Below are 108351 nucleotides of genomic sequence, written 5' to 3' on the forward strand. Positions count from 1 at the left end.
AATCTAGAAGCATATTATTAGAGTAAAATTTATTTCAAGGATATTAAGAAATATATTCATAATTTATAAGTCAAAGGAAAAACATCATTTAAATGGACACAGAAAATACCTTTGATACAATTCAACATCTACTAATGAGTTTTAAAAAATCTGTTTTCCCTTAGCAGAATCAAGAGAAACCTCCAGAACAAAGAGTAAAACATCATACTTAAAACATCATGCTTAACAGTAAAACAATGGGGCATCGCCATTAAAATAAAGAACATAAGGTTTCTTGCTATCACCACTGCTATTCAACACTGTTTGGGGAGTTCTAGCCCATACTTGGGCAACAAAATGATGTAAGAGGTATAAATACTGGTAAAGGAAGAGTGAAGTTTTAATTATGGCTTCTCCCTAGAAAAACCTAAGAAAATTCATTAAATTAATATAGAAACCTTCAAATGATAGCCAGGTCCAAGAATAATATTTTTAAGAATCAGCTTTATCACATGGCACCAATACCTAGTTAGAATGTTGTTGCTGAGTCACTAAGTTGTGTCCGATTCTTTGCGACCCCATGGGCTGCGGCACACCAGGCTTCCCCGTCCTTTATCTCCCAGAGTTGCTCAAGTTTATGTCCATTGCGTTGGTGATGTTATCTAACCACCTCATCCTCTGTCGCCCTCTTCTCATTTTGCCTTCAATCTTTCCCAGCATCAGGGTCTTTTCCAATGAGATGGCTCTTCGCATCAGGTGGCCAAAGTATTGAAGCTTCAGCTTTAGCACCAGTCCTTCCAATGAATATTCAGGGTTGATTTCCTTTGGGATTGACTGGTTTGATCTCTTTGCAGTCCAAAGGACTCTCAAGAGTCTTCTCCAGCACCACAATTTGAAAGTGTCAGTTCTTTGGGGCTCAGCCTTCTTTATGGTCCAAATCTCACATCAATACATGACTACTAGAAAAACCATAGCTTTGACTAGATGGACCTTTGTTGACCATGTGATGTCTCTGCTTTATAATATGCTGTCTAGGTTTTTCATAGTTTTCCTTCCAAGGAGTAAGAGTCTCTTAATTTTACGGCTGCAGTCACCATTCACAGTGATTTTGGAGCCCAAGAAGAAAGAAAATCTGTCACTGCTTCCGCTCTTTCCCCATCTATTTGTCATGAAGTAATGGGACCAGATGCCATGATATTCATTATTTGAATGTTGAATTCAAAAAAGCCAACTTTTTCACTCTCCTCTTTCACCCTTAAGAGGCTTTTTACTAGCTCCTCTTCACTTTCTGCCATTAGAGTGGTATTGTCTACATATCTGAAGCTGCTGCTATTTTTCCTGGCAATCTTGATTCCAGCTTGTGAATCATCCAGTGCCGTATTTCACATGATGTACTCTCCATAGAAGTTAAATAAATAGGGTGATACATACAACCTTGTTGTACTCCTTTCCCAATTCTGAACCAGTTGTTCCATGCAAGGTTCTAATTGTTGCTTCTGACCCACATACAGGTTTCACAGGAGACAGGCAAGGTGGTCTGATATTCTCATCCCTTTAAGAATTTCCCACAGTTTGCTGTGATCCACACAGTCAAAGGCTTTTGCATAGTCAGTGAAGCAGAAGCAGATGTTTTTCTGGAATTTTCTTGCTTTCTCTGTGATCCAACAAATGTTGGCAATTTGATTTCTGGTTTCTCTGCCTTTTCTAAAACTAGCTTATGCATCTGGAAATTCTCTTGTTCATGTACTGCTGAAGCCTAGCTTGAAGATTTTGAGTGTAACCTTACTAGAATATATCATGGGAGAAACCTTGATTAACAGCAGTAATAGCAACCTACTTTTTTTAAAGATTTTTTTTTTTTGATGTGGACTAGTTTTTAAAGTCTTTATTGAATTTGTTACCATACTGAAGTGAAGAGAAGTCGCTCAGTTGTGTCCCACTCTTTGCGACTTCACGGACTGTAGTCCACCAGGTTCCTCGGTCCATTGGATGTTCCAGGCATGAATACTGGAGTGGGTTGCCATTTCTTTCTCCAGGGGATCTTCCTGACCCAGGGATCGAACCCGGGTCTCCCGCATTGTAGGCAGACGCTTTACCATCCAAGCTACCAGGGAAGCCCTGTTACCATATTGCTTCTGTTTAATGTTTTGGATTTTTAGCCTCGAGGTATGTGGGATCTTAGCTTCCTAATCAGGAACTGAACCTGCACTCCCTGAGCTGGAAGGCGAAGTCTTAACCACTGGGCTGTCAAGGAAGTCCTGACATCAACCCATTTTAAAAGTACCCAAGTATGGACTTATTTCACTAGACACATGATCAAATTCATTTTATTAGGAGGATTACATCGCTTCTTTACACGTGACAGGTTGTCTGCTTTAGGAAGAAAATGAATACGCTGAGGAGGGTGCTTGCTCTTGGGCAGCTCCATGCTGACAGGGAAGGTGAGCTGGATCCCAAGCCAGATGACCTTTCCAGGTCATTCTTGGGGAGTTGGGAAGAGACTGGGACATGGGGCATGAAGAACGGCCACGAGAGAAGGATGGAGAGGAACTGTGGAGGCTGCACTCAGTGGGGCCCTTCCAAACGTTTAAACCAAGAGTCCTTGCCATCTTGGGGTGTGCTGGAATGCGGGGGCAGATGCTGTCACATCTCCCCTCCTCTTACGAGGTACGCTCTGATCTGCCGTGCTGGTGTCCTCTTCTGCCCCACTTCCTTCCCTAAGTCACTCTGTGCCCTGCGGGGAAGGCTGACTTGCATAGTTGCGACAGGATCCGTTGTCTTCTGGCTTCTGATGGGGTTCAGCGATGGGCGGACACCCGAGGGAGGGGGAGGAAATGCCGGCTCCATGCAGCAGTGCCCTTGGGTTCTGGAAACCACCTCACCACTTTCTGCCAAGGGGTGTTAACAGCCCTGTGTTACAGCTCGTGCCCTGAACTCTTCCTGTGGTTTCTGACATACTGCTCACACCTTAGTAAACAGTTCCTTTATGAAGCCTTCCTCAAATTATCCTGATTTGGGTGGGCCACCTGTTTTCCTGCTGGGTCTTGACCAACATGAATGCCTCCATGACTCCTCCCTAAAACTGCGGTCACATCTCCAGTCGAGGTCAGCGGGAGATCGTCCAGGAAAGACAGCCCTCAGGAAGGGGACCCGGAGAGGTTCTGGCTGAGAAGAGGCTTCCACCTGTGAACCATCAGGCGGGGAAGTGTCAATCAAAAGCAGGCAACATCCCCAATATGAAACCAAGGTCCTGAGGTAACCACCTGTGCCCCCAAGCACAGGAAGAAAGGACCCTGACCCAGTTGGGTACAGAGACGGCTCTAGAAAGATTCCACCCTCACTAGTAGGGGCAGGGGGCAGATGGTGCACTGATGCTGACTTTTTCCTGTGTATATTTCCAGGCTTGGGGGGAATGCACAAAGTTATCTTTCACAATAAGAAAACAATAAATTTCATGTAGGAAAACTGAAAAAGTGGGTGGAGCTGGGGGCAGGGGTATTAGGAAGCTTGCCCCTGTGAAGGCTCCTGCCTTACCCTGACCAGCCTCACTTCCTGGGAACCTAGCCTGACCTTGGACTCGGTATATGCCCTCTCTGAGCACCCTTTTGCTGTGGGCCAGTGAGAGAAGCAGGGGGAGAGGGCCATGCAGACTGTCCTGCAAAGGGCAGGAGGACTGTGTACATTACTTTTATGATCCCTGTTGCTCCTTGGACCTGTCAGACCCCACCCAGCTGCCTGCCTTGTCAGTCTGATCTGACGCTGAACCTAGTTCACTCGGGCCACCCACAGTGTCCACCTTCATGGAGCGCTCCTGCATGGCTGGCTCTGTCCCCGAGGAGCACAAGTCCTGCCCGGCTGCCTTGTGCCAGGGGAAGCCCAGACCTGGCCTCTGGCTTGGCTCTGACCTCACTTGCCGTGTGACCCCGGGCTTATATTGCTTTCCGGGCCCACTGCCCTCCATGTACAAAATGAAAGTCTGCTGGACTGGGGAAAGGAATTTCCCTAGGAATGATTCTGCAGCTTTCCCTTTCCCTCTCCCGGCAAAGCTCACAACGCAGCTGGGAGAAAGGGAGAGACCTGGTCCCCTTGAGAAATACAGTGCCCTCTGTGGGAATGTGTGGGTTTGACTCCCACCAGCCAGGGATAAAGGAAAGCCATTCAATCAAATGAAAGAAAATAAAATGTCTTCTATGGATTTTGTGTCAAGGCCATCAGTGTTGCTGGCAGGTTTAACTTTCTCCCCAAGGTGCAGCTGAAACAGACCCAGGCTGAACCCCTCCTTCAGGAGGGGGCAAGTTCCAGGGAAAGTCTGGCACTCAGCCTGGCTTGATTGTTTCCTCAGTAGAGTCCAGCATGTTCACAGGACAGAGGAAGGGAGCCTGAGATAACGAGATCAGTGGGTGACCTTGACGGTCTCTCCAGTCACTGAAGTTGGGTGGCCACGGTTCTATGCCTGGGAACTATCCCAGGCAATATAGCTGGGAGGGCAAGGCCAACAGCTCTGGGTGCCATTCCGGCCTGGCTCCAAACCTGAATTGCCTCATGCTCCCCCTCATCACCCCTTCCCAAGTCATTATCTCCACTGAACTACCACTGGGACAGACCCAGTGCTAATGAAGCCCTGCCCAGCCTTCTGTCTGCTCCTTATTAGATTTTCTCTCCCATTCCTCACACTTCTCACGGTACACTGCCTTGTACAATGAGGTGACCTACATCTGTTTTGTACAGGCTAACCATAGCTGAGGGCAAGACCACTCACCTCTTGGTTGACAAACTTTCTTACTAGAAATGAATGTTCCAGAGTTTATACTGAAGACACCCTAATGTCTGTGACTAATGCCACTAGTGACATCATGACAAGCTCACAGACTCTGAGATGTGAGCCTTGCATGTGTTTGTGGCAAAAAGACCATCCCTTCCAACCACCCTATTCTTGAGCAAACATCTAGTCTAGGCTGGAGGAGGTGAAGAGGCCTTTGCATTGGATATGGGAGGGAAGTTTTAAAATAACCAGGTCAGAGGCCTGAGGAGTGAAGCAGGGCTGTTTAAGTAACTGGAGGAAAGCACTGAAGTTATGAAATCAGACAGTTGCTGTTATTGGGTTTCACTACCTTGTTAGTGAACTAGCTGCAGTTCATGGGATCACAATAAATCAGATATGACTTAGCAACTGAACAATCAGCTAGTTAGAAACACCTGTCACAGCTGCAGGTAGTCAAACAAAACTTTTCGTATCTATGCTCTTAACAGTTGAGACTGCCAAAAACTGACTTTATCTTAAGGTGAATGCTGTTGGCGGCCTTGGCTGACTTACTCTTGCCCTCCTGTACCTCAAATTGGTTGGGGCAGCTGTGTGTTGCCCCTGACTAGCCAACCAGCTATGGCCATCCTGCTCCCCTTGGTCAACTGTCTAGTGTTGGCCAATACTACCCAGTCCCGGGCAAGGAGATACACGGGACAACCATTGAGGGATTTCTGAGAAACATATTTTTTATTCATAAGATACGATGGCAGCAAAGAAGGTACCATGACTAGTGCCCTTTCTTCTTCCTCAGAATGCTGTGCTTGAAGCTGGGCTTGTCGCCACCAGCAGGAGACCACGATGGAACTGTGATCTCTTCACCAGGGACACCCAACGAGGATTTGGTGGCATGAACGACAGACATTTGCTGTCCCTGGTTTACAGTAAACGATGACTCAGAGAGACCCACAATTTAGTGTCGCCCAGTGACAATCGAGCCTTGAGCCCGGGTCCTCGGTCCCGGAGCCCTTGGGAAGACCCCTGACAGAGCTGGTTGTGGAGTGAGGATTCCAGGAGATAAGAAGAATCTTTCCCAAGTTCGCCTGCTTCTTTTTGCCCTGATTAAAAATGTTTACATTCATCACACTCGCTCCTCTTCATTGCCATGTTTGCTCTGAAGATAATTTACTTTATTACCAGTCACTTTGGATAACTCCCTTGTTTGACAGGTCTCTCTTACGAAGCACCCTGTTGGCTGTCCCTGGGCTCTGGAGGCTGATGGTTTGACAGCTCCAGGGGTGCACCTGGCCTGAGGGTGAGGCACTGTTGTGTGCTCCCAGACTGAAACAGTCTGGGGACTAACGGCCGGTTAGAGAGACACATACTCCCCAGAGGACACAACTAGCAGCAGCCTCTTCTAGGAACTGAGTCATTTCCTGTGAGAAATCCATTCTGTCTAGTTTAAGTAGGGCTGAAGCTCCCCTGACTTTCCTTCTCTGCCAGAGGTGGGCATGTGACCCAAGCCAGGCCGATGACTCTCTTAGGGTCCACTCCTGCCCAATTACTTCCTGTAGGCTGGATAGCAGGTTATTTCATCTGTTTTCCTAGTGTCTTGGTTTCATTACTCATGGCTTTATGGGAGCCTCTGAACCTTTCTCTGGAGTCCACTTTTCATGCAGTTACCTCATCTGCTAAGTTGTCCACCTCCCGTAGAACCGCTTTCTCCAGACTTGCAGGTCCTCCTGCCTCTAGCACCGGACAGAATTACAGAAGGGCAGGGCCCTCATTTCTCTCTTTTGCCTGTGCCCCCTGTCTCCCGCAGAGCCTCTACTAGCCTGATACACTTGGGCACAGCCAACTAGCAGGGGCTCTGTGCTGCTCTGAGGCCGGGAAGCCACTGACAGCCAGTCCCCAAGGCAGCCTGGCTGTGCTCACCACAGCCACTGGCTAGTGGGAAGCGCCATCTCCCGAACTGACTGGACCTGGGCTTGTTTCGCCTGTGACTACCTATGGTCAGAGTTCTCAAGACTGTGTGATTCTGTCCTTGGGGCAGGACCAACCTTTAGATCTTTTCCTCCCTTGATATTCCCCCCTCCCTCAAAACCAAGCACGTCTCTCATTTCTCATTTCCTTCCCAGACCAAAAACTTCTACCACTTTTTAAATAAGAAATTTAGTCCTTCCTGGCTATTGCCCTATCCTGATGAGGAAGGGCCTCTGCAGTAGGCCCTTTGTTCATTGTTCAAAATACTCATGGTCTGCCCCAGCTTCTTCCCTTCTTCCCCCCAACACACAAATACACACACATACACAAGAGGATGGTATGTTCCTCCCTACCTTTTGGAGTCGGGGCGGCCACGTGACTTGCTTGGATGTTAGCCGTGGGCAGAAATGACAGTGTCACTTCTGAGCAGAGACCTACCCACCAGTTGTGGTTTTCTTCATCTCCTTCTTCCCTTTGTGAGGACACTGGAGGGAAGACAACAACGAGAAGAAGCACAGCAGACCTGTGATGGGAGCAAGACGGAGGTTTGGGGCCTTAGCCTCAGCTGACCGAGAACTTCTCGGGCCCTGATCAGCGGGCCCTCTGCCTCCACAGTGCAGTTCTCTCTGTTCTAGGATATACCACAGGGCTGAAATATAGGAATGAACCAGTGGGGAGAAGAACTGCCTAACCTACTCCTGCTCTTGGAGTGCCTGAAGCTCTCTCAGTCCTGAAGAAGCTGGGGCTGAACCAGTGGGGAGAAGAACTGCCTAATCTACTCCTGGTCTTGGAGTGCCTGAAGCTCTCAGTCCTGAAGAAGCCGGGGTCTTTGTCCTTGACCCTTCTGCCAAGAACATGCCAGGGTCTGCTCTGACCAGCCCTGTCCCTGCTGCTCTGTTTTCCCACTTTTGCAGTAATCACACCCCCATAACTCCTTATTCAGAGCAAAGGACGAGGCTCGCCAAAGACTGACCAGTGGTTTCATTCTAAATGTGCACTTTGCTTAGAGATACACATAATCATATAAAATTATTTTATTAAAATAGAAAAGCTTTCCAGTACATTGCATTGAAGAGATTTATATAGAAAAAGCAATTGCAACAAACATGCTACATCAACACTGAGAAATTCTGAAAGCTTTAAGTGCCCACTTTTAAACAACATTTTGGTATAATAAGCATAACCCTATATCTTTCAGAGGGTACATATATTTAACACTGAGAAAAACACTTCATGTAAATTCTAAGTTTAGGTGCATATAAACAAGAAGTATTACACTGAATAGCTTATTTAAAACTGTGAAACACATTCAAAGTTTTCTTAGACAACATGCAAACATTTTAATACTTAGATTGACACTTTTAAATATATAAACCACACTTCTTTATAAATCTGTATCAAAAAAGAAAAACAGAACACTTACCTACATTGTGCATATCACAAAAAAACAAATGTGTCTTCATGAACGGAAAGTACTGGGTTAACACACATGATTGTCATTTTACAAATATGGCTATTCACCTTCTTCATAATAAAATAGAAAAATCATGTATTATTTACATGAACTACTAATTATTTCACTTTTTGGCAATTACATAAGTAGCAGCAATTGGTTTAAAGGTTAATGTTTAAAAACTCTACATTTAACTTGGATGATACCAAAGGATATACATCTGTTAATATAAAAATGCATAATACAAGATGCTTTGATGCAATATAACTTCTCCCTTTCACAGAAGTCACAGACACACTTTAAGAACCACTGAGACTATCACTTAGGTACAATATATCATGTGAGTGCCATTTACTTAGCCTGCTTTTGCTTAACACATTAAATGGATTCTGAATTAATTTCTATAAATTAAATCTGCCTGATGACTTACATGATAATTCCAAAGATGCCTTATCTTTTTCTCATACTCTAATAACAGTGGCTCTTCACTGTGACTCCTCACTTCTAGACAGAGTAGGGAATTATCTGTAAACAAACACACATGCACTAGGGGCACCTTAATCCTGAAAGAACTCTGAAATGAAGTTTCTGTGATACGAAGTCCATAGTAAAAGTGAGCTGTCTTTCTAAAAAGTGATCATCTCATTTATCAATGATATAGAATTTGTTTTGGGGTGGGGGACCCATCTAACGAGCAAAATGTAAATTGTAAGGCAGTCAGTGATCCACCAGAAGGAAATATCCTCTTTTCCTTAGTATTTGGAAGAGCATATTGTAACACTTGTAGAAATAAGGCAAAACCCTTACTAATACTGGTAATTAAGAAAAATACTGTATGGTGAACAGAGGTTAGAGGTGACAAGTGCTTTGCCTTGGCCACTATTCAACTACAAACCAGCAGTCCTATATGTTTTTGCCAAAGTAAGAAAATTAGGTCAAGGAGTATTTTGCAGTTTTCACAGGCAGTCAGTTGTATCTCCAGACTCTGTGGATGGTGAGGCCCAGGCTGAGGAGGAAGAGGCGGGGGTGATGCGGAGGCCAGGACCTGGGAGCGGCTGAGGGCATGCTGCTGGAGACCTGTACCTGGGAGATGACCAGGGCAGACAGAGGGACGTGGGCTGCCAGAGTGGGGCTGTCAGAGTTGATAAGAGATTCGATCTTCTCCGCTTCCTTATTGCAGGCCTCAATCTGGGAGAGGATAATCAGATCCTTTAATATAAGTCACAGAACCCATGACAAAGGTCAAGTCAGACAAATTCCACATAAATCCCAACACACGGAATACGTCTTCTCTTTATCCTTTTTTTAGCAAAGTAGTATTCTAATAAAGTCTTAATTTATTACACACATAATAACAGCATCAATGGAAACCAAATTAAATAAAAAGCCATGACCCACACAGCCACTGCCCTTTCTTTCCCCACAATCCTGTTCACCCCTTATTCACGCTTAGACATTATCTTTTCACACTTAAACACAGTCACAGGGATTGGCCTCTCCACGGCCACCTACACATCAGGAGGAGAGGAAAGCACTGAGACAGAATGAGCTTCCTCACTGTGGCAGCTGAGAAACCACTGTATTCACTCCCATCACTGGGACCCTCCCTATGTTGATGCTGAAACTTGCACCTCCTGAGTGAGGTTCACCTCTAGATTATGAGGAAGAAAACTCGGGGCCCAGATCAGATCCGTTCTGGTGGGCTCCTCCTCCCCAGGAGGAGCACAGCCCTTGGGAGACAGGAGTCCGCCTGGCCTTGTCACTGCGTGGCTGGTGTCCGTCCCTGCCCTCCCTGGGCCTCAACCGCCTCATCTGGAAGATGAGCAGATGCCTTCTGAGTCACAGCATCTCCACCCCCCGCCCCTGCATTCTGTCAGAAGCCACTCCCTGGGAGCAGCCCCGTCCTCAGAGCTGCTGTGCTCTCCTCCCTTCCGCCCTCCCCCACTCCCCGATTCAAAGCGACAGGATGGCTGCACAATCGCGCTGACCGCACCTGTAAAGCTTTTGGATAATGGTCCACAGGAACGATGAGGATCACAATTTCTGACTCAATGCTGAAGTACCCAAACACATCACACTGTGGGACGGACACATGCATGCGGATCTTCTGAAGTATTTCCAGAACTGTGATTGGCTTTTTGTTTGTAACCTAGAAAGAGAAAACTATTCTATTACCTGAACAAAGAATTCCGTACTACTGCCTAAGCTGTCTTGTTACCTTGCCTAAAACAAGAAGGCTCTTTTAATCCTAAGAGCGGGGCAGGGCCTCACTGGATGAATTCTAAATATTCACAGAACGCATTCCAGTAGGGTTTTTTCTGCTGCTGAGTTTTCTGGCTGACATGAACACTCTCACCAGGAGCACATTTTAAGGGACAGTTCTGAGTTGGACGCCATGGGGAAATAATTAAAGCCTTCCTGTAAAAATATAGCTGTTTTCATTGAAATGGGTGCAATTTTTTTAGGTAGTGGTAGGGTGTTGGTTGCTACACTTCTGCAATCTCGTCTTCACAAGAGTGAGCAGCAAAAGTAATGGTACAAAAAAGGAAAAGGGGCAAAACCACCATGGGAAGATGGTCGATTCTGGACATACCCCCAGAGGAATGGGGACCACCTGAGGGCGGGCGACCCTGAAACTATCTGGGGGTCTGCCAGCTGCTGGCTGCCTGGCTCTGGCTCCAGCCCTCACGTGGCTCACTGTGCCGGCAGGAGACCGTTTTTAAGCAAGCGCAGGCTCCCGGGTGGCAGGGCAAGGCCACTGCACAGCCAGGCTGTACAGGGAAGGGGCACGGGGCGGGGGCAGACGGCCTGAGCTCAAAGCCCAGTCCTCCTGGTTGGGGGCTACCGCACGGCCTTGGGCAAGATGTCCCTGTGCAAACTAGATTCTCCATCTGCGAACGGGATGACACAGCTGTCTGCATGATTACTGACAAGTTTATTAACAAGCTTTCAAGAGCACAGGGCACAGAAAGCAACCTACCTTAGCAATAGTATCCAGTTTTTCTTTGTCAAACAAAACTCTTAACATGCCGGCACATAACGGGCAACAGGCACCTGTATGACAGAAACCATTCTGTTTGTGTTCAGAATTAGAAATAAAGAAAATTCAAAATGGTTGGTGAAATTACCAGCCCCTCATTCTGTGCTGGGAAAGTTACCGAAGTCCTTCCTGATGACTGCGCTTTCAGGTATGTTCCCTGATCAACCTGGAGTCTAATGATCTATACATTCACCAAAAGCCTTCCGCCATTCCTGCTTTCCTCCTGTACCACTTCTCAGGCGGGGCAGCTGTGGATTTATACAGCACAGGGCGAGCTGGCCTTTCCAGAGACACGGGGCCTAGACCCTGCCCTACCCAGAACTCACTGTGTGATCCCAGGCAAGTGTCTCCTGTCGGCAAAACACAGGAGCAAGTGTTTCAGAGATTCCATGGGTGTTTGATTCAAACTGAATTTTAAAAGTTATTGAAACTGTTAAAAAACAATAATAACATGTCAGACCATGGTCTCCAGGAGGAAGGAGGCTTTGTTCACTCACGGCTGTGCCCCCCGCACCTAGACACCTGTCTAGGACATAGTGGATGCTCAAGAAACATTTGCTGAGTTCCTGGACAGAGGAGTGAACTTGTCAGACTCCAGGTGATCTGTTCTGTGCAGACTTGGGATAAAGCCTCTTCTGCTACCTCTGCTTAACTACAGTATGAGACTGAAAGGTAAGCTGTTTGAAAACCGTTAACTGCTTATAAGAGCCTGTGTGAAACAACACTTCTTGATTATATGCAACTGAAACAATTAAATTAGACACGGAAAAAAAAAAAAAAGAAAGAAAAAAAAAATTAGACACGAAGGCCAGTCTGAGACAACAACTATCTTGTTTTTCTCAATTTAAAATGTTTGTGTTCATCAAAAATACTTCAATTGTTCATTAATGTCCAATTCTTTATTCATTAACTTTATAATAGGCAAACATTATGCCTTTGAACTAATAACCATAATTCCAGCAGCTAAATATTGCTGTTTATCTATTAGTGCTTGAGGTAAGACTGAAATAAGTTTTCCACATTGTTTTAAAACCATGAGACCAGATGATGTCTAAGACAGATCCACCACTTTTTAAGGTAGGCCCAGAGAAATGCATCAATCAGCATTAGGTGGAGTCAAGATTTCCTGAGAAGTTTAAACACACTTAAGTCCCTATATGCAAAACAGAAAAAGAGACACAGAAATACAGAACAGACTTTTGAACCCTGTGGGAGAAGGCAAGGGTGGGATGTTTCAAAAGAACAGCATGTATACTATCTATGGTGAAACAGATCACCAGCCCAGGTGGGATGCATGAGAGAAGTGCTCGGGCCTGGTGCACTGGGAAGACCCAGAGGAATTGGGTGGAGAGGGAGGTGGGAGGGGGGATCGGGATGGGGAATATGTGTAAATCTATGGCTGATTCATATCAATGTATGACAAAACCCACTGAAATGTTGTGAAGTAATTAGCCTCCAACTAATAAAAAAAAAATAAATAAATAAAATAAAATCAGAATTTAGAAAATGAACTAAGTCAAAGAAAAAAAAAAATAAACACACTTAAGTCAGCCTTATTCTTAGTGACTCACTCTCTGAAGACAGATAAGCAAACCCTCCCAACCCCGCCCCTGCCCCACCCCCAGCACCGCCAGCCTACCAGGTGGGATGATGGGTTTGCACTCGGCCGCTGAGAGTGAAGGACACTTCACGGCGGCACACTCAGCCACAGAACTGTACTCGGAGAGGACCCCGACAGCCTGGCAGGGCCCGTGGTAATCGACTGCCACCCGGTCCGAGTAGGCCGCACACACGCTGCTGTAGGTCTCCCCGTTGTGCCCACATACGAGCTCCGGGGCCCTGCAGAAAGGCTGAGGGCGAGAAAGCACACTTGGCGGTAAACTTCTCTGGGCACTTTTCCGAACCAAGAATAGGTCTCCCTACTTTTAAGAAGCAGAAAAGACAGTATAAATTCTTGGACACTCTGAAAAGGCTGCTAAACAGGGCGTGGGGTTAGGGGCAACAGGACCGTCCCAAGACTGAATGAAGAGACCACTTTTCTCAGCCTCTCAGGGACCTGGGTGCTCATTCTCTGAGAACTGATATGAGGTAAAAAGCCTCCCTTCCTCCCAACTTCCATTATTCCAGAAGAGCCTGTTAGAAGAAAACAAGACCAATCTCGATGCAAATTCAGAGGCCTTATCATTTCACACTGGTTCATGGGGTTGCAGAGTCAGACATGACTTAGCGACTGAACAACAATAGGATAGAGAGGGAAGAGAGGAGAGATGAGGGGAGCAGGCGGACTCTGCATCATGAAGAACATGTAAGAGACCCTGCAGCCAGGAAGGGGGTCCAACAAGAGGGAATTCAGAGTAAAGGTATCAGCGCACTTAGAACATAAGCTCTGAGGGGAAACAAGCCCAGGGAGATGAGCTGAAGGGACTTTCCTTCAGTGAAAACCAGGAAATGAGAAGCCAGCATGTCGGTGTCAGCCGGCTGTGGGCAGGGATTGCTGGTCCAAAGCTGGGCTTCTTCCAGGCAGATGGCCCAGCATACAGATCACTGGTGTGTATGGAATGTCTCAGTGGGGTTGTCCTCAGGGTTATTTTTTGACATGAATACCAATTTCACAACCCTCAAAGGCTAAAGTAAACTGATGTAAGACATTAAGTTTTAGAGAAGTTCTCAGTCAGTTTTCAGGACCTTGGGTGGAACTTCAGTGGAAAGAGTAGGGGGAAAGCTCTTCTCTGGGTTGTCTTCCCTCACATTCTTCCTGGGCTATTTTCTTTCTTTTTTATTATTTTTGTTTGTGCGGTTTTCTAACGAAACAGTTCTGGGCCCACAGAACTAGGGGAAGTGAAGATGCTGCTGACTCATGCCGGGGGTGCAAGGCTTTAAATTCTTTTCTAGTGGTTGGTGTCAAGAAGCCTCTCTTTTTGCTCTGTACACTAGAGGTGCACAGGCTCATGAGCAAGGGGGCCCTCCAGTGTCAGGAGGAAAAGCCAGCCTCGGATGTTCATTTTTGATAGAGGACTGAGTGCTCTAGATTTGACGGGATTCACAGAAGACCCTCAGTGGGGGTCTCACTGCTGATTCCCATGTGAAAGATCATAAGCTGATTTCATGCTCGGTGTACTTGGGCTTGTCAGGCCAACACTGGTACCTGGCACGGGCCTTTGTATAAGAGGCTCTTCCCTCTCTGGTACAAAGTGCAGAGATTGCTGTGCTCCATGTGGTTTGTGTCACAAACAGGATCTCGGACCTGGTCACAGGTGAGCTGTCTTGGCAAACACTCATATTGGCTACACCCAAATTTATCAAATGTCGTCAGGCAGACTTGCGGTTTGGGTATGCATCTGAAAAACACAAATGCAGCACCATGAGTCAATGTTGTAAGAGACTGTAGTGGGGCCGGCAGGCAGTGGTGGGGCACGGCAGGCTGAAGAGAAAGTGAGAGAGCAACCAGAAACAGTCCCTGTGCCTGAGAGCTTATGGAGACTGGGGAGTCGAGCATGCATGTAAAGCAGGCCACCGGGTGGAAAACCACATGCCAAATGCTCATGAGAATGAGTCATTCTGACTGGGGAGCCTGGAGAAAGCACACGGAGGAGGTGGAGCCAGGAGGATGAAGGCCTGCCAGTCAGAGAGAGTAGCAGAGCAAGCGCGTGATGCCCCAGACCGTGTGGTGCTGGGGGAGAGAGCAGGGCCCTGAGGGCAGACGCGAAGGGTGCTCGGGGTGGAAGAGGCATGACGCAAGACCACCAGACAGGTCAGGGTCCGGTGCTGGAGGCGTTCCTATCAATAACAGATGAAGCATTTTTCAGGGACTTGATTATCAGCTTGACTAATATGAGTCTATCTTAAGAGAAAACTTCACAGCATATGCTGAAAATTTCAAGCTTCTGTGTTTATAAGGCTGAGGACCTGATGCTGGCTGGTTGTGAATCACTGAGAGAATGCCACCCCATGAAGCTGGGTTTTCCTAGTAATACCCGGACCTGGCTTCATCCTCAATCTCTGAACTTCTGCAGAGGGGTTAGGGAGGATGGTTCTTTTCTTCTTTAGACTTTTTTGCCTCTCTCATTTCTATAAAGGGTATTTATAATTTTCTATAAGAAGATAGGACCTAAGAAAATGTTTAACTTTTACTGGGTATTTAAAATAATAGGACACACAAATATTCATCTATAACATTAAAGGAGAAGAATATATTAGCTAACATCATATAATTTCAAAGGAAATTACTTCTTTTTACATGAAATTACCACTACCATCACTACTACTACCTATGGCTACCTTTTTTGATGAGATTTAAAATTAGGATGTATGTAAAGACAAATTAAGAAAACAATCCAATTTACAAGCACATTTACAAAGAATAAAATATCCAGGAATAAATTTAACTAAGGAAAACTATAAGACACTGATAAAATTAACTGAAGACAACACAAACAGGTGGAAGGATATACTATGCTCATGGATTAGAAGAACTATTGTTAAAAATGACAGTTACCTGAGGTAAGCTATAGATCCAATGCACTCCCTATCAAATACAAATAGCATTTTTCATAGAACTAGAACAAGTAATTATAAAATTTGTATGGAAACACAAAAGTCCCTGAATAGCCAAAACAATCTTGAGAAAGAACAGAGCCCTCCCTGATTTCAAACTATACTGCAAAGCTATAGTCATCAAACTATATGGTACCAGCACAAAAACATACACATAGATCAATGAACAAGACAGAGAGTCCAGAAATAACCCCACATTTATACAGGCAATTAATCTACGACAAAGGAGGCAAGAATACATAATGGAGAAGAGATAGTCTGTTCAATAAATCGTGTTGGGAAAACTGGACAACTACATGTAAAAGAACCACACTGGACCACTTTCTCACACCATACACAAATATAAATTCAAAATGCATTGATGACTTAAATGTAAAACCTGAAACCATAACACTTCTAGAAGAAAACACAGGCAGTATACTCCCTGACATTAGTCTTAGTAATATTTTTTAGGTATGTCTCCTCAGGCAAGGGAAACAAAAGCAAATATAAACAAATGTTGACTACATCAAACTAAAAAGCTTTTGCACAGCTGAGAAAACCATCAACAAAATGAAAAGGCTGCCTACTGAATGGGAGAACATATTTGCAAAAGATATATGTGATAAGGGGTTAATATCCTAAATATGCAAAGAACTCAAAGAACTCAACATCAAAACAAACAAACAAAAAAAACCCCTAACCCTAAACAACCCAATCAAACAATGGGCGGAGGATGTGAAGAGACATTTTCCCAAAGAAGACAAACAGATGGCTAATAGGAACAGGGAAAGATGCTCAATATCATTAGTAACCAGGGAAATGCAAATCAGAATCACAATGAGACATCACCTCACACCTGTCAGAATGACTATTATCCAAAAGACAACAAATAAGTCTTGATGAAGATGTGGAGAAAAGGAAACCCTTCTGTGTGCATGTGATGTATGCCACCCATGTGCACACACAGGACGGAATATTGCTCAGTTGTAGAAAAGAATGAATCTGGTTACAACATGGATGGACCTAGAGAGTGCTATGCTAAGGTGAAATAAGACAAAAAGAGAAAGACAGATTTCAGTTATATGTGGACTATAAAAAGTGAAACAAATGAACAAACATAGTAAAAGAAACACAGTCATAGATACAGAGATCAAAAAGGTGATTGCCAGAGGGGAGGAGAGTGGGGAGAGGAGAGAAATTGTTGTGGAAGACCAAGAGGCACAAAATTCCAGTTGCACAATAAATGAATCACGGGTGTGAAGTGTGCAGTATGGAGGACAGAGTTGGTAATTATGTAATACCCTTCTATGGTGAAAGGTAGTAACTGAACTTACTTCAAAATGTACAGAAATACTGAGTCACTATGTTTATACCAGGAACTAACACAGAGTTGTAGGTCAGTTACACTTTAAAACAGACAAACTCATAGGAAAAGATCAGATATGTGGTTACCAGAGGCAAAAGGTGAGGGGAGGGAGACTTAGATGAATGTAGTCAGAACCAGACATGGAACAACAGACTGATTCCAAATTGGGAAAGGAGTACGTCAAGGCGGTATATTGTCACCCTGCGTGTTTAACTTAAATGCAGAGTCAGTCAGTCAGTCAATGCAGAGTACATCATGCGAAATGCTGGACTGTACAAAGCACAAGCTGGAATCAAGACAGCTGGGAGAAATACCAATAACCTCGGATATACAGATGAAATCACCCTTAGAGCAGAAAGTAAAGAGGAACTAAAGAGCCCCTTGATGAAAGTGAAAGAGGAGTGGAAAAAGTTGGCTTAAAACTCAACATTCAAAAAACAAAGATCATGGCAACTAGCCCCATCACTTCATGGCAAATAGATGGGGAAACAGTGGAAACAGTGAGAGAGTTTATTTTTTGGCTCCAAAATTACTGCAGATGGTGACTGCAGCCATGAAATTAAAAGACACTTGCTCCTTGGAAGAAAAGCTATGACCAACCACAGCATATTAAGCAGAGACATTACTTTGCCAACAAAAGTCCATCTAGTCAAAGCTATGGTTTTCCCAGTAGTCATGTATGGATGTGGGATTTGGACCATAAAGAAAGCTAAGTGCTGAAGAATTGATGCTTTTGAACTGTGGTGGTGGAGAAGACTCTTGAGAGTCCCTTGGACTTCGAGGAGATCCAACCAGTCAATCCTAAAGGAAATCAGTCCTTAAAATTCATTGAAAGAACTGATGTGATGAAATGACTCATTGGAAAAGACCCTGATGCTGGGAAAGATTGAAGACAGGAGGAGAAGGGGACAATAGAGGATGAGACGGTTGCATGGCATCACTGACTCAATGGACATGAGTTTGAGCAAGCTCCGGGAGTTGGTGACAAATGGACAGGGAAGCCTGGTGTGCTGGCAGTCCATGCGGTGGCAAAGAGTCGGACATGACTGAGTGACTGAACTGAACTAAACTGAGTCAAAAGATAACAAACTTCTAGTTATAACATAGTGATGTAATGTACAACATGATAAATATGATTAACACTGCTGAGAGTTATATATGGAAGTTATTAAGAGACTAAATCCCAAGAGCTCTTAGCACAAAGAAGAAATTTTTTTTCAATTTCTTCAAGATGATAGATGCTCACTTAACTTACTGTGGTAGTTATTTCATTATGCATGTAAATCAAATCATTGTGCTGTACACCTTAAACTTATACAGGGCTACATGTCAAGTCTATCTCAAAAAAACTAGAAGAAAGAAATTGGAATGCATTAAGTCATAATTTTATAGAAATTTAAGACATTTGAATAAAAATGAAAAAGAAGACTATTTAGAACTTCACTATCTACTAACATGAAGGAATGAGGACAAAGAATATCACGAGAAATTTGGTAATTTTGGAACGAAAAACATTACTAATTTGAATACACAGAAATAAGAGGATCAACAGGAAAGGCTGAGAATCAGGGAAGGGGCGACAAATTAAAATAAACACTATCGGGGCAGGGACTTGGTCTTGTTGACTACTGTCTTAGTGTTTAGAAAGATCAGTACAACAGTAGATACTTGATGAATGAATACGACTTCATTTATTTTCAAATTTCTATTTTTTAAACAACTATTGTTTGAACAGATAATACAAGCCCATGGAGAAAATGAAAAGACAAAATTGTATATACTGAAAAGTAAGTCTCCTGCCTATTCTCTGTATCCCAGCCACCTTCCCTGGAGGTAATCACTTATTACCAACTTCTTATTTATTCTTCCAGAGATATTTTATATAAGAACAAGCATTTATACATGCTGACTCAAAAAGCATGTGCACTTAAAATTTTGATATGCTTGACCAAACTGCCCTCCATAGAGGAGGTACCAATCTTTGCCCCAATCCTCTCTTGTATGGGAGTATCTATTTCCCTATATTTCATTATCAAACTTTTTTATCTTTACCAATCTGGTAGATGGAAAATGGTACACAACTGTAGTTTTAATTTATATTTCTCTTAATATGAGAGAGGTTAAGCTTTGTGGTAGATTGGCTAGAGCTCATTCATCAAATTCATTTAATTTTCTTCCTGGGCATACAATCTAGATTACATTTCCCAGCCTCCCTGGAAGTGTCGGCCAAATGAATAAGTTCTAGACAATGGAATGTGGCTAGAAGTAGAGATGAATTTTAACTTGACCTATAAAAGCTTTTCAGGAGCAACCTCCATCATCTCCCTTCTCTTATTTGCCTGACAGAGGAGGACTAGAGGCTGTAGGAGCTGGCTGAGTTGCTAGATGGAAAGATCCTAAGTTTCTGAATCACATGTGGAAGGCCACCTGCTGATCACCCAAATGGACTGTATTTGAACTTCCACTATGTATATTTGGGGGTTTGTATAGTAGCTAGAGTTACTCCCCCCAACTAATAAAAGCATCTTTTTAAGTATTTAAGAAGCATTTGTATTTCTTTTCCTATGTTTATGTCCTTGGTCCATTTTCCACTGGTTATAGATCTTTGCCTATTTTTATTAATATATTAAGTTGTTCATCTTTTTCATATTGACTTGTAGGGATTCTTTATATTATCAGAGATTGTACTGAAACCCCTTTTTCTTAAGATTTCTCTTAGTTTGTCATTTGTTATCATGCAGAAAAACTTCATTTTCATGTAGTCGTATTTTTCAAACTGTTCTTTAATATTGATTTTGTATTATACCCAGCCAGGCCTTCCCATTTTTGAGATTTGTGGTTTTATTATAAAAGCAAGTCAATCTTATTCAGAAAGGTTACCAAATAGAAGGAAGCAAACAGACAAACAGATACCAAAACAACCCTCAATTCTATGTCCCAACACAACTATATTATCCTTTTGACTTATTTCTTTATCATGTTTTCTTATGCATAACACCCTATCTTCTTTGCAGAACAACCCTTTGGGCTTAGTTTTCATGATGTAAACTTTGCTAGACAGGGACCAGTTCTCTTTGCTAAAAGAGAATTTAAATTTGTTAAAATAAATTCAACACAAGAAAAAACTTTTCCTTCCCTCCCTTCATACTGCACAAAGGTTTTTGGGATAGAGAAGCAATTGCTTACTCTCCACAAAACCTTCAAAAGGCAAGGGCTGTGGTGCTGGGACGCGTCTTACTCAGCTCTCCGAGGCAGTCAGTGAAAACTTCAATTCCAGAAGCTTGAAACCTAAGAGAATCAGCAGTACCCTTAACCTGCGACCACCACAGGCAGAAATCCATCATTAAGGTGACGTCAACTGCACTCTGAGCTCCTGAGGAAACCACAGACAGAGGAGTCCCTAAACAAATAACTTCATAAAATACTGAAAGTGCACTTTCAGAGATTTCTCATGTTCGATCCCTACAGTGGAGGCGGGTTTTAAGTAGACTATTTTCTATTACTACCAGGCATCAGTAGCTAATAATAAGAATGCATCCACTTCTCTTGTCTTAGCTGCTGTTTCTCCTTGCCTCACACTTTGTTTCTGTCTTACAGAACTGGTCTAGCTTCCGGCATACACCATGGTCTCTCATTAGCTGCCACGAGCTTTGCTCTGGTTAGTCACTCCGCCTTCATGAACACCACTTTTCCTCTACCGTAAACCTTGCTGGCAGTCTCCTCGTTTTCCCAGCTAACTACCACATGCCCCAGAGGCTTTCCCAGGTTCCTCTGGGCTGTGTCAACTGCTTGACCTCTGGGCCCCCAATCACAGCATATTACCAAGCAGCTTTACCTGGATCTTTCCCTCGAGACTCTAACTTCTCAGGGGAAAGAGAATCTTAATTCATCTTTGTATTTTTACTGTCTGGTATAGAGTAAGTGGCGACCTTCAGTTGAAAAAGACAAGGAGGCATTTGACTTACCTTTGGTTTTTTGGGCAGGGATTAGGAGTACATGGATCCTTTGAGATGCATGATCCAAACTCAAACTGATGGTCCTGGAGGCCCACACAGCGAGCAATGCAGGCGCTGGGGTAAGTGCGTCCATTCTGCCCACAAACGGGTACAAACTGATCTGCACAGTTGCAGGGCAGACCTAGAGGGGAAGAGCACCTCAGCGATTGCTCTTGTATGGCCCCTTCCTCTGTTTCCTAATTAAGGTTAAACCACTGACAAGCAGCCAGAGGTCTCAGGTTAACACAGAATTTAACACTAGGTTGGGGGGTGGGGAGAGGGGAGGGGCTGTATGGAGCGGGGGAAATCCTCCCATCTCAGTGTTTTTAAAGGTGGCAAGATTCTGAAAAGCCATTTGTCTGCACAACTTTTGTTTGTTGCATTTATTGCCTGCTAACCGAGGGCTTCCAGATCTTGATCCCAGGGATAGAGATCCTTGCAAACTAAACTACGGGTAGGAAAGGTAAAGAATGTTTCTCCCAATCTGATATATAAAATCTGGAATTTAGAGGTTTGATTCTGGTTTAGGGGATTTCCAGAATGTTCAAGGATAATACCAAAAAACAAGACAAAGAATGAAGGTTGTAAATGCCTCACATAGATTCTTTCCACCTCCTTAGGGAGGGGGAAGAACAAGAAGTTAGTAACTTGGGAAGTTATTGTAACTTAAAGCTTAAGAATTTTTATGAACATCTCCTTCTGAGTCCTGTGTGGACTGGGGCCCTATCTGAGTCCCCCCAAATGTGTATACTTTGTGGCCAGTGAAATCTCCTTAGAGTCTGCTAGCTAAATTGTCTTTTTTTTTTTTTTGTCTGTGCCGCATGCTTTATGGGATTTTAGTTCCTCGACCAGGGATAGAACCCAGGCCCTCGATAGTGAAAGTGTGGAGTACTAACCACTGGACAACCAGGGAACTCCCATTAAATAGTCATTAATGTAACTCATCCCAGGACATGAGGGGCTACACACTATAGGGAGAAAGGGTCCTGCTAGTGGTAAACTTCAACTTCTAAAAACACTGTGATGTAAGTCAATAAGGAAAAGTCTTCCTTGTAAATCTTTAGTTCATTTCTCATCCCACATCATTTTTCGGTTTCTCTAGGCAGAATGAATTGTCCTCACCAGAGCACAGCAGATAAAGGATAAAAATAAAGGACAACAACAACAAGACAAGAACGCAGCAAACCCTGGTGCTCATTAGGGTGGACAGAGGATGGGTTGGAGCTGGTCCTGCCTCTACTTCCCCATCAGTCTGCGTTCACTTCTTGTTTCTGATCTCCCTTTGATTTCCAATGTGCTTGAGATACAAGGTTGGTAAACCCTATTCTGTTCTCTTCCTACCCTATTCCATGTGTAATACCAACTCAGAGTCAAGCTGCTGCTACAGCAGCAAGAAATGGTTTAAGGGCAACTACGTAACTCCTTTTTGCCCAGAACCAGATTTGGGGAAAAAGTAGATACCAGTGAATACTGGCAACTATGCTGTTGCTGTTGACAATTGGAGTTTCTTCTCAAGAAAAGAGCATCTCATCTCACTAACCTTGTTACTTACTGTGGCTGATGTGAGCATAATACCAGCAGCATAAAGCCTAGGAAAGTCAAGAAAGTAGTATTCTTGATTGACTGTTCATAAAAATTAAGTTTCAAAATTACAATAATTTCCCAAGTTACTTCCCTGTTTTTCCCCCTCTCTAAGGAGATATGAATGGAAGGAATCTATGTAAGGTGTTTACAGCCTCTGTCTTTGTCTTGCTATTGTTATCACTCTTCAACATTCCAGAAAACTCCCAGACTTGACATATCTAAATTATAGATTTTATATCTAGATTGGGAGAAATATTCTTTACTTTTTCTTCCAGTAGCTTTGTTTATAGGGGTCCCTGCCTATATGAATCCAGTAAGCCAAGGTAGGACAAGGAAGAACATGGTTTAAAAAAAACAAACACAGAAGCAAATTTACAAAATACATGGATACTTTAAACTATAATGGTAGGGGTAAATGGGTATTTCAGCAGGTAGAAAAATTCCATTTAACTAAAACTATACCAATCACTGGCCCTGCTCTTTTTGACTTATGGAATTTCAAAAGGACCTTAAGAAACCACTTACTTTAATGCCTTCAATTTATAGAGGAGGAAGCAATCCAGAGAGCAAAGTACCCTGCTCTCAGATTATGTATTTACTTTACTGTGCACATTTGCAGTTAACGAGATGCTGCCTTCAAAGGAGAATGGGTACAGAGGACGGGGAAAGCTGCTAGATGACCACGGTTACCTGTGAAGGTGCGACGGTCATCCTCTGAGCTGTGCTCACTGAGACACAAGCGGGTGGAACACACCAAGTTGCCAGCAAAACAAGAACAGACATTGCAGTCGACATTAAAGGAAGTTCCATGACCTGAGAAAAAGGGAAATAAAATGCTGATCTGTGTCATGAATTTATAAATATATCACAAATAAAAAATTACATAGTTTAAAAAGTTTTAAAATAGAAATTCTTGAAAGATGACTTCTGAATATATAAACTAGGGAATTAAACTTGTAATATTGGTATTTTCATATTGACCTCCCACCATATCCCCTCCAAACCCCTAATATGCTCATCTCACTAGACTGCTACAAATTCTCTCGTATCTTATCACGTAAAGTGTGACTTCAATTCCTCATCCCAGGTTCTTTTGTACAGAAAAGGTATTTACTCAGTGAAAGTTTATGCAAAGAATGAGTTTATCTTCTGATGTTTTCTGTGATTCAAGGTACCTATGTTACATTTTAGCTAATTCGAATATGGACTAAGCAATGAATACCTGACTCGCTGGTCTAAGCAGAAATTTGCAAGCTCTTTTTAGTCAAAAGTACTCTTCTTAAAGTAAGATCTCACACAGAAGAGTAGAACAAGAGGCATATAAAAGCTGAACTACTCTAGTTGATGGGTAAGGGGATGGATGTAGAGGTAGCAGAATGAGCAGGTGGAGTGGGGAACACATTCTCAAAAGTGGTATTTTTTTTTTCACAGTTTTTGAGGTTATATATTGATATGAAGAGTTACTAAGGGCTATAAGCAAAAGATGGTTTAAGGAAGCAATGAGAAAGCAAGACCCTCAGGCTTTTAGAGAAGGTGATCAAACGGGGAGGCACTCTTAATGTGCTCTCTCCCAACCCCTAACTAACAGTGCAGGTCCCATCCCTTTGCTTTCCATGATGTCAACCTCTGGGTTTTACTTCTGGGAAAGGGGCAAAGCAGAGACAGACTGTTGAGAAATGGGTGGGAAGGAGCAGACCTGTGCCCTTGCCTGTGGAGGGTAAGGGTATTGTTGTCAAATAGGCCTAGGACTGAATTCTGCTTTGATCATTTACTAGTTGGGTGACCTAAGCATCAGCTTCCTTACATAGTACCTGTATTAAACATCTGGGAGGATTTAATGAGATAACACAGGCCAAGACTTAGTACAGTATTGGCACACAGTTAAAGAGTTCAGTAAGTGTTAGTTACTATCAGCTGTTAGTAGTCCCTTCTTGATGAGGCTTCTAAGAGAGTTCCTTAGAAGTCCTTGTGTTCCATAGAGTTTGAAAAATACTTCCCTAGAATATCTGATTTGTAGACTTTTACTCCCTGGTGAGGAAGCCATCCAATGTTCTCCCTACCAAGTTAATACAACTAATTTTGTGTTAAAAAACAAAATAAAACAAAAAAAATAAAAACAGTTCAAGACTCACTTTTTCTTTTTCCTCCAACAATACAAGACTTCTGAAGGTCTATACAGTGCATCTCTATACAGTTTTCTAAGAGTCCACTTTGCCCACATGAGCAAATTTTGTAACAACCAACTTCCCCTGAAGATGATGGCACCTGGATCAGTGTCCCTTGACGGACAATAAAATCAGATGCTTCTCCCAATTTGCAGCCTGTAGGGACAAAAATGAGCTGAGAGAGCTGGTACTGTTCCCTGATATTGTTTTGTGATATCAGATATACTTCACGTAAGTTTTGTCGATACTGTGTGGCCACTAAAGATTATGTAATAGAACTTTCACTAAACTAGGGAATTGCTTTGGTTCACTGGCCACAAACAAAAATTCCATGTTCCGTCTGTGAAGTGGTGGTGATTAAAGGACACATACCCCAGAGTTAGCGATAGTTCTTACAAAAAAGCTGTAAGATAAGTAGTTCTTAAAATTTTTTAAGGCTTATCAAATATATTTTAAAATCACAGATTTTTAAAAAATGTAACATGGCAACTAAGAGTAATTTTAGAATAATCTGGTCAGAAAACTTTTAGAGATGGAATAAAGACACATCTTAAATTCAAAGAAAAGTGAATACTTGATTGGACTTAAGGAAAATCAATTTATTTTCAATTTTAACAAGATTTATTATGATGCTATAGCTGATATCAGTTCACTTCAGTTCAGTCGCTCAGTCATGTCTGACTCTTTGCAACCCCATGAATCGCAGCACGCCAGACCTCCTGGTCCATCACCAACTCCCGGAGTTTATCCAAACTCATGTCCATTGAGTTGGTGATGCCATCCAACCATCTCATCCTCTGTCGTCCCCTTCTTCTCCTGCCCCCAATCCCTCCCAGCATCAGGGTCTTTTCCAATGAGTCAACTCTTCGCATCAGGTGGCCAAAGTATTGGAGTTTCAGCTTCAGCATCAGTCCCTCCAATGAACACCCAGGACTGATCTCCTTTACAATAGACGGGTTGGATCTTCTTGCAGTCCAAGGGACTCTCAGGAGTCTTCTCCAACACCGCAGTTCAAAAACATCAATTTTTCAGTGCTCAGCTTTCTTCACAGTCCAACTCTCACATCCATACATGACCACTGGAAAAACCATAGCCTTGACTAGACGGACTTTTGTTGGCAAAGTAATGTCTTTGCTTTTAATATGCTGTCTAGGTGGTCATAACTTTCCTTCCAGGAGTAAGCGTCTTTTAATTTCATGGCTGCAATCACCAGCTGCAGTAATTTTGGAGCCCAAAAAAATAAAGTCTGACACTGTTTCCACTGTTTCCCCATCTATTTCCCATGAAGTGATGGGACCAGATGCCATGATCTTAGTTTTCTGAATGTTGAGCTTTAAGCCGACTTTTTCACTCTCCTCTTTCACTTTCTTCAAGAGGCTTCTTAGTTCTTCACTTTCTGTCATAAGAGTGGTGTCATCTGCATATCTGAGGTTATTGATATTTCTCCTGGCAATCTTGATTCCAGCTTGTGTTTCTTCCAGCCCAGCATTTCTCATGATGTACTCTGCATATAAGTTAAATAAGCAGGGTGACAATATACAGCCTTGACTTACTCCTTTTCCTATTTGGAACCTGTCTGCTGTTCCATGTCCAGTTTCTAACTTTTGCTTCCTGACCTGCATATAGGTTTCTCAAGAGACAGGTCAGGTGGTCTGGTATTCCCATCTCTTTCAGAATTTTCCACAGTTTATTGTGATCCACAGAGTCAAAGGCTTTGGCATAGTCAATAAAGCAGAAATAGATGTTTTTCTGGAACTCTTGCTTTTTTGATGATCCAGCGAATGTTGGCAATTTGATCTCTGGTTCCTCTGCCTTTTCTAAAACCAGCTTGAACATCTGGAAGTTCACAGTTCACATATTGCTGAAACCTGGCTTGGAGAATTTTGAGCATTACTTTACTAGTGTGTGGGAGAGTGCAATTGTGTGGTAGTTTGAGCATTCTTTGGGATTGCCTTTCTTTGGAACTGGAATGAAAACTGACCTTTTCCAGTCCTGTGGCCACTGCTGAGTTTTCCAAATTTGCTGACATATTGAGTGCAGCACTTTCACAGCATCATCTTTCAGGATTTGAAATAGCTCAACTGGAATTCCATCACCTCCACTAGCTTTGTTCAGTGATGCTTTCTAAGGCCCACTTGACTTCACATTCCAGGATGTCTGGCTCTAGGTGAGTGATCACACCATTATGATTATCTGGCTCGTGAAGATCTTTTTTGTACAGTTCTTCTGTGTATTCTTGCCACCTCTTCTTAGTATCTTCTGCTTCTGTTAGGTCCATACCATTTCTGTCCTTTCTTGAACCCGTCTTTGCATGAAATGTTCCCTTGGTATCTCTAACTTTCTTGAAGAGATCTCTAGTCTTTCCCATTCTGTTGTTTTCCTCTATTTCTTTGTATTGATCACTGAGGAAGGCTTTCTTATCTCTTCTTGCTATTCTTTGGAACTCTGAATTCAAATGGGAATATCTTTCCTTTTCTCCTTTGGTTTTCGCTTCTCTTCTTTTCACAGATATTTGTAAGGGCTCCTCAGACAACCATTTTGCCTTTTTGCATTTCTTTTCCATGGGGATGGTCTTGATCCCTGTCTCCTATACAATGTCATGAACCTCCATCCATAGTTCATCAGGATCAGATCTAGCCCCTTAAATCTATTTCTCACTTCCACTGTATAGTCATAAGGGATTTGATTTAGGTCATACCTGAACAGTCTAGTGGTTTTCCCTATTTTCTTCCATTTAAGTCTGAATTTTGCAATAAGGAGTTCATGATCTGAGCCACAGTCAACTCCTGGTCCTGTTTTTGCTGACTGTATAGAGCTTCTCCATCTTTGGCTGCAAAGAATATAATCAATCTGATTTTGGTGTTGACCATCTGGTGATGTCCATGTGTAGAGTCTTCACTTGTGTTGTTGGAAGAAGGTGTTTGCTATGACCAGTGTGTTCTCTTGGCAAAACTCTATTAGCCTTTGCCCTGCTTCATTCTGTACTCCAAGGCCAAATTTGCCTGTTACTCCAGGTGTTTCTTGACTTCCTACTTTTGCATTCCAGTTCCCTATAATGAAAAGGACATCTTTTTTGGGTGTTAGTTCTAAAAGGTCTTGTAGGTCTTTATAGAACCATTCAACTTCAGGTTCTTCAGCGTTACTGGTTGGGGCATAGGCTTGGATTACCATGATATTGAATGGTTTGCCTTGAAAACGAACAGAGATCATTCTGTCGTTTTTGAGATTGCATCCAAGTACTGCATTTTGGACTCTTTTGTTAACCATGATGGCTACTCCATTTCTTCTAAGTACTACACAAATATTATAAAGGGCCCTTTGAGATATGCTTATTTAATATTTTGTTCCTTTTTACTTCACATGTTTAAAAATGTTGATTCTAACATGACAAAGAAATATTTTCAACTGGAAAATATGTAAAAGAAAGCACACATATTCTAAAGGGGCCCACACAGAGATAAAGATCATATATATTCTATGGGATAAAAATTTTTCAGCCTTAAAACATTTTGCATTCCAGCACAACATTAAATTTATGAAGGTAATTACACACCCAACTGAGAACACTATTTCTCTATGTATTAAAGGAAAAGAAAAGAAAAAAACATGAATAATGTGCAGTACATTTTCTTAAACTTTACAACATAGAAGACCAAGTACAAAAAACTAGCCGAAGGTTCTTTTTTCCTTTGGTTGTCAAGAACCTTATGACTCATTATGAGAATCTGGTTTTGAAAGTGAAATAAGTTTACAATCTAAATGACTACTGAAAATTATTTTTTTGTCTTCCTCTGCTTACATAAATAATACATGTTTATTTGAAAAACATAATTTAGAAAATAATCTCATTCCGAAGATAACTCCTATAAAGAAACAACAGCAGCACATACCCTTGCCCATCCCACACCCCACCCCACCTCTTACCCTGAACACAAGCGTATGGAAGGCAGGGATCACCAGACGGACAACCTTTCCGGTTTACCTCACAGAGCTCGTTAGCAGGGCAAGGGTTTGGGTTACAAGGATGAGTCACCTCTTCAACAATGTTACCTAAAGAACTTGGCCCTGAGAAAACAAAAACAGATCAGTTTAAACACCCAAAAGAGTAGAAGAGGTCTGTAAATTGTCTGAATTAATGACATCTGGAACTAATGGACAGCTCATGAGGTCTGTATAGTCAAAGCTATGGTTTTTCTAGTATTCAGGTATTGATGTGAGAGTTGGACCATGAAGAAGGCTGAGCACCAAAGAATTGATGCTTTCAAACTGTGGTGCTGGACGAGACTCTTGAGGGTCCCTTGGTCAACAAGGAAATCCAATCAGTCAATCCTAAAGGAAATCAACCCTGAATATTCATTGGAAAGAATGATGCTGAAGCTGTAGCTCCAATACTTTGGCCACCTGATGTGAAGAGCTGACTCAACAGAAAAGACCCTGATGCTGGGAAAGATTGAGGGCAGGAGCAGAAGGGGGTGGCAGAGGATGAGATGGTTGGTTTGCATCATCCACTCAATAAACATGAGTTTAAGCAAACTCTGGGAGATAGTGAAGGACAGGGAAGCCTGGCGTGCTGCAGTACATGGGGTGGCAAAGAACTGGACACAACTAAGGGACTGAACAACAACATGAGGTCTGATTCAAGTGAGTTATTGAAATAGATTTCCTGATCAACTGTGCATTTAGCATAAACAAACATTCATTTATTAGTTTATTTATTGGGTGCCTATGATAATGCCTGGCAAGGTTCTAGGTTCTGGAGACACAGAAGTGAACAAAAAAGGCAAATCTCTATAGAGTTTACATTTTGGTCAGGAAATAGACAATAAATAGACTCTGCATGTGTATGTGTATGAATGTAAGTAAAAAGTTAGATAACTATAAGCAGTATAAAGGGATGGAATGTAACATATATTTTGAATAAGGTGGTCAAATAGATGCTTATGTCTAAGAGGGAAAATTTAGCACGTTCACCATAAATAATGATAATTTATTATGGCAAGATGGACCATATACCATGATCATATTGGTTAACTTATTAAATAATGACCAAGGAAAAATCTCACTTAATATACAGTCATCCCTCAGTATCTGTGGGGGGTTGATTCCAACACTCCCATGAATATCAAATTCTGAGAATGCTCAAGTCCTTTATATAAAATGGTGTAGAATTTGCACATAACCTAAGCACACTCTCTGGCGTACTTTAAATTATCTCCAGATTATTTATAATACCAGTACAATGTAAATATGATGTAAATAGTTATAAATAAAATGTAAATGCTATGTAAGTAGTTTCCAGGTATACAACATTCAAATTTTGCTTTTTGGAACTTTCTGGAGTTTTTTTTTCTGAATATTTTCAATTTACAAATGCAGAACCTGTGGATATGGAAGGCAAACTCTGTGTGACATTTTAAGAGTACTGAAATGTAAACAAAAGCATTTCTTTAAGTTTCCTCCCACTGAAATAGTCTCCGTCTACACATATATTTGACTACTCTATTGGCATTCAGGATTATGAATACATTCATTTTGCTTACTTGATTTTAGGCCAGACTCAGACTCTAAGGCTAATAGAGTATAGGACTTATGGAATTTATCTCATCCAGCCCTATCATTTTATAAATAGGGAAGCTGAGGCTCACAGAAGTCATCTGCTTAAAATCACAGAGGCCTATGATTCTAGTCAGTCTAATGCTCTCTTTTTTCTACACTTGTCACTAAGGTTAAGGGACACAGTCTGTTTGTCTTGATTAAAATATAGTGGATACTGTGAGCTGCAAATGTAGCACCCACTCTTTTCTTTTTACTTACTACCAGGTTGGCAATGGGCCCACAGATAAAAAATCTTTCCCAGCTTCCCATACAATGAGGGGTGGTTTTCCCTTACATGAGGTAGCTAGAACTAAAATAGTCATGTTGTGATGGTAAAGTACATGAAGTAACCTTGATGATGGAAGCCAAGCACTAAGAATAGTGGAGAAAGAAAGGGGAACCGGGATTCCACTGTAACAGCCCTAGACTATTTATTTCTGGGCTTTCTTTTGCTTCCATCTGTTCTATTATTTGCAGTTGAACTTAATCCTATCTTAACACAGGGAAATAAAGCTAGTTTGAGCCAGCTCACAGCACTAAGCCCCTTAGTGGTAGCCTAAACGCTTCTCTTAACTATATGTACTTAGTCTCTCAGTCATGTCTGACTCTGCGACCCCATGGACTGTATAGCCCACCAGCCCACAGGGATTCTCCAGGCAAGAATACTGGAGTGGGTTGCCAGGCCCTTCTCCAGGAGATCGTCCCAACCCAGGGATTGAACCCAGGTCTCCAGCATTGCAGGTAGACTTTTTACTGAGCCACCAGAGAAGCCCCTTAACTACATAGTGTCTATGAAATTTTATTCCCTGGTTTCCACCACACAGTCACCTTCTGCTAGGAAGCTTAGCTCCAGAATCCCTCGAGGAGATAGAAACTTATTCTTCTACCTCTTGGCTGGAGTATTTGGTACAGAGGAAAACTCCATTTTCATGTACTAAACCAGACCATCATTCCTTACTCCCTATTTGGTGGGTAAGTCCAAGCCAATGCCTGGCTCAACTTCCACTGATATTTAGATGACAAGAAGCTGAAGCTGAAGATTCCCTAGGGGAAATTCTACTTGATCAGATCATGGCAAGGAGACAGCAATGATAAAGACCTGGTTATTTGAGAATGCTGACACATGACTCATCACTAAAAATTTCTGACTGACAACAGTTCACTACCCACTCAGACTGATAATGATAGTTGCTTCTGTGTACATATTTTAAGATGACAATTCTTTCCTGGGCTGAAAAGGGCAAGCAAATAAGATAAGAGTCCGCAGATGAGATATTATCATCAAACCACATGTTCTCAACAGATAGATGCTCATGAAAGCAAACATCAGGGCAGAGATAGAAGGGAGAAGCCTTTAAATTTAAAAAAAAGTACTTACTGAGGTATGTATCCAAAGGTATGCAATTCTCCAGGTCATCTGTGGGTGACAGAAGCTCACAAATACTTTCAGCTGTGTGGTCTTCGGGGAATTTGTTCTGGTCCCCGCATTTCTTGAGAATCTCCACACAATCTGATCTTGAAAAGGAAAATACATACAAATTTAGGATTTGAGGAACCTCCTCACTCCTCAGGTTGCCTAGCCAATATCAATTCTGTTTCAGAAGCTTTTCAGGAAGTGAGTTTTTACAACTCAACAGTGTTTTTTTTTTAACAACTTTGTTAGGTGCATGATAAAAGAGAACAGGAGTGACAGCAGACCTTAGGTTGAAGAGTAAGTAACGTATTACACTATCAAAGCACCCCTAACTTTCTCTGACCTGAGATCAAAAGCCTTGCTCAAATTTTACACTCATACCTATTGTCACTACTATCAATGTGGTTTTCCACTGTCATTGGAAGGAAAATAACCTGGCTAGTCTGATGTGCTCTTTGTGAAATCATATTCCTTTCTCTCAGGGCCCATGCATGCTTGCTTCTTCCTTTCTTCTCCCCTCACTCCCCTTCCTGCCTTTCTCTTTTTAAATATCTGTTTATACCAACATTAAAGTGTTTGGCCTATAACAACTGGGAAATCCACTACTTTAAAATTTTCTGTCTTCAATAGAAACTTGACCACTCTATAAAGTTTCTGTGCTAAGAGTCTATAAATTTCCCACTTGTTGCCTCTTGCCTTTCACACAGTAGTTATTTCTCAACTCTCCCCTAGTCAGGCCACCCCCAAGTCATGTCAGAGAATGGATCTGGACCCTATTCAAGATTGAAATAATCTGCAATCAGTCATCAAGTGCCCAGAAACTTAGGGGCTGGATATTAACTTGGTTTTGGAAAAGGTTTTTGGCAAAAAATAGATGCTTGAAGAGAAGCTGACAGAGATTACTATGTAGTTAATGCTTCTGGTTTCACACATCACAGCAACTTTCATCTTTATTTTATCCAGATCCCCTCTTTTTATCTTCCTATTTACTTAAAAATTTTTTAATTTAATTTTTAATTGAAGTATAGTTGATTTATAATGCTGTGTTGGTTTCAGATGTACAACAAACTGGTTTAGTTATATATATATATGTGTGTGTGTGTGTGTATATCTATGTGTATATATATATATATACTCTTTTTCAGATTCTTCTCCCTTATAGGTTATTTCAAAATATTGAGTATAGTTCCCTGTGCTATACAATAGGTCCTTAAAACTTTATCCTACAATAGATCTTAATAAGTAAATCATTCAGAAATGTTTATTAGGAACAGACCCTATTGACTATATTTACTAAGTCTTTCACTCATCAAACATTTCTGGAATACCTATTGCACTTTAGGATTATGCTCATTTCCTGAAGAGGAGAAAAAGAAGAGAGAAAAGATAAGAAAAAAAGGTTCAAAGAAGAATGTTTATCCTCAAGGAGAGCAAAGCTAACAGGATATAAGACAAATACATAAATTAAAATAAACGAATAAATTGTGCATCGAAGGTACTCACTGTTTCTTGAACTAAGTTCCATGAGAAAAGTACAAATGAAGGTCTACAGAAATTTGTAGTTTGGATAAACTACTTATCAGCTGGAGAAATCTGGGAAGATTCCACAGCAATGACTGGAATTTAAGAGGGGCTAAGAAGGACAGGCAGTGGGCGAGTAAAGATGCAGGGTAGGAGGAAGAGTATTTTAGGCAGAGAAGGAAAAGTGGGAGAACATTTGACATGTGGGGGTGGTGACTCTAGAGACAGGCTGTGGGTAGAGATCATAGAGGGTCCAAACCAAAACTGGAGAGTCATTATGATGAAAGAAACTTACTTGCAAATAATACTGCCCCGTGATTTACTATGACAAGGCTTAATCTGCAGCGAACAAGCTATTGCTTTCCACATTTCTGGTTGGCACTTTTTAATGTCAAGAACAGGTATATTGATAAATGGCATCTTTATGCTTCCTTTTTCCCACAGCTTCATGTCATTCATGGCTCCTTGATCTGACTGAGCATTGCAACTCCTGAAAAGTTCTGTTGGCCTGAAGAGAAAAAAGGCCAGAAGGAATCAAGAGGCAATTATATTCTAGAAAGAAGCAATGTGTAAAATCTTGACATGCCAATATATCAGGAAAATTTTTTTTTAAAGAAGAAAGTGCATACAACCCACCAAAGAATGTCAGCTTTGAATGTATGAAGATTCAAAGTAGACCTCAGCACTAAGACTCTGATTGAAATTTTTCTTTATAATACAGGTTTTTGTGAGGCAGTTAAAAACCTCAAAACACTGTAGACTATCATCTCAGACCATACCACTTCTTTCATCTCATAAAATAAATAAGTTCAAGTTTTAAAAACTGAGGTATAATTTATAAAAATAAAATTTATAGATCTTATGGTTAGTTCAACTTGACAAACATATACATTCACACGGGCATATCCAAATCAATGAGGAACATTTCTATCCTGTTAAAAAGTTCCCTTGTGCCCCCATCTAGTCAATGCCCTTCCCTGCTACTGTACCCCAGAGGCCATCACCATTCATATTCAGATCACCAGAGATTAATTCTCAAATGCAATCACACTGTATGTAGTTTTCTGGGTCTAATATCTTGAGCTAAAGAATCTTGAGATTTACTCATGCTGTGCATATAAATTGCTTGCTCTTTTTATTGTTCAGTCATATTTTATTAATAAATGTATTACAATTTGTTTATCCCAGTGGTTCCCAAACTTTTTGATCTCAGGACCCATTTACACTTTTGAAACTCCTGAGTTCTCAAAAAGCTTCTGTTTATGTAGACTATATATACCAATACCCCATCATCATATTATAAATCAAAACTGAGAGATTTTTAAACTACTTATTAATCCATTTAAAATGATAAACCCACTACACACTAACAAAAGGAAGAGAAGGGTAGGTCTGCTTCCCAGTTTTGAAAATCTCTTAATGTCTGGCTTTACAGAAGACAGCTGCACTTTCATATCTGCCCCTGCATTCAACCTGTTGCTATATCACACCCTAAAGCAGCTGGTAAACTTCACTATTCACTCTTGTGAGTGAAAAAGGCAAACAATGTCTTAGTATTATTATAAAAATAGTTTTAATCTCATGGGGTTTTGGGAAAACAGAACACACCTTGAGAAATGCTGGTTTATGCGTTCACCGGTTTAGTGACACTCAGGTAGCTTCTGGTCTTCATGTCTCTTTCCCCTGGCTGTGGATGGCACTGTTGGGCTATAACTTCCTAAGAAACTGTCAAACTGTTGTCCAAAGCAGTTATATCATCTTCTGCTCTCGCCAGCAAAGTATGAAAACTCTAGCTGATTTACATGCTTGTCAGGCTTTGTAGTTAGTCACTCACTTCTGTGCAGAGGTACATCACTGGTTTTAATTTGCATTTTGCTGACGACTAATTGCACTGAGCACCTTTTCATGCACTTATTGACCATTTTGATATCTCCATTTGTGAAGCATCTTTCTTGCCTTTTGACTTTTTTTTTAAGTTGTCTTTTTACTATTAAGTTGTAAGAACTCTTTATATATTCTGGACGTTAAGTTCTTTGTCAGATACACATTATTACAAATATTTTCTGTCAGCTTGTGGTTTGCCTTTTCATTTTTTTCTCAATGGTGTCTTTCAATGAACAAATTTTTTTAACTTTAAAAATTTATTTGAGATACTATATTATTGGGGTTTAACCTACATACAATATAATGTGAAGATCTTAAGAGTTCAGTACGTTTTGAAAATTATATTCATCCATATAATCAAACCTCCAAATAAAATATAGAACATTTCTATCACTCCATAAAGTTCCCTTATACATTCTTCCAGGCAATTTCCCCTTCTGCCAGAGGCAAGGACTTTCTGATCTTAACCCTCAATGATTACTTTTTTCTATTCTTGAACTCATACATGTGGATGTGTTTTGGGTTGGGCTTCTTTCACTCAACATAAGATTCACCTGTGTTTTGGGGTTTATCAGTAGTTTGGCTTTTTTTTCTCTCCTGCTGCTGCTGCTGCTGCTAAGTTGCTTCAGTCTTGTCTGACTCTGTGCGACCCCATAGACGGCAGCCCACCAAGCTCCGCCGTCCCTGGGATTCTCCAGGCTAGGTACTAGCTATTCTATTGTTTAAATACCACAATATGTTCTTTCATTCTCTTCTTGATAGATGTTTTATTTATCCGCTCCCGCTCCCCATTTTGGAGTTCTTATGAATAAGGCTGCTATGTAAGCCTTTTGGGGGAACATATATTTTCATGTCTCTTGGGTAAATGCTTCAGAATGAAATTGCTAGGGCACAGATTTAACTTTTTAAGAAATTGCAAGAAAACTTTCCAAAGTACTTAAACACATCTTATACTCCCAGTAGCAAATTATGAAAATTCCATTTCATGCACATGCTTGGCAGTCTTCTGATTTTAGCTATTTGGTATCATGAAGCATCTCATTGGGGTTTTAATTTGCACTTTTGCATGACTAATAGTAATGAACTTCTTCTATACTAAGTGTTTGTTTTGATGTCTTTTTTGATGAAGTGTCCTTGGAAGTTTTTTTGCCCATTTTTCAATTTGGCTGTTTGACTTTTACTATGCCGTTATAGGAATTATTTATACATCCTGGATATAATACCTTTGTCAAATGCACCTGTGTGATTGTGTGTGTGTGTGTGTGTGTGTGTGTGTGTGTGTGTGCGCGCGCATGTGTGATGTAGGAAATATTTTTTCTCAGACTGTGGCTTATCTTTTCAAATTTTAAATGGTGTCTTTTAGATAACAAAAATGTTTGCTGTTGAACTCCAGTTCATTATTTTTTTTTCTATTATAATTAATACATTGTGTTCTGTCTACAAAATCTTTGTCTATATCATGGTTGTCAAGAGATTCTCCTATTTTTTTTTCTAGAAGCTTTTATTTTTAGCTTCTGTTTTTATTTCTATGACCTATCTTGAATTAATGTTTATGGTGCGAGATAGAGGTTTAGGTTCTTTTCTGTTCTCACACAGATATTCAATTGTTCCTGCATTATTTGTGGAAAAGATGTTACTTTTGCACTGAGTTGCTTTGCTTTGTTGAAAATCAAGTTTCAGCACTGTGTGGGTCTACTCTTGCTTCTCTAATTTTTCATTGATCTGTTTGTCTAAACTTAAGCCAATATCATACTGATTTAATTTCTATTGCTTTATGATAAGTCTTGAAATCATGTACTGTAAGGTCTCCAAATTTAGTCTTTAAAAATACTATTTTAGGTATTCTAGGTTCTTTGTATTTTCATATGAATTTTAGAATTAGACTGCCACTTTCTATTTTAAAAAGTCATTTGGGATTTTGATTGAAATTGCACTGACTAGAGTTCAAATTGGTTTCAGGAGAATTAACATCTTAACAATATTAAGATGTTCTAATCTATAACATAGCACTTCTCTCCATGTATTTTCTGTCTTTAATTTCTTTTTGCAAAGTTTTCTGGTTTCTAGTGTAGAGTTATTGTACATCTTTTGTTGAATTTATCTCTAAGTATTTCATATTTTTTAGGCAGTTGTATAATTTTTTTATAAATTTCATTTTCTAATTGTTTGTTGCTAATAAACAGAAATACAATTTGCTTTTTTATGTTAACCTTGTACCCTATGACTCTGTCAAATTCAAGGATTTAAGGGGAGTTTGTATGCAGATTTTATGTCATCTCCTTTTGCAGTTCCCTCCTTTCTGGGATTTTCTGTCTCCACATCCAGCTACTCTGGCAGCCCCAAACTCTGATCTCTTAACTCCTCAGTCCAATACTGCTGCTTTTTGCTTGAAATCTATATGCCATGCCAGGGGACTAAGAGTGCCTATGAAGGAAAAGCTGGATAAAAGTGGCCCTCACTCAGTGTGGTCTCTATCTTTCATGAGATGTAGTTCTTCCTGCTTTAGGTCACTCTCAAAGGCCTTCAAAACAATTGTGTTTTTGTACATTGTAGAGCTAATAATTGGTATTTTTTTAATATAAAAAATATTAATTATATCAGTTTCCTATCAACACAAGTCACTGAAGGCTGTTTATACTGGCCATTTCCATTGGTTGGCAGGAGGCTCTTTCACTAAAGGATCCCATGGTTTCCACTGAACCAGTTTTCTTGTCAGGCTTAGTTCCTTTTCAGCTTGAAGAATCACCTTTTCTATTTGGCCACCCTGAAGTTGCTCTCCTAGATTTTTAACATCTGGTTCCGCTTTAACCGGGCTTCCCTGATGGCTCAGATGGTAAAGCCTCTGCCTACAACGCGGGAGACCTGGGTTTGATCCCTGGGTTGGGAAGATCCCTGGAGAAGGAAATGGCAACCCACTCCAGTACTCTTCCCTGGAAAATCTTATGGATGGAGGAGCCCGGAAGGCTATAGTCCATGGTGTTGCAAGGAGTCGGACACGACTGAGCGACTTCACTTCACTTCCGCTTTAACCATACTCAGCTTCTCACTGGTAATCTGTTCTGTATACTTTCTATATGCTGCATTTTTTAGGGATCTGTCCAAGAACATCAAGAATCCTTGTATACAATATTTTTAGCCTCTCATATGGAGTCTTACATACAGCTAATCCCACAAGGTCAGTGGTCTTCAGCAAGCCCGCCATGATAGCCATAATTGGTATTGACAGGAGTGTTAGTCTGATACAAACTGCTCCAACATTACCACAAGTTAGTAATATGTCCAAATTTAACTTTAAACATTTGACAGATTTCAAATTTGCTCAACCTCTAAGCCAGGTCCTTATTGGCTAATATTAGTTGTAAAGATGTAAAGTTGTAAAGTTGTAAAGTTGTAAAGATCTCAATTTTCTTTCTTAAAATAATAATCTGAAGACTTTTAAGAGGATGGAACTAGCTTGAGGTAAACTCCTCAAGGTGTGTTAGCTTGAGGTAAACATCCTATGTGTTTACCTCAAGGGACTAAGGTAACAGACCTCAAAGGTGTGTTAGCTTGAGGTAAACATCCTATGAACTTCCTTCTGGATCAACTGACTGATTCTCTTCCTTTTTGCCCTCTGATCTCTGGGCTGTGCCTCACAAATCAACTAGCCCCCTTTTCTTTAGGAATTCTCCCTCTGTGGCTTCTCTGATACAGCATTCCCTAGGCTTCTGATGCCTTCTCTGATACAGCATTCCCTATGCTTCTGATGCCCCTTTCCTGGTTTTCTTCATTCCTTCTTCAGCCATTAATTCAGTTCTTGGCTCTTATTTTTCTTACCATAATGGATATCTCACGAAAACACCTATTCAATTGCTTCTGTAAAGAAAGCTTTTGTATGACATAGGGGACTCACAGTGTGAACGCCAACCAATCTGAAGGTCCTTCACAGCAAGTTGTCATAAGAGGGTATTTGGATGAGCAAATTGTTCACACTGCTTTATTCTGCAATGAATTGTTTTTTCACTGGTGGTGCAGAGGAAGGGAGAGGGGAAGAATGGGAGATTGAAGGCAGAGGGACTCTGCATTCTAGAAGTTTGAAGCATCTTTAGATTAGAAGTGGCTTTGTTATAGTGCTTCCTTTCCCAGTGGTGATTTACCAGATAGAATATAGCCTTTAAAGATGAAATGATAAAGATATACTACTTCCTTTTAACCTAGCAGGAACAAAATCAGAGTTCTTAAGGAACTCCTGCTAAGGAACACTTTAGCAGAGTTCCTGCTAAAATGATATTTTTTCACTTATTTAAAAATAAGACAATTAATGATAAAATACTTCCATTCCATGTATAGTAATTTGCTCTTACCTGTTGTTAAAATTAGTACAGTAAGTAAGGTTTCTACAGCCCAACTGGCAAGGCTCCCGGACATCAGCTAAACAGGTCAACATGGACACTTCCACTGGATTATATTCACAAAAGCGATCAAACTCTTGCCAACTCTGTGTATTGCCCCAGCTCATGCTATAAAGTTTAGTACATAGTTCTCTGAAACAAAAGCACAATACAGGAACATACAGATGAGCCAAATGAATATTTGATTTGCATAAAGCTTAAACTCCATGAACTGTGCTTTAGAACATAAATGAAAAAAAAAATACCAAGATCAAAAGACTAAGACCTATCTTCTAGAATTTAGAGCCCCCAAAAGTAATCTTTTACATGAAAAAGTTAGCTTTCTTTTATCATTGATCTCTTTTCTTTGCCATGGTTGCTAGAAAGCTTGGTGCTCAATTTAATGTTTAATCATAGTATTTGTACATCCTTATTCTTGGCACAAGTATTCCCCTCTATATTTCTGATCTCTCTTTTACCTTTAAAGAACCTGCCTGCAAATGCAGGAGACATAAGAGATACAGGTTTGATCCCTGGGTCAGGAAGATCCCCTGGAGGAGGGCATGGCAACCCACTCCAGTATTCTTGCCTGGAGAGTCCCATGGACAGAGGAGCCTGGCGGGCTATGGACCATAGGGTTGCAAAAAGTTGGACGTGACTGAAGCCGCTTTGCAGCAGCAGCAGCAGATGTAAAGCACATGGTCCTGCTTCTACCAAGACACAGTCACTCTATTCATGTTCCGGTCACATGAGGCAGAACTGTAACCTGACCCTCAGACTCCTTTTAAGAAGCGTTATAGACTTAGGGCTCACTAGTTTCTCCCTGAAAAAGTATCCCAAGCAACTTATAGTCCTTAAGATATACCAAGACAGCCTATATATAAACACTTTAAGAATTTCAAAGCTGCTATAAACTATTATATATAGCAATATATACTATACATATATTATTGTAGTATGTATGTATTCTTATTTCAGTACTCGATGATTACAAAGCAACTTCGGTGCATTATATATATAGCTGAAACAAAATCAGGATCATTTCCAAAGTGATTTCACATATTATACTCATTAATTTTTAATATTGATAAATGTAATGAAAGTATAAAAAAAGTAATACAGAATATAAAACTTTAATACTACCAGAATGTGCAAAGTCACAAGTAAAAATTCTCCACCTCCGCCACATTTTGACTCTCACAATTACGTCTATGAGGAGGGTATCTTCACTTTTATAAGTTTGCTCGTTCACTTTACCAACAGTTATTGAGTGCCTGTTTCATGTGAGGTGCGAGCAAAAGAAACAGAGCCCCTGCTCTCCGTGGGGAGAGCTTACACATCACGGGGTGAGAGGTACCAAGGTCCAACAGGCACCTTGATCTGGGAAATCAGCCCTTTCTCTAGTCCCAACTTTCTGTATGACCTTGGACCTTGTTTAATATCTCAAGTTAGTTTTCTATATATAAACAAGAATTACACAAATTGACATCAGTCATAAGATGATACCAGCCTTGTCAGATTTCATGAAGATGAACAAGATGAAAGTGAAAGCATTCAGTAAACCATAAAATCTTACATCAAGATGAGAGATGTAGTGTTTCTTACTGAAATTCTTCTTGGATGACACAGCCATTCCAATCTCCAGTTGACTACAGGGCACAACTCTTTAGCAGACACTCAAAGAATTATTCAGGATCCTTCCCAAATGTATACATTTATAATTCCTATCAGTAACCCAATTTCCAATTATAAGACCAACTTAACTTCTCTTTTAGTCCTTCTGTTAATTTTCTTTGGATGTTTTCAAAGCTTTTCATATCTTTGGTAAAGTTCAATGAGCTATTCTAGGCACAAGTTTTTGGTAAAGTCTATCCAATTTAGGAAACACAGAGGAATTTCCTGTTGGTCCAGTGTTTAGGACTCCACGCTTCCACTGCAGGGGGCCTGGGTTTGATCTCTGGTCAGGAAACTAAGATCTTGCAAGCTGTGTAGTGAGGCCAAAACAAACACCACCCCCGCCCCCACCCCAAGAAGAGACTGCTTCACTCTTTGTATGTCGTATTTATTTCAGGATATTATAGTAACATGTGGTACATTTTCACCCAAAATATCTCTAATAAAGCAAACTTCTGTTTCATCTATGTTCTACCATTACTTTATCTCCATTTATTCTTGTCTCTAGATTGTGTTTCCTCGAGCCTACACAAATAGTATTGTTAGTTTTTTATCCCTAGTGTACCACCTAAATAAATGCTAATACACTGCTGTCTAATTCCAGATACAAGTGTCAACTCAGGTTATTCACCAATATACACAAAAAGTTGATTAAATTCAAAGTTTTATAGTTTAACAAAAAGAATATCTCTTAGATGTCAGGTCAAAACATCTACATTGTAGGCTTACTTGAGGATAACCTCAAGGGTGGAATTCATATTGCATCATCTTTAAATATTTAATGCCCTGCCAATGTTAATCCTCTCACTCCAAAGCACAGTACTTTTAGCTGAATGTACAAAAACAATGTTCTACATATACATGATGCACACTAAACACTTGCTGGATGAAAGAATAAGGGATTTTATATCTTCTGAACTCTTAACACTACAGAGTGCAAGAATATAACACACATGTCCTTAAATTCATTCATTAAAATCCTATTTTCTACTGGTTTTAATAAAGGAAAATGAGATACTGACCTACAGGTTGAAGTGTTTGCTTTAGAACAACAATGCAATTTAGCACCATCAAGGCCTGTGGAGGGAGGAGGATGCAGAGTGACTCCAGGGTGAACAGACTGTGAGCTTTCAAGAAAACACTGCCAAAGTGGATCCTGAGGCAAAGGCTGGGTCTTACAACCCTCGATGAGGCCATCGACAATCTCCATTTCTGTTTTCTTAGACATCAGAATTCTCTTGCAGGCACTTTGGCAAGCATGATCTTCCGCTCTGTCACAGCAATACAAACCTACAGTTTCAGAACAGAAGTGGATTAATTAGCTGGTTATATAGCCTGCATTGTTCAGGCAGAAGAATCAAGTGGTATATGGAATCCATTACTACTCTGAGTCACGTCAATATCTCCAGGATGTTGAGCCTACCAAATTCTCTTTCCATTGCTTTGCAGTATAGCAAACAAGTGAAAAGCTAAAGGTGGACTAGGTATCTATTACCAGGTTTTCCACTGTGCTCATTCATGGGCTCTCCAGCATCATTCCTAGATAAATGAAAGATCCTCTTACATCGAAGAGGTCCTTACATGCAAGGTATTTTATGTTCCTGGAAAGGATACAGTAGATCAAATTGGAAGTATTTCATGTTAAAAACAACTACCTGAAAGGATCATGTTCTTGACATAATGAGAAATATGACTAATTTTAATAGCAATAATCACAAATACTGTATTTCATCACATTCTGGGATAAAAAGATTTATAAATCTGTACAAATTAATCTAAGTAGTAATTTAAATAATACAATAACAAACTCTGACAAGGTTTCAGTTTGTTATACTTTTCTATAAAAAACTAGAAAGCAAGTGAACACTTTCAACCAGACTATAGAATTCAAAGGGCTTCTTTGAAGTAGTTTTCTTAGGAGTTCGACTTCTTAAGAAGCCTATTAAGGCATATCTGTTTGTAGCTTTCTTTTCCAGTTTTCCTATATATTAGCACAGACATTTGAGATGGTTGTTCTTTTACCCTTAAAACATTTTCTGTCCTTTTTGTTTTTTTTTGGGCTGCGATCTATCAACTTTGCTTCAGCAGCACCTCTTCATAGCCTAAATGTCAGTGAAGACAGATCTCTCTTTAAAATAAATGAATGTTATTTGCAGCAAGTGCTTTGCCCTCTGATTTTCCTCACACAAACACAGAATGTCATAAGCCTTAGTTAGAATCTGGCCAAACGAGGCATAGCACTGCTTTTGAGTTTACAAAAACAAGTCTTTGAATATCCCAGGGTAAGTCAAAACACTGGCATCTGGCTTACAAGCCTTTTGCCAGTTTTGCTTAATTAGTCAGTTACTTTAAGTCTGATCACCTCTAAATGAAAAAAAATGATTTATAGGCTATACAAAGCTGAGATTTTGAAGATCCCATAAGGTGCAAGTTCATCAGGAGGCCCTGACTTTTAAAAAGTATCAGAATCTCATTTATATTGACATTTTTATTATAAAAGTAACAAATTCAAATATTACACATCCATACCAGGTGGAACAATCAGGTATATAACTAAAAATGAATCTTACTGTATATATTTAGTTCTGCAACTTCCTTTCCTTGCTTATTACATCTTGGACTTCTATAATGAATATACATTTTTTTTGGTATTGTAGTAGATTTATAGAATTGTGTTAGGTCTGGGTATACAGCAGAGTGATTTGGTTATACATATATTATTAAATTCTCTTCCATGTTAGTACAAGGTATTCAATATAGCTCCCTGTGCTATATAGTAAATCTTTGTTGCTTATCTATTTCACATATGGTAGTGTATATCTGTTAATCTCATACTCCTAATTTGTCCTTCCACACACACACTTTTCCTTTGATAACCACAATTTCGTTATCTGTCTGTGAGTCTGTTTTGTAAAATGTTGATTTGTATTATTTTTTATTAGATTCCAGATATAAGTGATATACTATTTCTCTTTGACTTACTTCACTTAGTATAAAAATCTCTAGCTCCATGCATGTTGCTGAAAATGGCATTATTTCATTCTCTTTTTATGGCTAATATTACATTGTATGTTATCACATTTTCTTTATCCATTCATCTGTTGGTGAACACCTGGGTTTTTTCCATGTCTTGGTTATTCTAAATAATGCTGCTTTGGACACTAGCAGGCATGTTTCTCTTCTTTTCTTGTTTTATGTCAATATTAAAACTAACAACTAGATCAATACAGCTAATAATTTAAAAGCTTAATATATGAGAGAAAAGTATCAGCTCTATAGCCCTGGAAAAAATCTTTACATTCACCAATAGACACCCATAATATCTGTTCTGTGTAACATGTTCCTTCTTATCTGTAACAAATCTCATACAGAACAATGAGTTCCGGGTTGCAAAAGAGGATTTATTTTTGTACCTATCTACGTAAGTCTTTGTCTACAAATGAAACAAAAACAAACACAAGTGCTAGTATGGTTCTTTTCAAATTAGAGCTTTCATCTTTTCCACATATATATCCAGGAGTGGAATTGCTGATCATATTTTTAGTTTTTTAAGGAAACTCCATACTGTTCTGCATAGTGGCTGTACCAATTTAAATTCCCACCAACAGTGTAGGTGGGTTCCCTTTTTTCACACCCTCTTCAGCATGTATTATATTATTTGCAAACTTTTTGATGATGGCCATTCTGACTGGTGTGAAGTGATACCTCACTCTAGGTTTTTTTTTCTCTCATTGTAGTTGTGATTTTTTTTTTCTCTACTAATTAGCAATGTTGAGCATTTTTTCATGTGCCTGTTGGCCATCTGTATGTTTTCTTTAGAAAAATATCTCTATTTAGGCCTTCTGTATATTTTTTGATTAGTTTATATTTTTTGATATTGAGCTGTATGAGCTGTCTATATATTTTAGAAATTAAACCCTCGTTGGTCACATTCTTTTGCAAATATTTTTCTTCCAGTCTGTAAGTTGTCTTTTTATTTTGCTTATGGTATTCTTTGCTGTGCAAACGCTTATAAGTTTCATTAGGTCCCATTTGTTTATTTTGCTTTTATTTCTTTTGCCTTGGGAAACTTATCTAAGAAAATATTGCTATGATTTATGTCAAAGAATATTTTGCCTATACTCTCTTTTAGTTTTATGTCATCATGTCTTATAATTAAATCTTTAAGCCATTTTGAGTTTATTTTTGTGTATGGTGGGAGGCAGTATTCTAACTTCATGGATCTACATAACATACATCTCCCTTTATGCAGGTTGTATAATGTTGTTATTATAGAGATATGTAGTTTATTTAATCAATTTTAATCAATACCCTATCAGTGGATGTTTAGGTTATTTCTAGTTTTTCTTTATTACTAGCAATGTTGTAGCAAATATCCTTTATATGAATTGATGTGTTTTTACAAATTTGTAAGTTTTCTTTTTTTTTTGTAAGTTTTCTTAAAGGAGAAATTCTGAGAAATGGAATAACTAGACTAAAAGGTATGGTTATTTGAAATGCTCATGGCCATAGCCCAAATTCTGCACCCCCCGCCCCCCAAAATACCCACACCAATGAATTCTCCCCCTCAGGATAGAGACGGCCTGTTTCTTCATACCCTCAACAGCTCTGTCTTTCTTGGCATCTTTTAGCTATGACAAACATGACCAATCTGCCAAATCTAAAGACCAAAGGAGGTCTGGTGTTTCCCAAATGACCCAGACTATAGATATCGTCAAGAATTTATTTCCTTTTTACAAATTATTTTACCAAAGATTGAAATGAGAGGAATACATATGGCTTTTACTTACTATCTGTTGGGTTCCTCATTGGATAAGACTGGGTGTAATTGTTCACACAGTGTATTAATCGTGGACTAATAGAGGCACAATAATTTTCCACTGCTTTGATCTGAGAAGGACCGGGAGAAGAATCTGTTCGAAAAATGGCTTGACAGTATTCTCGGCAGTTTGTGTGATGGCCTGCATAGCTGCAACAAACTGAGCCCACTAGAGGGAAAAAAGATGACAGTGAAATGAAATCAGCCATTCACCAACATTCAATCATCATAATAATGATGAAACAATTTGTGTCTTTTTGAATTTGAGAAATAAAACCATGCCACAGAAGACATGTACTTAAAGTCAGAACTACTGTAAGCATAGCCATGGGGATATTCAGGTGGTCAATGGTCTGAGAAAGTCATATTTTGTCAACTTATAGTCTACAAAGCAGTGATCCTCAGCAGTATCAGCCCATGGGAGAACTTGAATGCATGTGGAAGTATTTCTGGTTTTCATAATAACTTGAGGATATCTGCTGGCATTTAATACAAGGGGGTCTGGGCTGTTAAATGCTCTGAAATGTACAGGACAGTCTCATACAATCAAACTGTCTCCCAAAAGCTAATAGCACCCATGGTGAGACCCACCGGACAGCTTCTTTCCATGTCAGATTAGTAAAGATTCAAAAACAAAGCAAAGCAAAAAAAAAAAAAAAATTTGAACATACCAAGATAACAAAACTCCAAATATCTCCTTTATAAAATAGGACCAATAAAAACTAAGAGATATCAGGATCATTTCATAAATTTGCAAATTATATGTGTCTATCTGGAAACAAAATCCCAAAAGTTTTATGCTATTTAAAAATCTCCAAGACTGGGACTAATTGAAAGTTCTCAACTCATAACTGATATGACCTGCTTCAGTACTGAAAAGTAAAACCCACATTTAAAATAAGTCATTCTTGATTTACATATTTTTAAAAGTCAAAGTAGACCATTTAATTTATCTGGGAAGAGCAGGATGAATGGCTAGGGGTGAAGATGTGGGATTTATAATGAAGAGGAGCAAGAGGCTCTCACAGGAAAGGCTAAGGGGTCTGTGGGAGGCCGAAGGGAGCCAAAAAGGCAGAGGCATGGCATAAAAGGTTAAGAAAAAGGCAGGCGGGAAATCTCTGATTATTATTAGGGATGGTTATGGCAGCAGCACGGAGGAACCAGACTCAGGTTTCTGCGACTTCTATAGAACAGAGAATTCAGGTGGCTTCCAGAAATAATGATAAAATTATATACAAATGAACTCAACTAATACCAAACTAACAGCAAGACAAGCCTGTTTCCATTCACGGCTACATGTATCACTGTCAACCTCAATGAGGCTAAAACTGAGGGTAGAGGTGATGGATGCTGAGGACAGAGAGACAAGTGAGAATGGGAGAAGGATTGCCCCATGAGGCTGCAGTGTGGGAGAGCATAAAATTATGTGTCAAAGACTATCTGGGAAATTTTGAACTAAATCCCAATAAGAAAGGGTAGCAAATAAAGTACAGACAGCTAATGTTTCTGATATTTTAATATACCTACTACCAAGCCCATCTCAACAACTCTTTGCTCCTCAGATGTGTTTCCCCATCTCCAACTGCTCTCATTGTTTCCTTCACCTAGAATGCCCTTCCTCCAATCTCTACTGTTCACGTCATGTCTGTCCTTCTAGGCCCAGCTCAGGTACCAACTCCACAAAGTTACTTCTAAGTACCCTGCAGGAGGTGATCTCTCCTTCCTCTGAACTCCCACAGCACGTTCTCAGTAACTCCAGCCCATAACTACCACGTCCCAGGGTTCTTTGTGTACAGATCATGCCCTCAAGATGTGTATCTTCCTTGCACAAAGCAAGCAGTCAGTGAATATCTGGAAGGAACTGAGGTAGCCCTCAGCAACTGCTGCATTATTTTACATCATATTATGTGTGCTCAACTTCTGAAAGTTATCCAAGTGGGGCATGATCTTCCTCTAAAACACCCAGCACTATTACCTGCTTTGTAAATCTCCAACTAAGACATGGGAATTGTTAGAATTCATGAATGGCTCGAATGCTCCAGAGGAAGCAGCCTATCAGAATCCTGCTGTGTGCACATTCCTTCAGATGGTTTAGCAACAGTCTGTTATAGCAGCAAAGTGTTGGCAGTATTTACAATAGCTAAATCATATTCTGTAAGCTGTGTTTTGCTCTTTGGATTGCTGGTATAACCACTTTTAATATACTTACTTTCATTTCTGCTAATGCAACTGAAAAGAGCATTCTGTAAATTAAAGAAAAACAAAAAAATTAACAACCACACAGAATTTCTAATTTTATTCCACTTTATAGTTATACAGAAATCAGGATATCAAACTACTTAATCTTTCTCAAAATCCAAGATTGAGAACAAAGAGACTACGATATAGCATCCTGGTGAAAAAGAGAAACCATCTTCAAATACATTTTGTGGATCAAGATTATCACGCAAGCCATAAGTTGACCACATTATATAGCAAACCGAGTTTATGTAAAGCTGTACCAACGAGCATATGAAGGGTATGCTACCATGTAGTAATCTCAATTACTTCTTGCAAAATATAAAAAAGCTTTTAGAAAATAATATAATAAAGGGCATTTAAGGAAATATATTAATATGTTTCATATAACCACAGTATTTTAAGAGTTGAAAGGACCTTAGAGGTCACTTCTAATTGTACTCAAACATGGTCATACACTAGACTCACCTGGGCTTCCTAGGCTTTACCCTAGACTACAGAACTGATAACAGGAATGAAGCACAGAAATCTAAATTTTAAACAAGCCCTTGAAGATGATTCCTGTATAGCCATTCTAAGGACTAGAGTTGGGTGATCTCCCTACTACTTTACAGATAAATACAACATTTCCTCAGCAAGGAAGAGATAGCCCCAAGTCACAAAGCAAGTCAAAACTAGAACCTGAGACTAGAATTAACATTTCTAGATCTCTTAGATCACTGCTTAGAAAACATCACCCTGGCTTAAAGTCATTGTAAGGAATATAAGAAACAAGACAAAAAAATTTCTTGTACAAAGTGAGTTGGATGATCAGGGCTTGTTGGCTACGATTAATATCACTCACACTTGGAAGAGGATGAATTCCTAAAAGAATATATTGTTATTGTTCAGTCCCTAAGTCGTGTCTTGACTCTTTGTGATCCCACGGACTGCAGCACACCAGGATTCCCTGTCCTTCTCTATCTCCTCAAGTTTGCTCAGACTCAACGTGCATTGAGTTGGTGATGCCATCCAACCATCTCATCCTCTGTTGCCCCTTTTCCTGCCCTCAATCCTTCCTAGAATCAGGGTCTTTTCCAATGATTTGACTCTTTGCATCAGGTGGCCCAAGCATTGGAGCTTCTGCATCAGTCCTTCCAATGAATATTCAGGGTTGATTTCATTTAGGATTGACTGGTTTCATCTCTTTGCTGTCCAAGAGACTCTTAAGAGTCTTCTACAGCACCACAGTTCAAAAACACATGGGTATAAACAAAAGGTAGACAGAAATCAAGGGCACCCTTACTAATGAATAGAGATGATTTTGGCTTTTAATTGTAACTAACTTCCAAGCTGGCTATGTGATCTGGACTTATTAAAGGACCAGCTTTACTGACATTTAAAACTTAGCTTCAAGGATCCATCTATGCAGTTGTGTGAAGCTGTGATGCATTTTCTCTACTAAATAATATTCTACTGTAGGAATAAACCACAGTTTGACTTATCCAAAGCATAACAAAATACCAGGACCCATAGATAAGGGCCAATAAATTCACTCAGTATGACTTCTTTCTGCGAGAGGCCTCATCAAACAATATAAAATAGTGAAAAGTAAGTATTCTTGGTATTCCTTAGTAGTGGTCTTTTTTATATTTCTCTTCATCCATGTTTCTGTGTTCTAGTTTACCTTTTCAGCCACCTATTACAGGTAGCCCTCTATTTTGGTTCAACGGTTTTAGGAACACCTTCAAGAAAATGACCTAAATCAATATTAAAAAGTTATCTGTTACCAACTTTCCAGCCACTCTTGATTGGGTCAATAAAATTCTCATTGTCTTTCTCCTTCTAATATGCTGGTTGTTCCTCTAGGTTTTAGCTTTTTTGGTCCTGTTCCTAAAGAAGTATGGTTATTATCTTGGTGGCCATCCTGGGTTGCACGGCCTGACTTCCATTTCTGTTCTTTTTCCAGTTATTCTTAAATTCTCTAGAGCTGTAGTTCTCAAGTGGAGGTGACTGTGTTTCCCAGGGAACATCTGGCCATGTCTAGAGACATTTTTGGCTGTCATAACTCACGGGGTTGGGGTGTGCTACTGAACTGGCATCTAGCAGGTGGAGGCGTCTGGAGATGCTGCGAAACACCCAACAACGTGCAGGGCAGCCCCCCAGGACAAAGGACGGTCCAGCCCCAGACGTCAGCTGTGCCAGGCTGAGAGACCCTGCTCGAGGGACTCACAAACTTGTTCAAGCCTGGTCTTTAAAAGCCTCGATCTTAAGAATAAAAGAAACACCACTCTGGGTCACTCTTGTGAATCACTGAGCTTCAGCGAGAGGTACTAAAGGACATAACATCTGAAAAACAGCAGAGATCATCTAATCCAACTCCTTATTTGACAGAAGCCAACGACTGAAGTCTAGAAAGGAGAAATACTGATGAACCCTAGCTTTCACCCACAAACAGGCCAGCAAACTATGGCACCTGGGCCACATCTTTTTTTTTTTTTTTTTATTAGTTGGAGGCTAATTACTTCACAACATTTCAGTGGGTTTTGTCATACATTGATATGAATCAGCCATAGATTTACATGTATTCCCCATCCTGATCCCCCCTCCCACCTCCCTCTCCACCCGATTCCTCTGGCTCTTCCCCTGGGCCACATCTTGATCACTGCTTTTGTAAATAGTTTTATTAGAACACAGCCACACCCGTCATTTACATATTGTATATGGCTACCTCACACAATAATGGCAGTTGAATGGACAGTAAGCCTAAAATGGTCTATAAGCCTAAAATATTTGCTGACTCTTCACAAAAAGTTTGCTAACCCCTGACATAGAAGGACTCAGATGTCTCTCTTGATGTCACATCCAGAGCTCAGAGATATTCCCTAAGCATTTCTCATTATGTTCACTGATAAGACCTTTCATGCATACAGTTACTCTAACTTACTGAACTAAAGAAATATGAACTTTCATATTTCTACAAGGCAGCTCCTCTAGTGTTAATAACATGTTTACATCTCTTTCTTTATCTTCATCAATTTTAAGGTTTCAAAGAATGGTCCTTGTAGAGAATAGACTGGTGGCTGCCAAGAGGGAGAGTGTGGGAGAGGGCTGGATTGGGAGTTTGAGATTAGCAGATAGATGCAAATTGGTATATACAGAACTGATAAACAAGGTCCTACTGTATAGCACAGGAAACTATATTCAATATTCAGTGATAAACCATAATGGGAAAAAGAATGTAGATACATGTATAACTGAGTCACTTCTGCTGTATAGTGGTAACACAACACTGTAATTCAACTACACTTCAATAAAAATATAAAATTAAATTTCAAACAAATTAAAAAACAAAAGAATGGTCCTTCACTCAAGTATACTGGTATTTGATAAATTCATCAATTCTCGGTTGCTCACTTTATATGCATCATGATTTTATCACATCCTTCTCCTTGGTAAGATCCCTAACCTTATGTAACTACACCTAAAGTATAAACGATGGGTAACTTTTTTTGGTGGGAGGGCACACAGCATGTGGGATCTTAGTTCCTTGATCTGGGATCATATCTGTTTCCTGCATTGTAAGCATAGAGTCTTAACCACTGGACTGCCAGAGACGTTCCAGTAACTCTACCTTTTTACTGCTTATTGTTGTTCAGTTGCTAAGTCGTGTCTGACTCTTTGCAACCCCATGGACTGTAGCCTGCCAGGCTTCTTTGTCCATGAGATTTCCCAGGCAAGAATACTGGAGAGGGTTGCCTTTCCTTCTCCAGGGGATATTCCCAACTCAGGGACTGAATCCAGGTCTGCAGCAGTAGCAGGTGGATTCTTTACCACTGAGCTACCAGGGAAGCCCTTCACTGCTTAAACTACTGCTGGTTAGTTTGACAGGGCTTAGGACACGCATGAGTTACAGCACTGGCTTACAGTTTCTTCATTTCTTTAAACCATCAATTTTGGGGGTCTTGGCTAAAGTCAAGTCTTAAGTCTGGCGATCTCGGATCAAATATCTGATCGCCATCTAGTGGCAAACGCAGGCAGTAACTGAAGGTTTGTACTTGGGTCTATATGGAGCCTCTTTTGACCTCCTGCCACCAATACTATACCCGTATAAACACCTCCCCCACCCCACTCATTTTACTCTAGAAGAGATCAAAATAACAGGCTAACTGAGGTGAGGACCTACCACAACCTCAGAGACCCAAAGAACAAGCCAGCATGTGGGAGCTGACAGTGTCCCCAAAGATCTTCAAGTCCCAAAGCCTTCACAATACAGCTCTTCACAGGAGAGACAGAGGTAGGCAGTAAGCAAAGGGCGGAGCCGGGGCCGGAACCCAGAGCGCTCTGCTCCTGCCCTCCTATGACACCCTCCTGTGAGAAGACTTTGGATTATTTTGAATGTAGCCAATGCAAAGCTGAATTTATGTCCATAGAGTGATCTATTTTAACAGTCTCTTGTTTTTAAAATCAACATCTTAAATTGTGAAAAAAATAATTTTCTTAGTTATTATTTCCTTTAAAAAATTTTGAACATGAAGTCTTTCTTCAGGCAGCTGCTTTCATTAACGAGTTCCCTGCCCTACCTCCAGTGGTTTTTGACAACTGCAATAAGCCCTTCCACCTAGTGCTAGGAGCAGGTAACCTGTGTGCAAACCTAGCAGAAAAACTAAGATACAGAGTGAAATCAACAAGAACCCTATGTGATCTTTCATGTCACACTGACCTTCCTTTTGGGGTCCAAGTAGGAGGCACATTCTGCAGCTCCAACTTCTTGTCCATAAGTTAGCTCTGTAGGTTTATTTTTGACCTGGTCACCTGCTTTTCCACTTCAGTGACCCCTTCTAACATTTCTCCATTTGTCCACTTGTCTCAATCCTGTCTCTGTCCACTGCCCTTCTACTATAACTGGCCCCTCCAGCTCCCTTTCCCATTCTCACCAATGATGATGATGAAAAAAAAAAACAAGGATCATATGAATCTTATTAAAAACAAACAAAATCAAGTTTGAATCTTGGATGTTTTAGTCACTTCTGCAGAAAGACCCAAAAGAACACATTCTATGAAATGTTAATGTTTCCTATTCCCAAGGCTACTAGTTAAAAGTAAAAAGGGGCTGTTTTGTTCCTAAGGCCTCAATAAATAAAATCAGTTTGCTTTGCACAGATGGACTGATTTCTCCCAGTTTGAAGTTTTGCATGAAAAATCTAGCTTATAAAAATGTTAAATCAGAGATTAAATAGTTGACCTTTTTTTTGGGTCACGTCACATAGCTTGTGGGATCTCAGTTCCCTGACCAGGGATTGAACCTGGGCCACGGCAGTGAAAGCACCGAGTCCTAACCACCGGATGGCGGGAATTCCCCAACAATGGAACTTGAAGCACATGTTTTTTTAAACCTTTGCAAGATGTTTTCTCCTTGTTGTGGACACCATGGCTTTGTAGTGAAAAAAATCTAAGTGACCAGAACATGCAAAGGAGTTTAACATGACATTGTTGCTGTTCAGTCACTAAGTCGTGGCTGGCGCTTCTGTGACCTTATGGACTGTCACCCATCAGGCTCCTGTCCATGGGATTTCCCAGGCAATACTGGAGTGGGCGCCATCTCCTCCGGCAGGGGATCTTGCTGACCCAGAGACTGAACCTGTCTCTCCTGCACTGGCGGGTGGATTCTCTACTGCTGAGCCACCAGGGAAGCCCCTTAATGCGACACGGACATTCTTTGATTTCTTCAGTATCCCAAATAATAAATGTCATTTCAATAGTGGGACAAAAATGAGACCCTAAACTGAAGTAAGATGAACGGGTCTAGACTGCTCAGACAAGTTTGTTCATGATTACCACAGCGCATCCAACCAACTGGAAGCAAATTCATTGGCAAGTACTATTAACACCTGCAGGGTAACACAAGGTCTAGAACAGAGCTTACACAGAGTATGTGTCTGCGGCAGACTGCCTGCTGCAGTGGCCTCAATTTTTCACCCTTCCCTGTGCCTATTTCTCTCATGCTAACTCTGGACTTGATCGTGTGATTTGCTTCAGTTAAGGGGACAGCAGTAAGTGTGAGGAAAGTAGAGCCCGGCACATACATCAACACTTGCAGGTTTCATTTCTCTCTTGGGCTCGGGCCACCACCATGGGAACTTGTTTGAGCCACGCTGTGAAAGCGCTGGGAGAGACGTGTGGAAGAGAGCTGAGCTGACTTAGCCAAGGGCATCCTAAACCAGCCAGACCCTGGCTGATTTGCCAGGCGACGGCAGATGCATACGTGGGCCCAGCTTGCTCAAATCAGAACTGCCTAAATGAGTGAGAAATAATAAATTGTTATGGCTCTAGGCTATGGGGTTTAGGGATGGCCTGCTACCCAACATTACTGAGATTACAGACACAGTATTCAGTGCTTTCTCCGCTCATTCAAAGAATGACTAATTCATAGACATTTACACAGGGTTTTCACATAAAACTGCTATTTACTCTGAAACAAAGAACCTTGTGTACTGTCCAGAGTGGGAAAATTTTCTATTAAAAATTCTATCTATAAAAATACTAACTGTAGCACCTACTTACAGGCAACATATTTCTGTTCATCCTTTAGGTCTTACCTGCGCTGTGAAGACTTCCTCATTACCCTGAGTAGGGTTTTTTCCCTCCAGGCTTCAAGGTGTCTTATACAGACTTCTAGCAATGTACTTGGATTTGTATTATAATGGACTATTTGAATTTCCCTCCTCCCATGGACTAGGCTATGGACTTCTTACTGTTCTCAGAGTACAAAGATCCTTCCATCTTTGTACTCTGAGAACAGTGTCTGGTACATATTAAGTGTATCAACTCAATGAATGCTGGAGGAATGAATGAATGACAGATGCAAAGAAAAGTGAGACATGGACTCTGCCCATAGGAACTCAGGCGATTAGCATTAAGGTGACAAGCAAACATAGAGTTACACTATAAGGTGACAAAATGCTACAATAAAGTGTGCAAAGTGTTTATAAATAGCAACTAATATTTTTGTGTGTGGACGGAAGAGGGTTGAGCAGACAAGATTTTAAAGAGGAACCATCTAAGCCAGAATTTGGATGGGGTTGTGGTATGCTGCAGTGGGGTGGGATTTCACAGGCATGGGGGTAAAAGGGAGTTCTGATTTGTAATATTTGCTGATATGTATGGCATAAATACCCCCAACACGGCTGCTTTTCAAGTTAACTGGCTTGCAAAATTCCTGAATATTTAACAACTGACCAGTTCTCCCTAGCAGGTAGGAGTTGGCTCTAGCCTACTAATGGATGGGAACGATAGGATGGATTCAGGGAGCAGGAATTCCAGGAGGATGATGGGTGGTACAACCACGACTAACTAACAAAACACATAGCCAATCTGGGAAGTATAAGCAGTAACTTGCAGAACTGTCAAGGAGGGGAGAGTTAGGACCAAGAAAAGCTTCAGTACACCAGGCTGAGGAACGTGAACTGTATCTCACAGGTGAGCCACCGAAGAGTTTCAAGGAAGGGAGTGATATGACCATACTTGGTCTTTGAAGAGGTCACCCTAGAAGTGGAGATAGTAAAAAAAAAAAGAGGAGAAAGTAGAGACAGGGAAGCTACCTGAGCAGCTATTGTAGTAGTTCCCCAAAGTGGTATAAAGGCCTGAGACAGGCTGTGACTGAGGGCCTGGAAAGGAGGCCCATTTAAGACAGACATATTCCACAGGCAAATTTTTAGGGTTTTATGGCTAGTTGTTCTTTGTTTTTGTGGGAGGTGGTGAGAAAGAAGAAATAGTAGATAATACCTCTTAGGTTTTTGGTTTGTCTATCTGGGAGGGCTGTACTTGAACAACCAAGCGAGGAATATAAGAAAGATGATAAGTTTTTGTCTGGGAATGAGTGTATGTGTGGTGTTGTATAGCATGTAGGGTGGAGGGAAGGAGAGGCAGGGAAGATAAGTTAGTTTGGCTGATTTATTGCAGCAATCAAAGCAATCAGGGTAGATGACATTTAGTTCAGTTCAGTTTAGTTGTGTCTGACTCTTTGCAACCCCATGGACTGCAGCACACCAGGCCTCCCTGTCCATCACCAACTCCTGGAGTTTACTCAGACTCATGTCCTTTGAGTTGGTGATTCCATCCAACCATCTCATCCTCTGTCATCCCCTTCTCCTCCTGCCTTCAATCTTTCCCAGCATCAGGGTCTTTTCCAATGAGTCAATTCTTCACATCAGGTGGCCAAAGTATTGGAGTTTCAGCTTTAGCATCAGTCCTTCCAATGAATATTCAGGACTGATCTCCTTGCCATCCAAGGGACTCTCAAGAGTCTTCTCCAACACCACAGTTCAAAAGCATCAATTTTTCGGTGCTCAGCTTTCTTCACAGTCCAACTCTCACATCCATACATGACCACTGGAAAAACCATAGCCTTGACCAGACGGACCTTTGTTGGCAAAGTAACGTCTCTGCTTTTTAATATGCTATTTAGGTTGGTCATAACTTTTCTCCCAAGGAGTCTCTTTTAATTTCATGGCTGCAGTCACCATCTGTAGTGATTTTGGAGCCCCCCAAAATAAAGTTTGCACTGTTCCCACTGTTTCCCCATCTATTTGCCATGAAGTGATGGGACTAGATGCCATGGTCTTAGTTTTCTGAATGTTGAGTTTTAAGCCAGCTTTTTCACTTTCCTCTTTCACTTTCAAGAGGCTCTTTAGTTCTTCTTCACTTTCTGCCATAAGGGTGGTGTCATCTGCATATCTGAGGTTATTGATATTTCTCCCGGCAATCTTGATTCCAACTTGTGCTTCATCTAGCCCAGCATTTCTCATGATGTACTCTGCATATAAATTAAATAAGCAGGGTGACAGTATACAGCTTTGACGTACTCCTTTTCCTGATTTGGAAGCAGTCTGTTGTTCCATGTCCAGTTCTAACTGTTGCTTCCTGACCTGCATATAGATTTCTCAAGAGGCAGGTAAGATGGTCTGGTATTCCCATCTCTTTCAGAATTTTCCAGTTTGTGGTGATCCACACAGTCAAAGGTTTTGGCATAGTCAACAAACCAGAAACAGATGTTTTTTCTGCAACTCTCTTGCTCTTTTGATAATCCAGCGGATGTTGGCAATTTGATCTCTGGTTCCCCTGCCTTTTCTAAATACAGCTTGAACACCTGGAAGTCCACGGTTCACAAACTGTTGAAGTCTGGCTTGGAGAATTTTGAGCATTACTTTACTAGCATGTGAGATGAGTGCAACTGTACAGTAGTTTGAGCATTCTTTGGCATTGCCTTTCTTTGGTACTGGAATGAAAACTGACCTTTTCCCAGTCTTGTGGCCATTGCTGAGTTTTCCAAATTTGCTGGCATATTGAGTGCAGCACTTTTACAGCAGTAGATGAGATTGCCTAGATAGAAAAACCTGGCCATTTGGATTAGACAGGGTCATAATCTAATCAGACTTGATCAGATTTCCCTCTGGGGATGATCTCATTCAGTTCACTTTTGAGAAGAATGGACTAGAGAGGAAATACACAAGCTCAACAGACTAAGTAGGAGCTATTCCCTTCCCCAATACAAAATATGACAAAACCAAAGAGCATACAAATGGAGAATAATCAAGATTTTATACTATCTTAAGCCAGTACTGCAGGACCTAATAGGTTTCGCTCTTTTTGGAGCTCATCAGCTGCAGGTAACGGCTCAAATCTAGTCCAGTACAGCATACCTGTAGAGCATTTTACCATTACAAAGCCTCCCATCCACCATCTTCTATTTATTATTTTCTGACAGTCCTTGGAATTTCCTTGGTACTAACAAAAAGAAGCTTTACATTTAGGTGCTGAAGGCTCTGCTGAGGCAAAGTAATCACATGACTCTTATTGTTAAAATTCCCCAAAGACAATGGTCCACAGCCTAGGCTGTCATCTGCCATTCAAGAAGGCCTACTGTATTCTTGGAACTAACTGCAGCGCAGATCCAATCACACCGAGGCACAGAAGGCCTCAAGCTGTCCAGAGAATACTGATGGTCCCTGCCCTCCCAGCTTTTAATTTGGGGAGCTATTTTTTCATCCCTTTTCCTTTATGCTTCTGGTAGTAAATCTAGAATCAAAGTTAATTTGAGAGAAAAGGAACAAAATAAAATTAAAACATAGAAATCTTTAAAGCAGAATATTTGTTGTGACATTTCCTGAGGATACACTGTATACCATACAGACACACGTAAATATGCACCAAACAGTGGCATCCAGGGGTACCGGAGTATGTGGTAAGCTACCGTTTGTGTAGAGAAGGGTGGAAAAGAACTGCGTCTACATATTTACTTTCATGTGCAGAAAGTGTCTCTGGTGACTTTAGGAACTTGGTGGCTGTGGTGTAAGAGGCAGGAAAGAGACTTCATTGTATACCAGTTTGAATTCTGAACATGTGCATACTAAAAAAAGTAAAATAAAATTTAACACGTACCTGCACGCTTCTCTTATGCATTTAGCTGTGTGTTCATAGGACATTGCTAACAGAACTGAGCTTGGAACTCACAAGGCTGACCATCTTTGTTCTAGTGGTTCTTAGAGCCTCTTTTTAACATCCTCAGAGTCTTAATTTTACCTCAGTATTCCCACAGAACCAGAGTCCCAGGATACAGCATTCTTTTAGTTTTCTTTAAGCAACAATTTAGTTTAAAACTTTAAATGGCTTAACTTAAAAAAAAAACCCTCACAAAAATATCTTCTTCTGGCTTTCTTTCATAGTTTCTCACTTTCCTTAATGAAATAACATCAAATAATGAGTGAAGGAAGCTAGAAAGAAAATAGAGAACTGAAAATTTTATTTCTGAAAAGAATATAAAGAAAAGCATAGAGAAGGATCTGTGAAAGAAGGAATAAACAAGTAAAAACATAAAAGTCTGATGATAAATTTGCAACACTGTATTTCAGTGGTTCATGCAGCAAATTGAAAGGTATATATATTTATGGCCATTATGTTAAGAGAATGGCAGGTAAGGTCTGACATAAAGGCATGACACAGGTTTAAGAACCTAAAACTAAAATTTGTCTCATCATGTTAGAGACATTGCCAAGTCTCTGGAAATATATCAGCCTCACATCATCTTGATGTTTATTCTGACATTCAAGAAAATAACTACCAACAATCAATTTTTGTTTTTAATCACCATCTTGGTGGCTAGAAGAAAATGTTTTCAGCCAGCTTGTAGACAAAGACTATGCAAAAAGTTTCACACCTCGAGGAACATATGACTACGTTTTCACTTTAGTTCTAATCAGCCAATTTGCCCTAGTGTGGCTAAACTAGTATGGTTCTACTTTATATCCAGCATCTGTTCTGATTACTGGTGCCTTCATTCTAGTCTTTGAACATTTTAAATGTCATCCCTCGTCTAATATCACACATGAATAGATGTGGCCTGATCAATACTTCTAGGTGTGGTTAAGACCAAGTTTGTGAAAACATACGGTGAACCTAGAACTGAGCATGCCTGTAACACTTGAACATGTCCATGACAGAGTTATCAAGTTACTGGTTGATTCTGGCAACTCTAACCAAATATGTGTGATTCTAAAAGAAGTAGTCTCAAATACTGAAGGAAGTATTCTTTCTCAGGTATTACTCAGAATAAAAGAACTGCAGAGACAAGTCTCTGCAGACTCTCTAGCCAAGTTTTCTGTCCGTTGCAGAAATCTCCTCCACAGTATGTTTATCCAGTAAATCTTTGCTTGAACACTTACAGTAATAAGAATTTCTCTTTTTCTCGGAATATCTCAATCCACTATTTTCAATGAGCATAGAAAGGATCCTCCTACTGAAATGATAGATCAGTATATGGCTCCTCCTCTTTCTATTCCCTAAAAACGCAATTTTCAAAATCAGCTCTCACTTTTTTCTACACTTCCTCTTTCACAGAGCTTTCCTTCACTCTTGAGATTCAAGAGTTACTTTACAGTTGACCTTGGGCATGATTTCTCCTCAGTTTTCGTCTGGTATTCCTAACCACCTCTGTGCGTGTGCGTGCTCAGTCACTAAGTTGTGTCTGACTCTTTGAGACCCTATGGATTGCAGTCCACCAGGCTCCTCTGTCCACGGGATCTCCCAGGCAAGAATACTGGAATGGGTTGCCATTTCTTTCTCCAGGGAATCTTTCTGACTCAGGGCTCAAACCCACATCTCTTGCATTGCTGGCAGATTCTTTACCACGGAGCCACCTGGGAAGTCCAACTTAACCTCTAAGATATGCAATTTTTACATTTAAAAAAGACCTAACACTCAATATACTTCGATTTCTTTAAAATCCCTTCCCATGCTATCTTTGCTGTGTATTTTCTCTCTTTTTTAAAAACTCAATATTATTATTGTTTTCATATAATTTGTGTTTTAATTTAGTCCCTTTGTATTTTTATTGTTCTCATTTTCCTTTGCATCTCAAATAATTATATAGATATTTTAGAACTTCCTTTAGAGAAGGACTTTTAGAAACGGTCCAGTAACAGCAATTCTCTTTGTTGTCTAGAAACACCTTAATTGTGCCTTCTTTCTTGAAAAATATTTTGCTGGGTATGATAGTTATTTTCTCTCAGAATATCTTAGGTATCCTTCTACTGTCCCTGGCTTCCTCTGCTGCTTTGAAAAGTCAGCTGCTGAACTCCTTTGAAGACAATGTCATTTTTTTTTCTTCTGTTTTTAAGATCTTTGGCTATGAAATACGTCTGCAATGTATGGATTAAAAAAAAAAAAATCCTGCCAGATCCTTCTTGGGCCTGTGTTTTTTCTCTTTCCTCTACTATTCCAATTGGAACACTCACATCCTCTTTGTCCCTTAAATCTCTTTTAGCCTATCCCACTGTGCTGCTTTTTCATATAGCTTTAGTCCTATCTTCCAATTCATTAATTGTTTTTTATACTTCCCTGAACATCATCTCCTATACTCAGTTCATCATAACAAATCCTGAATGATGGACTCTTACCTTCAAACCTTTGATTTATTCCCAAATATTCGACTCTATTGCTATCATCCTAGTTGTGGGCCATATTTGTTTTTAGCTAAGTTAGAGAAATTTGGGGCATCTAAAACTTAGCTTGCACATATCTAAGACTTAAAGCTTTCTAAAATATTGGACTTACTTGTTATGTTGATCTCTTATCACAGAATCTTTATCATCTCCTTCTACTTAATAATGACTGCGCCCCCAAAATACAATTTTTCCAGGATTTGGCCCCACTTTACCTATCCAAGCAGATTCTCAGCCCTAAATAGGCCTACTTTCTTTTTACCCCCCTGTACAAGCCATGTGCATGTTTGCTAACACGCTTTTGATACAGTCTCCTAACCCAAATTATATAAATCCTTTCAGGCCTCTCTTTTGCAGTTTCTCCTGATAACTCCCAGCATGCTCAGTCTGCTTTCTCATTTCCTTGAGCCCTTGTGTGTTCAGTACATATTTTAATTATCTTGACTCAATTAGATATAATTCTTTAGTATTTGAAGTTGAGCTATATATAGCTTAACCATAATTCTAACCTAGATCTGATCCAAAGTTTTTATATAATTTTACTTATTTTTGGCCAAGCCATGTGGCTATGTGGGATCTTAGTTTCCCAACCAGGGATGAAACCCATGTTCCCTGCAGGGGAAGCAATGGAGTCCTAATCACTGGATGGCCAGGGAATTCCCCAAAGTTTGCTTTCTTTCTAATATATTTATTATATTTGTTGACTTGTGTAAAAAAGAAACCAGATGTTGCAAAATTACATATGAAAATGCTTTACATTTAACTAGCTTATCTTTGCTTAGCTGGAACAAAGTAATCTTAAATGGCATTAAAATTTTTAAACTTTATCATTTAATAAATTTCCCAGGAAATCTCCTCAAAGGGGATTCTGCAGCAGTTTATCAGTAAAGATAAACATTAGCTCCTTTGAAAATGACCACTCATTCTCTGACTCTCTAGTCAAATTACACAACTCCATCGTTTACAGTAAATGTTAACCCCTAAAATTGTAAACCTAAAGTAACAGCTTACATATTGGAAGTTCACTTCCAGGGGCCACTCCAGTGTTAAGGAAAAGGTACTAAAAAACCTAGTTTTATGTTTTATAAATTATTGTCATGTTGATAAACAACTGATCCAGTTAAAATAGGTTGCACTACACCAAAGTTACCTACTTCACTTTGTAACAAACAGCCACTAGGTCTACACTAGAGTTTAACAATCTAATGAGAGTGACTGTTATTTGGGGTTATAATACAGAACCTTCTTTCCATGTTTAAGTGCTCTTGCCTCTCTTTTTATTTCTAAATAACATATAAAATATAAAATTGAATCTCAAATTATCTTGATAATCCATACAGTTTTTTACATATGTAAACATAACAAATATTATATATATATATAAAATATATATACTTTACATATATATATTACATATATATTTTATTTTTATATATATGTGAAAGAACCATCTTGACATGTAAATTTTTGGAAGATATTAACAGTTGCTTAATTCTAGGCCAAATAAGGGAGGAGAGACTGAAAAAGAGAAACTACTCTTAGTATTTCTCTCATAGGACAGTGATTATCTCTCTTTCTTACCTTTCCTGTCCCGTCCTTCATCAACACATACTGGCAGACTTCCTAGGTCAATGCAGAAATCCAGACAAGAGAAGGAAGCACACTAAAATAGTGGAGGACAGGCTACAGGAGATGGACAGTGTCAGTGTCATGGACATCATGTGGGAGAAAAGAAGGAATCGTCACAGTTAGTCACTTTGTTCAAGAGAAACTAAAACAGTTACTTCAATGGCAGAGAGAAAAGAAAAAAAAAGAAAGATCTTTTACTTCTTTGTAGAAAGGCTCTTTTCAATAAGAACAGAGAAGAACTGCAGTTAATTTGGAAATTCGTCTTCAGAGAAACAGATAAAACTTAGCAATAGTATAAAGGAATGAAAGATAAATAAGATTTTTTTCGATTCAAAAATATTGAGGTTATTTATAGGCTTTGAGAAAATTTAAAAAAAAAAATCAGAACTATAATCTAGAAGCAGTGAAGAGGTTGTTCTATTTTTCTTCTCCAAGAGAAGACAGACTATTAAAAGCAGTAGGAATCCCAATGTTTATATATAAAAATGATGAATGAGTAATATGGACTTGTATGCTTAATTATATACGGCTTTGTACTATTAAAAAAACATATTGTCACATTTAACAATGAAGTTCTAGAAACTGACCAAATTTTAGTATCAGTGAGGAGCTTTTATTTCACATCAGGGACAATCTTTTGTACATACTTACTTGATGTGAAATACTTTCTATACCTCTGCCCGTCCTCAACCTGTGTCCCCATGCCCCACCCAATCTATCAATAAGTACTACAGTGCTTGAAACACCACTGCTAGGAAGAGTCCCTCGAGATTTAATAATTGAAATTTAGTATGTACCTCTCCTTTCCAATGTACAATGCTAGGAAATTATGAAGTTACTCACGCTAGCAACGTGATTGTTTCTTCCAATTAGAAGTAGTTCATAAAGGTGGATACCTGGATGAATCAAGGTATAGGAGAAGGGGCAAAAGAGGATATGGAACCTACAAAAAACTATTTTACAACCTAGGATACAACCAGTAGCTGTATTATGAAAACATAGGTTAAAGCTTCTGTATGTGTGATTTAGGCATTTCTTTCAAATTAATGCTTAACTGCAACAAGTTAAAGTCATAACATTTCTAAACAAAGTAAATGACATTTTTCTCAAGACTATCTTTTCTGTAAAGTAAAAGGTAATTGATTTAACGATGAATTTATTTTTAAAATTTGAGTGATTCTATCAATTCTGATAACACCTGATTCGTTTATCCAAATTTGTTAAAATGCATACCTCATATTCTTTTCTGCAAACTCTGGAAATATCATTTTTTGATGATGCCTAAAAGATAACAAATTTCTCAATTAATTTATTACACATGCTCTTCAGTATGAAACCAAAAAGAATACAAACATAAGTATATGTAATTGCTGGCACAGCCGTCTTTACTTCATCAAGGAAAACCTCATGCTCAAATATTATGCAAACAAATCTTATATAATTTTTAAAAACAAGCATTAGCTCCAGATATGCTAGAATTTCACTCTTCTATGGCTTTAATCTCACATAATGACACAGTCCTTTTATTATTTCAGAAACCAGATAAGTTTGAAGGAAATCTAAATCAGAGGACTTTTTAAAAAAAATCTAAATTCCATTCTGTAGCAAATTTTCTCGTGAAGCTCTGCTGCAGTGACTTTTCTTGTGAAGCTCTGCCAGGGCGTTTATAGTTTGGTTTTTCTTTAACCCTTCATATTCTAAGTTCCCGTATTAACCAATATTCTCAGAAAAAATCCATACCTAACAGAGGAGACAACTACAGAGGGAAAGGCAATGCCAGGCAATTAATTAATAAAAGTTACTTTTATGTAATTTTCTTAACAAGTTTATGAAGAAGAAATTAACCCTTCTACAGATGAGGAAACGGACACACAGAGAAACAACGTGATTTACTAAAGTATATACTTTCCATAAAAAACAAGCCAAAACACAGCTGCTGAGGGTTGGCTGTTCTTCCATATGATAACAGTCCCACTTAGAAATATAGTCCCAGAGGCATGGGCTCTGTGGTTCCTTTTTCTATTTCCTCCTCTTCTATTACCTAGGCTTACGCAATTCTTAATAGATCAGCTCACGAGGACAGGGAAAGCGAGAAGCAGAATGGACTGGCAACTATTCTGTCCCACGAGATACACTACAGTTCTAATCCTCTACAACTCAGTTTCACCTCAATGCTTGCAGGAGAACAGCCGATAGTTAGGCTGTGTGGTGCCCAAAGAGCATGGTTCAGTGGTCTGTACGAAAGTGAAGGTGTCTCATATACTCCTGCTCAAAGACCAGTCACTAGGAGAAAATAAGACAAGGCTTTGCAGCTGCAGATTCAGGGCCACTCAAGTTTCCCAGTTAAGAGTGCTCCCACCACTTGGAGTAAGAGGAGCCCGGAGACCAGTTTTACCACAGCACTCCGATGCATCACTATGAGCATTCAGTGAGGAAGAGTTCAGGGTCTAACTTGATTCAGACCTGAGATACATCAAGTCAGACAGAAGTCATAACTCACCACAGGAGTCATGCTCACCTGAGGAGCAGAGAAGGAATAAAGAACACAGTCACAGTAAATCCATGATGAAAGGCAGAGGGAAGATAAAAGCAAAATAAGCCAACTGTGTCAACTGCTTCCATCCAAGCATGCCTGAAATTTACACCACTATTTGGAGTCGTTTAGCACTGATTAAGCATGACCATAGGCAGAGTACAAAAGTCCTTGATTGCAGTAACATTTTTTCTTTGTGCGGCAGGGAGAAGTTAAAGCACAAGAGAAGGCTGAGAGTCTTACATGCAGCAGACATGACTGAAAAAGCAGCATGTCTAAAAGGAAGTGGTCTACGCAAGGAATGCTAAATTTGCAGCTGCTATGGGTCACCTCTCCAGAAATAGGCAAGATCCAAGACACAGCTAAAACTCAAACTATACTCCACTCTGCTTAAGAGCCTCATTGCCAAGTGTTACCTGCTTGCATGCCTGTCGACATTCCAAGGTAATAGCCAGTTCACAGCAGCCTAAGCCAACCCAGCCATCAGACTTCTTAAACACACCTTAAAAACAAAATGTTCAGATGTTTTGGTCATAAGAAGTGACAAAGCAAACTGGTTCAAGGACACCACTCAAGTCAAAGCAAGTTTCCGTAAGAAAACTAGCCTAGAGAGCAGGGGCTCCGAAGCATGAAGCCCCTCCTCCCAGCCTGACCCTCAACGCTGGCAGTCTTCTCAGGGTCTCTGCAACCTAATCACCAGGTCCTTTGTCTTTCCCCTCTTCTCCCTGCTCACCTTGAATTCTCTTTAGCTCATTCTCACTCTAAGGCAGACAGAATCTCTAGAAGACATACGGGTTAAGGAAAGCAATGACTTCTTTCACCTCTGGACTGTGAACCAGAGGCAGGACTCCTATTAATAACTTAATAAGCAAGCAAACAAAATAGGGCATGAGTATTATTGTATCAAAATACCTAGAAGAGCATAAAACCCACGAGGCTGTTTACGATGCTGTTTAACAACTGATACTCAGGAAACAGACAGGAACATCTCCTGGGAGCCATGACTGATCTTGGTAGGTACACTTTAGTATGGGGCAAAATGACTATACTGATGCAATTTACGCACAGTAGCTATTTCTCCAAGCAAATTACAGTGACACCAAAAGGTGGTAAAATTATAAAAAGAGTTCTAATGCAATTTTAAGATCCCTTTTTGCAATCATAAACGCCAATGAATAACTCCTAGATAAAATTAGGAGATATAAGTAATGATTATGATAAAAGAAAAGATTTACTTGTAGGAATGCTGTAAATTCCTTATCTCTTTTGAGAAATGCTTTATGCTGCTTCCATGTAATACACAGATCTGCAAATTCCCATGTACATTAAATTATTTCCATTTGAAAAAAATGTCAGGGATTCAAGGCAATAGGTAACATAGTTCTCTATACGAAACTAAGACCTAATATAAAAAACAGAAGCATTCAACTAAAAAAACAAACAAAAGCACACAAATGGCCCATGGACAGACAAAGCTCTCAAAATATAATCATAAACCACCCCAACTGTTAAAACTGGCTAAGAAAACCGCATATCGTAAGAGTCTATATCCCTATATGTTTGAATGGTATTAAAGGGCAGCAGACTCCCATCTAGTCCCACTGCCTAGTGTAGTTTCCTCTTGATCTCTGCTGCTTGCTACTCAGAATCCTGCATATTCTATACAGAATTTTGGATGGAATCAATGTGGGTCATACACTCTGTGGACTTTTGTACCATAATGCAGTATACTGCTATTTTCACATAGCCAGTACCTTTTCTGTGTTAGTCACTTAGTTATGTCTGACTCTTTGCAATTCCATGGATTGAAGTCCACCAGGCTCCTCTGTCCATGGAATTCTCCAGGCACGGATACTGGAGTGGGTTGCCATTCCCTTCTCCAGGGGATCTTCCAAATCCAGAGATCGACCCTGGGTCTCCCATATTGCAGGCAGATTCTTTACCGACTGAGCCACAAAAGGAGCTCTTGCTTCTTAGAACATATTAAATTATTCAACAAGCAACTACATTCACTGAACCCTTACTGTATACAAAGTCCTTTATCAGGTATTTTGTGGGCTAATAGATAAAAATATATGATTTATCCCTTTATGGAGATTACAGTTTGGTAGGAACAGTACACACATATATAATTACAGACACTAGGTAGAGGGATAATTAGGAGAACAAGCAAGGATGTGAGCAATTCCAGGAGGGAAATAGTTCAATTTGTTTGAAATGAAAACTTTCAACAGTATGAAAACCTTTAGAATTCAGAGAAATGTAAGCTATACTCCCTTTTTTCAAGGCACTGGGTTTAACCAGGACTGGAAAATGAGCTCTAATCCTAGGAGATTGGGAATGCCAGATGGGGAGTTTGGGCTTTATTCTGATTTAAGTGGATAGCCCCTGAGGGAGTTTTTTTTAAGACGGTGGGAAAGACAGCTATGGTGTGTTGAAACATGAGTTATGAGGTTACTGCAATAATCTACCCCAAAAGTCTAACAATAAATGCTTGAACTAGGAATAGCAAGGATGGATGCAAGATTTTACAACGGGGTGAATGAAGCTAAAAAGAAAAAACATTCAGAGATAATGACTTGAGGGTTTCCAGTCTAGTGTCATTCATAACAAAAAGCAATTATCAGATGAGCTTGGTTTTGAGTCATGCTACCTGGATGCAGAGATCCAAGCAGAGAAGACTAGAAGTCATGAATAAAAACTTGGATTTGAAAATTATCTTCTCAGAGCTGATTAGATAACAGTTCTGGGAAGGAATGTGGTTACCAGGGTGAGTGTGGGGAAAGAAGGGAAGAGGACCACACACAGGAATAGCCATGGTAGTTACAGGGGTGATGGTGTATGTGTGTGCGTGGTTGGGGGGTGGAGATAAGAGAGGACAAAGTCACATGGTCAAGGTGAGGTCACAAGGAGGTAGTGGTCAATGTATCAACTGTCATATGGGAGTCAGCTGTAGGATCTAGGAACCAAGAGGTCTTGGTGATCTTTCAAAGCCCAGTTTCAACAGAACAGCTGAAGCGGAAACAAGAGTACCACAAATGACTGAGTGAATGAGAATAAATTATACATTTGAAAATCTGGATGCCTCCAGGAGGGACAGGATAGAAATCCAAGGGTATATATTAGGTTACAGGACTATGACACAGATTTTACAATCACAAAATAAGTTTTAATGTAACACTATTACTTACCTGGCAAAGATGAATTCATACAACTCCAAATGTCAACCTAAAATCGTAATCATCAAAAGACTTTTATGTAGAAACCCAGTTTCAAAATACAATTTCTACAGAAATTACATACAGCTAATTTGATTATGTCTGTCTCTATACAATCAATGATCTAGAAGCATCAACCAGCTATTTGGGGAAGAAAAAACAGAAATGAGATGTAAAAATACTGCTTGCTGTTTTCTCAACTTCCCATCTGGGATACTAAAGACAAGTATGGTTACTCAGGATGTTTACTGGAATAACTGTTTCTAAGCACAGAGATAAAAGTGCCTGTTGAGTGACTAAAGTAAAATATGTCAGTCAGAACTGTTTGATCATAAACTTTCCCATTTAACCCAACCTACCTTATCTAAACAGGCTTTCTCATGCCAGTTCAGACTTTCTTAGCTTAGCCATGAGCATCCCAAACAAGGGATGGTCCATGCATTAGAGACATTTTAAGTTACATGATTCAGACAGGCATGCAATGTATCTATAGTACACCAGAAAATGAGAAGACAGAAGTAATGAGAAATTACACATTTTCCCTTACCCTAAATCTGACTTTTTAAACATTAAAATAAATATAAGATTTAGCTATGGTTTTCATAAAATTGTCAAAATATAATAAGTAAAATTCTCAATTTCAGATAAACTATTATGAAATTTAAAGACTAGAACATATTTTTATATAATACTGTTCTTATACCTACATCATAAACAACAAAAGATAAAAGACAATATTCCATCTAGCAATTTGTATGAAGATCTTTTTAAAGTATCCAGTTAAATCTAACATTTTACTTTGACCACAAACCCCAATCACTCTGAAAAATTTGCTAAATCAAAAGTAACTCAATAGAGTGCTTCATTAGACAAAAACTTCCATAGTTAAGTTAAACAATACCTACCATTGTTTCAGGGCAATAATCTGGGGCTCGCTGCAACAGATGTTTTAGTCGCGATTCACTTTTTGAGGAAAATATCTACTTGACAAAAACAAAAAAAAGTTTTAAGGCATTTTTTCAATAAGAAAATGGAAGAGGTAAATTTTTTTATCCTCTAGGTTTATCAGTTGTCTAGAATATTTTCCAATTTCCCTTCATAAATGTGCTTTATTATAAAACATCAGTCCTGACTTCTTATATAAATTCAAATTCTAAAAGTTTTAATTTCAAATCTCCAACTGCCTTCACACAGTGGTTTTCACTGATAATTCAGCAACTTACCCTACTAACTTCCTAACTTCCTACAGCCATCAAGTGCATTCGTATTCACTCCAAATCAAAACCTATCAGTAGAATACCCTCTCTTCATTCCTCACTGGTTGAAGAATTAAAGATTCCTTATTCCTGCCCTTCTCACTGTCAGTGAGCTCTGCCGGTTTCAGCATCCTAGCCTCTCACTCCTCTGGTGATTGGGATGACTGACTTACCTGACTATTGAGTCTGACCAGGGAAAGTGAATCCTATTTTTACCTCTCTTCCTCTGCAAGTAAGTCTATCTGGAGTTTAGTGCATACCTGGAGATAAATGCTACCTACATTCAGCATTTGTGTAACTAGAAATAAAGTAATTTGGTCAGGGAAGAACTTGGTCAGGGAAGAATTTTTTTAATTAGGATGACTATAGTATTCACTTACTTTGCTACATTATAGAATTTTAAACACTTTATATTTTAAGAAATTAGTCCTCACCTTTTGCGAGTACCTCATAAAAATAATTTACCCTATGGAACATTAGTGGAAAAAACAAGAGGAAACAAGGCAAAAGTCAGAAAAGGAGTGCTTCCAAAAGTAGGAGAGTTACTTTAAAAGCTCTCTTATGGTGACACCATCAAGAGGCCATTTTTGCTTTTAAAAAGCTATTGCTCTGACAGTAAATTTGCAGAAAACTTAATCTACTATAGTGTTTTGACATGAATTCTCTAGCAGCTATTTAGGTAAGACATCTTGTTATACTTAGAGTATCTTGAAAAACCTTTTTAATCCCTGTTAGGTAGTGCTCTCATTTTTAGGAAGTAACAAAATCCAGGTTATTACTTGAAAACTCCTCAAAAGATGATTGAGGTCATTAATTCTCAACTGGTAAGGCTACAACTACACAATCAAGATGATGAAAGAAAAGTAAGACATTATGAACAGTTATTGTCTCAGTGGAACTTGCCTTAAAAAGGTTCAAGCAGAACTACAGGAAAGTTTCAAAGGTAAGGAAATCAGTCCTGAATATTCATTGGAAGGACTGATGCTGAAACTCCCAATACTTTGACCACCTGATGCAAAGAACTGACTCATTTAAAAGACCCTGATGCTGGGAAAGACTGATGGCAGGAGGAGAAGGGGACAACAGAGGATCAGATGGTTGGATGGCATCACCGACTCAATGGACATGAGTTTGAGTAAACTCCGGGAGTTGGTGATGGACAGAGAGGCCTGGTGTGCTGCAGTCCATGGGGTCGCAAAGAGTTGGACACGACTGAGCGACTGAACTGAACTGAACTGAGTACAATGAGCACCCACATAAGCCTTCATCTAAATTCACCCATTATTAACATTTGCTTTAACTTTCTCTACATATGCACGTTATTTTTATTACTTTGATGAAACATTTAGAATTCATTATAGACATGATCATTCATTTCTAAATTCCAGCATGTATCTTCTAAGAATAAGGACACCATTCTAACTAACCACAATACAATCATCAGATTCAGTTCGCAGCACTGGTAGGTACATTATTATTATAGCTCGTATTTAAATGTCACCAATTTATCTCAATCACATGCTCTATAGCAGTCTTTTTTTTTTTTTTTTTAATTCCAGGACCCAATACAGAATTATGCACTGCATTTAGTTGTCATGTCTCTTTAGTTTCCTTTAATCTGGAAGTTTCTTGTGTGTTCTTTGAGGCCTCAGAAACTGCAGCCTGCCAGGCTCCTCTGTCCACGGGATTTTCCAGGCAAGAATACTGGAGTGCACTGCCTTTTCCTACTCCAGGGGATATTCCCAACCCAGGAATCAAACCAAACCCATCTCTCTTGTGTCTCCTGTATTAGGAGGCGGGTTCTTTACCACTAGCACCACCTAGGAATTCCTGGGACGTTTCTTGACCTTTGTTTTTATAACACTGATATCTCTAAAGGGTACAGGTGGTTGTTTTGAGGAATATCCCTCAATCTGGGTTTGCCATATTGTTTCCTCAGGATCCAGGTTATGTATTTTGGGTAGGAATCCCACTTCAGATACTGTGCTCCACTATGTTCGCAGACTCATGTTAACTTGTTCCATTACTGCTGATGTGAACTGACCATTTAAGTGCTGTCCAACAGATTTCTCTAAAACAATTACACTAAACAATATCCTCTATAATTATCAAGCAAGCTTACCTGTTCACAAACATCACGGCACATCTGGTTATCCTTTGAATGATTACAACACAGTGCACCTAGGGAGAAAAAATAAACACCCAATATTGCCTATTGTTAAAACAATGATTAAGCTAAGTCAGATGGTTACACAAACCACTTATTCGACAGATTATTACTATTATTATCCATTTTAACTCAACAAAGCTTTGTTGTGTACCTATTTCAAGTCAAAGATGGTGCTATTTGAGGACACGGTTATTGCCTTTAAGAAGCTTGTGATCTAACAGGGGAGACTGTCATTTAATAATAATCGCTACTATGTACTGTGTACTTTTCATGTGCCAGAATTTTACTATTTGCTTTATGATTATCTTATTCAACCCTCAACAATTATCCTATGGACTATATTCTATTATTATACCTATAAAGGAAGGTTAAATGATAAAAAGATAGTGAATTTTGTTTTGGACGTGTTAAATGTAAGTCTCCATTATCTCAGTGAAATAAATAGAGATTAGGTTTGAAAACAAAAAGAGTTGAGGGCTTGAGGTGAGGTTGTATATGTCTCTGAATAGCCACTGGGAGAACAAAGGAAGCAACTATAAATGTTTCTCAAACTTTTTTCTATGAAACACTGTTTCATGATGTGTTAATATCTATTCCTCAAGAGAAAATGTTTCATGTTCAAATAAATTAGGAAACAAAGGATTAAAAAGTTAAAGAGAATTTTTTAAAAAATCATTTTATTTTATTTTTATCCTCTGGAGAAGGGAATGGTAACTCACTCCAGTATTCTTGTCTGGAGAATCCCACAGACAGAGGAGCCTGGCAGGGCTACAGTCTATGGGGTCGCAAAGAGTCAGAGAGGACTGAGCGACTACACTTTAATACCGTTTTTAATTTATTTTTTTAACACCAAAAACATTTTGCACTGGGGTATAGCTGATCTTAAATTCTTAAGATTTTGAGAAATTTCTTTCTCAAATCTGAGAAAATTCTTAAAGACATGGGAATACCTGACCTGACTCCTGAGAAATTTGTATGCAGGTCAAGAAGCAACAGGTAGAACTGGACATGGAACAACATATTGGTTCCAAATCGGGAAAGGAGTATGTCAAGACTGTATATTGTCACCCTGTTTATTTAACTTATATGCAGAGTACATCATGCAAAATGCTGGGCTGGATGAAGTACAAGCTGGAATCAAGATTGCTGGGAAAAATCTCAATAATCTTAGATATGCAGATGACACCACCCTTATGGCAGAAAGCAAAGAAGAACTAAATAGCCTCTTGATGAAAGTGAAAGAGGAGAGTGAAAAAGTTGGCTTAAAACTCAACATTCACAAAACTAAGATCATGGCATCTGATCCCATCAATTCATGGCAAATAGATGGGGAAACAATGGAAACAGTGACAGACTTTATTTTGGGGGGCTCCAAAATCACTGCAATGGTGACTGCAGCCATGAAATTAAGACACTTACTCCTTGCAAGAAAAGCTATGACCAACCTAGACAGCACATTAAAAAGCAGACGTTACTTTGCCAACAAAGGTCTGTCTAGTCAAAGCTGTGGTTCCTCCAGTGGTCATGTATGGATTTGACAGTTGGACTATAAAGAAAGCTGAGCACTGAAGAATTGATGCTTTTGAACTGTGGTGTTGCAAAAGACTGAGAGTCCCTTGGACAGCAAGGAGATCAAATCAGTCAATTCTAAATGAAATCAACCCTGAACATTCATTGGAAGGACTGATGCTGAAGCTGAAACTCCTATACTCTTGCCACCTGATGCGAAGAACTGACTCACTGAAAAAGACCCTGATGCTGGGAAAGATTGAGGGCAGGAGGAGAAGGGGACAACAGAGGACGAGATAGTTGGATGGCATCACCGACTCAATGAATATGAGTCTGAGTAAGCTCTGGGAGTTGGTGATGGACAGGGGAGCCTGGCGTGCTGCAGTCCATGGAGTCACAAAGAGTTGGATCTGACTGAGTGACTGACCTGAACTGAACAGCCAATCAATAATGTGACAGTTTCAGGTGAATAGCGAAGGGACTCAGTCATATACGTACACGTATCCATTCTCTCCCAAACCCACTCCCATCCACGCTGGCACAGAACACTGGGCAGAGTTCCATGTGCTATACAATTGGTTTTTGTTGGTTATCCATTTTAAATATAGCAGGGTGTACATAACTTCCCAAAGTCCTTAACTATTCCTTCACACAACCCCCAACCATAAGTTCGTTTTCTAAGTCTGTGAGTCTCTGTTTTGTAAGTAAATTCATTTGTATCATTTCTTTTTAGATTCCACATATAAGGGATGTCATATATTTCTCCTTCTCTGACTTATTTCACTCGTACGACACTCTCTAGGTCTACCCATGTTGCTGCAAATGGCCTTATTTCCTTCTTTTTAATAGATGAATAAAATTCCTTTGTAGACATATATGCGCGTGCACGCGTGTGTGTATATATATATATACACCACATCTTCTTTATCCATTCCTCTGTCAATGGACATTTAAACTCTTCCCATGTCTTGTAAACAGTGCTGCCCTGAACACTGGGGTGCATGTATCTTTTCAGGCCATGTTTTTCTCTGGATATATGTCCCTGAGTGGGATTGCAGAGTGATATGATAGCTCTAGTTTTAGTTTTTTAAGGAACCCCCATACTGTTCTCCACAACAAGTGGCTGTACCAACTTACATTCCCACCAACAGTAGCAAGAGGGTTCCCTTTAAAGAGAATTCTTTACTGGACTTTATGAAACCTTTAATATGTTAATATGCATCATTAACTCCTAAAAGGGATCTAAGTTTCTCAGAGCACAAGATATTTTTCTCATGCCACTTATTTTACATCTCAGCATGCCAATTTGAGAAACATCACAGAAAAGGAAAAATGTTGCCAAGCAGCATTATGGGCCCAGAAAAATTAATAAACTAGTGATATAGATAATCAGCAGGGGCATGTCATTATTCTACACTGAAGCTAACTGGGAAAAAAGATAAAGCTGAATTGATCAAGGGCTGTTTAGAGAGTGCTAAATCAAAAGTGACAGGGACATGAAAAGATTGCATTTCAGGCAGCTAGATCCAATACAATGCCTACATATGTGTGCGTGTATATATACACGCACACATATATATCAATCTCTTTAAATGAAATCTATATAATTTCAGTATATAAAATAGATGACAGCAGAGCTTTTTTGATTGAAGGTAAGATTGGTATTGGGAAGAAATGAATGAATAAAAAAGGTTCTCTTTAGCTCTTACCAACATCCTTTTAAGCACAAAACTGATATTGTTAATCCATAAAACAATAACAGGGCATATGATATTACTAACATATTGCTACAGTTTAGTTTCATAAAACACTATTGTGGGGCAGGCTTTCTAATGCTATATGGAAAAGGGTGTCTTAAAGTTTTAACATTTTACTTAAAAATTCTGAAAAATAGCATTGAAACAAGTATACTATCAAGAGTGAAACAGATCACCAGCCCAGGTTGGATGCATGAGACAAGTGCTCAGGGCTGGTGCACTGGCAAGACCCAGAGGGATGGGATGGAGAGGGAGGCGGGAGTGGGGATCAGGAAGGGGAACACATGTAAATCCATGGCTGATTCATGTCAATGTATGGCAAAACCCACTACAATATTGTAAAGTAATTAGCCTCCAACTAATAAAAATAAATGGGGAAAAAAAAAATTCTGAAAAAGTGAAAGTGAAGTCGCTCAGTCGTATCTGACTCTTTGCAACCCTATGGACTATAGCCCATCAGGCTCCTCCATCCATGGGATTTTCCAGGCAAGAATACTGGAGTGAGTTGCCATTTTCCAGCATATAGAAATTCCATTAAGTTTCAGAAATTAAAAAAATTCCTTGTTTATAGGCTGTAGCTACCTTCTTAGAAGCACTGAATTCAAGGATGGGCCCAATCACTAATAAGACTTTCTCACAACACCCCTCTCTTCTCTGCCATGCCACACCATGCTGAATCCCCTCCCTTCTAAGATTCTGTTATGTCCCCAGCCTCATTAGAATGAAGACAGGCAAGAATTGAAAGGTGGGGGCGGGGGATCTTCTGTGTGATATCGATGGGATCTTTTGAAGTGCTCAAGTTGTTGCCACTTTCTACTATCTTCCAACACAAAGCTCACATGAGGGCAGAAAATCCAGCTGAAGGAGAGCAAAGATAACTCAGAATAATACATGATCCCCATAAGCACAGGTTTAGCAAAGAGTAAACAGGCAGGAATTTTTGGAAAAAAAGTTTCTTGGAGCAAAGGTCTATTTAGAGCAGAAATATGAAATATGTCACAATTAAAACTCCAATAACAATGAAAGATTTGTTAAAAATATAAAGGTTTATTTTTTCCTATTTAATGGTGAAAGTCAAATTTATAGTGGGGTGACCCCCAAAGTTAGATTTTTAAAATGATTCACTTTTTCATTAAGAAATCCAAAAATCTGGAAAAGAAGAAAAATGATCTAATATTCCCACTGTCCTGTCAGAACGTGTATTTACATATTTCTTTCTAGTCTTTCCAAAAGCCTTCTGAAATTTCTGACAGAATGGGATTAGAGAGCAGCCTGAAGTCTTCTAGTAGTAATGCCCTTCCCCCTCCTAACCAAGCATTCCTCTGTAATAATACATTTCCTCTCTTGAGAGGAACTGCCACCCTCCTAGAACAGGCTAGGGGACCTATACTACATCACGTTTTCCACATTTTATTTTTAACCTTAGTCATCATTATATTTGTACACTTTTTTTTCTTTGAAACAACAAAAACTTACTAGACTCAAACACTGCATACTTTTAAAGAAATGTCTATAAACAGACATTAACTCATATGCCTTCATTAAGAATGAGGGCAAAGGATTCAAATGCAATTAATGTGGCAATTAAAGGTCTTTGTCTTTTCAGAGCTTTTAAAATGGATTAATTGGGTCATTCAACTATTACAGTACAAAAAATTCTTGAAGGCCTAATTTTTATACAAAAAAAGACAGTAAATTCTAGAAATGCTTTGTTTTTCTAATTTGATTCTAACCTAATTTCTGGTTCTTCAAGAATAGTTTAAAACTCTGGTTATTTAAAAAAAAATGGAATTGAACAGATAAAGGTAAATTAGTTCAAAATAACACTTGATATTGACAGGATGAAAATAAATAGCACAGATATCATCCTTATTAAAGACATAAGGATGAGTGTCATATTTTGCATTCTTATTTCAAAACTCTGAAAATATAAAATTAATAAAAACCCAAAAGTGATTACTAAAAGCCACGTATTTGGGGTTTAAGAGGGTATTAGGGTAACCTAGAAATATTCTAGCAGAATTACCCAGAATTACCCAGGATTAATTAGAAACATCAAGGGCTGGCTGCTGGTTTGGGCCACGCGCCTACTAAAGACAGGCAAGTAAGCGGGAAGCACATGCTCCAGCCACAAGGGAAAAATGCAACTTCTGAGACCAACTAGCATTTAAAAAAACAATTACACACCCTAATCTAGAACTAAAATATTCATAGAATTATAGGATATTTGAAGTTAAAAGAGATTTTGCTACACAAGCCTCCCCAAACCTCAATTTGGTTAATGAAAAGCCAGTATTGTTTTCTTTTCTAAAGAAAATAAAGATTCCTTCTAATTAATGTATTTTTAGAGAATTACTAAAACAGAATATATATATCCTGCACTACTGAAAGGGAATGAACTAAATCTGAGCTGATACTGCAAAAAGGTCATTCCAAATAAAAAAAGTATGTTAATTTTAAAAATCTTATCTTATTTTAAAATCTTTATTTCCAAAACAGCCTGGAAATTGACCATCCCTTAAAAACATTGAAATGACAACTGCCACTTTAACTTATAAATGCATTCTTACAATTGTCACATTTATCCCTTGGAAGATGGATATGTGCCTGTGTATATATATAAACACTGCACCTTTTTCTTGACTCATTTACAAGTTACAGATATCCTCCACTGCTTGCCTCAAACTATAATGCTACAACTGCCAATTAGGTTCATTCTCTTCTGTTATCAATATGACTGCCAGATTAATTTTTTAAATTACTTTTCATGATGTCACTCTTTTAATCAAGGGTTCACAATGGCTTCCTGCTATTTCAGTTCTAAATTTTCTTAAGTCTTCTTCTTACCTCCCCTCCCCTGATCTTCTATTATTTTTTAACAAGGAAAGCCTATTATTTATATAATAATACCTTGAACACAGCCTTCTGCTTGTAATGCTTAGTGCCCGCTTTCCAGCTGACATAAATCCCAAACATCTTTCAAGGCTTAAAATTAAGCCCCATCTCAACTCTAAGTAAGCCTTTCTTCTCTAACAACTCCGGGCCATGTTGTTTTTTTGGTTAATGTCTTACTATTCCAGTCAAAACTGAAAACTTTAACACTTAACTCTAATAATTTCATGTGTGTACTAACGGTATTTCCAGACTGAATGGGAACTCCTTGTACACAATTTAGCACAGTGCTCAGCTCAAAAAATTTTCTTAATCACTGGTTAATAAGTAATAATTTCCTACTTATGCAAAGTATTTTTAATCAGAAAAAAATGTATGAGAAGTTTATTTCTCCCACTGTACCACTGTCATACCACATTTCCCATGGTGACCAAGCCATAATTTAGCACACATCGTAAGAGTTATTGACCCAGGTCAAAAGATAGGCTGGACCCAAACATATGCACAGGCACAGAGGTATGTACCCAGAGGGTGGTGGGCTCTACAGACACCAGGTCAAGATGAGCTGGAGCTAAGGAAGTTTTATGGTGTAGAGAAACCACGAGTAAGAAGAGGAAGCTGGTGGTGGAGAATGGGAAAGGCAAGAGATGTACAGAGACAAGCTATGAGAGACAGAGGGAGACTGTCTCTAAAAGTAGTCTTGGCTCCTGGCAGCTTTCCAGTTCCCACAGCAGTCCCTGAGGTTGTGCTCAATTTCCTATCCTTGGATTTCCATGTTCCCTGTTAGATGCTATCTAGCTAGCTCCCTACTCCTGAGCTACCTTGGTTTCTGTTCTTTTGGGGGTCAAAAGACCCTAAAAACATTATCATACATCATTATGAAACAACTAAGCAAATGACTCCTCAGATCCACCCCTACCCCACAGACGCTAATAGCCAGTATTCTTGGATAATTTTCTCCATTCTATGCCATCTATTCCCACCAATAAAACGAGGGATCTCAAAGTATTTCTGTCTGGCTCCCAATGATATATTCCATGGTCAAAATGTTTCTCCTAATACTTGTTACACTTTTCTTGAAGTCTTCTTCATGTAAGTTATGTGCTCTACATCATGTACTACCTATTTGACTAAATCGTATGATTTTTCCTCAAATATATTCAGATTTAGAATATAAATGGAAATGTACTAATATAACTACACAATACTAGTAATGCAGATATTACACACTTTTTGGTGATATTTAATGTCTGATATTCAAACTAAACCATAAACCCCATAAAAGCAGAGACCACATCTGTTTTCGTTTACCACACTATGTACCTAATGCTTGTCACGGTGTCTGGCACTATTAACCCCTCAACGAATATTTGCTCAATGGAATACTTACAGGTATGACATTTAATTTAGTAAGCAATGGACCAAGGGGAATTATTCCTAATATCCACCTTAAACATGTAAGAAAACAGAAATTTTGATTCTCTTCCTGACTCACCTGCCAAACCTCCAACTTACTTCTCCCCATCATCTTGACCTCAGTAAATAGCAACACTTTCCACTAAGTTGCTCAAGGTGAAAATCTAGAAATAATCTTTAATTCCTGTTTCCCTCACTTTCCACATCCAATCCATTAGTAATATATTCTGAATTTGTCCTCTTTAATCTCCACCATCACTCTAATTATTATCTCCTGCTTCGACTACTACAGTGGCCTAATAGCTCTGCTTTTATTCCTACCCTCTTAAAATAACTTTTTTTATTCAGCAGTCCGTGTGATCTAAAACAGAAATGAAAGCATACATCTCTTAAAGGTCCACTGGTTTCTATTTGCACATACAATAATATCCACAGTCCTTATGTGGCTTTTTGCAAGGCTCAGTACTACCTGCATGCGTGTGTGCTAAATCGCTTCAGCTGTGTCCAACTCTCCTGAGTTCAGTTCAGTTCTGTTGCTGCTCAGTTGTGTCCGACTCTTTACGACCCCATGGAATGCAGCATGCCAGGCCTCCCTGTCCATCACCAACTCCCAGAGCTTACTCAGACTTATGTCCATCAAGTCAGTGATGCCATCTAACCATCTCATACTCTGTGGTCCCCTTCTCCTCCTGCCTTCAATCTTTTCCAGCATCAGGGTCTTTTCCAGTGAGTCAGTTCTTCGCATCAGGTGGCCAAAGTGTTGGAGTTTCAGCTTCAGCATCAGTCCTTCCAATGAATATTCAGGGCTGATTTCCTTTAGGACGGACTGGTTGGATCTCCTTGCACTCCAAGGGACTTTCAAGAGTCTTCTCCAACACCACAGTTCAAAAGCATCAATTCTTCAGTGCTCAGCTTTCTTTATAGTCCAATTCTCAAATCCATACATGACTACTGGAAGAACCATAGCTTTGACTAGACAGACCTTTGTCAGCAAAGTAACATCTCTGCTTTTTAATGTGCTGTCTAGGTGGGTCATAGCTTTTCTGCCAAGGAGCAAGCATCTTTTAATTTCATTGCTGCAGTCACCATCTGCAGTGATTTTGGAGCCCCCAAAAATAAAGTCTGTCACTGTTTCCATTGTTTCCCCATCTATTTGCCATGAATTGATGGGATCAGATGCCATGATCTTAGTTTTGTGAATGCTGAGTTTTAGGCCAACTTTTTCACTCTCCTCTTTCACTTTCATCAAGAGGCTATTTAGTTCTTCTTTGCTTTCTGCCATAAGGGTGGTGTCATCTGCATATCTAAGATTATTGAGATTTTTCCCAGCAATCTTGATTCCAGCTTGTACTTCATCCAGCCCAGCATTTTGCATGATGTACTCTGCATATAAGTTAAATAAACAGGGTGACAGTATACAGCCTTGACGTACTCCTTTCCTGATTTGGAAGCAGTCTGTTGTTCCATGTCCAGTTCTACCTGTTGCTTCTTGACCTGCATACAGATTTCTCAGGAGGCAGGTCAGTTGGTCTGGTATTCCCATCTCTTTAAGAATTTTCCACAGTTTGTTGTGATCCACACAGCCAAAGTCTTTGGCATGGTCAATAAAGTAGAAGTAGATGTTTTTCTGGAACTCTCTCACTTTTTCGATGATCCAATGGATGTTGGCAATTTGATCTCTGGTTCCTCTGCCTTTTCTAAAACCAGCTTGAACATCTGGAAGTTCATGGTTTTCGTACTATTGAAGGCTGGCTTGGAGAATTTTGAACATTACTTTGCAAGCGTGTGAGATGAGTTCAATTATGTGGTAGTTTGAACATTCTTTGGCATTGCCTTTCTTTGGGATTGGAATGAAAATTGACCTTTTCCAGTCCTGTGGCCACTGCTGAATTTTCCAAATTTGCTGGCATATTGAGTGCAGCACTTTCACAGCATCATCTTTTAGGATTTGAAATAGCTCAACTAGAATTCCGTCACCTCTACTAGTTTTTTTTTGAAGTGATGCTTCCTAAGGCCCACTTGACTTCACATTCCAAGATGTCTGGCTCTAATCCAGTGATCATACCATCATGGTTATCTGGGTCATGAAGATCTTTCTGTATAGTTATTCTGTGTATTCTTGCTACCTCTTCTTAATATCTTCTGCTTCTGTTAGGTCCATACCACTTCTGTCCTTTATTGTGCCCATCTTTGCATGAAATGTTCCCTTGGCATCTCTAATTTTCTTGAAGAGATCTCTGGTCTTTCCCATTCTGTTGTTTTCTGACTCTCCTAGCCCTGGCTGATTCACCTGCTCACTATGATGAAACCATACTGACCTTCAATTTCTTCTTGCTTCAGGGCCTGTGCACTTTCTGGTCCCCACCCTGATCTTTCCCTAAGGACAGCACCTTTGGTCTTTAGATTTCAGTTCAGAACTTTACCCTCTCAAAGAAGCCTTTTTTGACATCATTATGTAAAGAACCACTCCTCACTACTCACACAATTCTTTATGCTACCCTCTAGCTTCCTTCACAGCATATTTATAACTACTAGAAATCATTTTATTTATGTTTATTTTCTATCACCAACTCAATCAACATGAATCTGAGCAATCTCCAGGAGATAGTGAAAGACAGGGAAGCTCCAGTCCAAGGGGTCGAAAAGAGTTGGACATGACTTAGTTACTGAACAACAGTCTATTCCCCCTCTACTAGAAATCTAAGCCCCTTGAAAGCAGTAACCCTGAACCTAAAACAGTGCCTGACATATAGTAAGCATGCACATTTTTTTGAATAAACTGTTGCAGTATCTATTTTGCCCTTTTAAAAAACCACATTTATAATATATAAAAACCACCTGTTTGACATCATTCCACTTTCTTCAAAAAGTGGCAAAGAAAAAAAAAAAAAAAGTGGCAAAGGGTGAAAGGTATGATTAATGAAAGACTTTAAATCTATGACTATAAGACAGGAACTTTTAGTAGCATACCAGAATAAACTGTTATATCTGGTTTCTCACCAATTTTAGCTCCTTTTACAGTGTGGGCCAAGATAGTTCTGTTTGAAAGGAAAGAGGATCTGTTTCTTATTACATTCCCCCAGATAGGCGGTCACTTTTTCTAACTTAAAATTCATTACACTCTTTTTCAGGATCCTAGGCTATTACATAATTTCTTAAATGTCAACTTATTGAAACCTAGACCTTAATGTTACATTTTTCTCTCTTTAGTACTATTAGAAAATATCTTAGATAGAAACAGAGCTACTATCAGGTGCCATGACACACAGATTCTCAGACTGTAACACAGGGTTCCAGCCCATCCTTCAAAGGAAACACTAGAGGTGCTGGGGAGGAGAGTTGGGGGTCAAGGAGACCAGAAAGTACACTGTGGAAGTGTGGCATTACTCCAATGTACAGGGTGTGGCCAAACTTCACAAGAGATAATAACTAGCAAGTCAAATCATTCCTTCCCTCTCCTCCAACAGGAATGAAATCTCCAAGTCAGAACAAATAAGACTTGTAAAATGTTTTATACCAGAGGGACAGGATTACCCAACCTTGGATTGGGTAAGGAGATGAGAACGAAGACTGAGCGGGAATACAAGTCAGGCCTTCATTGAAACACAATTTAATATTGTTTTCTTAATTTTTGTCTAGGATTGAGGAACATTTTCCACACTTTATACAAATCCACAGTGGAAGCCTTTGTTCATTATATTACTCAGTGTCCTTTATGTAAGGAAGCAGGCAACATATGCCTAAGAATTTAGTACAAGAGACAATTCTCACTTTTACATCAAACTTGGGGGTTTTCCTTTTTTACCAAACAATGCAAATTCTGTGTTGTCATGGATGTTTTGAACTGGTAGGGCCTTTAGAAATCTGCTAGCCCAGAATTTCCTAAATTGGGATTGAGGTGCTATGAAGAAAAAAACAGTTCTTTAAGCAAACAAGTTTCTTTCTTTGCATAACAATTTTACTGAGATAAAAGTCACGTTAAATTAATCAAACAAGGATACCACTAGACTGAGGTGGTCAATTCCTTAGTAGCCTACCTAAGTAAACCAAAACTTAAGCCTATAATGCCCCAAGGTTAAAAGATCAGAATCCTAAGGACAATCAATCAGGAACAGTCACCTGGGCTTTCCCAAATAAGACACCTGCTCAAACCATAGCCAATCAAATATTTCCTTGCTTCATCTCCACCTTTTCTATAAAAGTCCTTCCTGAGCTCCTGTTACTTCCCATTTGGCACTGTCCAAATTCAAATAGATTTTTGCTCAAATAAACTTGCAATTTTAATATGACCCCGTCTATCTTTTAACAGTAACACATTATAAAATTCATCCTTTTAAAGTGTACCATTCAGTTGTTTTTAGTATATTCACAGACTTGTGCTCACTATTTTTCAATTTCAAACATTTTCATCACCCTGAAAAGAAACCTCATGCTCATTAGCAGTCATTTCCCCATTTCTCCATTCTCCCAGCACCAAGTTTAACCACAGGAATCTTTGCAAATTATTGTGAACCTAACCTGTTTGTGAATTTATAAGAGAGGGGTACAGTGTACAGTGTTTCCCAAACTTATTTAATAGCTAATATGTATTATCTCAATTATCACAATAAAAATCTATGAGAATCTTTATATACAATAAATGTAGATATTAAAGCACAAAGAATAAAGCTAACTAAATTTGTTCAAATACTCTTAACCATATTCTACTCTACTATTTCCCACAGAACTGACCAGCTGTGGGATAACAGGCAACTAGTTTTCTAATGAATCAAAACTTTGAAAGTGCTTTAATTCAATTTCTTTAACTTAAAGAGAAATATAGGGTCCAGGAAAGTAAGCTGATTTAGCCCCAAATATACAGCATTCTTTCTTTCTCCTTTGAGTTGTCTAATTGACAGCTTTGTTAGAACTCAATTATAATTAACCCCAGGCTCCTGACAATTCTCTCCCTTCTTTAAATATGCTTCACTTAAACAAAATCCTTTAACTCTGTAAGCTATCTCGAAACCTGTTGAGGCTGATTTTGCTCTTTCCAGGTGTGTCTCCTTGTGAGCAATGCACTTCTCCTCCACTTTTGCATGTATAAATCCCAGCCATCTTTTAATATCGAGTGAAGCTGGGGCATCACTCAATTTTCTTCCCAACCTGAGTGGATTATCATCCTCTCTCTCCTGTGTGCAGCCACAGCCCTCATCGCTTCATCTGGATACTTCTGCCCGGAATTGGAGCCGCTCCTGTCTTGTGGCACCCCACCCGCTCGCTAAAGCTCCTGGAGAGCAGACTTGGCAACAACTCCTAAAACCCTGCACGTGGGAGACACTCAGTAAGCACTGAACAGCTTCCTATCCACTCGTGGTCTAATTCCTCCAGAGCAAGAACAAAACTCTCCTCAAGTCAGCCCCCACAGAGAGAGTTCCCTGAAATCTAATCTCTCTCCTGCCAGAGTCCAGCGCTGTCTTGGAAACACTGCATACCTACAGCGAAGAGCAGCAGAATCGGATTTAGAAGACTTGGACCTAGTCTCTGCCTGAGACTTCAGAAGTCAGTCAGGCTGGAGGGCACATAAGTGCTCGCTGCCCGAGGTTGGCCTTTCTGAACCGAGGGTCAAGTAACAAGCAACAGTAACTGGCCAGGGTGGCGGTAAGGCGGCGGCCCCTCCAAAATCCCGTCCCACCCTCGCGACGGTCCTGGGCGAAGGCACTCCACGTTCTCCGGACAGAGGCCCGAGCCGGATGAGGGGATACGGGCTGAGCTGAGGGTTCCTGCTCGGTGGGTGACATAGGAAGGCCTCGAACCCAGGTCACCGCTTCCAGTTCAGGGGATCTGGGCGGAAAGAGGGAGGGTGGAGAGGGGTCCTGCTCGCCCCGCCTCAGTCCCTCCCGCCGCCTGCTGGGACCTCCCGACCCTGGGTCAGCAGACTTGGACCGGGTCTGGGGGTCGCCGGCACCCCCGCCCCCTGCTCCGCGCCATCTTGGAGAGCGGAGGAGACCGCTCTGGACCTCCCCGAACCGCTGCTCCAGCAGTTACTCACCCGCACTGCCCGGGGCCAGGCCCCCTGCCACCTCCGCGACCCCAGCCACCGTCAGGAGAAGCAGCAGCGCGCCTCGCGGGGAGGCCCTGACGGTCGCCATGTCCAGGCCTGGGGCTCCAGGGCCGCTAGATGCTCGGACCCAGCCTGCCCGCCGCGGCAACTCGCGGAGGCCCCGCCCTGGTGGCCCGGACCGCCGGTGATTGGCTGCGGCGCGAAACCCCGCCCCTCGGCCGCAAGGATTTTCCAAAACCTGCTGGGGGCGGGAACCTGCCCGAGACCCCGCTCTTTGTTAAGGCCCAGCGAGCTATCTGTCCGCTTCTGCGGCGGAATCTGGCAGCCGGCGTTCTCCAAGAGGCGAGTCAGAGGATGTCAGGGTTGCCAGGGTCCTAAGAACGCCTCGACCTCCCGAGGTTTGCGGATGCGGTCACTGAGGCTCAGCGAAGAGACCATCAGCCCAAGGTCACCGCAAGTTCTGAGAACTGGGGCACAGGCCAAGGCTGAACCAAAGGGAATTGTCCCTTTCACGTACTTCAGTCATCTTAATATCCTTTTTGCCGGACGCTGTCTCACACCCCAAGAGGGCGTGTCATCCGGGACAACTCCCCCTCCCCTGAAATCGGAGGGGCTCTGCCTCTGACAGTCTCCTGACAAGAGCCCAGGCAGGAGTTCGCCACCAAATCTCTTCGGCACGTGTAGCTTCACTGTGTCTTTGATGTTCTAAGGACACCTGATGTTCCCATTAGGACAGTGTGGAGAGGGGAATGCTTGTGTATCTAAATATGGAGAGCCTTGAAGGCCAGGCTGGGTTTAGACTTTAAGAAACGATTTGGAGGTGGGTCCGCTTATTATCAAAGCGTTCTCCAACCTCCACCCCGTTCCTATGTCTCTCTTCTCCCCCTCTTTTCCTTTTGTCAATTATGTAATACCTTTTTTCCTTTCCTCTTCCTTAAAAAGACAAAAAACAAACATAACCACAGTTACGTTTTAAAATATGGAATATCATTTAATATCCAGTGTTTACATTTTCCTTATTGTCTCATAATTTCCTTTTACAGTTTTCCAGCGCCAACCAAAGTCCACATATAGAAGTTCGTTTGTATGTCCTTTAGGTCTCTATCTATTGTCTCCTTTAGGAAAATGTGAATAAGTTACAATAATCTTTCTAAAACGTTTGTTCTGGCAACAACCCTCTTGCTTCTCTGAGAGACCACCTCTTTACTTACAGGATGGAATGATGTACGGTTATTCAACATGGTATCAGAGGCTTTCAGCATTTAGACCCAATCACCTTTACCAGTTTCATCTCACCTTATATCCCATTCCTCCCTAGGAGAGAAGAGTCAAAAAACCTTAGAGTTGCGCTGATATGGTAGCCACTAGCCACATGTGGCTGTTGAGTACTTGAAACATAGCAATTCCAAACTGAAATATGCTGGAACCAGATTTGGAAGACTTAGTATGAAAACAAGAACCTTGCTTATTTAACTTATATGCAGAGTACATCATGTGAAATGCCTGACTGTACAAAGCACAAGCTGGAATCAAGATTGCATGGAGAAATATCAATAACCTCAGATATGCACATGACATCACCCTTATGGCAGAAAGCGAAGAGGAATTAAAGAGCCTCTTGATGAAAGTGAAAAAGGAGAGTGAAAAAGCTGACTTAAAACTCAACATTCAAAAAACAAAGATCATGGCATCTGATCCCATCAATTCATGGCAAATAGATGGGGAAACAATGGAAACAGTGACAGATTATTTTCTTGGGTTCCAAAATCACTGCAGATGGTGACTGCAGCAATGAAATTAAAAGATGCTTGCTCCTTGGAAGAAAAGCTATGACAAACCTAGCATATTAAAAAGCAGAGATATTACTTTACCGACAAAGGTCCATCTAGTCAAAGCTATGGTTTTTCCAGTAGTCATGTATGGATATGAGAGTTGGACCATAAAGAAAGCTGAGCGCTGAAGAATTGATGCTTTTAAGCTGTGGTGTTGAAGAAGACTCTTGAGAGTCCCTTGGACTGCAAGAAGATCCAACCAGTCCATCCTAAAGGAAATCAGTCCTGAATATTCATTGGAAGGACTGATGCTGAAGCTGAAACTCCAACACTTTGGCCACCTGATGCGAAGAACTGACTCACTGGAAAAGACCCTGATGCTGGAAAAGATTGAAGGCAGGAGGAGAAAGGGACGACAGAGGATGAGATGGTTGGATGGCATCACTGACTCGATGGACATGAGTTTGAGCAAGCTCTGGGAGTTGGTGATGGACAGGGAGGCCTGGTGTGCTGCACTCCATGGGGTCGCAAAGAGTCAGACATGACTGAGCGACTGAACTGAAAATGTTATTAAAACTAATTTCACCTTTTTAAAAAAATTTGTTTTTGTTTAAAATGACTTTATTTTTTAGAGTGGTTTTAGGCTCACAGAAAAACTAAGCAGAAGTTACAGAGATTTCCCATATACCCCCTGCTTCAACATACAATATACTCACAGACCCCTCCGCTATCAACATCCCACACCACACTGGTGCATTTGTTACAACTGATGAAGCCGCACTGACACATCATTATCACCCAAAGTCCCCAGTTTACCTTAGAGTTCATTCTTGGCTTTACACATTCTGTGGGTTTTGACAAATATATAATGACATGTAGCCACTGTTATTCTTTTTACTTTTTTTAATGTGACTATTAGAAAACTTAAAATTATGTATATGCTTCACTTTGGGGAGTTCTATTGTACAGTGCTGGTGTAATTACTTTTCATTCTAAACAAAGGTTAATGCTCAGAGATCATCTTTAAAGTGGCACTTTTAAAAAATGTTACTCATCAATGATTTTGTCCTGAGCTGAAAACATCTTTCTACATTTCAGATAAATAAAACCCATCAAACCTTTTGATTCATCTTGGTGCACTATAGTTTCCCCATCACTTTACTTTTGTTTCTTTATAAAGTATTTCAAGTAATCTTCCTGTAGAAATCAAATAGGTGGTTGCTTTTAAAAAAAATTTAATATGATAATATTTGCCTTTTAATGCGAGTGTTTGGATTTAATGTAATTATTGATATATGGTTGAGTTTAAATCTATCTTGCAATTTGTTTTCTAGTTACTCCAGTTCTTTTTTCCTTTTTCCTACTTTTCCTACCTTCTCTCAGAATAATAAAGTGTTTGGAGTGCTGTTTTTATTATTTCATTATATCTCTTCTGTTGGCTTATCAGCTCTACTTCTTTGTTTTACTTTTTAGTAGGCGCGCTAGAGTTTATCGTATACAGTTTAACTTATTATAGTCCACCTTCAAATAATAATCATCACTTCATGTCAAATGTAAGACGTGACGCCAGTATACTTCCATTTTCTCCTCCCATCTTTTGTGCTAACGTTATCATACATTTTGCTTCCATGCACTGTTATTATTTTGCTTTAAATAGTCAATTATTCAAGAGCTTATAAAACGAGAAACTGTGTTTTATGTTTACCCATATGTCAAGCATTTCTGATGCTCTTCATTCCTTTATGTAACTCCAGATTTCTTTTTGGTATCTAGAGGAAGGGAAATATTTTGATTAAGAACATGGCAGGTTTTGCTGATTTCAATTAACTAGGACCCCATACATTGGTTTTGGGAGTTTATGCATACTATTAATACATTCCTGAAGTTAATTTTTAATGGAAATGATTTTTCTCGCTTTATTTAGCTTAAACACATTTTCTTGTCGATCAGAGACAGTCCCTCCATCAGTCCCCAGCAACGTGACTCACTGGGATGGGGAAGGAGGCAAGCCCCTGGAAAAGGGAGGCTGTAGTGGGCTGGGACACGGAACCAAAGAGGGGCTTGAAAATATGAGATAAGAGGGGATCTGAGCCTTGTCTCCTGTGGAGCTCAGAGAAGTGACACATCTCATAAAGTTCCCCTGCACTTAGCATGATGGGCATGTAGAGGAGATATGGTGCAAACGTGTCCTGTTCCCCGCCCCCCGCCGAGAATGCCACAGAAGAGGAGCTTAGGGTTTTCTGTCCCTGCTGGCTCAGATGGTGAAAAATCTGCCCAGCAAGGCAGGAGACTCACGTTCAATACCTGGGCCAGGAAGACCCCCTGGAGAAGAGAACGGCAACCCACTCCAGTATCCTTGCCTGGAGAATTCCATGGTCAGAGGAGCCTGGCGGGCTACAGTCCATAGGGTTGCAAAGAGCTGGACACGACTGAGTGACTAACCCAGGAGCTGAGAGAGCTGAGAGCCCAAAGAGGCTCAAGATCAGAACAAGGAGGCTGTAACTGGTGTCTGCATGGTCTGTACAACTGGATGCCAGATGAGAATGCAGGTATCAATGGGGATTGATTATGACAACCGAGGACCAGATGTCCTGCCTTCTTCCCCAGTCCCAGCTGGTGGGTTTGACTCTATATATTTTCCTCTCAAAACTATGGAGGGGGTTGGGGAGAGGCCTTGACTCAGCTGAGATCCTACTGAATTGACTAAGATTAAGTTGCAGTCGTTCGGCAGGAAGGGGACTTGCAGAGACAAGTAACTGTCCATCAGAGATTTGTGCAGCCCTACTAGAAACTGTCACTTAGAAGCAACTGCCCAGCCAGAGCAAACATTTTCTGAGTGTTATCACGTTCTCTGTTCGTTTACTGACTGTGACTATAACCTTGGAGAACAAAGGATCCCATGCCTTGGAGCAGAATCGGTGTATTTGACAGTCCCATTGCCCCTATATTGAGATCTCACAGGACAGAGAGAAGCCCTAACGCCAAGTCATTCAATAAGAACACATTATAAAACTTAACATTGTGACCTCAGCCTGTGATGCTGGTACAATATCTTGCCAACGTCCAGTAAGCCCTCTAAACATATGAGCCTGTGAGTATGAAATTGTCCCCATTCTCTACTTTCCTGCTTACTTCAGCAATTTTCGAACTTAAAAAATATTATTTTTATTTTTTAGCAATGGAACCCTTTTCCCAACAAAATCTTACAGAGTCCTACCATATAAAATAGAATTAAAAAAGCTGCATTTCAGTGCTACATTTATTTTCTCAGTTCAAATATATAATTAATAATAATTAATTGGTTCAAAGACCATAAATGAGAATTCAGATAATAAATGAAATTTTGATAAACACAAAAACTTACAATTGGGAATTATGTTTGATAATGTGGGCTTCCCTGGTAGCTCAGCTGGTAAAGAATCTGCCTGCAGCGCAGGAGACCCTGGTTCAAGTCCTGGGTCAGGAAGATTTCCTGGAGAAAGAATAGGCCACCCACTCCAGTATTCTTGGGCTTCCCTAGTGGCTCAAATTCTAAAGAATCCGCCTGCGATATGGGCCACCTGGGTTAAATCCCTGGGTTGGGAAGATCCCCTGGAGGAGGGCATGGCAACCCACTCCAGTATTCTTGCCTGGAGAATCCCCATGGACAGAGGAGGCTGGTGGGCTCTATTATAGTCCAAGGGGTCCCAAAGAGCTGGACACGACTGAATGACTAAGCACAGCGCAGCATGATAATTGTAGTCACACCAGTTTTGGCTTCCATTTCTGTACTTTGTTTTGGTTGCCTGTTGTAGAGAAAATCCTGCTTCATACAGATGAGTAGTTTGCAAAGGGTCTTGGTTTTTGAATTAGCCCACCTTGCATTCTCTGACTACTCTTTGTTCAAATTAACATGATACTTTGAAAAAGAAATATTGAGAGATTTTTATTTCAATACTGACTCAGGAACACTTATGTCCATACCAAAACCTGCACATGGATATTTGTAGCAGCTTTGTTCATAACTGCTAAAACTTGGAAGCAACCAGGATGTCTTTTAGTAGGTAAGTGGTTAAATTAACTGTGATACCTCCATACAATGGAAGATTGTTGAGCAATAAGAAGAAATGAGCTAATCAAACCACAAAGAGTGTTGTATGGAAGGAGAGAAGGTTAGCACCCACCTTGACAAGGATGGAAGAGGCCCTTTTGCCTGACAACACACAGACGGTTAAGGCATTGATACCTACTTTGTGGCATCTAACCACTATTTTTAAAAGGGGCTGGTGGCGGCAGAGGATGAGATGGTTGGATGGCATCACCAACTCAACGGACATGAGTCTGAGCAAACTCCGGGAGACAGTGAAGGACAGGGAAGCTTGGCATGTTGCAGTCCATGGGGTCGCAAAAAGTCAGGCACGACCTAGCAACTGAACAAAACAGAATAATAATCACGATGTTAGAAATAAAAAAAAAGAAAACCAATACCAACAGCAAAAAAAAAAAAAAAACACACCCACAAAAAGGGATGAAACTTAAAAGGCATATTTCTGAGTGAAAGAAGCCAATGTGAAAAGTTTACATACCTTCAGATTCCAACTCGATAACATTCTGGAAAAGGCAAAATTGTGGAGACAATAAAAAGATTAGGGATTGCCTGGGGCTAAAGGGGAGGGATGGGTGAAGAGGCAGAGCACAGAGGATTTTCAGGTCAGTTAAAGTGTTCTGTTTGAAACTATAAAGCTGGATACATGTTATTAAACATTTGTCCAAACCTACACACCAGGAGTGAACTCCAAACTATGGACTCTGGGTGATGATGTGTCAATGTAGATTCACTGATTGTAGCAAAGATACTGTTCTGCTGATGGGTGTTGACAGTGGGAGACGATGTGGGCAGAGGGGGACCTGGTATATGAGAACTCAGTACTTCCTGCCCAGTTTTGCTGTGAACCTAAAATTGCTCTAAAAAACAAACCGTAATTGATTTTTTAAATGCCAGTTTGACATTAAAAATAAAAAAATATTGATTCACTAATAAAGTTTGGATAATTGCTCAAATTCCTCATCATAAATGTAGTCAGAGAAGTAACACCCCCAAATGTCTGGTTAACTCCAATACTGTATATAATGTGACATTATTACTGTGTGACCACTTACATGTTCCTTTGTCTTTGTGCAATTGGCTATGACACTGTGATGAGAACATGCACCAGGCAGATGATTCTGAGCTTTGCCCAACACTTAATTGGAAACAGTGCACATTTGTATTCCTTGGTACTATTATACGCAAGCAGTTGAGCGTAGGCTTGGATTCGAGAAATGATCAGTGCAGATTTACACTTTTTCTAATCAAGGACACATTCAAAGAAGACAAAAAGAAATATGCAAAAAGAAAGAAAGAAATATGCAGAGATGGTAGGAAAAGATTTATTCTGAGGTCTATGAAAAGGAATCAACTCACCACACACATACTATTGTGATAGTGGTTTCTTGTGTGTCAAAAATCAAAATTCAAGTTTGTGTGTGTCCATGGTCTTACTTAAAAGTTATTTAGTTATTTAGCTTATACATTAAAGAAGCTCAAATCAAATATTTGTAGAGCCCAACAAACTTTCATTTGGGAGCAGCTTGATTCTTGCTTGATTAGACTATATTATTCAAGAGTTTTGTGCAAGAGTTTTGTATGTTGGAACGTATCTGTTTTAATTCTGATACCCTCTTTCTCTTCCAAAATAATGAATCATGCTCTCTTCCACAGCTGGAATAAATATGTCATTCTGCTGTCTTTTTTGCTTTGTGTAATCACGATGGTGTTTACGTTTAATTCTAACCCATCCTGTTTCTGGCAGCATGTGGTGCGATGTATGGATCAAAGGCAAACCTTCCCTCAGCTGAATGTCACTGTTGTCCCACTGTTTATTAAAAACTGGTTCCTTTTCATGCTATTAATTTTGACCTGATGTGTATATGTATTAAATTCTTATAGTTGGAATTAATTTTCTGGTATCTCATAAACATTGATTTTACACACAAAAAAATATCAACACTTTAAAAAAAAAAAGCCAATGGTCTGTTGTTCAGTAATTGTTACATTTTAGTAAGTTCAAATCTGGCAGGAAGACTCCAAATCATTACCTTCAAAAGATCCTTGTTCAATTATACTTTACAAGCTCAGTAGAGTCTTCTGGGGAATTAAAAATACTAAACAACTTTGTTTCTAAGCCCAGTTTTCCTATTGGCCTTACCACAGACACAATGAAATTTGAATTGTTGTAGGTTAGAGACCAGGAATATGAATGTTAAAGAAATTCTTCCAATTGCTACAATTTGAGAGCTTCCACCTTAAAAATTAAGGTTATTGTCTTATATTTATACTCTCAAGCCCCTGGTCCATCACTCTGCCTTCCTTTACACTCCCAAAACACTCATCATTTTTTCCTTGACACAGCCTGTCATGTCTAGAATTATGTTTGTTCTCAATTATTTGGTACTTTTACTACTGTAAATAAGATATTATCTCTGTTTTTATTTTTGCTCTATATTGATGGAATGTAGGAATACAATTGACATTTGAGAACTTATTTCTATATCCTTAACTTTCCTGAACTCTTAGTACTGATAATATTTTTCTAGTTAATACTTAGAAATACAATCATTATGTTTTCTGTAGAAATTGACATGCTTCTTCCCCTGCTATGTTAATGCTTCTTATTTTGTACTTGACAACGTTTTTTATATCTATCTGCACTTGACTGGAGAAGGAAATGGCACCCCACTCCAGTACTTTTGCCTGGAAAACCCCATGGATGGAGGAGCCTGGTAGGCTGCGGTCCATGGGGTCACTAAGAGTTGGACACGACTGAGCGACTTCACTTTCACTTTTCACTTTCACACATTGGAGAAGGAAATGGCAACCCACTCCAGTGTTCTTGCCTGGAGAATCCCAGGGACGGGGGAGCCTGGTGGGCTGCTGTCTATGGGATCACACAGAGTCAGACATGACTGAAGTGACTTAGCAGCAGCAGCACTTGACTGCACTTTAGTGCTATTTGAAATGGAAATGACTGGTTTCTGGTCTAGCATGGAAGAAGCTTGGGAGATGCCAACTCCCAAGTAGCTTGTACTAACAAGCTAACAAGTTAGTAGCTTATACTAACAAGCAAAAATCTGAACAGACTTATTGATAAACCAACAATTCTTCTTAGACCTGTAAGAGAAGTGAGGTCACAGGGCAGACTGCTACCCCCAAATTGGAGAGAACAGCCTGGGTTGCTGATGCTGGAGGACTTGGTACCTTGCAGGAGTTGCTTCCTTGCCTCTCTGCTCTGTCCCTTGTCCCTCGTCCCAAGTCTTGCAGGACCTACTACCCAGAGGTGTAGCGGCACCTAGGAACTTGGCAGAGATCCAGAATCTCCAGCCTCACTTGTGACTCAGTGAATCTGAACCGGTATTTTCACAACCTTCCCAGGTGACTCAGGAACCTTGTCAGGCTTCACAAGCACTGACCTCAGGAGCTTGCAGAAATGCCCACCAGAGGGCAGGTTTGCAGCAGGCACAGGTATCCAGAGACACCACTGGACACCCAGGTTCATTGGCGTAAAGCAGCTCTGCTGTGATGTCACCGTGGTTATGCACGAAGTCAACAATTTCTAGCCAGCACTTCTAGAAATTCGAAGCTCTTTTCTTCTAGGTTCTTAGATAGAAGCTTCCATTGCCTATGAAACAAAGGCATGATGGTCAGTCTACTTTTTAGTTTTAGTCACGTGGTCCACAATGTGAACCTTGGGAGACTCCCTTCTGTTTGCTGGGTTCTCACTTCTCGACCAGGACAATGGGGAGTTTGGAGACCATGTGCTCTGGAGGCTGAAATTCTATGACAGTCGCTCAGTTAGGTGTTTCTGAGTCACCAGGTTCCTCACAGTAGCCTTCACCTCCTGTTCCTCAGGCTGTAGATGGTGGGGTTGAGCATGGGGGTCACCACCCCATAGAAGAGGGGGGTGAGCTTGTCTGCAACGTCCTGTTTGTCTGCCCCCAGGGGGTCCTTGGATTTGGGCTTCCCATACATGAAGAGGATGGTCCCGTAGAAGATGACCACAACTGTGAGGTGGGCAGAGCAGGTGGAGAAGACCTTTTTCTTCCCTACTGCTGAAGGGGTCCTCAGGACAGTAGCAGTGATGAACACATGGCAGAAAAAGATGAACAGAACTGAGATGCTCATGAAAATAACAGTTGTTATCCCCATGCTGATCACGTTGACGGAGATGTCAGCACAGGCCAACTTCAGCACAGCCAGGATCTCACAGGGGAAGTGGTTGATGACGTCGTCCCCGCAGAAGGGCAGCCTCACAGCCTGGGTTGTCTGAACTACAGAGTTGGTGATACCAGCTGCCCAGGAGCCAACAGCCATGGGCACGTAGGCAGGCTTACTCAAGACGACGGAGTACCTTAGGGAGGGGCAGATGGCTACATAGCGGTAAAGCGCCATCATGCTCAGGAGCACTTACACTGTTCCTGCCATGGTGAAGGAAAGGAACATCTGCACGGCACAAGTTGAGAAGGAGATGGTTTTCCTGGGGGGTCAGGAAGCTGTCAAGGATGAGGGGCACTGAGGAGCTTGTGTAGCAGATGTCTAGGAAGGAGAGGTTCCCCAGGAAGAAGTACATGGGCGTGTGTAGGCGGGAGTCAAGGATGGTCACCAGGATGAGGAGCCCGTTGCCCAGCAGGATCACCAGGTACGTGAGCAAGATGAGCACAAAGAGTGTTTTCTCCAGCTTTGGGTGGGCCTAGAGGCCCAGGGGGATGAACCCCACCACGGGGGAGGTCTCATTGGACCTGTCCGTAGTGCCTCTGCTCCGTCACCTGCAGGAACTCAGAAGCTCAACCTCAGCACTCTCTGACTGAAGTGCTGGCTTGCTGGTGAGGAATGCCCTCTCTGCTGAGCAAGAGAAAAACAACTTTAACAATGATGGTTTCTCTGTGGTTCTCGGTAAGATTCTGGGGACTAGAAAAGAATCTAGTTTGTCATCTTACACCACCCTATGTGCAAGAGACACCTGAGATGCCCCTGTGGTGATTTAATTTACCTGACCAGACATACTCATTTCTACTGAAATATCCTAGATGGTGGACTTCTCTTGTTAAATCTTGGTCAGAGAGAGTGGCGTTGAAACACACATTGTTGTTGTTCAGTCGCCCAGTCGAGTCTGACTCTTTGCGACCCCATGGACCGCAGCATGCTAGGCCTCCCTATCCCTCACCATCTCCTGAAGTTTGCCCAAGTTCATGTTCATTGCACTGGTGATGCCATCCAGCCATCTCATGCTCTGATACCTTCTTCTCCTTCTGCCCTCCATCATTCCCAGAATCAGGGACTTTTGCAATGAGTCATCTGTTAGCATTAGGAGACCAAAATACTGGAAGTTCAGTTTCAGCATTAGTCCTTCCAATGAGTATTCAGGATTGATTTCCCTAAAGATTGACTGGCTTGATTTCCTTGCTGTCCAAGGGACTCTCAAGAGTCTTCTCCAGCACCACAGTTCAAAGGGGCATCAATTCTTTGGTGCTCTACCAACTCTCACAACCATACGTGACCACTGGGAAGACCATAGCCTTGAGTATATGGACCTTTGTTGGCAGAGTAATGTCTTTGCTTTTCAACACACTGTCTAGGTTTGCCATAGCTTTCCTGCCAAGAAGCAATCGTCTTCTGACTTCATGGCTGCAGTCATCATTTGAAGTGATTTTAGAGCGCAAGACGGAGAAGGCAATAGCACCCCACTCCAGTACTCTTGCCTGGAAAATCCCATGGACGGAGGAGCCTGGTAGGCTGCAGTCCATGGGGCCGTGAAGAGTCGGACATGACTGAGCAACTTCACTTTCACTTTTCACTTTCATGCATTGGAGAAGGAAATGGCAACCCACTCCAGTGTTCTTGCCTGGAGAATCCCAGGGATGGGGTCGCACAGAGTCGGACACGACTGAAGTGACTTAGCAGTAGCAGTAGAGCCCAAGAAGAGGAAATCTGTCACTACTTCCACCTTTTCCCCTTCTATTTGCTATGAAGTAATGGGGCTGGATGCCATGATCTTAGTTTTTTTTTTTTTAATGTTTAGTTTTAAGCTGGCTTTTTCACTCTCCTCATTCACTCTCATCAAGAGGTTCTTTAGTTCCTCTTTGCTTTCTGCCATTAAGGTGGTATCATCCGTATATCTGAGGTCGTTGATGTCTCTCCCACCTATCTTGATTCCAGCTTTTAACTCATCCAGGCTGACATTTCTCATGATATGCTCAGCATATAGTTTAAATAAACAGGGTGACAACAGACAGCCCTGTCATACCCGAACCAATCAGTTGTTCCATACAGGGTTCTAACTGTGGCTTCTTGACCCACATACAGGTTTCTCAGGAGACAGGTAAGATGGTCTGTATCTCCACCCCTTTAAGAGCTTTCCACAGTTTGTTTCCATGTGTACATTACCACATGTTAAATAGACAGCCAGTGGGAATCTGCTGTATGATGCAGGGAGCTCAATCTGGTGCTCTGTGACAACCTAGAGGGGTAGGATGGGTGGCAGGTGGGAGTTGGAAGGGAGTTTCAAGAGGAAGGGGACATATGTATACCTATGGCTGATTCATGTTGATGTATTGCAGAAACCAACACTACATTGTAAAGCAATTATTCTCCAGTTAAAAATAAATAAATAAATAAATAAAAATCTTTGTCAGAAAAGTGACACCAGGTTCACTTCATGCTTTTCTCCCTTGGTGTCCAGGGCTGGTGAAATGATGAGCCCTGAAGCCACAGCTATTGGCAGGCTTTCTTTGCTTCATGGTGACCTTCCCCTTTCCTCCTGTAATAGACAACCAGGTCCCAGGCCATCCTCTCATCTGTCCCTTCACACTATCCTGTCTTCCTCTCTCCATTCATCAGCCAACATGACTCACTCACACATGACTCTGAAACCCCACAGCCTTTCAGAAATGATGCCCTGGCTCCAAAAGAGACAGCAGTTCCAGGGAGAGGGTACAGATGGGTCACTTTGAAAGGGCAGGCTGGACAGGAAGGCCACCTGGGGAGGGTACGGAGGGTGAGGCTGGACTTGGGCAGCTTTGTTGTGGAGTATGGTTGCATTCTAAGGTGTTAATCATCCCCCTGGCTGCAGTGCCATCCTGGCCAGTTTGAACTGATGTTCTGGGAAACCAGGCAGCATTTAACAGCCACCATCTCAGCCTCTGGAGAGCCCCGGTTTCCTGATTGATTTCTCATTCCATTGCCACTGAAGTCAGGCTAATGCCTCTTTCCTGACTCCGAAGACCTCAATCTTAGAAAAGGGAATTCCAAACATCTAGTCTCACTGAATTTTTCTTTGTACTTCCAAGCTACATCCAATAATCCAACAGGATTATTAAGCAATATTCCTGTCCACCAATGAAGATCTTATTACCTTTTTAGGAAGCCCATTCTAGCTTTATAAATCTTGTATCATCTGAAAAGTTTGTCTCTTGGGTCAAATCTCTTAATATCTTCCTAGTTCTAGTTCTGCTCTCTGGGGACACATATAGCATGTCACCCCTTTCTGCCCCATAATAGCTCATCAGAGATCTAAAGATAAAGATGATTCTCTTAATTCTCCTCTTTTCCTGGGTCACACCCTGCGCCAGGCAAATCCAAATGTCTATGGTAGAATCCAGGCATCAGGTCTTGTTAAAGCTCCCCAGATGGCTTCAATGTTCAGCCAAAGTTGAGAACACTATCCTAACTTTGTATCCCAGGTATTCCATTCTGCCGTTAGGACTTTTTAAAAACAAACAGACACCAACAAACAAGCAAATCAAAGTCTTTAGAGACTTCTGTGATTTCTTCCTAGACATGTGCTTGATCAAAAGACTTTCCTGTAATAAGCAATATCTAGTGACAGGTTTTGAAGGCAAGCCATCTTCACCTTCCTTGGGCTTTTCTGAGGCCCTATTACCAGTCATATTATACCCTCTGCCCCTAAATGCAAAGGTCAGAATGACTTAAATGACATAAATGACTGACTGCCTGTCTCCCCTGACCTCTTCCCCACACAGGTGGGGTCTGTAGGAACTCTGTCAGGGTCCCGTACCTCCGAGGTCAGAGTCCCTCTCTGACCCAGGGGTTAGATGTTATGAATCCCCTTGAACAGCTCCTCTTCCACTGGAGGAAGGAAGACATGGCTTATTCATGAGTGGAATCACAGTTCCAACCTCCTCCTTCCTGTCATAAGAATAAAACTGAGGAATGTTTCCCTTTGGCATCACTTAAGCCTGACGAATTTGATTTGGAAGTAATTCATGTTTGGAAAGATTTTTCCAAAATACTTTCTTCCAGTTCAGTTCAGTTGCTCAGTCGTGTCTGACTCTTTGTGACCCCATGGACTGCAGCACGCCAGGCCTCCCTGCCCATCACCAACTCCCAGAGTTTACTCAAATTCATGTCCATTGAGTCGGTGATGCCATCCAACCATCTCATCCTCTGTTGTCCCTTTCTTCTCCTGCCTTCAATCTTTCCCAGCATCAGGGTCTTTTCAAATGAGTCAGTTTTTCGCATCAGGTGGCCAGAGTATTGAAGTTTCAGCTTCAACATCAGTCCTTCCAATGAATATCCAGGACTGATTTCCTTCAGGATGGACTGGTTGGATCTCCTTGCAGTCCAAGGGACTTACAGGAGTCTTCTCCAACACCACAATTCAAAAGCATCAATTCTTCGGCGCTCAGCTTTCTTTATAGTTCAACTCTCAAATCCATACACAACTACTGGTAAAACCATAGCTTTGACTAGATGGATCTTTGTTGGCAAAGTAATGTCTCTGCTTTTTAATATGCTGTCTAGGTTGGTCATAACTTTTCTTCCAAGAGGGAAATGTCTTTTAAATAGATGCACAAAAATAGTCGTAGAAACAGCTATGGGGTGGAAGCTACCTGCTTATTCAGGGCTTCCTAAAACATACCATACTGGCCATCCTTCAATTCTGGCTTTCATTATTCTGACAGACAACTGTAGACCCAGGTGTGGCAGGGTCCTAAGGGTCTGACTAGACCAACCTCCCCATCCCGCTCTCAAAGAATGCAGGTCCACTACTCCCTTGATTATGACACTCTGGCCTCAGCTGGAATACTTGAGTGAAGCAGGCTCTCCGCTTGCTGAAGCTTATTTCATTTTAAAGTAGTTCCCATAGACAGACAATTCTGCCTCCCTACAAATTCCATCCTGCTCTACCTTTTGCAGCCTTCAAACAAAGTTGGTTCTTTCCCCATGCCCTCCAAATATTTAGAAATAAGTTGGTTTTGGCAATAAGATGATAGAGAATCAACCCTGTTACTCTTATAGCATCCAAAAAAAAAAATGTCAAATAGTTTTAGAGGAATTGTCCACAGTTCCTGTATAATTGTGAGATATCTTTCTGGATATTATGTCCCACCAGGATGGATTGTGCAGGATCCAGCACTTGCCATACTACTGAAATCATCTTTCCCCCCCATTTTGAGACCTATTCTACTGAACAATCAAACCTATTCTTAGGGCTTCCCTAGTAGCTCAGTGATAAAGAATCCGCCTGCCAATGCAGGACACACAGGTTGATCTGGGAAGATCCCACATGCCACGAAGCAACTAATCTCATGCTCCACAACTATCGAGCCTGTGATCTAGGGCTTGGGAGCCACAACTGCCGAGCCTACTACACGCTGCAGTTACTTAAGCCCGCTTTCCCTAGAGCCCATGTTCCACAACAAAAGAGGCCACAACAACGAGAAGTCTGTGCACTGCGCCTAGAGAGTAGCTCCTACTTGCTGCAACTAGAGAAAAGCCCACGCAGCAACGAAGACCCAGCACAGAAAAAAAATTATACATAAAATATTTTTTAAAGGTACAAGGAGAAAAAACAATCCCTAAAGCTTTTTTAAAAACAAATCTGTTCTTAGAAATGAGCTTGTGCTAATGAGAATCTCAGAGTCCTTTTATCAAAACCTTCACTTACTTTTATCAGAAACGTGGAGTGAAAGAGTGATCTCTCTCCTAAGGGCTGGGGACAGGCCAGTTGTCAGAAATAGCCACACTGGATCTAAGGCACCCAGTGCAGGAAGAGTGGGGATGTGTCAGGCCCTGCAGTTGGTGAAGGTCCAGGCCTCCCCACTCCTCCTGCCTTGGTGCTCCAGGAACAATCTCCAAAGAACTGGCCATTGCCTATAGAAAGGAAATTGAGTCTCAGTTTCCTTTTGGGGACCAGTTTAGTCCCGAAGGCAGGAGGAGAAGGGGACAACAGAGGATGAAATGGTTGGATGGCATTACCGACTCAACGGACATGAATTTGAGCGAGCTCTGGGAGTTGGTGAAGGACAAGGAAGCCTGGGGTGCTGCAGTCCATGGGGCGGCAAAGACTCTGACATGACTGAGCCACTGAACTGAACTTTCTAGTTTATCCCAGGACAAGGTTTCTGAGGACTTTAAACTCCCAACCACTCCACCACCACCTCCTCTCTTTTGGATCTGAGAATTAAAGGACTCATTTCAAATGCAAATGTGTGCCCCAGGGGGATGACTACAGAATCCAGATAACATTATTTCACTGTGTCCAGGCTTATTTGTCAGGGAGCAGTTGCTGGAAGAAAGTGAAAGTGAAGTGGCTCAGTCATGTCCGATTCTTTGAGACCCCATGGACAGTAGCCTGCACCAGGCTCCTGCATCCATGGGATTTTCCAGGCAAGACTACTGGAGTGGGTTGCCATTTCCTTCTCCAGGGGATCTTCCCGACCCAGGGATCGAACCTGGGTCTCCCGCATTGGAGGCAGACGCTTTACTGTCTGTAAAGACCTGGGTTTGATCCCTGGGTTGGGAAGATCCCCTGGAGAAGGAAATGACAACCCACTCCAGTAGTCTTGCCTGGAAAATCCCATGGACGCAGGAGCCTGGTGCAGGCTGCTGTCCATGGGGTCTCAAAGAGTTGGACACGACTGAGCCACTTCACTTCACTTTCAGTCCCAAAAGTCATTTACAGTTTGGAAAGTGCGTTGTACTCAGTTTAGAAACTTTGTATTCTTCTGGGATAAAACCCCAAAGATCCAGTTATACTGAAGGCCCTGGAGAAGGCTTTTTGCTTGCTGCCTCCCTCCCTCCTTTTCACGTCCTCTTCTCCTTTCTTTGGTCAACATATTCCTATAAAGACATCAGCCTTAGCCTGGAGCCTGATGGCAGATCATCCTGCAGCTCACTCAGCCCCCAGGTCCTTTTCCCTCAGTGGCTGAGGCAATTCCGTCACCCTCAGCCTGGACTTGCAGCAGTTTTGGAAGGAGAGTTAGAGTTTGGTTTTAGGGTGACTACTCGTCCCCAGAGTGGCTAGGCTCCATGAAGCATCATGCTGTGTTCTTTCCGGATCCTTCAGCTTCCTGTCCTCTGTGCATCCTCAGTTCCTCATCTGCGTCACTGACAGCCGTACAACACAGGCCAGGCATGGATGCAGAGCCCCGAGGCTTCATGAGAGACCATCACTTTGGACATTGTTATTCAAGGTGGAGTGGGAGGCAGCCACATGTAGAGGAGTAACACACTGGCTCAGTCTTCAGGGCATTCACCCTCTGTATTGAGAAAAGTGAGTGAAAAGTTATTTATGGCTCTTCTTGAGCTGGAATGTCATCTTTTCCCCTCAAGACATTGGAGCTCCTGATTCTTGGGTCTTCAGATTCTCATTGAATCATACCTTGGTTTTTCTGGTGCTCTAGCATGCAGGTGGCAGACCATGGGACTTCTCAGTCTCGATATCTTTTATCAGTACAGTACTTCTACCCAAAAGGAGCAAAATATATGTCTTTTTTCAGGTGTAACTGGAACTTTCTCCAGGATAGATCATATCTTAGGTCACAAAACAAGTCTTAACACACTTAACAATGAAATTATGCCAAGTATCTTTTCTGATCACAATCAAATGAAACTGAAATCAATAGCAGAAGTAAAATTGCAAAATTTAAATGTGTGGAAATTAACACACTTGTAAGCAACCATTGGGTCAAAAAAGAAATATAAAAAGGAAATTAGAAAATATCTCAAGACAAACAAAAATAAAACACAATATGCCAAAACTTATAGCGTGCAGCAAAAACAGTACCAAGAGATATTGGAAAATACTGGTTGTACTGGGCAACGACTGATCTCCAATGACACTAGAACCAAGTATTTCAGTTAACTCAAGAATAGCATAAGGAACTTGAATGCTTTTTCCAGCACATACTTCTAAAAATTCATGATATAAGTGATAAATTTAGATAAAGTCGTACAAGAGGAGGACTTACTGGATGGGAAAGACCAAAGGAAAATATGGATGAACCCATGACTGTGATGTGAACTGAGCAGATTCTTCATTGAATGTGGAACCCAGGTACAGGAATCACTTTCATCACTATGGAGTAGAGCCAAAGAAAAGATATATCTGGGATTGTGGGTGCAAACAAACTGATTACAAATCCGTAATGAAGGATGGAGTATGACAGTTGGCCTTTTTATAACAATGTTTATGTACGTGGAAGGAGGTTGGCGTTGGCTGGGTGAGAACAAAGGGTGACGACAACGGCCTCTCAGCAGAGACATCTTATTCTGAGAGCTAAAACCAGTGTGCTCATGATAGTAGCCTTATTGTAATCTTTGACAAATCAGAGCTGGATTAAAATGCTCTCAGATTACTTAGCCGAGGGATGTACAAATGTACTTTTTTTTTCTAAGGGCAATTTATTGAATTGTAGATTTGCCTTGGGTAGTAGTATTTTTTTCCTCAGATTTTTTCCATGTCAATCTGTCATGAGTTTACTCCCATAAAGGGAAAAAAAAAAAAGATCAACACAGATTTTATTTTAGCAGGATAATATCAGTAGTATGGTTATTTTAACAAAATCAATTCTTCCTATCAAGGAACACAGTATATCTTCCCATCTGTTTAATGTCATCTTTAATGTCTTTCAGCAATGTCTTATAGTTTTCTGAATACAGGTCTTTTACCTCCTTAGGCAAGCCTATTCCTAGGTATTTTATTCTTTTTGATGTGATTATAAGTGGACTGTTTCCTTAATTTTTCTTTCTGATAGTTCATTGTTAGTGTGTAGAAATGCAACAGATTTCTGTATAGTAATTTTGTATCATGCAACTTTACTGGATTCATTGATAAGCTCTAGTAGTTTTTTGGTAGTGTCTCTATGATTTTTTATGTATAATATCATGTCATCTGCAAACAGGGAGAGCTGTATTCTTCCCTTCCAATTTGGATTTCTTTTATTTCTTCTTCTTGTCTGGTTGCCATGACTAGGTTTTCCAATACCTTGTTGAATAAAAATGGCAAGAGTGAGAACCCTTGTCTTGTTCCTGATACCAGAGGAAATGTTTTGAATTGAATCTACAGATTTAAAACAATCCTTTAAAAAGATGCACATGGCATTCTTCACAGATCAAAAATAAATAATTTTAAAATTTTTACTGAAGCACAAAAGACCCTGAAGAGCCAAAACAATCTTGCGAAAGAACAGAATTGGAAGTATCACACTCCTTGACTCAGACTATACTACAAAGCTACAGTAATCAAAATAGTATGGTACTGGAACAAAAACAGACACATAGATGAATGGAACAGATTAGAGAGCCTAGAAATAAACCCATGTACATTTGGTCAATCTATGACAAAGGAGGCAAGAATATACAATGGAGAAAAGATAGTCTCCTTAACAGTGGTGCTGGGAAAACTGGACAGCTACATATAAAAGAATGAACTTAGAACATATTCTCACACTATATACAAAAATAAATTCAAAATGGATTAAAAACCTAAATGCAATACTGAAACCATAAAGTCTTAGAAGAAAACACAAGCAGAACAACCTCTGACATAAATCATAGCAACACATTCATGAGGCAAGTATATTTTGCTAGAGGCAGAACTAAAAGGCCCTGGTGCTTTTGGTTGTATAGTCTGGGATAGGACTTCTTCTACTGGAACAAAGAAGAGCATGTGAATCAATCTGGTCTATGATGGCCTCTGTGGTCTGAGAGACGCCAACTTTCTCACGTCTACCTTCCTGAACAGCCACCTGCCAATTTGAGAGGGGGGGATAGAAGTAGCTGTTGTAGTAATTTACTTGGGGATGATTAACGGACCTCCCATTCTCTTCTCCTCTTCCTTGTAATACTTAGAATCTCATCCTCATAATATTCAGGGTCCTCTAAGTTAATTCTCAAGGGAACACTGAACCAGCATTAACTGCAACCAAAGAGATCAGCCCGAGTCTCCCCACTGGGGGCCAGGATTGGTTATGAGCAGTTGGTTCTTAATAACTCTCATCCTGACCTAGTTTTGCTCTTTTGGTTATAAGAAACCAAGATCCACTCAGGCTATCTCAGGGAAAGTTCTACGGTTGTGGTGGTTCCAAGTAAAGAAACATTTTGGGGGCAATTTTGGAATCTTATATAAATCAAAGAACAAGATTCTTAACAGTTAAAAGTGAAAGGATTGAGAAATGGAGAATGTTCTTTTTAAAAATTTTTATGTATTTATTTTTGGCTGCACTGAGACTTCATTGCTTTTCACAGGCTTTCTCTAGCAGAGACGAGCAGGGGCTACTCTTCATTATGGTCCAGAGGCTTCTCATCGTGGTAGCTTCTCCTGTTGCAGCAAACAGGATCTAGGTCACGTGGGCTTCAGTAGATGTGGCTTGCGGGCTCAACAGTTGCGTCTTGGAGGCTCTAGAACGTGGAGTCAGTAGCTGTGGTGCACAGGTTTAGTTGCTCCATGGCATGTGGAATCTCCCCAGACCAAGAATCAAACCCATGTCCCCTGCATTGGCAGGCAGATTCTTATCCATTGCGCCACCAGGGAAGTTCAAGAATGTTCTTGATAGCAAGCAGCTCCAGGAAACCCAGAAATAGAATTCATGGGTTCACCTTTTGAATCTCCTCTTCTAATGAGACAGATGCTTTCTATATATTTTTTTCTCTTTTTCTTTTTTCTAATGGGCTTCACTGCTGACTCATAGCTTTTGCTTCCCACCCCACCAGCATAATATCAACCCTACCTCATGGAATCTTTGGTGGGTCCTTTCTGATTTGGGTCTCATTAAACTGATTTTGTCTCCCTGTTTCTCAATTTCAAGTTCCTCAAAGATCACACTAACTAGCCCAATTCACCCTTTTGCTTCAGTCGGATACGTGAGTGCATGCATGCTAAGTCACTTCAGTCATGTCTGACTCTTTGTGACCCTGTGGACTGCAGCTTGCCAGGTTCTTCTGTCCATGGGATTCTCCAGGCAAGAACATTGGAGTGGATTGCCATGCCTTCCTCCAGGGGATCTTCCTAACCCAGGGATTGAACCCACTTCTCTTATGCCTTCTGCATTGGCAGGCAGGTTCTTTACCACCAGCACCACCTGGGAAGCCCTCAGTCGGATGTATTACCCTCAAATCTATAGGTTACCTCATCTGGGGTCACAGTTGTTCCAGTCCAGTGAACTATGGCTACAGGACAACTGCAAGTGTCACTGGGTCGAAGCTGGAATAGATCCCTTTGGAAGAAATGTGGATAGAGGAAGCTCTATGGCATCTTTATGATGTGACATGAGTTTGACTCTATCGATCCATCCACAATTAGCAAACGCTACAGTACCTCGCTTACCAGTCTTTCAGTCCCACTATGATTTCAGCCACAGCTGTGTGGAGAGTTTATTCAAGTTAGACTCACCTTGAGCTAACAGTATCCCACTTCAAACACCATCCATCTTTCTGCTTCTCTGCCCCAGACCTTCTCCAACACTATGGAAGTCCCCTGTGCATAGCCCAGAAGAACAGGGGTTACAACTGTGGAAGGCAGGATTCTAAGATGTCCCCAAGATTTTTTCCCCCCTGGTGTACACACTCTGCATAATCCCCAGGACTGTAAAAATGATGACATAATTGGCCTTAACATAGAGATTATCCAGGTGGGCCTGACCTAACCATGAATCCTGTAAAGGCAGAGAGTTTTTCTCTGGCTAGTAGCAGAAAGGAAAGCCAAAGATCCAAAGCACTAAAAGAATTTGATGCACCATTACTGACATGAAGATGGAGGGGCCATGCAAAAAGGAAATGGGGAATTCAATCCTGTGGCTGCACAAAATTGAATTCTGCAACATAAATATACTTGAAAGTGGATTTTTCCTCAGAGGCTCCAGATGAAAACTTAATGCAGCTGACACTTTGATTTTAGCCATTTGACACCCTGAGAAAAGAACCAAGTCATGTCATGCTGGATTTCTGAACTGTGAACTAATAAATGAGCAAGGATTTAAGCTGCTATATTGTGGTGATTTGCTACACAGCAAGAGAAAACTGATACAAGGAAAACAAACAGGACAAAAAAAATGATAGTTTCATCATTATAAAAAAAGTCAAGGGCCTTTAGTTACTCCTCAAGGGCTACAGGTAGTATTCTGAGCCATATCCTTTGAGCTGTTTTATAGACACTAAAACCCCCACCAGGTGGAAGAAGTTAACTCAGTGACCGACTGTAGCCATGACATAAGCTGGCACAACTCTAAGAACTGGCCTTAAAGAAATAAGAACAAATGGACCCCGGAGCTGAAGACTAACTGTACTTAAAACAATCAAGGTGATGCTGATCAGACCACCCCATTATCAATCTCAAGACAACTGTGAAGAGCTGACAGTGCTGTTTTTGCATATAGTTCCTTTCCCCACCTGTAAAAGTTCTTGCCCACTAATTGTCAGTTGGGGGAGTGGGGGTGGAAATTGACCTTTGACAGGAGTCTGCCATCCCCTACCCCAGTTGCCAGACTTCAAAATAAAGCAATCTTTC

General features: G+C 40.5%; 1 protein-coding gene, 3 non-coding genes and 2 pseudogenes across 4 annotated transcripts; 1 reads left to right on the forward strand and 5 right to left on the reverse strand.

The window, feature by feature from the left end:
- Positions 1 to 7722: 7722 nt before the first annotated feature.
- On the reverse strand, positions 7723 to 85927 carry RECK (reversion inducing cysteine rich protein with kazal motifs). Its single transcript, XM_043486916.1, has 21 exons — positions 85746 to 85927; positions 72093 to 72151; positions 69620 to 69694; positions 68688 to 68724; positions 65913 to 65998; positions 64197 to 64244; positions 48329 to 48362; positions 46091 to 46288; positions 42323 to 42590; positions 39600 to 39779; positions 33668 to 33880; positions 31816 to 31952; positions 28767 to 28907; positions 24810 to 24998; positions 23368 to 23490; positions 21064 to 21235; positions 14342 to 14534; positions 12836 to 13046; positions 11137 to 11210; positions 10150 to 10305; positions 7723 to 9344 (listed from the first exon to the last, which is right to left on the reverse strand). The coding sequence occupies exons 1-21, from the start codon at positions 85843 to 85845 to the stop codon at positions 9123 to 9125; spliced, it is 2916 nt and encodes a 971-aa protein (XP_043342851.1). The 5' UTR covers positions 85846 to 85927; the 3' UTR covers positions 7723 to 9122.
- On the reverse strand, positions 37889 to 38540 carry LOC122453061 (annotated as a pseudogene).
- LOC122453467 lies at positions 44637 to 44765 on the reverse strand. Its single transcript, XR_006273085.1, has one exon. It is a non-coding gene; the product is annotated as a small nucleolar RNA SNORA40 (small nucleolar RNA).
- A 5731-nt stretch (positions 85928 to 91658) lies between the features above and the next one.
- LOC122453471 lies at positions 91659 to 91784 on the forward strand. Its single transcript, XR_006273089.1, has one exon. It is a non-coding gene; the product is annotated as a U6atac minor spliceosomal RNA (small nuclear RNA).
- A 3598-nt stretch (positions 91785 to 95382) lies between these two features.
- LOC122452790 lies at positions 95383 to 98972 on the reverse strand (annotated as a pseudogene).
- Positions 98973 to 104297: 5325 nt separating this feature from the next.
- LOC122453459 lies at positions 104298 to 104454 on the reverse strand. The gene has a single exon (XR_006273077.1). It is a non-coding gene; the product is annotated as a small nucleolar RNA SNORA69 (small nucleolar RNA).
- Between the last annotated feature and the right edge of the window lie 3897 nt (positions 104455 to 108351).

This window comes from Cervus canadensis, chromosome 14 (assembly GCF_019320065.1).
Source record: "Cervus canadensis isolate Bull #8, Minnesota chromosome 14, ASM1932006v1, whole genome shotgun sequence".
Taxonomy (NCBI): domain Eukaryota; kingdom Metazoa; phylum Chordata; class Mammalia; order Artiodactyla; family Cervidae; genus Cervus; species Cervus canadensis.

Coding starts and splice junctions, on each gene's coding strand:
- RECK (XM_043486916.1), bottom strand. CDS start 85,845: ATGGCGACCGTCAGGGCCTCCCCGCGAGGCGCGCTGCTGCTTCTCCTG. Junction 48,363..64,196: donor TTTGCAGAAAAGAATATGAG/GTATGCATTTTA, acceptor TTTAATTTACAG/AATGCTCTTTTCAGTTGCAT. Junction 11,211..12,835: donor CAAACCCATCATCCCACCTG/GTAGGCTGGCGG, acceptor TCTGTCATACAG/GTGCCTGTTGCCCGTTATGT.